The 134,765-nt window shown below is 38.6% G+C and overlaps 5 protein-coding genes across 7 annotated transcripts; 3 read left to right on the plus strand and 2 right to left on the minus strand.

Moving 5' to 3' along the window:
* Window positions 1-5,352: 5,352 nt before the first annotated feature.
* sh2d7 (SH2 domain containing 7) lies at window positions 5,353-11,150 on the plus strand. The gene is made up of 6 exons (XM_081356284.1): window positions 5,353-5,510; window positions 7,594-7,683; window positions 7,959-8,124; window positions 8,991-9,149; window positions 10,092-10,784; window positions 10,900-11,150. Exons 1-6 carry the CDS (start codon window positions 5,359-5,361, stop codon window positions 10,942-10,944), a joined length of 1,305 nt encoding a protein of 434 aa, XP_081212410.1. The 5' UTR covers window positions 5,353-5,358; the 3' UTR covers window positions 10,945-11,150.
* Window positions 11,151-17,789: 6,639 nt separating this feature from the next.
* cib2 (calcium and integrin binding family member 2) lies at window positions 17,790-59,318 on the minus strand. 2 transcript variants are annotated; one of them, XM_081356298.1, is made up of 6 exons: window positions 59,017-59,318; window positions 52,851-52,885; window positions 25,777-25,888; window positions 21,885-22,032; window positions 21,495-21,690; window positions 17,790-18,639 (listed from the first exon to the last, which is right to left on the minus strand). In XM_081356298.1, the coding sequence occupies exons 1-6, from the start codon at window positions 59,065-59,067 to the stop codon at window positions 18,618-18,620; spliced, it is 564 nt and encodes a 187-aa protein (XP_081212424.1). In that variant the 5' UTR covers window positions 59,068-59,318; the 3' UTR covers window positions 17,790-18,617. The 2 variants fall into 2 exon arrangements, with proteins under 2 accessions (XP_081212424.1, XP_081212425.1); XM_081356299.1 differs by lacking the exons at window positions 52,851-52,885; window positions 59,017-59,318 and adding an exon at window positions 39,638-39,809 and having other exon boundaries at window positions 17,796-18,639.
* Window positions 59,319-60,885: 1,567 nt separating this feature from the next.
* lrrc61 (leucine rich repeat containing 61) lies at window positions 60,886-67,225 on the plus strand. Its single transcript, XM_081356294.1, has 9 exons — window positions 60,886-61,044; window positions 61,940-62,035; window positions 62,121-62,267; window positions 62,944-63,004; window positions 63,088-63,173; window positions 63,254-63,319; window positions 63,416-63,484; window positions 66,563-66,688; window positions 66,810-67,225. Exons 1-9 carry the CDS (start codon window positions 61,017-61,019, stop codon window positions 66,914-66,916), a joined length of 786 nt encoding a protein of 261 aa, XP_081212420.1. The 5' UTR covers window positions 60,886-61,016; the 3' UTR covers window positions 66,917-67,225.
* Window positions 67,226-71,659: 4,434 nt separating this feature from the next.
* idh3a (isocitrate dehydrogenase (NAD(+)) 3 catalytic subunit alpha) lies at window positions 71,660-86,049 on the plus strand. 2 transcript variants are annotated; one of them, XM_081356286.1, is made up of 12 exons: window positions 71,753-71,858; window positions 72,293-72,352; window positions 73,933-73,995; window positions 75,184-75,267; window positions 81,048-81,162; window positions 81,245-81,432; window positions 83,345-83,478; window positions 83,629-83,731; window positions 85,141-85,205; window positions 85,301-85,385; window positions 85,469-85,621; window positions 85,722-86,049. In XM_081356286.1, the coding sequence occupies exons 1-12, from the start codon at window positions 71,832-71,834 to the stop codon at window positions 85,803-85,805; spliced, it is 1,161 nt and encodes a 386-aa protein (XP_081212412.1). In that variant the 5' UTR covers window positions 71,753-71,831; the 3' UTR covers window positions 85,806-86,049. The 2 variants fall into 2 exon arrangements, with proteins under 2 accessions (XP_081212413.1, XP_081212412.1); XM_081356287.1 differs by lacking the exon at window positions 72,293-72,352 and having other exon boundaries at window positions 71,660-71,858.
* A 297-nt stretch (window positions 86,050-86,346) lies between these two features.
* On the minus strand, window positions 86,347-96,144 carry acsbg1 (acyl-CoA synthetase bubblegum family member 1). Its single transcript, XM_081356272.1, has 15 exons — window positions 95,962-96,144; window positions 94,351-94,455; window positions 93,549-93,613; window positions 93,150-93,421; window positions 92,939-93,027; window positions 91,069-91,189; window positions 90,905-90,985; window positions 90,669-90,818; window positions 90,401-90,577; window positions 88,131-88,309; window positions 87,799-88,032; window positions 87,487-87,704; window positions 87,234-87,373; window positions 86,905-87,151; window positions 86,347-86,763 (listed from the first exon to the last, which is right to left on the minus strand). The coding sequence occupies exons 2-15, from the start codon at window positions 94,410-94,412 to the stop codon at window positions 86,687-86,689; spliced, it is 2,112 nt and encodes a 703-aa protein (XP_081212398.1). The 5' UTR covers window positions 94,413-94,455; window positions 95,962-96,144; the 3' UTR covers window positions 86,347-86,686.
* Window positions 96,145-134,765: the final 38,621 nt, after the last annotated feature.

A 134,765-nucleotide genomic window follows, 5' to 3' on the forward strand; every position in this document is an offset into this window, starting at 1 on the left:
TCTGAAATGTCACTATATTCCTTCACAGCATCTCACTGATAAGTGTCTTTTTTTCCTTTTACCTTCAGTTTAAACTTCTGGCCTCAAATCTTTGAGGGCCAAGTGTGTCATTCGACAAAACGTGTGTCATTTGTGTCCCAATGAATGATGAACTGATGTCAACTGGTTAATATAGGAAATCACATCAATAAAACCAACTCGTTATATACTCATTAATTATATATATATATAGAGAGAGAGAGAGAGAGAGAGAGAGAGAGAGAGAGAGAGAGAGAGAGAGAGAGAGACGTAGATAGATAGATAGATAGATAGATAGATAGATAGATAGATAGATAGATAGATAGATAGATAGATAGATAGATAGATAGATAGATTTCCCGTATTTCCCAGTGAAAAGGAATTTTGAACAGAGGGCAGGGTTTTACTAGAGCCCTTATTAGACATTAGAGGTGTGTTCGACATCGGCTGCGATTGGATGTAACCGATCGGTGAGAGTAGCCTCGTGCAGGCGGGAGGAGCTGCAAACGGAGACGTGAAGTCGGACACTTTCTGGTTCCCGTAGTGACCGCTCACGTGGTGTTTGCATACTTTACCACAGCTGAAGTGAAATGAATGCAATATTTGCCAAATAATACACAGATGTTTCAGAGACATTTTCGATACTTTATGCTTCATACAGCATCTGTTTGAACAAGAATAAAGTTCAACATAAGCTACTATCAATGCAGTGGAGTCTAATTAGTTTTTATTTGATACACATGACACAATATAACATCGCAACTACATGAAAAGAGCGTTTACTGTTATAAAAAATGATTTGTGAGCTTTAGAGGAACTAAAGGTGTTCGAATAAACACGAAACACATGTGATCGTTGTCATGCGATGAATCGATGAATACGGCCAATCGTGGAACAGCTGTGTCGTCATCAGCCCTCGTGCAGCCGCTCTTGGAGAAGCTGCGCTGGCTGAGTTCTCCGGCTACTCTCGATTCGCTCTCGCGGTACTTTGATGGCATATCACGTGGCATCGGCGCTGTATCAAGTCGGACAAAATTTCTAACCAGCATGCACTGCTTCAAGTCAGCCGCCGATCGGTCTGCGCAGAGCTGCATGAAGTCGAACAAGCCTATTCTCTGGTTTTACTCTAGCGCTCCTCCTCTCCATCTCTGCTCATAACAGACTAACGATTTAAGGGGAGTGGTTAAGCGTTTCCCAAACCAAGCCATCAAACCTACGTCATCAGAGAAGGAACGCCATACTTTTTAGACTTTGTAACTTTTCAGACTTCGATTAAAGATTACGACGGCAAACAAATTTTTTTCTGTGTATTAACTTGCACGGATTAAGTGTTCACCACAAGACTAGTAATATGCGCTAGCAAAGTAAATAGGGTCAATTTTGATTTTAGTTGGACTTGAAAACACAAGCATTTGAAAACAATACAGTTCCCGTCTCTGTAAACTACAAAAACGTGAATTTGCGAAAACGGTTAAGTCATGCGTATTACATGTTCAGTCTAGCCCGTATATCTACATGTGATATTGTCCATATCCCCCCTTATTCATTTTCAACTATTGTAATTTTTTTGACTTGCAATAAAAAAAAAAGCAATTAAAAAACAAAACAAAACAAAAAAAACATGTTCAGTCTATGGGCGCTGTGGCATCGCCACCTACTGGCCTAGCATGAACAATACAGCATTTTCAGTAGTTTTCGTGTATCTGTGTGAACTTTCTGACTTTTTAGAAAAGTCCAAATTGTGAGATTACCAATTACCATTTGTAATTTTTATTCCGTGGCGGAAACAAGCTTCCATAATAGCCTTAGTGAGCATAAGAGAACTTTTGAACGGTAATGTATCAGAATTAAACTGTTGTAGTTTCATGATCTTGAGCACAGGAAATTGATCTGTTACAGAATACTGTTATTTGTCTGAAGTGATGATTCATTAAACTGATTCATTTGAAGTGAAATTAATGATTTTGACGCAATCAGCAGAAACCTTATGCAAAGGAACTCCTCCACAGCACAACTGATTAACATTTGTTGAAACAGGTCTTATTAGTCACAAGAACAATTCCACTTTTTTTAACATTACAGGAAGTTAGGAAGAATGTAGGTGTCTACCGTATTAAAGCTGAAAACGAAAGGCCTTTTCTTTTTGTACCTCATAAAACAGGGGTTGAAATGATACAAGGTTGAGTAAACGACACAGTTAAAAATTTTGGTGAACTATCTCATACCATGTTTTTTGCATATGTTGTTGTATATAACATGCAAGTGATTCACCAACACCAAATAAGGAACAAGTACAGTCCCTAAACTATCCCTCCAGTCAAAGATCAAACAGCTGTTATAGAGTACAGTAATGCTGAAGCTACCACAGAGACACTGGATGGAAGGTCTCAGGAAAACCCTGTCCACCAGCGTGACACACACTGTTTCTGAGGAGGCTGCTGTCCCACATGTGAGAGGTGGGGAGAACAGATCAGACCAGCCCTGGGCAAAAACCACAAAAATACAGTACACACACTTTAACCCTGATGAGTCAGATAATTATTCTGTGCCGGGCTGCTACAATGACGACCTCTTTACTGACATGATGTGTTTGGGGACACTGATTTTAACGTTTTGATTTTATTATATATTCATAAATATAATATATTTTATTATATATTATATTTTATATAATTATTATTATTTATATATATAAAATTATTGAGGAGGCATTCAATATTATAGATGAATAAATAAGTTAGTAAATAACATTATTTTGAATCATTTATAATTTATCTATATATTATATTATAATATTAAATTGTACGTTTTAAATGTGGTTTATTTATTTATTCATTTAAATTTCTTTCTGTGAAATTATTTGTTTTTAACTGTCACTTGGTTTAATACTTTGTATTATAATTAATGCTGTACATAAAATAAAAATACATGTATAGGCTATATAAAATATATAAAATGTTCCCCTAAACTTTCGGTACATAGACATTATTTTATTTTTAATAATTTATTTTAATAAAATCAACTTTGTATTATAATTAATAGTGACATTCCGACATTAAGAATGGCCTAATTACCCAAATTATTGTTTTATAGCTTTTATAGGCCTAGTATCAAGTATCATACTTGTGTTTTCAAATTGGGTTTACCTGACTTCCTGCAAGTACAAAACCCACCGATACAATCAGAAAGAGAGTATGTGTGTGTGTGTGTGTGTGTGTGTGTGTGTGTGTGTGTGTGTGCGCGCGCGCACAGTGAGACCACATTTCTTTCCTCTGCGCGTTCCATTTCTCTTCAGGAAACTGTACGCTGTCGCTGTGATCTATAAGAATGTTTGTGTTTTTCCTCCCTCCCTCGCGCTGTCATTCATCCGAGAGCCGAGCGTCTTACCCTCTGTACAACACTCTGTTTTTCCAAACCCAGCGTGGAACAATGTGTGAGGTGAATGTCAGCGAGGTATAACAGTCAACACACCTTCATAATGTTCTTCAGAAGTGTCTCAGACGTGTGAGACTGAGGACAGTTTTAATCTTGAGCAACATGACACTCAAATCACACTTCACGCTACCACGCGCACCAACAGGTACGTCTCTGGCACTCCATGTCCAAGATTTTGCGATGGTTTGAAGGAATATTAATCTACAATCATTATTATGTTGGTTACACTTTATTTTAAGATTTCCGTGTCTCAGCGTATTTACTTATACATTGAAGTACTACGTAATAATTATAAGGTTACGATTAGGGTTTGGTTAGTTACATGCAATTATGCATAATTTATATTTATTAGGCTACTAAAGTAACGACTTGTAACGTGTAACATGGGCACTGTAAAATAAAATGATACTTATTTTTGTTAATTATTTAAGTATGATATATGTGTAATATTTGTTTAACTTTTTTATTATGAATATTGCAATAAATTGTGTGGTAGTGTGAAATTAAAGTCACTACGCAATAACTTAAAAAGTTCCACTTAACTTGAATACGTTAAAAAATGACTTTAATTTAAGGATTAAAAAAAATAAATATATTTAAAAAAAATACTTTAAGGATTAAAAACTAAAAAAATGTACAAAATTACACATACACACTTGTACATACATATATATATATATATATATATATATATATATATATACACACACACACACACACATATATATATATATATTATATATAAAACAAGCAAAATAAATAAATAAATAAATGTTCCCATAACTTTCAGTACGTAAACATAATTTTAATTTAAAAAAATGTAATTACATAAGTAACAATAAATAAATAAACAAGACAAGAAAATAAATGAGAAAAAGAAAAATAGAGTTAGTATTTGTGGATTTTTGGTCATTGAGTCAGTATTTATAGAAGTTTTTATCAAAAAAAATCAATAACTTGAACAACCAATCAATAATAAGAAAGAAAGAAAGAAAGAAAGAAAGAAAGAAAGAAAGAAAGAAAGAAAAAAGGACCCTAACAAGTGGCTTTGTTAGATAGATAAATAAATAAGCCTGCTGTTATTGAGTCACTTTCTTTAACAAAGTCATTTACAAACATTTCATTATTTAATTGAATTTTTAAACAGGAAAAATCAATAAATCAACCAATAAAGAGAGAAAAAAGGAATCTATAACAAACGGTTTTCTATGGAAGTCTTCAACGAAAGTACAGTGAAGTGAACTGATGGTTTTACACTTATATTCATATAGGATCTGTATGGAGCAGCGGACACTGTAAAAGACAGTACAGCTGGAAATCGCAGCTTAACTACCTCGCAAGAACACATCCAATGATGGACCAGAGGAGGCCCAAACCTCACAGGTTCCACTCCGGCCTGGTGTTTCGCCTAAAGGTACGTGACACGCAATGGGGCACTTAAATCCCACGCCACACCTGAATGTGACTGTAATGGAATCAAACAGTCAAGCTAATTTTTAGTGGATGTACAGTATGACATAATTTCCTCTCAAGATGACACTCTTTTACACAGCTGTATCACTTGTAACGTGATCTAATTTAGGCTTCCGAGATAAAATTACAGTAAATGTGGGCTGGCGTGCCGTGATGTATTGATACATGAAATTCATGGGAAATTTACATGACTTTCGTCCGTTTCGCTTTCACTGAGAAAGGTGCCTTGTGTGGTAAAATATAACCATGCCGAACTGACTCTGCTCTGGCATGATAAACAAGAACAATGGCTCTGTTGAAACAGCCACAGGCGTTTTATGACGTCGCCGGGAAAATAGGCAAATGAGCCCTGCAGGGTTTAGAGCCGGTGACACTGGACATCGTGTGCGTCGTCTCATCTGCCTTTCTATATTGACACAGAACCGTGTGAGGATGGACCACAGCCAGCACGAAGGAGACGTCCAGGACAACACTGAGAGCAAACTGAGGGAACTGGCCCTGAAGTGGTTTACAGAGACCCAGGCGCCTTTAATTCTCCACAACGGCAACTTTCCGGAATGGTTCCAAGGATTTATCAGCAGAAAGTAAGAAATGTTTCTGAGAAACAAGCTTTTAGAACAGGCAACAGATGTTTTTAAGCGATACTATCTGTAACGTGATGTTACGACAGCATAAAAGACGAATTCTTCCAAGAAAAAAGCTTGTTCATTTCAGGTGTTTTGTATGGGGTTATTGGGAACACTTTACAATAAGGCATAACAACTAACATGAACTGACAATGATAAATATATTTGAACTTAACTTAGTTGATAAAAATGTTAGTTACACTTTATTTTAAGGTGGCATAGTTACACTTTACATGTACTTACCATAGTAATAACAGTAAATTATGCTATAATTACACACAACTAACCCTCAACCAAACCCTAATCTTATAACCCTACAGTAAGTACATGTAGTTAATCAATATTACTCAGTACTTAAATATATATAAGTACACTGTAACAATGACACCTCACAATAAAGCGTAACCCTTTACTTTAAGATGACATTGTTACAGTGTACTTATATATTTAAGTACTGAGTCCTATTAATTAAATGTTAGGGTTAGGCCTTGGTTTAGGGATAGTTACTTGTAATTATGGATAATTTGCTGTTATTACTATAGTAGGTACATGTAACATGTATAAGTGTTACCAAAATGTTCATGTCTATGTTAGTTCATTAACTAATGTTATCTTAAAAATCTTAAAAATGTAATGTTGAGACTAACATTAACTAAGATTAATAAATGCCATATAAGTATTTTTCTTTGTTCATATTAGTTAACTAGTGTTGACAAATCAAACCTTATTGTAGGGTGTTACTGAGTCAAACCTGTCCTCTCTTAAAGGAAAGGATCTTTGTTGTCATGGATTGTTCCATGAAGAACTTTAAACACTCGTGGAATCTTTCCATTCCACAAAAGGTTCTTTTAAAGGGATAGTTCACCTAAAAATGAAAATTGTGTCATCGCTTACTCACCATCAAGTTTTTCCAAACCTGTATGAGTTTCATTCTTCTGTTGAACTCAAAAGAAGATATTTTGAAGAATGTTGGTAACCAAACAGTATATGCAGCCATTGACTTCCATAGTACTTTCCCCCCCCTACTATGGAAGTCAATGGCTACTGTCAACTGTTTGATTACCAACATTCTTCAAAATATGAAAATATGAAAAAATATGAAGTGTCCCTGTGGACTGGTGTACATAGGTCAAACAAAACGTCAACTTAAACTGAGGATAGCTGAACACAAAACAGCAATTCGTACTCAGAACTTAACATATGCCATGGCGAGGCACTATAAGCAGGCCAATCATGGTTCCCCTGCTTCTTTGAAGTTTTGGGGAATTGAGAAAATCTTACCTTCACCCAGAGGTGGTGACATTATTAATAAACTCCTATGCAGGGAAGCGTTTTGGATACATACACTTAACACTCGAGAACCTCTAGGTCTAAATGATGAATTGAGTTTAACATGCTTCCTTTAAACACCTAAGCATATTAAAATACAGTGTTTAAGATTAATATATTTTTACTCCCATTGTATTGTGAACTTTATAATAAATTTTTTTTTTTTTTTTTTTTTTTTTATGTGGGCACTTGCCCTTTAATGATTGTTTTATGAGTGTGACACCTTGGTTCAGAGGGATGTACTTTTTTGGGTGGCCAACGCCCCCTTAATCACACCTGTTGATGATCCTTATTAATGGCTTCATTGCTCATTCTCTCCAAGGACTCTGATGAAGATGTAACCACATCGAAACGTTAGTCTTTTATTTATTGTTATGCACCTTTAATAAATAATTTAATCAGTAGACATCTGTGCTGCACCGGCGATTCCTTTTGTTTGAATTGTTTTGTCCTGCCCTGGTTGCACCGGATTGTCTGTGGATTACAGAAGCGCAGAGAACTCTCTTTTCAATTCTTCAAAATATCTTATAACCTTATAAATACGTAACCAAAAGTGGTTCTTCAATGGCATTGCAGCGAAAAACCCCTTTGGAACCTTTATTTTTGGAACCATTACATTTGGAATTTTCAGTAACATAATCTCATACTGTTATGCAAGCATTATTCAAAGTTGGAACTCTGTCATAATTTGTGGTGGTGTCGTGTTTCACAGGGATGCAGAGGAGCATCTGAAAGACAAGGAACTGGGCTGTTTCCTCATTCGGCTCAGTGATAAAGCCACTGGATACATTCTTTCATACAAGTAAGTGTACTTACAAAATAAGGGTTGGAAATGTCTATGGTGTACCATTTAGCATTGGTCTTTTCCTCCAAAATGACTCAGCTAATAACCAGATGTTTGCATTTCCTTTAAACATTTCAAATGCAAACTTTTGGTTGCCTTCCAGCATTTTCTGGGGTTAATCTTTAGCTTGTGATGTCAATCATTCTTAAAATATCAGAATGTTTTCAATAATTTTTTTTTTTTTTTTTTAATTTACTGCATTTTTTTTAATGGTGCAAATAATTGCTTTTCAGAGGTCGCGATCGATGTCGGCACTTTGTCATCAATCAGAATAAAGATGGTCGTTTTATTGTGACGGGCGACACAGAGATGCACAACACTCTCACTAGCCTCATTGAATATTACAAGTCAAGACCCATTGAACCATTTGGAGAATATCTGACGCTCTCATGTTTTGAGGTGAGTTTGTATTGTATAGCCTATACACATTTAGAATATTATATATTTTAAGAACATACTTATTTATTTTTATTTTACATATTAGAGTTCAAAGGTTTTGGTTTCAGTAAGATGATTTTTTAAGAAATTAATACATTTATTCAGCAAGGATGCATTATATTATTCAAAAGTGACAGTAAAGACATTTATAATTTATAAGTCTACTTCACATAAACACTGTACTTTTGAACTTTCTGTTAACACGTAATACCAACAAACTATAATGTAGCCTAATAATAAATATTAAATGTACATTTAGCATTTTCAGAAGAGCTGCCCTGTCATGCAAAAATCTAAACATGTTTGTGTTAATTGCTCAGTGGAAAGAAAGAGAAGTAATGGGAACCTGGTATTTCTTTGTTTTTTCTACATGTGTCTAATAGACATGAACAAGTTCTTTGAAAAACATCTATGACCTTTGAAACATGTCTCGTCTTCATGCTCTATGTTGACTATGGTTTCAATAATAAACATACATTTGCATAAAGCATCCATATTTATCCATGCCCACGTTGATTAGAGTATTACAAACTTGAAAAGTATTAATTTAAGGTACATTTAGAACAAATAAAAAAATGTGTGATTAATCACGAGTTAACTCATGACAATTATGCGATTAATCGATTAAAATTTTGAATCGATTGACAGCCCTAATATATATATATATATATATATATATATATATATATATATATATATATATATATATATATATATATATATATATATATATATATATATATATATATATATATAATGTACAAGGCGAGCATAGTACCTAATATGCTATTGCTTTTCTAAACTTTTTTTATTTTTTTATTTTGCAGTCTTCCACAAGCGAGCTGTATGATGTAATTCACTTTGACCTAAGGGAAAAGCCAGGACTGAGTGTTAATGCTGTGAAGGATATTTGGGGCGATCAGCGTAAAAAACATGACTCAATGCAACCTCCCGCCTTGCCGCCCAAGAGCAACAGAAACACACCGGTATGTCACATTTGCCATTTAATCATTTGAATTCAATATGGAATAATAGTGTTTTTTGTAATTCATTTTAATAGCTATTACTTACGTTTCTTAATTAGTTGATCGGTTACTTTGTTGCATTTATTAAATTGTTAAAAAAAAATCATGCATACTTAATTTACTGATTATAATTGTGTGTAAATGTGGTCACACTTTATATTGTGTCTTTAACTATATGTGTAATACCATATAATTAATCATTTGATACAAAAAAATATGTTTTTACATTGTACTTATATTAAAAACATTACCTGCTTGCAATTACTGGTGTATTTAAAAGCTGTAATTACATATATAATTACACTGTTGACCCTTCCTTGACACCTTAACCCACCCTTAAACCTACTTAACCACCTAACCCGACCCTAACCACACCCGTATCCCACCTCAATAGCAGCAAATGTGTTTTGGTAACACTTTATTTCACAGCGTGCTTGTTACACGTTACATGTGGTTAGTATAGTAATAGCACGCAACTAACCCTAAATCAGACCCTAATCCTATAGTAAGTAGTAAGTTGTATTGTTACTCATTACTTAAATGTCTAATTACACTGTAACAGTGACACCTTAAAATATTAAAGTGGGTTACACCCTGTTACAGTGTAATTATACAAATAAGTACTGAGTAATATTAATTAACAACATGTACTTTCTATAGGATTAGGGTTTGGTTGAGGATTAGTTGCATGTATTATGCATAATTTACTGGTAACTACATGTAACAAGGACACTGTAAAATAAAGTGTTACCATAAAGTGTAACCGTGTTTTGCAATACAACATGAACACAATAAGGAAAGTAAGTTGTTAAAGACACCTAATATAAAGTGTGACCGTAAATTAAAGTGCTTAAACATCTGACTGTAGCTTCATATCTGGATAATTCTGATTTCCTTTCACAGGCAGTGCCTCCAGTGCCAAGAAAATGCCCTCCTCTGAAAGCCGCTTCCTTGGATGTGAAGTCCAGCACAGAAAGCGTGCTGTACACGGCGATAGACCTGCAGAAGTCCAAAGGAAGAGTCAGAACGCCAACCGAGGGCAAAGACATTTCACTTACCGCTAGAAGGGAACTCAGAGCCCAGAGACAACAGAAAATCCCTACCACAAACCAAGGAATCATTTACTCCGAGCTCATGGTGCCGAACTGCAGAAGTCAATCCCTACCGTTCCTGGATGATGACTGTGAAGAAGAAGAAGAAGAAGATGAAGGACACTTTAATAGAAGAAGCCAACCGCAAATCTCTTCCCACGTACAGAGGGAACCGCTCAACAGTTCCTCCACCAACATGTTGCCAGGTCTTAGCAACAGCCTGGATGTATTATGCAATTCATCACTGTATCAATTAGCCGGAACACCTGGCAACCAAAACATGGCGGGGATGAGAATGTCAAAGGTCAGCGCGCAGGAAAGCGATGCTATGTATGCCGAGGTGCCTCTTGAACCCGTTCCAAATCGCTTCCTGGTTGACGACACGTACGAGCAGATTCCCGACTCGCAACCTACATCAAGAGCAGAGGAGAAATCACACACTAATACCTACGAGACGCTAACAGACTTAAAACCCAAGCAGATTATTTCTGCCCGGGCCATTAAGGTGAGTGTTGGTGTGATTTTGGTATAAACATTTCTAAGAATATTTATGAATATTTTTAGTTGAACATAATATTTAGAGAAAATTATTGTAATAACGTACCTGTTGTTTCCTGTAGACTGATAAATGGAAATGGCTGTCCCCGGAATACTGGAAAAAATAACTTCTTCACCCTCGGAGAAAAATCATCAAATTACACTAATAGTGAACCGTTGTTGACGAAAACTACTTCCATCCACCCAAGCTATTTCTGATTATTGAATACTAGAATAGTACAGCTTAATTTTTCACCATATTTGTGGCATATCTGTGAAATGTTGAAATGTTAAAATAATATTTATTAACTTAATAAACGTATACATATCTGAGTGTCTTTGTCTTGACAAGTTTCATTCTTGTTAGTCATGTGATTGGTGTACCTCATGATAGGCCCTTGTGAAAAAGAAGTGTGCTTTATTGTATTGAATGTGCACTTGTAGTGTACTTCAAATTTGAAAAGTATATATTTTTTAAAAACTACTTGCAGATATCATTAGTCGACAAGAAGAGGCTTAGTCGGCCAAATTTAAAAGAGATAGTTCACCCAAAAACAACAATTCTGTCATTAACTCACCCTCATGTCGTTCCAAGCCCGCAAGACTTTCATAAAGTTCATAAAGAGATCTTAAAACTAATCCATATGAATTGAGCGGTTTAGTCAAGATTTTCTGAAGACACTCGATCGCTTTATATGATGAACATATTCAATTTAGGATTTTATTCAAAAGCCTCAGGTGTGGCTTATCATTAGAAACATGTTGTAGTAGCCTAATGTTAGCCACTTTACATGGCTGCCCGCTCTAAAGTTAATGTTAACCTGGATAAATGTGCACTGTTATTAGACGCAAATCCAAGTGTACAGGTAAAGGTAAAGGTAAAGGAGTGTGGAAGGTAAATTAGTACCACGCTTACTTCATGCAAAAATAATAATAATTCAGACGTGAGCTGTGTGGATGGGGTAGACTTGACAAATGTCATTACACCTACATGTCTCACCCAGATTATTAGCTGCCCTAATTTATTTTGATGTTGACTCATATTTGATATTATTGCAATTCAGTGAGGGGTGTGAAAGCATGACTCATATGAAAAGAAGAGAAAATGTCATTTATGTAGGCCTATATGGTATAATAAAATGTTGATATTTTGAAAAGTAAGCTTTGAAGCCTCACTTTCACTTTCAGTTTTTTTTTTTTTTTTTTTTTTTTTATATAGTAGGCCTGCACAACAATTCTTGTCTCATCCCCACTTTATTGGCCATGAGCCTATAATTATTAATACACAGAGTGGGAATTGGAAGCTGTTAAAGTTTACAGTCTTCTAAATTACCTTACTTGCCAATAACAGAGACCATCTGTGAAAGTGCACATCTGCCTTTACGAGACTCAGTACAACTGCTGGAAACACAGAAAGACAAGATGTCATTGTGTGTGTTCTCTTTCATGGCCTTTCACTGAGTATTAATCGAGTCAAATGACAGATTTCCGGTAGAAACACTTCACACATGTAAATAAGGAGGCTACTATTTGGAATTGAACATTAAGTTCAAGCAAATCTAAAATCTATATCAAATTTCCGAGTGATTGTGATCTTTTTGTAGGCTAAATGCATTCATGCAGGCGTAAACACATCTATTCGGGCAATTATTTAGGCCACCAGTAATCCGATAGATGAATTATGCTTATGGTGCATTCAAGTCCTCCTGAAAAGTTAATATTTACAGGTAGGGAAGTCTTAATTTTCAGCAAAAATATGATCTGCTTCTATAAAATAATAAATATGCTATCAGGTGTAGGCCTATAGCAGTTAACAAACATAATTATGCGTTGGAGTACTTATATATACATATTATACAAATATATATGTGACAGAGGTCCTATTAACTGTCAAATGATTAATTTCTATTTATTCATTAATTGTGCTTGTTAGCTATTAGTAATCAACCAGCTAACTGATTTAATTATTTGTTAATAAACAGCTAACAACCAGCGAATACTCATTATGACTAATGAGTTAGGCTAGTTTAAGGTTTCTATTTATTCATCAGGTGCTTGCTAAGCTATTAATAACCAGCTAACTGATTGAACTTAGGCTACTATATATTCATTAATGCTGCTTATTAAGCTATTAGCCATATGCTAATACTTATAACATGACAGAGGTGAGTTAGATTATGTAAACGGCTTTAGTTTTCTATTCATTCATCAATTGCGCTATATGCTATTAGCAACCAGCTGAGCTAACTTCTTTGCTTATTAAGCTATTAGCAACCAGCTAACTGATTCAGCTTAGGCTATATTCATTAATGCTGCTTATTTGGCTATTAGCAACCAGCTAACTGATTTAGCTTAGGCTAAACTCATTAATGCTGTTTATTAAGCTATTAGCAACCAGCTAACTGATTTAACTTATAGTGCTACTTATTAAGCTATTAGCCATCAGCTAATAGCCTACTCATGATAGAGGTGAGTCACATTATCTGTAAACTGCCTTAGCTTTCCTTTTATTCATCAATGATGCTTGATGCTATTAGCTATTAGCAACCAGTTATGATCAGCTAAGACCAGCTAGAATCCAGTTATCATGATCCAGAACACAGCTACCATCTTAAACTGTGTTTTCAGACTCAAATGAACTGGTCTCGACAACACTGCTAGCTGTTGTACGCCCTGTAGAACAATAAGCGCAGGCAACATAAAACAACCATGACAACCAAATAACATTATTTGGCTCATGCAGAGTGTTTAACAAAAAAGCTAAACTGTCTACTTAACTGTATATGGATTTAAAATATAGGACTACTGATCATAGTAATTATGCATAACTACACGATACTGCACATCACATCATTAATCATTGTTTCCTAGAAAATTAAGCACATCACAAAGAAACTTCCTCACTCCATATAGAAAGTAGAAGTGATATCCTCACATGTGATTTATGTCTGAAAGAAATTTATAGCGGCCTTTCTGACTCCCTGGAGAAGCAAGACTGTGATTTGCACGCTTACGCACAAACTCAAGGGACCAAATGGTGTCGGACAAGATCTCCATGTAAAAGGGGACAATAAAGCTGCCAGCAGTGACTGATCTGGTTTTTGTGGGGAGCAGGAATCGTAAATAAGAGACTCATTCCATAGACAGCGTAACTTCAGGCAGATTTAAGAAAAGACGAGACGGCCTACAAAATGTATCCTTCTCTGTATGACACATACACTCTGTGTATGATGAATGGCATCTACCAGCAGGGGCTAATGAGGCTAAGCTAACCAGTTAAATGTTCCTTGCAACAGAATATGTATACTTCCCTACTATATAGTAAGCAACATTATTGTACTATACAAGTACACGCATTCGCTATGAAGTACTTTTTTAACAGTTGCAAAGTTCATTCCTCATCAAATGCAGAAACTACTCAGGCAGAATGAGATTTCAGATGCAGCTTTTGACCACCATAATATCTATTAACGTAATCCTAAAATCAAAACGATTAAACAAGCTGTGTCCTAAATCGCCGCCTATACCCTTATATTATCAAGTGCACTCATTCAGTCCCATAATGCACGGCAGCAACTACCAATTTACACTCAATGAATACCCATAATGCACCATGAATTCCTGCGTCTTGGCAGTAGATGCCATGCTAGTGGAAACATACAGATGTACAGTGATACCTTTTTAATTGATTATGGTTTAATTAAGGTTTATACAAGCAAGTTTTCATTCACTCCTTCAATATGACTAATGTACGGAATAGTTATTGAGGGTATGGGGGCGATTTCGGATACAACCACTGATCCAGAAACACATGCTACTATGCTAAATCGCATTAGCATATGGCTACAGTGGCAAAAAAGACTTGGAATTCTAATGGATGAGAAATGAAAAATGTGATGCAAGTCATTGTGTAAAGCCTAGAATGTTGTGTTTGCGGATTCAAACAAACGTATCGTGTTTCCTTGTCTACAGTTATTGATCAGGAGATTAGCCTGCCTGACAAAAAAGCCATTACTTGAACACATCCAGTAATACTGATATATCCTGCCCTTGTTATCGAACTGGCTCCTTAAAACACACAAAAATGGATGGTTTTGAAACTCCTGGGATGGCAAACATCACTGAGCTAATAAGATTAGAGGGCAGCCAAGGCCAGCACAGAGTGTGTGCACAAACCACCTTGCATGTGTGAGTCGCTGACGTCCTGTTTTATGCTCTGCGTCCAGAAGAATCAATGCTCTAATGCCTACATTACTGTCAGCAGCCGGAGTGTCTGTATCAGACTGGAACAGAAGCACATCTAAATCAGCAGATGCTCAGGGTGAGAGGCGCAATTAACGAAGGCGCATCATCAGCACTTACATCCCATTGGAGTTTTTAATACAGTCCTCATAAAGGGAGTTGAAGGTAACGGGATGAGGAATTAACTGCATATTAGCGCAGGCGGCCTTATCCCTAATGACCGCACACCGCTGTGATATCGCTAAAACGGTTCCTCAACAATCCATCCAGGCATGCCTTGTTTTATGTCTGAGAACCATTTTCGTGGTTACATAAGCCCTGCAAATGGGACCTTTTTGGCAATTAACAAAAGCCCAAGCGCATTTTTATTTATTTTAACGTCTGTTTTAGTTGTTTTTGGTACGTGTATCGCACAGAACTTGTCTAACGATAAAAACAATGTTAGAAACTTTAACCATTTCAGATAATCAGTGCTTTATTGGAATTTAAAGGGATAGTTCACCCCAAAATGAAAATTCTGTCATTATTTATTCACCCTCATGTAGTTTAGAGGTTTAGAAACATGAGGTTGCAGAAATTATTTAAATTTTTGGGTGAATTATCCCTTTAAGATCATTTTGCTACTAAATGAGTGCTCATATTAAACTTATGATTTCCCTCCAGTGGATGATAAAATAGTTTATAGTGAAGGCATAAAAAGTGAAAATTATGACAAAGAAACATTATTATGAGATAAAGTCATAATAATGACAAACTTTGTCCTCAATGACTTTTTATCTCATCATCATGACCAAGTCAAAATTATGAGACAAAAAGGCAATTATGACTTTTAAAAAGTCAGACAAATTTATGACAAAAACAGTTGAGAAAATCATAATTATGACAATTGCTACAAGTCATTATTACGAATTATAAATAAAGCCATTATTATGAGATAGAAAGTAATTATTATGAAATAAAATGTTGAAATTATTACATAACACGAGAGGACAAGTTATAATTATGACAAAAAGTCAATGATGACAAAGTCGAAATTGAAATAAAAACTATTATGACAAAAATTTGATTTTCAATTGATATTGACACAAATATGATATAAAAATTGAAATTTGAGAAAAATTAATAAATATGACAAAAAACAAACAAAATTTTTTTTTTTTGATAATTTTCATGTAAGGCCTATGTCGTAATTATTTTTTTTTTGCCATAATTATGACTTATTTATTGTGAAATACCAAAGCATGACTTTTTTCTTATGTGACTGAAATTTGCTTCCATACAAAACATATCAAGAGACTAGATAAAATATATAATCTATATCTAGGGATGGGGTGGGTCTCTTTTGACTTTGACCTAGCAACCACACAAAACAGCCTAGCAACCACATAGCAATGCCATAGCAGGCTCCCAAAATGTCCAAGCAACCATATATCCATATGACTCATCAGTCCACTATCATGCAATGTATGAAATGACAAGATCTGCAGGATCACATACACACCGTCATCACAGCATATATATTTACACCTTAAACAATCTCCTTGCAAAAACGGTAAAATGAGCTTGAATCAATGTTGGACGGCGTTAAGAGGACAGTTAGCGGTTGACCCAGTAAATCATCAGCTGAACTAACATGGCCAAGGACAGCTCTGTGCATCTCTGGGTAAAGATTTACCAGGCTCAAAGTGCGCGGTGTATAATCATACGAATGCTGAGGCAGCGCTGCTCCTAACGATCTCATTCAGCTTTAAAAGTCATTAAAGTGGAATACGACAGATAGGCTGAAGAATCATTGTTGGCCCATCTTTATTGTTAAGGCTGGTTGGTTTGCAGCTGCAGGGCTTGAACTAGAGCGAGAGGAGGACAACGGAAAAAACAGGGCCAGCACTGGGATTGCAAAAGTTTGGAATCATGTACAGTACAAATATTTATAATAAAATTAACCAAAAGTGTCAACTCTTAAGCAGTTAATGCAATAGGCTGGTAACCAGAAGACTGCTGGTTCGATCTCCAACATGAGCAAGTCGTAAGGTGCTCCAGAGGGATTGTCCCTTTAAGTTCTAATATTCCGCATGTAAAAACATGTTTTGCCAAGTTTGACATTGATACCAATGCCTTTAAAAGGATCGTTTAGCATAAAATGAAAATGTAGTCATTTACTCACCCCCATATTCTCCCATTGAACACACAAAAAAACATATTTGGAAAAATGTCTCCAGTGTTGTTTTGGACCCCATTGACTTCCTCCATTTTTCTGCAAAAAATTGTACAAGCTTTGAATGATACGAGGATGAGTAAATTATGACCGAAATGCTTCCAGAGCAAAAACTAAAGGCAAACAATGGTAGACATTTATCCTCCAATGTGGAGTTGTCTGTTCAAGAAACATCAGCATTGGTATCTTCCTTTAAAGCCATTTTAGGTTTGTATATGGAAGGTGCTGCAGTACAGAAAGATGACAAAAAGATGAGAAAAAGCTTCGAAACACTTGAAATATAGCGCACAAGTCAAATGGACTAATTTTACTGTACTTTTGTGGTGCTTTTTTGTCCTTTTTGGAAAAGAGCAGCGTGAACATTCTTCAGAATTTCTCTTTTTGTGTTCCACGGATGACCGAATATGGTACAGGGCGAGTAAATGATGGCTTTTGGGTGAACTATCCCTTTAAATAATACATATCACCAAAATTTGGCATTAACCCTAAAGCATCATAAACAAATGCACTCAGTCAACAATTGAGAGAAAACCTTTATTAAAATTTAAGTCAAATGCCCTCTATCACATCAAATACTGAAAAAAGTCAAAGAAAAGAGACAGTTTGACACTAACACCTCAAGTTAGGACAGAAGGGATAGAGGGATCTGCAGGCGGAACAAATACATGGAGTGCGAATGACAGAGAAGAAGACAATAGGAGAATATATGATGACAGAGCCCTTCGTTCAACTGGAGAACATTTAGATATGATTGTCGTCATGCTCCAGTACTATAAGCAATTAGATTGTGAAATGGCTAAGCTGTAGAAACATTAGGGAATGGGAAAAGGTGGGGAACGTAATCTAATTCATGCATTTAATGGAGAAAGATTGCATAGCTGTAGAAAACACTGTCTCAGTGGTGCTGACGCCTGTAATGTGCTTTTTAGCCCTCTCTCTCACTCTCTTGTCCAGTTTGTTTGTTCCTTCCTGAAAACTGTCCCATGATTTATTTGATCCCGCATAAGAGTCTTTAGAAACAGGAGAGTGAGTCAAAATGTTGTCCAATGTGCCACGGACATTGGTAGAAGCCCATAAAAGCGGTTTACGCCCGCATTAGTTTTACTCCAGGAGCAGGTGTGTGGGTCAAACCTACAAAAGGCCTCACCTTTCCATTTTGTCTCTCTGAAAACCCAAGGAATTTCTGATCCAAAGTTTTCTGAAAAAACAGCCATGCATTTGTCAGTAATCCCGTCTAGTGTGCTTCCGGTGCAAAAACCAAAGGAAAACGGTAGACATTTATCCTTCGATGTGGACTTGTCTGTTCAAGGAACGTCAGCATTGGTATCTTCCGTTGAAGCCATTTTAGATTCGTATATGGAAGGTGCTGAGGTACAGAAAGACAACAAAGAGAGAAATAGCATATTAGATTAGAGGTAAAAGCACATGGACCAGTCAAAATTGAAAGATCCCCTTTCATGCCCCTAAAGCAGGGTTCACCAATCTCGGTCCTGGAGGGCCGCTGTCCTGCAGAGTTTAGCTCCAACCCCAATTAAACACACCTGAACCAGCTAATCAAGGTCTCACTAGGCATACTAGAAACTTTCAAACAGGTGTGTTGGAGCTGGTTGGAGCTAAACTCTGCAGGGACAGCGGCCCTCCAGGACCGAGATTGGTGAACCCTGCCCTAAAGCATCATTTATCTGACCAAAAAAGTGACAAAGCCTGGATATATATTTTAGGATTTACGTTTTACAGCCTTATCCATTCGAGGCATCGATCTTTAACAATAGACATTAACCACCTGTGCATACTTCACATGGGGGAAGTGCTGTGCCATTCTCTTAAACGGACATTTTTACCTCATGTCACCCTTTATTGACATTTGAATGAACATTTAAAACAGTGAAGGAGGAACTCACAAAGTTTGAATTGTTCCTGTTGGTTTGTCTTTATTGTTTTTGGCCCCGATTCACTAAAGCAATGTGCATAATCAGGTACCCGGACAAAAATGGCAAAAACAAAAAACCTAAACAAAAGTTTACTGAACACAATTTATATAAAACTTATTTATTTATTAATTAATTTTATTTATTGATTAATATATTATTAGAAAAAGAATATACTACCATACAAAAGTTTGGGGTCAGTAAGTTTGTTTTTGAAAAAAGTTTCTTATGTTCAACAAATTAAGGCTGCATATAATTAGCAAAATCAGTAATGGTGTGAAATATTATTACAATGAAAAAAAATATTTTGTATTTTAATTATTATTATGTAATGTATTGCTGTCTAGGCAACTCTGAGCTTAATTGGTTAAATTGAATTGTGAGTGGTTAGTAATCAAGACAAGAATTTGTGTTGAAATACCATGTGCAAAAGGCAAGTGTTATGAATTGGAGTGATTATGCATTAGCACTTCAATTAATTCTTTCAAGAAATAAGCACAACAAATTAAAACAAGAAAATAAAATAAGATGTCAAGTGTTTCTTGTAGCACTCAGAATATTTAAATTACTTTTATTCTTAAACCCTATAATGAATGTTTTAGGTTTAGGGGTCCATGGTCCCATTAATGTGGAAAATTGAGTCATAGAAGCACCGATTCTGTTTTATGACGTTGGTGCAGAAATTACACATGCCACCTTTAAGTGAAGTCAAATCCCTTATGGTGTTCCACATGGCTCCATTCTGGGCTTCTTTTTGTTTTATATATATGATTCCCCTAAGTCCCCTAGGCCGATGACACTCAGCTTTATCTTACTGTTAAAAATAACAGCGGTTCACTGTCTAATCTTTTTGAATGCCTTTGAGACATTAAATGCTGGATGGACATACATATTTTTTACAGTTAACTAGAGATAAAACTAAGGTAAATGTCTTTGGCTCATCAGTTATGACTTCTGGCATTCTCAATCAACTTGGTCCACTCTCTACCAATGTGTGAGACTGTGTCAAAAACCTTGGTGTTATCTTCGATCCTACTTTGTGTTTTGACAAGCAGATCAGTGCTGTTGTAAAAAGCAGTTTCTTTCAGTTAAGATTGCTAATCAAGAAGATGATTTCTAAGAATATCTTCATGCACTGCAATGGAAAGATAACCTATATACTTATGGGTAAATAAGACAAATTTAAGAGGATCTGGAGTCCCTTTTTATAATTTATTGAACATGGGGATATTACGAATATAACAGAGGAGGAACAAAATGCTTAATTAGGTATAATATTCATATGTAAATATATTTTAATGTGCACTATATTAACCCTACTTTATTGCTTGACTGCAATGTATTGTTACTCTGACTCCCAAAGTACATACTGTATTGGTTTGTGCAATTGCACTTTTCATGTAATATGTGCCCCAGTGTTTGTTTGTTTGCTTTGTTTTTGTACATTATATGTGTTGTTACAGACAAGTGATGTACATTGTCGTGTACGTGTTCAAGAAAATGCAATAAATAATATTATTCAGAAAAAACAAACTGCTTTAGATCATTTTCAATTGCTGCAAAATGCGGCAAAATGATTGATTGGCACTAGAAACCTCTATTTGAGGTTGTATAATTTTAATTTGTCCATTTGTTTTTTGTATTATTATTTGTCTAGTCTTTAAATCAGATTTAAATCTGTTTTAATCTACCTGCATAGCACTTTGGTTTTAACTTCTGTAGTTTTAAAATGTGCTTTATAAATAAATATACTAAACTTAAGTAACAAAAAAGTACAGTCAGCAGAATGCTAAAAGCATTAACTTTCTATGAGTGTTTGAGAAAGTAATTCCCTCATTGACTGACAGCTGCTAAAAGCAATTCTAGTTTTTTTGGCCTCAAGGTCTCCAAATGATGGTACAAAACGTTCCTGCCCCTCTCAATCATGTGGTCTGTGAGGCACAGCTGTGCAGTCCAAAAAGGCCTGTAAAAGCCAAGCAGAGGAACTCTTGCCCCATAAAGCATATTTGAGCGTACTGCAGCCAAATTATAGCAGTGTGCTTCCAGAGCAAAGTGCTAACCATGATGTTAGCAACTAGCATAACTGGCTTTACACTCATAAGGACTATGTCCGATGAGTACATTAACTCCCAATATATATAATGACAATATTGCCCGCATTCACCACCATTTTAGATAGATTGGACTACCAAAAGCCAAACTTTAAATGAAATAATTTTGGTAATACAACCGCAAAATCAAACTCTGGTTAGCATACATCTGAGGAAACAGGTCACTTTACCAATATTCTTACCTTAAAAAGTCAGGAGCCCTGGAGATCATGTTCTCAAAGTCAGCAAAGGAGAGCTTGCTGTCTCCATCCAGGTCAGCCTCCTCAATGGCCTTCTCACACACCAGAATAACCTCCTCCGGTGTTAACTCCTCCTTTGTTAACCTGTTTAGAGTCTGTTCTAAGTCCTCCTTGCAGATGTAATTATCCACATTGAAGTCTAAGAACAAAACATGATGATAAGAGTTAACTACAAATGAGTTCATGTTATAAAGTTGCTGCACCGTTTATGAATGTCGCAATATAAATGTTGATTACAACCTCTAAAACTGTGCATTGTTACAATCACATTGTACATTTTACATTGTTGTTGTAGTGGACTGTACATAAGGTAATGAAAAAAATGACATTTACCATATATTTTAAAAGCATAAATGGCTTTCAGTTCCCTTGGAGCCATTTCGCTGAGAACCGAAAACATGTCCACAAAGTCGTTGAAGCTGAGGTTCCCCAGGCCATCTTCAGAGAACGATTCCACAATCCGATTCCTGAATGGATTCTCCTGGAAAAAAAGAAATTGAGAGGTTTCTTCTTTCACGATTCCCTGTGCTCAGTTCCTGTGGTTTGTTCCTTTTTGCCTTTGTCTCCATAGTTACCATTGTTAGTCACCATAACAACTGATTACCCACACCTGTGCCTTGTTATCCTCTTGTTAGTGTATATACCCTGTATTTCTATCTTTGTTTGTCGGTCCTTGTCTTTACATATGTTGTAATGCTGCTTTGTTTCATGTGTTCCTTTATCATCTTGTTTGAATAATTGCCATCGTCTCCTGATTTGGATTACCTTTATGTTATGCGTTCATTGAATAAAGACTGCTTGCTAAAGATCCTCATCTCTCCAAAGCTCTGCTACACCAGTGAGATCTACTAGGTTAATTAGGATACACTTTTAAAAAAGGACTAGAGAGGCTGCATATCAGTGTAATTTTAGAATTATTATAAATTATAATAATTTTTTGTTTTCTTTTCAAGTTTTAGTAATTTTGTTGAGTGCTTTTGTCATTTTTATTAGTTTATTTTTCTATTTAACTTCCATTTGTTTTTACTTCAGTTTTGGTCATTTTAGTACATCAATGTAAACTTGTTTCAGTTGCAACATTTCTAATCTTCATGGAAGTTTTTCGTCTAATATTTATATTTTATTTAATTTCAGCTTTATTTCAGTTACCGAAAACCATTTTTAATAGTATTAGAATTAGTTAACAATAACAACTCTCTCTCTGCATATACTGTATCTAGATATTCTTATAGAAACCTGTAATTTTTTATTGTATAGAACTAGAATTTTTAAGTAAAACTTAAAAAAAAAGGATCATGGTATCACTATGTAAATACGATGGAAAACCATACAATACCATATTATTCTTTAAAATGTTTTACAAACTATCAAGATAACAGATTTTCCTTTAAAATCAGTGGAAAAAATATGGAAAACGTCTACAGATTGCTTCTAGACCTAGCAATAGAGTACAAATCTATGGCTGTACATAAGCATGTGTGCAGCAGTGGGAGTTTTGCTGAGTGAGTCATGTATTAAATGTAGAATGGCTGACTCCCCAAACTGGTGCTCATATATTTCTTACTGGCTATTGGCCTAAAGGAATTTTTATGCCCTATGCTACTAGCTGACTCAACAGCACTGGGAACAGTAGCATGAACACAGCAGAGCAGGATCAACCTAAACTTTTCACCTCTGTTTATAGCACTCAAAATCCTTTGAATGCTTATAACTAGACTTTAACATTTTTGGAATGTGAGTGGCGGTTTACACTTTCTTTCATGATGTCAAGGTGTTCAATCAGACAAAATAGCCTTCATGTACACACCACAATCAATACAATGCAAGTTTGATCTGAATGAAAATTCGATTAGATTGGAATGTGTGAAGTAAATCTGGAAAAATCCGATTAATAGGAACATTTTAAGCATGTACTGTAAATGTTTGAATCTGATTAGAATTCAAAAATACCTTGTGCAGATGCACAGTGCCGTGATGTGTATTCACATATGTTTAATGTCTTACGAACATGTGGTCTTAGATATTACAAACTGGTTAGTGTATCTGCCGATATGTGTTATCCTTATCGGCCCAATAAGAAAATTTGGCCAATATATTAAAGACGAAAAATAATGGATTATTTCCTTCCGCTGAAACACTTCAGATGCGCACTGTTTGCCATGATGGTTTTGAATTGCTTGAAATGTGATTGAAATCACTTTGAAAAGGACAATACAGTTAAGTGTAACATGTGCAGCGCAAGTCCAGTGTGTATAGGCTACATAAAATTATAATGAGAACATAATTATAATTGTGTGCTTGGGACATGGCTTTTAATAGTGAGACTTTTGTTTTTGTAATCAGCCTCTCAAAAATTACATAAAAAGTTGGATTTAGATTTATCAGCCAATACATCAGTTATCAGTTTTTACATTCATGTAAATAAATATGGAATCAGATTACAAGGTTTAGAGTTCATATAAACAGATTCGTTTGAATCGAAGAAAATTAGGTTAGGCTGCTTCATAGGCAACAGCATAGAGAACATCCATCCATGTGTAATACCAAAACACTCTGAGGCATTTGTATTGGCAGAAGTCAAGTGAACAGCCCTCAGTGAACAGGCCTGTGTTAAATCTCTCCACTAATTATCAGACTGAATGGGGATTGGGATTTATATTTATATAGGTTGAGAGGATCTTTGGAAACTGGAAGCTGTCGTAGTTCCATCAATCCCAGCTTGAATGGTCTCCATCAGTATCGTCCACCTCCTAGGGTTGGGTTTATAGCTCCTTCGTCCATCTGACAGCTTTAAAGGGCATTAAAATTATGTTCCAACAGGGGGACATAATGGGGCTTATTCTAGAGCTGTAACATCTGACAAATTTTGACTGACTGAGGGCTGAGTCAGAAAAAGTAAAGGTGAGATCGGATCAGCGAAGTGACTATAATAATGAATTTCTTGACTTGAATGAATTTCTAGGTTTTTGTAAAATTATTTTTAAATGGAACATTTTATTGAACCTCTAAAAAAACTTTATTATATAAGTTTGCATGTGTGTTTTTGTTGACTATGATATATGATACAGGTACATCAGTTTGTATGGCTCAGTATGATATAGTGAGAATATGGAGCTCATACTCGAGGAAAAAAACAACTCAATTTTATTCAGAGGTCTAAACTGAGTAATTTGGTACAGTTGCTGATATTTATATGGACAAAAATTAAAATGGTTTGTAAAGCAAATCAATTTATGACAGTTTATATCAATCTTTAGAACAGTTTAACAGACATGCATATAAGTATCAGTTTGTCAATGCTTAGTTTTATCGAAGCTCTGTAGTTTTATTTGTGGAGGGAAAACCTATTAATTGCAATACATTGATGATAAACATTCCCCAAAAGCCTGATATAAAATCTGATACTCGCATTTTAACATGATTTTTAAAAAAATAACAAAATAAACAAATGATGTATGGATAATCAAGCAAATCCAAGTTGCTTTAGTCCAGTAAATGTTCATAATATTACCAACAATATAAAAGTTATTCAGTTGCTTTATAAAAATCAGTAAAGATTTTGCAGCAAAAAGACACATTTTTATCAATGTATCATGACCTGAAGGGGGACGTTTTTACAATTATACTGAAAGTCCTTTGACTCGCTAAAAAAAAGTATAAACTGTTGATGAGACGAGGGGTTTCAGCAAAGTTTTGATACAAGTTAATAATTAGAGGCCTTATAACTTTGATTATCAAATATGATACAGCTGGCTTTCATAAACTTTTAGAGGAGATATCCATCAGCCCTTGCTGAAACGGCACCATCTCATGGAGCGTTAACTTTCACAAGCATAGTGGTGTAATATCCCTCGCTCTCACCGCTTGTGCTGTCATATAAACAACCCAGCCAGCGTTGTCATTAAAAACCAATTTTGCCCTATAAAAACAAGTGTCTATTATATTTGATATAAACTAAAAGTTCAGAGAAGGTCATTGCACAAGTATTCTGTTGCCTAAACAAGGGTCTGGGTATATTTCTGCACCCATTATGCTGTTGCATGCGAACTGGAAGTTTATTTCTATGAAGTTAACACAGACAAGTGATACAAACAGTAAAACATTCCAGTGCAGTCATACGAAATTAACTCTCTGAATGCAGCTGGACCAATTCGATAGGAGAGGAGCAGAACTTTGCTGCATCACAAAAGTAGTAACTGGCAAAGTGGTGAACTGTTAGAATTACCTTCAGTTCCGGCATGTTGACTATGAGAGCTAAAGGGATTTTAACATCAGGGTCATTGGTGTAGTCCATTGGAACCAAATGTGGAGCCAGCTCGTGGTATCTTCCATGCAAGCTGCAATGCAGAAAATGTGAAAACTGGTTACTGGAGTTCATTACTCTTGCTCTGGCCTTTTACCTCATCCTTTGAATTAGACCTCATTAGTTTTATTCACAACTACTGTAAAATGAGAATGAACAAAATGGCCCATTTCAAATGTACTAGAGAAGACCACAGTACTGTAATCTACTGATTTACTGAGAAAGAAGATACAAGACATTACGTATGTGCAAAATTAAAATATCAAGTTAAAGTCAGCATGAAACAGAAGTTGATATAGTCTTTCCTTTCCTATTCTGACATATATTTGAGTGAAACAGCTTCTCGTTTTAATCTCGTTGACCAAACAAAAAGAAAATGAAAAGAAAATGAAAAGAAAAACAAAGAGCAACAAAGGAAAATGTTTATATTTTTGTTTGGCAATGCAATGACAGAACAGAACAAAACAAAAACAGGACAAAACAACATCTCATTTATTGTTTTGTTTCTTTGTTGACAGCTGAATAGAATAGAATAAAACAAATAAAAAGGCAACAAACGAACAAACAACAATGTGAAAAAAAATAATAATTTGATCTTACGCAGTATACTGCAGCAATTGACATCTATTCTCCAAAAGCGGTGGTTTATATTTAAAAGAAATTACCACAATGGATAAAACTAAATGCATTTCACAAATATTGTAAAACTCAATTGTTAATCACACTAACCCATCATAATTATGCACTCAGTGTAAGAAGAATTAGCAGTGCTCTTGAATAAGCAGGCAGATTTCACAAGGCTGTTTTGTCTGTTTGTTCCTCACAGAAAGATCTGGAGACTTGCCAGCCAGCGGTGAACTGATGACTCATTCTGAGCATGGCAACAAGACAGAGGGAAGCGGACACTGTAATAGGCCTTTGCAGCAGTAAAAACAAAACCAAACAAAAAAAACCTGAACATAGATGATAGGACAGCAGGGACACAGGACGATAGAAAGCTGCAAAGTTTTGTGTAAGCAACAATTAAATAAACAATTAACATTATGCACCAATAGGCCTGTATATGTCACAAAAAAACAAAACAACATGTTTATCATCATTTGTTTGTTGATTTCTGAGCAAAACAAAAAGTAAAAAAATGAAAACAAAGCAAAAATAAAAAACAAAGTAGAATAAAATAACTAAAATAAACAGATAAACAAAAAAATCAAAGCAAGCATGAATAAAGCAAAACAAAATAAACAATGAATAATAAACAAACAAAAAAAAGGATAAAAGGAAGCTGATATCACATAGTATACAGCAACAAAATCCACTCGGCTCTAAAGAGATAAAGTAAATATAGAAGGCTAGAGAAAGAAAGAAGCACATCTCCAATCATGACTAAAAAAAAACGTTTTATGACACACCAATATGACACTTTAGATTATGTTTTTCCAACACCAATAAATAACAGGAAATGTTATTATATAATATTATACTTCATATGAAACACTACTTTGTAGTAGTAAACTCCAAAGAAGTAATTAAGCGTGTGATTAGTAATTGTTCCAGCTTGTAGAAGTCAATAAACACATTACAATAACTGCTCTGCGGCACATTATATTTATATTATGGCATATGATAATATGTTTTCAGACAAAAGCTCTGCTATTAGCATAAGGTGTGGAAATATTTCTAGTATTGATGATTGTATATTACATACTCTATCTTGTCCCTGCCGTAGTTACAAGAACAGAGACAAATCTCATGTTCCTCCACAGGCATCCAATCAGGATGCAAGGAAATACAAGCCAATTCATAACGATTGCCGATAACCCTACGCTAACCTTGCATAACAGTGTGGCGGATTGTGCCGGTCTGTGCGGAGAACAGGAGAAACTGAGTGTTTTATGAAGGTGATAAAGTACAAGACTCTATTAGGTTTGCCAGTGATTGTCCATTTTGTTTCTCGTGCTCCACTGGCCCTGTTATCAAAACCAATCTCAGTGTCATTGCAGAGGCACAGTCCATCCACATAAATCAAGATGGGCTGACACATCTTATGCAAGAACTGGAACTACTTATGAAACACCGGATCACAGCTTGAGAAGTGAAAAATGGCATCCCTAAAAGAGCTGTCGGAAGTAAGAGTCCTTATGCAAATTAGGGTAGGTTTGCAAGATGTTTTGAAAACACAAAACGCACTCAGAACACCTTGCCAACTCCATAGCAACATTCTAACACACTCAGAACATCTTGGCAACCCCATAGCAACATTCTAACACACTCAGCACACCTTGGCAACCCCATAGCAACATTCTAACACACTCAGAACATCTTGGCAACCCCATAGCAACATTCTAACACACTCAAAACACCTTGGCAACCCCATAGCAACATTCGAACACACTCAGCACATCTTGGCAACCCCATAGCAACATTCTAACACACTCAGAACACTTTGGCAACCCCATAGCAACATTCTAACACACTCAGAACATCTTGGCAACCACATAGCATTGGCAACCCCACAGCAACTCTCTAACACAATCAGAACACCTTGGCTACCACATAGCAACACTCTGAACACCTTGACAACTGCAGAGCAACACTCTAACATTCAGAACACATTGGCAACTGCATAGCAACACTAACAGACTCAGAACACCTTAGTAACAGCATAGCAACTGTATTGCAACATTCTAACACGATCAGAACATCTTGGCAAAATACACCCAGAACACATTGACAACTGCATATCAACACTAACAGACTCAGAACACCTTAGTAACAGCATAGCAACTATATTGCAACACTCTAACATGATCAGAACACCCTAACAACTGCATACATAGCAACACTCTAACACTCATAACACTTTGGCAACTGCATAGCAACACTCTAACACTCAGAACACCTTGGCAACTGCATAGCAACACTCTAACACACTCAGAACACCTTAGCAACTGCATAGCAACACTCTCACAAACTTAGAATATCTTGGCAAATGCATAGCAATGCTTTTAAGCACTCAGAACACCTTGGTAACCCCATAGCAACACTCTAACACACTCAGGACACCTTAGTAACAGCATAGCAACACTCTAACTCTCAGAAAACATTAGCAACTGTATTGCAACACTCTAACACGATCAGAACACCCTAACAACTGCATAGCAACACTCTAACAATCAGATCACCTTGGCAACCACATTGCAACACTCTAAACCACTCAAAACACATTGGCAACTGCATAGAAACACTCTAACAAACCCCAAACACCTTGGCAACTCCATAGCAACACTCTAACACACTCAGAACACCTTGGCAACCACATAACAACACTAACACACTCAGAACATCTTGGCAAATGCATTGCGACACTCTAAAGCACTCAGAACACCTTGGCAACCACATTGCAACACTCTAAACCACTCAAAACACATTGGCAACTGCATAGAAACACTCTAACAAACCCCAAACACCTTGGCAACTCCATAGCAACACTCTTACACACTCAGAACACCTTGGCAACCACATAACAACACTAACACACTCAGAACATCTTGGCAAATGCATAACAACATTTTAACACACTCAGAACACCTTGGCAACTGCATAGCAACACTCTAGGCAACTGCATAGCAACACTCTAAAGTACTCAGAACACATTCTCAACTGCATGGCAATGCAATATCATTAAATCTCTTATTAAAAACGCAACTTGATCCTAGAGAATTAGTCAATTACAGGCTGATCTCGAATCTACCTTTTCTGTCAAAGATACTAGAAAAGGCAGCATCCTCACAACTGTGTTCCTTTTTAGAAAGAAATGGTATCTGCGAGGATTTCCAGTCAGGATTTAGACCTTATCATAGTACTGAGACAGCTCTAATTAGAGTTACAAATGATTTGCTCTTATCATCCGATCGTGTTTGTGTCTCTCTATTAGTGTTACTGGATCTTAGTGCTGCATTTGATACCATCGACCACAACATTCTTTTGAATAGACTAGAAAATTATGTTGGCATTAGGGGAATTGCACTAGCATGGTTCAAATCATACTGTACTTATCTGACCGTTATGTTTGTAGCAGTAAATGAAGAGATGTCATATCGATCAAAAGGTCAGTATGGAGTACCACAAGGCTCAGTACTAGGAATGTTGCTGTTCACCCTGTACATGCTACCCTTGGAAGATATCATTAGGAAGCATGGCATTAGTTTTCACTGTTATGCTGATGATACTCAGCTCTATATTTCTCCGCACCCTGACGAAACACACCAATTCACAAAATTAACGGAATGCAGAGCTGATATAAAAATTTGGATGACTAGTAATTTCCTACTATTTAATTCTGAAAAAAAAAACTGAATTTCTAATTATTGGGCAAAAAACCTCTGCACGTATTAACCCAGAATACTGTCTAACAATTGATGGCTGCTCTGTCAAGTCTTCGTCGTCAGTTAGGAACCTGGGTGTGCCAACCTGGGTGTCTCAAATCTTTCATTTGAAAGCCACATTTCTAGCATCTGTAAAACCGCATTCTTCCATCTTAAAAATGTATGTAAATTACGACAAATGCTTTCAATTAAAAATGCGGAACAGTTAGTTCATGCGTTCAATGACCATATTAGCCCCAGTCAGGGCCGGAGTGGGGCCACTTTTCAGCCCGGGAGTTTCAGGCCCAAGACCGGCCCACTTTTTCCATGGTGGAATTCCAAATTAGCACTTTTTTAAAATTGGATAAATGAAGCAACAGTTCAGCTCGTACTATTGTGTAGTTAGTATTAATACCATGGGTAAACAAATAATGTAAAGGTTAAATAATAATTCACTTAGACTTTATAAGAAGCATAAGAAGCAATTGCAACTTTTTCACACAATTCTGACGTTATATTTCGCAATTCTGACTTTATATTTCGCAATTCTGACTTTATATTTCGCAATTCTGACTTTATAAAACGCAATTGCTACTTTATATCACACAATTCTGACTTTATATCTTGCAGTTCTGACTTTATAAGCAATTGCGACTTTATTTCACACAATTCTGACTTTATAATTTGCAATTCTGACTTTATAACACGTTTTATGATTTTATATCACACAATTCTGACTCTATATCTGGCAGTTCTGACTTTATAAGCAATTGCGACTTTATATCACACAATTCTGACTTTATATTTCGCAATTGTGACTTTATAACACGTTTTATGACTTTATATCACACAATTCTGACTCTATATCTTGCAGTTAACTTCTGACTTTATAAGCAATTGCGACTTTATTTCAGGCAGTTCTGATTTTATATCTTGCAATTCTGACTTTATATCACGCAATTCTGACTCTATATCCCACAATTCTTTATAACACGCAATTGCAACTTTATTTCAGGCAATTCTGACTTTATATCTCACAATTCTGACTTTTTAACACGCAATTGCGACTTTATTTCAGGCAATTCTGACTTTATATCTCGCAATTCTGAGAAAAAAAGTCAGAATTGCGAGATGTAAACTCGAGATAAAAAGTCACAATTATCTTTTAAAATGTTTTATTCTGTGGCGGAAACAAAGCTTCCATAGCCTACCTCCTGGCCTCTTCCTCCCATCCATCCTCCCTGACGCGTAGGCCTACCGTTACGGCCGGCCCAGCTATCAGTAGGCGCCGGCGGAGCCGCGGTAGCCTCCCTGAGAAAACGTTTTGAAAAGACGGGCTATGGACCCAACCATTTCTATAGGAGGGGAGGGGAGAACTCCCTCACATGGTACAACCCATGCTGAGTTGCGCGCTGTGGTGGCAGAATGCGGAACGTGTGTATCCTAATGTAACTAATGTGACATTGAAATGTAAAAAAAAAATAAAAAAAAAATCCTCGACCGGCCCAAAAGTGAAGCGGCCCACCGGGAATACTCCCGATTCTCCCGATTACCCACTCCGGGCCTGGCCCCAGTCTGTCAACACTGCATTGGCTCTCTATTAAACATTGTACAAACTATTGCTGATTACTTACAAAGCACTAAATGGTTTAGCTCCCCAGTACTTGAGCGAGCTCTTAACGCATTATAGTCCTTCACGTCTACTGCAATGTCAAAATTCTGGCCAGTTGATAATACCTAGAATATCAAATATCAACTGCAGGCGGTAGATCCTTCTCCTATTTAGCACCTAAACTTTGGAAAAGTCTTCCTAACATTGTCCGGGAAGCAGTTCAAATCAGTTAAATGATTATTATTAGGCTGCATAGATTAGGTCAGCCGGAACCGGGGACACTTCCTATAACACCTGATGTACTCGTTACATCATAAGAAGAATGGCATCTACACTAATGTTAGTCTTTCTGTTTATTCCGAGGTTTACTGAAGTCAGCCGGATCCGGGCCATATCCAGATCAGATGGTGGACCTGCGCCTGGACCCATCCACAACGTATCCCTGAAGTGCCAGCCTCATCAGCCCTGTGAAGGCCTCATCGACACGACAGCCATCGGCACTGATCCTCAATAAACTCGTCTCCATACTGGTGTGATGACTCCAACTTCCAACCAGATGGAACTGGATAAATATTCCGAATGTTCTGATCCAATCTGACGTCTGACCTGTAATGCTGCCTAAATCATAATCATACACTATTCGATCGTTGGCCAGAGGAGAACTGGCCCCCGACTGAGCCTGGGTTCTCCCAAGAGTTTTTTTCTCCATTCTGTCACCTGATGGAGTTTTGGTTCCTTGCCACTGTTTCCTTGGCTTTTGGCTTTCTTAGTTGGGGACATTTAATATTCAACAATATTATTGATCTGCCTTACTTAAGGTGGACAATGACGCAATTTTCTTCTAGAAACAAATTTTGTTGTATTATTTTCATGTTATCACTGTGAAGCTCCTTTGATACAATCTGTAAAATAAAATAAAATAAAGGTGACTAGCAACCACTCACAACACCCTAGCTGTTGTACAATTAAGCACTACACAAATTAACACCAAAAATCTGGTTCAGATAAAGTATGCATTGTCAGAGAGACAAAGATCAGACAGACCGCATCAATATTTTATTTGACTTTAGCAGCAGTAGCTCTATCATGGTAATATTATCCAGAGCTCCAGGTATTAAACAACATCAAGCTAATTTTTTATGTGGAATATGTTGCCATTTATTCAAAGCACCCTGGTGCATTACAGCACCCAGCGAATAGGTAATGAAAGCAGAGTGTTACAAAGCACTCTGGGGACATGAGATAAAAGCCAGTAATGGTTCATTGCTGAAGAATAAGCTGAGCCTATAATGGTCATTAGAGAGTAATGCATTAAACATCTCATTAACCCCTTTCATGGAGGCAGCCTCTATGTTACACTTTAGCACAGTTAATAAAAGCATAGATTTTTTTAACCCACCACATGAAACACATACATGAGAAGTCTTTACAGATACGCCGCATCTTTTATCGAGAAATTTCATTGTGATTTCTCTGATTGCAGTTTAGAAAGGCTACAACTTGTGAACAACTCAACTATGTGTGATAGTGATAAGATCACTTGATATGTTGTTATGACAGGAATATGTTTCTGTGCTAAGGGAACCTACACACCATGGTGAGGCTTATTCACTGTCACAGGAAAGTCTATGAGCCATCATGAGTCACCAGGAGACTGTAGGATGGGTTTCATTATGATAACTGAGGCCTTTCATTACTGTCTCTCGCATTAGATGGGTATAACAGCCACAAAAACACAATTAATCCCAACCAGTACAGATCAACATGAAGATCTTCACCAGCTGCTCATGTGATCTCAGCAAAATGTCTTTGGAGAAGAAATTCTGGGTGATATAATATAAATAACTTTTCATTAATAGGGTACAATAGGGTCTGACTCTGAAACTCTTAAATTGAGACTTTTTTCACATTTCTTGTGCTAATGATCTGACAAATGATGGGTTTAACATTCAGAAAATGTTGATCATCAGTCTAAAGAGGTCAAATTATTGTTTTGTAACATTGTTTTCTAAAATTATGTCTTAATACTTAAAACCTTGATTGTATTATTTTTTAGCAGTAAACATTATATAAACAATTAGATACTAATAAATACTTTATTTTAAATTAAGATGCCACTCAGTACAATGTTACACGCAACATTTTGGTAAATAAATAATAAATAAAATTAGTAATTAGAAATATTAGACACAATTAATTCAATCAATACATAAAAACAGACTGTGTCAAGATTATGACAACATTGTATGATTTTCAATGTTGAAAACAGTTGAGAAGATCTGAGGCTCTTTATGCTTTTTCAGATATTACCTTTCATGCGGAGTGTGATATAGCTGATTATAAATGTAAATGGTCTGCAAAGTACTAAAGATCAAAGTGCAGATAAATGGAGTCTCCCATTAGAAAGAACCGGTTCGGAACTTCATGAAATGAGTTGTCAGTAATCCCAGTCTTACTTCCTCCTCGCAACAACGTAGGTCTGTAACAATTTGCATAATGCCCACTTATGGTCTTCATTGGTTGCCTGTGAACAATGTCTACTTTGACCCTCAAACACTGTAGCTGTAGCTGAGACTGGAAGAGTTTAGTTGTTGACATGTTGAGAAGACACTGTTTTCTGCACTACGAAAGCAAATCCACTTTGCATTCACTTCCAAAGGATGAGGACTCAGGCTAGATTTAATATGTTAAAACCGATGCAATTGTTACTGTTTGTATCACTGTGTATCAAGTGCTGAGGAAGATCCGGAGCTGAAATTCAGAAATGGTAATGGATATTTCATTTCTGACACGCACTGTAGATTGTAGACCAGTTACAACAGACTGGGCCATCTGACCAATCAGAGCAGAGTAGACCAATCACACCAGACTCAGCCATCTGACCAATCAGAGCAGAGTAGACCAATCACAACAGACTCAGCCATCTGACCAATCAGAGCAGAGTAGACCAATCACAACAGACTCAGCCATCTGACCAATCAGAGCAGAGTAGACCAATCACAACAGACTCGGCCATCTGACCAATCAGAGTAGAGTAGACCAATCACAACAGACTGGGACATATGACCAATCAGAGCAGAGTAGACCAATCACACCAGACTCAGCCATCTGACCAATCAGAGCAGAGTAGACCAATCACAACAGACTCAGCCATCTGACCAATCAGAGTAGAGTAGACCAATCACAACAGACTGGGACATCTGACCAATCAGAGCAGAGTAGACCAATCACAACAGACTGGGCCATCTGACCAATCAGAGCAATGTGCACATTTTTAAAGACTGCATTATAGAAGAACATCCATATAAATGTCTAACAGAATCGTAATAAAATCTCGTTTAACTGTCACTTCGTCCCCAACCAGGGACTCGGACGGACATGGCCAAGAAAACAGCAGTAAATCATCTGTACATGATGCAGCGCAGCATCCTGAATCATATCATATTATCCGTTCAAGCAACATCAACCAATCTATCAATCACACATAATGCCCAGAAAAGGACATTGGATTGAACATAATACACTCTCAGTTGAAGTGAGAGCGATGTATTTTGCGTAGCATGATTGTTTGGCGAAAGATGGTGATGATATTGGAATAGAAGGTCAATTGCATTGGGGATTGAAAGCTTTGAACATCTAGAGAAACTAGGACATTGTGGCTGGGACAAGTGGCATTGAGTTGCTGATGTTTAAAGATCAATCATATTTCCCATAATCAATATGTCATGGCAAGTAATTTACATAAAAACAATGATTCTTTCGCACCAGCTCCATAAAATCTAAAAGCTGAGTCGCTGAGAGAACAGCAAAGCAAAGTAGACAGATACCTACAGCATTTCCTACACAGAAACTGACATGGAAATGTTCTGGCCATGAGTCAGACTTGGGGAAGTACACTAGCTACAGCTCAGCCAATCAGAGTCTGTTTGTTGGGCCTCTGTATTACCGTAATTGGGTCATTTGACTGTAAACTGACACTGTGCCTCTTTCTCCTGTATCTGCTTTTAATTTCTTAAAGTAGACACTTGATCTTCAAACGACAGCGATTAACAGCATATCCTGAAACCCGAGAGCAATATGTCAATCCTATTAGACCAGAAAGCATGCAATTTGTTTTATTTATACCTAATGCACAGAGGGAATGGACAGCCAGGTCGAATAACAACATAAGGCTTTATTTCTTTATGTTATCTTGAATAGGAATCTACAAAGGAATGAACCAGACCTGATGCGTCACTTTGCAAGTCTGTGCCTAATCAAGAGATTGGGTTCCAGGTCTTTCGTAAGGGTTGAAAAGCGATCCTACGCCGTGAGAGAAACACAGGTAACAGCGTTTACCCAAAAAGTCTCGATTTCAACCATTGGAAAACCGTTCTAGAAGCATCTTACGAACACAAAGTTTGTTACAATTTTAATTACAAAATGTTTGTCGTTCTCAAAATAATAAGAACCAGTTATGACAATGCAAATCTTGTTAGTGTTTACAGGTATTTCAAGAGACTTTCATGACAATTCATAGCTATTTTACTGGTGATTTTTGAGATTTCATATGGATTTGTTCAATCTCATTCATACTTTTTCATACAATTTTGGTGGGGGTTTGGGTATTCATACATGTTCGAACCTCTAGTACATTAACATTTTCCTACAATTGGATAGACATTGTAGCATACAATATAAGTATACACAATATCTCAGCATAAACTCTTTCACATTTGAACTTTCAATATGGCTTCATAAGTAGTTTGTTTGAATAATAGTTATTTTTTTACAAAATGGCAAATTAAAAAATAATTCATATAGTTAGGTTGTAGAAAAATGTGACCCAAACCTAAACTTAACCATGACTGAAACAGAAAAATATATACAAAGTGGGACGTTTTTGTATGATCCAAGTGGTACATTACCGTATGATTTTATATATATTACAAAAGACAACTTTGCCGTTCATAGAATATTTAATTCATAGATTGGTTGATTTTATTATATTTATGATACATGTAATTAAATGTTTAACTCATATTTATTTAACACAGTTTACACATTTACTTAAAATGCGCATGCGTCGCGTCTGAACGCGTTGTTGTCTTTGGAGCTCTATCGATTTGATTTATAATTCTTGATTTTACTCTTTAAACTTACTTACAACAAACATTTTCTACTTTTCCTCACTGAGAAGCACTACTGCTCAAACCTCATAGTTACAACGCGGACTGTTGAGCAGACGTGTCTCAAGCCTGTTAGTGATTCTACGCTGGATACTCTTATAGGTTACTCCCGGGGATCACGGCTGAACGCGTCTTCTCAACACTCACTTACAAACATTTTTCACCTATCGTGCGTCTACTCTACACCCGTACCACTTAAAAGACGGATTATATCTAAGACGCTTGTCAGAAATTAGTATTAATTGATAGCATCACTGGTAGTGTCGTTGCTAACTTACTGTCCATCTGTTAAAATGGCGAATATATCAGATGCAAGTAGTCTACCTTTTGGTGCAGGTGAGGACACATTTGAGCTGCACGCGGTACAGTCTGAGCTGGAAGCTGTTGAGAAACAGATCCACGACCTTTTAGTGAGACAGGCCGAGCTGAGAGACCGGCGTTTGGCTCTTGAAACATCACGCGCTGATGCTCACAAATCAGAGATTAATGTTACTAACCGGCTGACTCCGACCTCGTCTACTCCGTGCGTTACTCGGCATCGGTCCCGAGCGCCAAGGTCGCGATCAGCCATGGTCTCGTTCACTCCGGCTCCAACACGCCACCACGAAGCCTGGATATTTCCGCAGCGGAAGACGCGAGTCAGGTCTAGACCAAGACCCTCTCCGACCCTCCCGGTTTTCGAGTTATCCACACAAAACCGCTTCTCCGCTCTTCGCGAAACAGAACGCGATGCTGTGATCATCGGTGATTCCATTGTTCGGCACGTCCATGCTACATCAGGTAAAAATAAGGTGCACAGTCACTGCTTTCCTGATGCTCGTGTTTCTGAAATCGCTGCTCGCGTTCCCGAGATTCTGAACGATAACGAGCGCGTCGGAACTTTGGTATTGCACGCGGGAGTGAACGACATCAGGCTGCGCCAGACGCAAGTTCTGAAGCAAGACTTCAGGAATCTGATCGAGACGGTACGCAGCACATCGCCTGATATAACGATCATTGTGTCAGGACCGCTTCCCACGTACCGTCTAGGACATGACAAGTTTAGTAGATTATTCGCGCTAAATGAATGGTTAACGTCATGGTGCAATGAGCAGAAACTGCTCTTTGTAAATAATTGGAATCTGTTTTGGGAGCGTCCTAGGCTTTACCGTGCTGATGGCTTACGCCCGTTTCACACATACTCCGTGTGCAGTGCATATGCGGTGCGTGTTGCAGTGCGTATGCAGTGCAGGAGCAGCACACGCAATAGTGCTTTCACATATGCTGCGTTTGCAGTGCGTAACTGATTCGCTGCTGTTATACCACAAATACATACTCACTATTTGTATTTCAAATCCAGAAGTTATCAGCAACTTTTATTTTAAAAAAAGTTTTTTTTGTCAGCATTGCGATTCTCTTTGTACACATATACACTGTTTAATAGACGTATTCACGTTTAAACACAATTTAAACAACATATTATTAAATGCATTACTTCTATATAATTATATATTAAGTTGCTCAAGCAATAAGTGGTAAAAATATTTTACCATGTAGGCTATACTATTAAAATCGCATAGCCTACATTTTAAATTAAAACTTAAAATTGACAAAAACAGCAGACTCATACCCTTGCCTTTTTTTGCATAATTTAAATCTTTATACAATAAATCTTGCATGTGACTAATAACTTGTTTTTCCACCTCCACGAATGAGACGAGTGTTGTTCATTATGTTGTCTTATTGAAGTAAATGGTATTTTCCCTTGATTTACCCCGGTCTTAACGTATCAGCATTCCGATTGTCTCTGTACGCATATACACTCTTTAACAGACGCACGTTTAAACACAATTTAAACAACGTCAGCCTATTATTCAATGGATTACTTTTACTTATATTAAGTTGCTCAAGCAAGTGGGCAAATATTTAACCATGTACTTTATATTAAATCGCAAACATTTTAAATTAAAACTTAAAATTGACAAAAACAGCTGACTCTCATGCCTTTTCTTTTTCATTTAAATTTGAATACAATATCAATCTTGCATATCACAAAGAACTTGTTTTTCCACCTCCACGAATGAGACAAGTGTTGTTCATTATGTCAACTTGTTGAGGTAAATTGTAGCTTTCCTTGCTTTACCCCGGTCTTAAAGTGAAAAAAAAAAAGTATTTAAATACATTTATGTTGAGATTACTACATTTTATTTAATTAATCGCATTTATGGTGAAATTGCTACATTTTTAGGTCAATCTGTTCATTTTGACCACGAAACATGCACTGTCACTTTAATTCAGCGCGTGCAGCACAGCAAAAATAGACTCGGTGCGGAAACGATCGCTGCACTGCTGTATACGCACCGCAACTGGAACGGATCGCCGGACTGCATCCGTGAGCAGTGTGAAAGCTCTAACCTGTTAACATGGGTACGGAAAAAAATACGCACCGCATACGCACTGCAAACGGAGTATGTGTGAAACGGGCGTTACACCCAAGCAGATTCGGATCGGATCTTCTGTCAGATAACATCTCCAAAATGTTAAATACCTTTTGACTAGTAACCAAAAGTCCAAATCATAGTCTCTGCTGCACCAAATTAACTGACAAAAATACTAGTGTAGAACATTGCATAGAAACTGTGTCTATTCCAGTAGCGTACCGTGGGGTTTCAGTCAGGGCCTTCAGTAACGATCTACCCCCCCCCCCCCCCAAAAAAAATAAAAATACAATCATGCACTGTATGCACTGCGTAACATCAACGACGAGACAGCTGATCTTCAACCTCAGCGCACACGTACACCACTGTACATTATAAAAGCTGAGCTGAAACATCTCGCGCACGGATGTAAGTTAGTAATACAAATAAATAAAACATCTCCGGTTAACTAGCAGAGGGTTGTTCCATAAAAGACGCTTAGAAAAGCGGGGATTAAACTCCAAAACCGGACTTGAATGAGCCTAACAAATGAGTTGGGGCTAAAGTGGTTCCATAAAAGGTAATTGAAGCTCACGCAATCTCACTAATTTGATCCAGGTTTATCTAGTCTAGATAATTGCGTGTGCACGCGTTTCTTAAGCAGCCCTAGAGGTCGATCGTGGATCAAATCGATCCACCATCAAACAGCGTACATATTTTGTGCTGTTTTATGCGTTTGTGACATGTTTTTCCCCCCCTCAGTTCAAAACTTACATTTTACAGTTATATTCTCCATCTGTAAATGTTCGAAAGCCATGCAAATGTATCCATTTTGCTGCTAATTTTCATATTGAACGAGCGCTGCTGCGCGCATGCGCGCCAAATAGGAGCGCAATAATTCTTAAAATCGGAAAATTCGGAAAATTAATATGCGATATTTTATAACACTAGAAATATCTTCTAATTATAATAATTTATCTTTAGGATGTTGGATAAGTTGCACTGAACTTCAAGCAAACAGAAGTACTTCAGTGAAGTAGCCTATAATTCAGGGAAGTTTATTTTAAGAAACTAAATGCCTATATAAATATACAAAATATAGTTTTGGGTATAGGACCTATGCTACTTAATAAAGATGATGTATACTTATTTAGAATGCTGAGAATTACAGCTTTTAATGCAATATTTTTTTGGAAAGCAAGAATCCCCAGTTTTAAATGAGTAGATTTAGTTTCTAAAGTACATTATGGAGAGGATAACATTAAATTAAGAGCAAATGTATACATTTTGAAAAGATATGTGCAACTCTAAAATCAAAGAATATTCCATAAAATAAAGGAATATATATTATTAACTACATTTTTATATAACACTCCCTCCCTTTTATTTCTAGTAATTTGTTCTTTCATTTATTTTACTTATTTAATATTGCATATTTTATATTCAAATAATATTACTTGAATAACTATTAGGAATTATGTGTCATTATAAGAGTTTGATATAAATATGTTAATGTTAAATTTTTATTACTATTTATTTATTGTTTTTTGTCTTATCCCCCTTAAATCATATGTAAAAGTGTCTATGAACTTTTTGGTTATTTTTCTATTCATGTGTGTTTTTAGGCTATGTGTTGGTGGGTATTATCACAAAAGAAAAAAAGTAGAAGGAAAAATAAGGAATATTTATTGGGGGAAAATATGATGTCTTTAAAGGAACTGTAAATTTGTATAATTGTGTTAAATGTGTTTGAATTGAAAGACATAATAAAGTACATATATATATATATATATATATATATATATATATATACACTAAAATATTTGTTATTTGGACATTAGATGTGCCTTATTTAGAATTTTAAACCTGTGTGTATATTTTTATGATAGCAATAACTGTAAAGGGACTATTGTAATGGGGTAAATCAAATGTAGGCTAATATACTGTCAATTACTAAGCTCAGATTCATCTTACCAGTTAAAATTTAAAATTTAAAATTTGCTTTTGTAATTATTTATTTTTAATTTTGTGATTTTAACTTATGCTTTACAAAGCTTTTTTTAGATTGTGTTCTAATGTTCTTCTAATCATAAACATGTACTACAGCTGCCAAACAAAACCAGAGAGAAATGTATTCATAAATCTTTAAAACAATCTAATTAAATCTTGGGCACAAAACATTCAGCCAGTAAAAAAAGAAAACCTGTAGTATATATATATACAGTGCTATGCATAAGTTTAGGCACCCATGCTAAAGTTGACTAAAAAGAGGAATAAAAAACCATCTTTTGGAAATTGAACTTAATGCCTTAATTTAAAAAATTAGGAAAAATCCAACCTTTAAGAACACCAATTTTCTTTGTGAATGAATAATGTATCGTAAATAAATAAATGTTCTTCCTTAAAATACAGGGTGCATAAGTTTGGACACCCCTATGTTAAATTCCCATAGAGGCAGGCAGATTTTTATTTTTAAGTATTTAAAAAAAATTTTTTTTTAGGATACTATGCATCCTGATAAAGTTCCCTTGGCCTCTGGAATTAAAATAGCCCCACATCATCACATAGCCTTCACCATACCTTGAGATTGGCATGGTTTTATTTCAGTTAGCCTAATAGCTAGTTTGATTTGCATTGCTTTATCAGGATGCATAATATCCTAAAAAAATTTTTTTTTAAATACTTAAAAATAAAAATCTGCCTGCCTCTATGGGAATTTAACATAGGGGTGTCCAAACTTATGCACCCTGTATTTTAAGGAAGAACATTTATTTATTTACGATACATTATTCATTCACAAAGAAAATTGGTGTCCTTAAAGGTTGGATTTTTCCTAATTTTTTAAATTAAGGCATTAAGTTCAATTTCCAAAAGATGATTTTTTATTCCTCTTTTTAGTCAACTTTAGCATGGGTGCCTAAACTTATGCATAGCACTGTATATATATATATATATATATATATATATATATATATATATATATATATATATATATTGTATTTAGGCCTATCTATCTATCTATATATATATATATATAGGTCTATATTGACTAATTTATCATTGTAGCCTTATTTAAGTTGATTTTCTGTATACTGTGTATTTATTTTTGGACTAATAGTGGTTAATAAAGTCCAATAATGGTATGAGAGAGTGTCAGTGGTAATATCATTGTGTTCCTATTGGTCAGTGTTAGAGGATCTGTGTAACAACTGAGGCTTAGCCTGACAGTTAGCCTGCCCTGGACCAGGCTAGTTTCCCAGCATAAGTTGCCGGGGTAACTGAGTTTGAACTTTTTTAAGTTTGATTTATGAAACCGAATCTACCAAAAATAAGCCTGACTAACCGAAATAAGCCTGGCTTATACTCTAATCTTGGTTTATGGAACAGCCCCCTGGACATTAATTTTCGTTTGTTGAATAAGATGCATTCTAGCGCTGAAATGTGTTGTTCAAGCTGAGTGCTCGTTGCCGCTGTTATCAGTGGCGCGGATACAGTGTTCTCTTGTGGCTCGCGCACAGTTTTCACTCAGATGCGCGCTTCAATCTAGCGCCGTTGCGGAGACTTTCTATTCGTTGAAATCTTACAAAACAAAATGCACACAAACGCCTTGCTTGATATACAACCACTGATGAACATATTCGGTAAAATAAAAATAAAGAACTATACAAGTGTGGACTCGAACTCAGAACCTCTGACACACTTGGCTAAAGTTCTACCACTGGACCATCGTCGAACACTAGGTTGCATAGTTATCAATGGATTTACTCACGTGGAAATTCTCGGTATTAACAAAATTGGTAGATCTAGAATGACAAATGTACCCAAAATGACCCAATGTACTAATGAAATTTATTTCTGGACATCGTAATGTTATTTTTCCTGAAAATTGTTATTGTACACAAACATGTATTGTATCTGCCCACCCATGTCGATGACATCAGCGCGGGCTAGCCGTCGACACATCGCTGGGCCTCTGGGGCGTTCTGTCATACGCATCACAATTTGATTGGCTGATAAAACACGTCAGTCAAAGTTATGATCAATTGGAAAACGGCAGCTTCAACGGAAGGCTAGCTATACTACTAGTGCTGGTCCACGGCGTTTAGATGATGTAAAATCCAGCTCAGACTCACAAAAAATAACCATATTCTTTCTGGAAATATAATTGTAACGTACTGATAGACAGTAATTGAATTTAGACATGTTCAGACACACATTAATTTAATTTTAGAAAAAAAAAAATTCTATTTTGACAGGGCCAGCAGAGAAGGCCCTGCTGGCTCTGACGGCACACCACTGGTCTATTCCTCGTTTAGTGCGATCAAATAATAAATCTACTGCAGGATCTAGGAAAAATCTAATTGTTATTAAAACAGAAAATGTTGCTATTAGTAAACAAAAACAATTTCTAAAGCTAGGTCTTTTAAACATTAGATCACTCACACCTAAGGCAGTTATTGTAAATGAAATAGTCACAGATAATAGCTTCGATGTACTTTGCCTTACTGAAACCTGGCTTAAACCAAATGATTATTTCGGTCTAAATGAGTCTACTCCATCAGGATACTCCTATAAGCACGAGCCCCGTCTGATTGGTCGTGGCGGCGGTATTGCAATTATCTATAGAGATATTCTCAATGTTACTCAGAAAACGGGTTATAAGTTTATTCATTTGAAGTACTTGTACTAAATGTTACGATCTTAGATGATAGAAAAACATCCCTATTATCTTTAGCCTTGGCTACCGTATATAGACCACCAGGGCCTTACGCTGATTTCCTAAAAGAATTTGCAAATTTTCTCTCAGATCTATTGGTCAATGTCGATAAAATATTAATTGTTGGAGATTTTAACATACACGTAGATAACCAAAATGATACGTTAGGGGCTGCGTTTATAGACTTATTAAACTCCTTTGGGGTTAAGCAAAACGTTACCGGACCAACTCATCGTTTTAATCATACACTCGATTTAATTATATCACATGGAACCGATCCAACCGATATAGATATCATTCCGCAAAGTGATGATGTAACTGACCATTACATGGTAACTTGCATATTACGTACTCCTGTAATATATCATGCTGCGCCGCGTTATCGATTAGGCAGAACAATCCTTCCATCCACCATAGATAATTTTTCAAATTGCTTATCGGATCTGTCTCAGCTGCTGCCTGAACCCAAACAAACAGATGAACTAGACGAACTAACCAGCACTATGAGCACCATTCTCTCTGGAAAATGGGATATTGTTGCACCTATGAGACTAAAAAAGGTCAGAGAGAAAATTAAAGCACCATGGTACAACAATACTACTCGTGTTCTAAAGAGAGAAACCCGTAATTTAGAGCGTAAATGGAAACAAACTAATTTAGAGGTTTTTAGAATCGCTTGGAAAGACAGTACGTCACGCTATAAAAAGGCCCTAAAAGCGGCCAGGGCTGAGCATCTCCGCAAACTAATAGAAAATAACCAAAACAATCCTAGGTTCTTATTTAACACCGTGGCTAGACTAACAAATAAACAAGCGTCACCTGAACAAAATATTCCGTTACAGTTTAGTAGTAATGATTTCATGAATTTTTTCACTGAGAAAATAGAAAACATCAGATCCACAATTGTAAACGTTCAATCTTCAATCGCGCCTTATAATTCAGCCTCGATTATCACCCCGCAAGAACAATTACAGTGCTTTACAACTATAGAACAAAAAGAGTTAAATAAATTTATCATTTCCTCTAAAACAACAACATGTTTATTAGATCCCATACCAACTAAACTATTGAAAGAAGTGTTACCTATAGTGGAAGAGCCTCTCCTCAATATTATTAACTCGTCTTTATCTTTAGGTCATGTTCCAAGAACATTTAAATTGGCAGTTATAAAACCACTCATTAAGAAACCACAATTAGACCCAAATAACCTAGCAAATTATAGACCCATTTCAAATCTTCCTTTTATGTCCAAAATATTAGAAAAAGTTGTGTCTGCCCAACTGGGCTCTTTCTTGCAAGAAAATGACACCTATGAAAAGTTTCAGTCTGGGTTCAGGCCGCATCATAGCACTGAAACTGCGCTCGTTAAAATCACAAATGATTTACTCTTAGCTTCTGACCAAGGCTGTATCTCAATACTAGTTTTACTTGATCTTAGTGCTGCGTTCGATACTATAGATCACACAATACTCTTAGATCAGCTACAAAACTATACCGGTGTTCAAGGACAAGCATTAAGCTGGTTCAGATCATACCTATCTGACCGCTACCATTTTGTCTATTTAAACGGAGAAAAATCGATCATAACTCCAGTAAACTATGGACTGCCGCAAGGATCTGTGTTAGGCCCTCTATTATTCTCAATATATATGCTGCCACTTGGAAATATTATAAGGAAACATGGAATTAGTTTCCATTGTTATGCTGATGACACTCAACTATATATTTCATCACGGCCGGATGAAAACGCTAAATTATCCAAATTGACAGAGTGTGTTAAAGATATAAAAGATTGGATGACGCACAATTTTCTTTTATTAAATCCAGATAAGACAGAGGTAATACTTATCGGTTCAAAAAACCGCCCACAAAACCTCTCACAATACAACTTTAACATAGTAGGGTGTCCTGTTACTTTATCCTCTACAGTAAAAGACCTGGGTGTTATATTAGATTGTAACTTGTCTTTTGAAAATCATATTTCATATGTTACAAAAACAGCATTTTTTCACCTTAGAAATATTGCTAAATTACGTAACATGCTATCTGTTTCTGATGCAGAAAAGCTAGTTCATGCATTCATGACCTCGAGACTAGATTACTGTAATGCTTTATTAGCTGGTTGTCCTGCATCCTCAATAAACAAGCTACAGTTAGTCCAAAATGCCGCCGCTAGAGTTCTTACTAGATCAAGAAAGTTTGACCATATAACACCAATTTTATCATCACTACATTGGTTACCTATAAAGTTCCGTATTAATTACAAGGTATTGCTACTGACTTATAAAGCCCTAAACGGCTTAGCTCCAGTTTATTTAACGGATCTTCTATCGCCCTATAATCCATCGCGCTCTTTAAGATCACTAAATTCGAGGCTTCTGGTCATACCTAGGATATCCAGATCCACCAAAGGAGGGAGAGCATTTTCACATTTAGCACCAAAACTCTGGAATAGCCTTCCTGATACTGTTCGTTGCTCAGATTCGCTCTCCCAGTTTAAAACTAGATTAAAGACGCATCTCTTCAGCCAGGCATTCATTCATATAATATTTTAATCTTACAGTTAAATCCGGTCTCTACTTCATAAACGCCAGGGGCCTCATGTACAAAGACTTGCGTTGAATTCATACTAAAACATTGCGTAAGGACAAAGCTGTAAATGTGCGTACGCACAAAAAAATCCAGATGTATGAATCTCTGCGTACGAAGGATCCCACGCATATTCTCTTTGTACATCCCAATTAACGTAAATTTGAGCGCACATGCACGAGCACAACGCCCCACCCAGTCTCCTCCCTTAATTAAACTAATTTAAATATGGTAATGAGTCCACTTTGGCAAAAGAAAACAGTAAGAAAATGACGGCAAGAAATGAAACTTTACAGAAAGTGAATTGGAGGTGCTACTATCGGAGGTAGAAACGAAAAAAAAAAAAATTGGAAAAGTTTGGAACTTTGTCCTCCGGAATTAATAACAAAAGGAAAAAAATATGAGTGGGAGAGTTTGGCTGATGCCGTCAATGCGGTGGGATCGTCGTACTGTAGAGTAGACTGAGTACAGTTGAGACACTTTTTGCGTTTTGATTTTTCACACAAAAATAGACATTGAAAAGAAGTGAATTTCCACATGACACGCCACATGATTACATTAGCTTGTAGACTAAGATATTATCAATCAATAATACCCACAAGTAGTTTTTATTTTAAATATAAGATGCTTTTTGTCTCAACTTTGTCTCAACTGTACCCATGTACTTGAGACAGTGCATGGTACAGTTGAGAGACCCATTAATGTCGTGAAGGTAACTAACCATTCATGGTAAATGTAAATATAAAAAATAAAGACAAATAGAAAAGAAAATAACAACTGGGCAACATTTTTGTTTATTCATCCATTTATATGCATTCATTTTATTTAAATTAGCACTGGTTAAAATGTATAAAGCAGGAACAAGATATGTAACAATATTTATTTATAATACACAGTTTAAATATCACACATATCAAATTGTATTTTCATTTGCGTCCTATATGGCTACATGATTGCTGGCTGAACAACTAAACAGTGTGTTTCCTAATAGAATTCTATCGGGGGTACAGTTGGTACATGTGTGTCTCAACTATACCCCGCTGGCCACCTCGCACATTTCTCTAGATTTTGCAATTACCTTGCATGACACAATACCATGAAATATGCCCGTTTTTAGGGCACAGAATAACGTTTGTGGTGATACCAGTTACGTTTAACAGTCACATAAGGATAATAAGCTAGTCATTGTGGAGAGTGCATGGTGAAGTGAACATCATATCTTAGAAAAAAAAAGTTTTTCCGATTTCTTCGGATCGGAGATGTGTCCGTTGTTCAAATTTCCCACGATCAAAGAGGACACTAATACGCACGTGCACAGCAAAAATACAACTTGTTATTTAAGCAAGTTATTTAAGGTGTCTCAACTGTACACAGTCTACTCTAAATTACCTTAAAAAGAAATGGTCTGATATAAAGGTGGACATTAAAACCAAAGCTGCCATAGAATAAGGGCTGTATCATTTTGCATAATATGCTTTTATATGTTCTTACTTAATTGCATAATTGATAGAATATTTTCATAAGGCTCGTGTGACAATATATGTCATTTATTTTATAAATTGCAAATTAATAGCAATGTTTCCCACAGGTGGTGGTGCGATAGACTTGTAGAACAATTCGTTGTGTAATGTTTGCAACTTCACTTCATTGCCTGTAAGAGTCGCCAACGGACAAAAACAGTGAGAAATATACGTACGCCAGACATGAAATTGGCGTGGAGGAACGCACATTCTCGCGTTAATTTCACTGTTAGTACATACGACCGTGAGCGTGAAAGCTGCCGTACGCAAAGTTTTTGTGCGTACGCAAGATTGATACATGAGGCCCCAGAAGAGAACTGGCCCCCGACTGAGCCTGGGTTCTCCCAAGGTTTTTTTTTTTCTCCATTAGGTCACCTGATGGAGTTTTTCGGTTCCTTGCCACTGTTGCCTTCGGCTTGCTCAGTTGGGGATACTTAATTTGATTAATCGATTCAACAGTGCTATTGATCTGCATTACCAAACGTGGATGTTTTACACCAGAAACAAACACTGATGTACTATTTTATTTAATACTGTGAAGTTGCTTTGATACAATCTGTATTGTGAAAAGCGCTATATAAATAAAGTTGACTTGACTTGACTTGACTTAATTTGACATTGTAACGATTAAATCTGAAAAGTTTCTTGAACCTATCATTAACTGATAAATGAGAGTCCCGCTATGGGACTGTATCTCGTAACTCGATCACATGGAATTGTTGCACACATTTAATAAATTTCAGTTACAATCAGCCATCAGTAGATTCGCAAAGATTTGTACATCTATAAAGTTTATGTTTACATTGAAGATTCTGTTAATATGTTGTTATTCTTGTCTATACAAACATACAAAAATGCACATGTAATGTATGTGTAAACTTTATGAAAATGCAGCTATAAAAATGAATGAGATCACCTTGGTTATAATGCACTGAAGCAGCACTAAGATGCAAGATAAAAGCTACATTGTAAAAGGATTCTTGGTAGCTGTAACTAATGGCTTGTCTGCTTAAGCTGAGCTGTAAAATACGGCTGAGTCAATAATTACTGTGACTGAGCCTATTTGTGTTTACAGAGCTACTAGAGCAAAAAGAAATAGCTGTGGTGTGCCAAAAAAAAAGTGAGATTGCTCTGGAAAATCCCAATTTTGGGCTTAAAAAATATATTTTGGAAAACGTTTTTAATTTTTTTCACCGCCGCCTTTATTAGTCTTTTCGTTTTTGTCGAACACATGCCTATAGAGAAGAAAGCCCTTTCTATGGCTTGCCCAGTGTGGTTTGTGTCAAAGCAGTCCTTAGTCCGGTTGTTTGATGTTTTTCAATTTTTCACTCCTGAACCAAAAAACACAAAATCAAGCCGAATTCTTGCTTTTTCGAAAAAATTAAAAATGAATAAATGTGCCGTTTTCTCATTTTTCTACTTTAAAAAATTAATGAAGGCAACATATTAAAATTAAAGTCCTGACTGAAATGCATTTTCAACACTAAAAATAATTTCAACTTCCTGAGGCCATTCACACACATAACAGGTTTTGTTGAATGGCGCAAGATGCAAGTTCAATTTCTTTTAACTTGAGCACCACATTTTAAGAACACTGTATCAAGTGGTCAAAACACGTCTGTCTATCGCATGTCTACATTGAAAAACAATGGGAAAGAAGCGCAGCGAAAGGCAAAAATGTGTTCTGTGTGAACGGCCCCTAATAGTAAATCAGATCAAGCTACTGTCGCCTCAATTTATTAGCAATAATTTAATTAGATGCAAGATACAGCAGTCATTGTGACATAAAACCTGCCTTATAAACAACATGATTAGACTATTTAATATTAAAAGTTGAAAAATGTCATATTTCTAGTTATATATTATACTATTAATATATCATATTTGATTGATCTACTACATTTACAACTTCACTGCAGCTGTGCATTGAAGCATTTTAATCTACGGTTTAATCACTCAATTATCCTGTTGCCATTGTTTATATCTGCTACACTTTTTTTATTTTATAAAACTAACAGAACTTACCAGCTATGTAGAGAAAATTCTCATTTTGGAGGGCAGCCACATGGTCTAATTGAGGCTGACAGAGAAACTGAGTGATGAACTCTGGTTTTGGCTTGGAGCTCATGCTGATTAAAACCAACAAGCCTTTCTGACTGAAAGCCGATTAGTACAGCTACACTGAACACTGCTGCATTGGGCCAAAAGTACAGCGTTATATATGTATATACCAATGGCTTACAACCAGGGCAATGTCATATTTGTGGCTAAAGACAATTACACGCTTTGCTGCTTGCTGCATGCCCAGTCAGGGAGAGATTCTGATAGAGCCACAAAAAAAGCAAGAAAGAAATCACATTCTTGCAGACAGAGCGAGACTATAAATCTCAATTGAATAGGATGTAATCTCACTCTCTGTTTACCAGGACAAATGTTTCTCGCTTAAGAACACTGGCGTCTAATACAAAGAATGCTTTCCAAAAACGATTCCTTTGAGGAAAAAAAGTTGGCTATATACCTACGTTTTACTCAAGTACTGAATATTAGTGATAACAAGTTCATATTGTTAGCTTAGCTACATGCTAATGTCAAACAGCTGAAATCAATCGTGAGATGCATGTTGTCCAGAGTGGCATGGCTAGGTTTTCTTGGCCGTCTGACTTAAAACACATTGACTAAAAATATAGCTAGCTCTATGATAAATATTTATTCAATTCTGAAAAGTAGCACTAAAAAGTACAATCTCCTTAAAAATTTACTATTTTAAGTATAGGTAGCTCAGCGTTAGCTTAGAGATGCTGACTATGTCCAAATGCCTAGGTTGAGAAAAAATGTGGCTATAATTATATTTCAATAAATACTGAAAAGTAGCATTGAAAAAAGGTTAATCTAACTAAAAATTTGATATTTTACCCAATAATAGCGTACTATGTATTTTTTTATGCTTGTTAGAGTATTACATCGTTAGCTTAGCATGCTAATGTCAAACAGTTTAAATAAATCGTGAGACAAATCTTTTCTGGCCCTCACTAAGGACATGTTGACAAAGTATAGTGACAAAAAAGTTAAATACTTGATGGTACTGTTAGCTTATGGCCTTGCTAATGACAAACTCAGTTGAAATAATCTCTTGTGCGCTTCATGTGAATTTTAAAATGGCTACCGAGTCGAGAGAAAATAAAATTTCATTTAATACTGAAAATACAGCGACAAAAAATTTAAAGAATCTACTACTTTACTCAATAATTCTATTGTTATGCTTGTTCGAGTATCACATTGCTAGCTTAGCTACATGCTAATGTCAAACAGTTGAAATCAATCATGGGACGAATCTTTCGTGCGCTTCATTTGACTAGCGCTATACTGAAAAATAGCGTTTAAAAAAGTTATTTTGTTAAAAAATTAACTATCCGATTAAAATTGGACTATTTTACCCAATATTTGTTGGCAACACGTAGTTAGCTTTTCAAATCTCATGCGTCTTACATTAATTTATGTACAATTACGTGCAGACAAGTTCAGGGCTCAGTGGCTCTTAAATTTGCATAAATGGCAGCTCACATAAAGGGCAATTTCCGTAAAAAGAACCTTTATAATGGTCAGGTTCTCTTTATTAGATCTCAGGTCTCATCTGAGCAACCGTATGAATTTCAGTCAAACAAACGGCGCACAGCCTGTGAATGGAATACTAATGAAGCCAGTGGACTGTGAAATGCAGACTGGTCTGTATGAATGAGCATGGATGAATATCACTGGAGCTGAACTGCTGACAGGGGAAATATCCATTGAATGAATGGGGTGAGAGTGATATATAGATCTCAGACAAGGTTAATAAGAGCAAGTGGAATGCAGTGCAATAGGCCTATATCACGGAAAAATTGAAGACCGGAAGTACGTCTTTTAGTAGGGATACGGCTCTTCCGGTTAGCTCTTTACAATGGCGGAGTCCGATAGATAACGCTGGACCAAATCTCTCCGCAACCTGCCTGAAGTCATATATGACGATGTGGTTCGGATGGTAAATGAAAACTCTCAAGTGGAAAAGCGTGAAAGCTGAGTTTTGGCTGTCTACGTCCTGACGCAGAGCAACCCGGTACACTACAACAACAGCGGCGGGCCGTTCGCCAGTTAGGTAAACGTTTCTATGGTAACAGCGAGTTGGACCAATCAGCAGACGTTGCTGCTACGCTTAGGATTGTGGGTAGTGTAGTTTTTGTTCCATAAGATCGTGGATAAAACATGTTTTTCTTAAAACAAGGTTGATTTCATACGAACTTATAGCTTCTACAGGAGCAAAAACCTTCGTTTCACAACCTCATAGCTCCTGGTCAGTCTACCTCGGATGGTTTAGACATTATGGCTGATAATCTAAATCCTTATGGAGAAATACTGTTGACCGGAAGTTCTGAATCCCTACTCCGCGTTTCGGAAGCAGGAAGTGTGACATAGGCCTATTGAACGAACTGTTAGAACACACAATACCATAACATAATAGCTGCAAAAGATAGTGTACTTAAAATTTCTGCTTGTATTGATTATGATTCAGATTCATTTTGTACTCCTGCTGTATTCCACAGAATTATTTCCCAAAATAAGCACAGGATATGCCGAAAAAGAAGCCAATACTCACCGAAGAATCTCTTTGCGGGTGAAGAAGGTGCAGTCCTAAGATGAAAAAAGAAAGATAATCATTTCTCTGAAAACGCATAATGTATAACTGCATATCATAATACACAAAAAAAAAAAGAATAGTAACAACATCTGGCTTAAACCCCAAGCATAATTTCTAACGTAAGTCTTTTGTAAGAAGCCTATTATTACCGCTTTGCTAAATTTATTCCTGTGATGCGAAGCTGAATTTTCAGCATCATTACTCTTTAGTGTCCTTCAGTTTTCCTTCAGAAAACATTCTGATATGTTCATTTGCTGCTCATAGTATTATAATACTGAAAACATTTGAAAATAGCAGCATTTATTTGAAATCTTTTGTAACAAATGTCTTTACTGCCCATTTAATGCATCCTTGCTGAATAAAAGTATTCATTTCTTTAAAACATTTTTTTTACTGACCCCAAACTAGTGTACAGTGACTTATCCTGTTTTAAATGATAAAGATAAAGGGAAAGCACAGAAAATAAAGTGTCGAAGCACGTGAACCGTGAATCTGACACGTTAAGCAACAGTTTTGCATTAACACTGCATGACTGCACGTGGATCAACACCTGAGCTCCTTGTCGGCTTTTTCAACACCTTTTGTATTAGCACACAAAGCCTCTTAGGTTTCACTGTGTATGATAAGTGCTACCCGTCAAAAAAACACACACATATGAGATGAGGCCTGGCAATATGACCGCAGGGAATGCCGACAGCTTTCTACCCACGGTAGCACGATTTGCCTAAAAACCCATTGTGAGACTGTTCCCAGGTCTGTGTATCCTTTTTCTTACCTCACTCACTGTAATCATTGTAGCCATGCTGACCTGAGCCGACAGATTTATTAGCTAATGATTAAGCTCTCCTTTATGATGTTTACCCGAACACCCAGCCAGCGTTATGCAAAAAAAAAAAAAAAACATCCTCCAAATCAACGGAGCAGCTTGGACGACCGTTTCATGATTTACGCGTATAAGCCTTTGAGTACTGTTAATTGCTCGTTAATTTGAAATATTGAGGCTTGAATCTGTGAGATGTGAGGTAAGGCCACAGCTGCGAGTTATTAGCGAAGAGGATAGACGACCTGGTGTAAAATTATTACCATAGACGTAGCAAGGTCTGTTTTCTTCCATTTTTGGTAGAGCTGAACTCTAAAGTCTAAAAAAAGTCTATTTGCTAACTCGCAGCAAAATAAATCACATTTTTCTTGAGTTATGAATGTGAATTTGCAATCAATGTTGAATGTGACAAGAAAGAAACAAGAAGCATCCCTGTATCAGAGTTGTCGTAGTATCATACAATGTGACCAATCAATGTGACCAATGTGTATTCTGATTCACAAACAAACGACTCTAATGAACCAGTTCTTTTTAGTAAATCAAAAACATACAGTGTGATCGGATCGGATGTTTTTTTTTTCAGTTGAGACTATTGGCTCGTTTCCACTGAGCGGTGCGGTACGGTACGGTAAGGTACGGTACGCATTTATTTGCGTTTCCACTATCAAAAGTTGTGAATGGTACCAAAATGCCGAACCGTACCGTACCACTTTTTAGGTACCCTTCCATTGGGGTCCCTAGCACAGTGGAACGGTACTAAAAGGTGGAGCTAGACTCACTGCAGGACGTTGATTGGTTGACAGGGAATCGTCACTTGCGCGTGCTACAAGAGGAATGACAACATAAGAAGCGCAATTTTTTAATATACAGTTTAATATAATACTACTGTTACTGTATCACGAAATGTAATTTTTAAGAGTTTTTCAGGCGAGAATGTAGTTGTTTAAAGCTCAGATCTGTGGTTTATTTATAAAGATGATTTTTTTTCCCCCGGTTGTGAGATCCATGCGGTCAGTGGGCGCTCGGCGCTCATGTTTCCCGGCTGGATGAGCCTTTCCTCGGCTAGTTCTTCTGACGTTCGCCGCTGACGGTAGTGGTTAAACATGAGATATAATTCGTCTTGTGTAGACCTAACGGGCGATCTTTGGTCTCGTGAATATATAATTCGTTCCCTGTCAATCGTTTTGGCTGAGGGCTAAGTTTAGTTTCAGGCTATTTGTATAACTTTACTGTTGTAATGTTAGACTAGAGCGCTGCATTTGGATATTTGACTGAATTGTTTGCTTTATTTCTTATTGTATAGCTTCTTGTACCTTTTACTTAAACTTTTATATTGGCTATTATTGATAAAACTGAAATTTTACAAAAAGAAATATTGTTTCTTGTCATTTTTTTATTACAAGATTATCACTGATATTTATTGCAACATTTGTACAAATGCATATATTGCCTGGAATGTGTAATTTTTTTTTTGTTTGTTTTTTATTTAACGAAAAGAGGTAACCTTAGGGTTGTTTTAAATTTCGTTTTGTTATAAATAGAATAACGTATAACGTGCAGTGAATAATCAATATGCGTTGCGCATGAACAACATTTGTGTCCCTATAATGTTAAATTTATTTAAAGGTTGTCTAAGCGATCCCGGGAGACGTTTCTTCTTGTTGACATTCGAATTATTGTCAAACAAATCGGAGGCTAGCTAGACCCTCCCTCCTCCTCATCCGCGCACTAACCCCCGAACCCCCCCACATCACATCATTCTTGTCGGTTATTGGCTGGAACAGTTTGTTGTGTTTCGTGCTGCGGGTCGCTCTGTTTGTTGCTCAGTTTGTTTTTGTTGCAGTTTGTGGAGCCTGTGGTGTCTACAGAGACCGCGTTTTTTTACAGTGTGTTCAGGGGACAGGCAGCTAGCAGATAGTGAGGAGATGTTTGCGGTATGTGACAAAAAATGTTTTGGCCTAAAAAACGCGTGACATGACTTAGAGCACCTTTAAATGAAAACGAAAAGAGGCAGAGTGTTTTTTATAACATATTTCGTTTTATTGTTGCTTAAAATGTACATACAGAGTAACAGATAACCGGAGTAGCAGAGCGAGCTGAGTGACGCTTTAAGAACGCGCTGTACCATTTGCATGTAGGAGTCGCACATGGCAAGTACAAACTTTGCGTAGCCTACTTGATATTGAGAAAAGCCTAATGTCGGCGCTTGTCTTCTTGTGACAAACATGTCGAGGAGCAAGAACAAGATCTGCTGTATGTCATCCATTGTAGTTTACTATGTTCTTCTTTGCGCGAAAATGACGTTGATCGAAACACCACGCCTATCAAGTAAGGGTACTGTTGGCAGTGGAAACGCTAGCCAGATCATGGTTAACAGACCCGAACCGTACCGTACTGTCCTGTACCGTACTGCTCAGTGGAAACGAGCCATATATGTTCTATGATTCAGAATATCTGCCGAACTGTTACTAGTATCTGATTTCGCAAATAGTTTGTTTCTGAATATAAAAATGTCGACAATGTATCGCACTTGCTCTGGCGCTAGGTTTGGATGAAGAAATGTGCTTGTTGTCGTTTTTGTTTGTTGTACAAGCAGAATGTGACAGTTGGTCAGTTTAGTATTTGTCCCGCCTCTCCTCCACTGTGATTGGACGGCTGTGAGAAAACAGCAGTAAAGAAAGCATCTGATGATTGCGATGTGGATATGTTTGCGTCCAGACAAGTCACGTTTATTTATAAGCTACCACTTATACAATTTAGATTTAAAGCCACACGTATCATAACTGTTATCTATCGGCCTACTGCAATTGAGGCATTTATTCAAGAAATTCATTACAAATAGAAAGATGTATGGTAGAGAAATTTCATGTCGGAGCTGGATTTGAGCGAACGCCGTTTTACCGGTGAGCGTGAGCGGTATATAAGTGGAGCGTACGCTTGGCCCTTCAAGGCCCAGTGTTCCACTCCGTCTCGCGCACAGTTGAGCATGAGAGCCTTTCAAAGTATACTCTTTTGGCCATGAGCGTGGAAAGACTTGTTGACTTTGGGTGATTCTCAATATTGACGCTTCCTCATTTCCTCGCTTCTCCATCCTCGAACCCACAAACCAGTCAAACTCAGCCATCTTGAAGGGCCTCTTAATTCACTAATTGCACCGTGGGGAACGAGGAGTGAGGAAGCCTCCTGAGGAGTCATGAGCGAGGATACACAGGTGTAAACTTCCCTCGCATCCTAAGGGTGTGGTGTTAAGATGATGTGAAAGGAAACAAGGATGAAGTTGTACGCGCACCGTGGAAATTGGAAATTGGGCTGCATGTGGACCATGTGCACGGATGTCTATGGACCCTCCTAATGACGAAAATTACATCACACAGACAGTAAGCGGACCGTCATGGAACACGGACGGCTGAAGTATACTTTGGGCTTGAGCGACTGGCATAGAGTAGAATATTGTGCAGGGGAATATTGAGCCCATGCTCTGAGCGTGACCAGTTTATCCCGATTCACTAACAAACGACTTTCTTTTAGCAAATCAAAAACATATCAGTGCAGCCAGTGTATTTTGATTCTTGAATAAACAAATCTAATGAAAAAGTTATGTTTAGTGTATCAAAATCATAAAGCACGACCAGTGTATTTCCGATTCTTGAACAAACGATTCGAATGAACCATTTTTTTTTTTTTCAATAAATAAATAAAAGCTTTACAGCATGGCCAGTGTAGCCAATTTCTGAAATCAATGATTCTTATAATGATTCTTTGAATGAATAAGAAAGTTTGAATAAGAACTGTCCTGGATGTTCATATTTAAATTAACATCATAACGAAAATATTCCCAAATGAATTTGAATCGAGTCAAATTGAAAATGGAATGGAGTTGACTGATCACCGTTTGGTCACCATTTACAAAACATCTCCTTTAGTGTTTCGCTGAAAAAAAAATAAAGCCATGCGGTTTTGGAAACAAAAAGATATGATTTTTGGGTGTCTTCTTTAAGACATGGATAAGTTTTTCCAATGCAAGCAAAATTTTCTGCAATATTCTCCCCCACTAGCCTGATTCACTTTTACAGCATGATGAATGATAAGACTTGGCTGCTCTGAGGAATGAGTCTATCAGCCAAACAGCCAAGCTCCACTGATCCAGGTACGTTCAACCCAGTGATTAAAGAGCACAAGGAGCGGCGGCCATTGTTGCTAACGGCCATTGATCTCCTTGATGTAGTTTGATGATTGGCAGATGGGAAACTCAGATGCTTACTATTCAAATTTCCTTAATATCTGACTCAGTGAACCAGTTACATCACATATCTATACCAAGATTATTTGAATATAAATCCATTTGATGTTAATCATGTTTCATCATGCTGCTATAATAAAAAAATACAAGACTTTAAAGAAAGTCCAACAGTTTACTAATCAGAATTGGATTAATATTTAAACGTCTATGAGTCCTTCTCGAAGCAGACTATGATGTTTCGCCAAAGCATGACAGACTACTGTTTCCGAAGACAAAAGCATCTTCTCTTCTCACATGTTCGTGCACGAGGAGGATAAGATCTTTGGAACAATATGATCAGATGTCTTCAGATATGCCTCAATGCTCAGACCTTAAGTATCACAAAAAGAGCAAATAATATATCATACATGATATATGAATATAAATGCAAGTGGCTTACTTCTGTGTGTTGACCATTTTGTTTTAAGAACATCATAAAGATTTACCGAACTAAATACTGACATTTTGATTTGTTTATAGTTTAAAAAGCTCAACAACAGCTATGTCAAACTCATAATTTCCTTGCAAAATCCTACAATCTGCTCACTGTGAAGGACAATAAAGTGGCTTGTATGCCGCAGACAATAAACTAAGAACAAGGTGAAGCCTCATATAAAATCATACAGACCATCTCTGGGAATAAACTGTTGCCAGCATATGCTTTTTCCTTACTTTCTTAATTTGTATTTATTTATATTTCATATATATATATATATATATATATATATATATATATATATATATATATATATATATATATATATATAACTATGTGTGTATATATAGGTGTAATTGTGTGTATATATTATGTATACATATTATATATATATATATATATATATATAATGAAATGAAATAGATAAATAAAAAGTAAAAGTAAAATGAAGAAAACCTTTATTTTTTGGTCTTTTTATTTATTTAGAGAAAAGAAAGACTTTCAAAACATTCTTTTACACAAAACTTGATTTTGTTGCTGTTATTTCTATATATGATCTGCAAAGAACGATAAAGATAGAGTCTCTTACCTGATAGGCGTCTAGCTGTTCATCAGTAAATATCGTTTGCTTATTACCCATCTTAGTCGAGTGATTTTCCTCTCGTGCAGATGCATCACATTGGTCTTCTCTGTTCTAGGCATTTATGTCCACGGTTTGGCCAGCCGAGAAAATTGGGAGCCAGCATGAAATTTCAGTCCTTCTTGAAGTAGCCTATGCCTGTTGGTGGAAAAGGCGACACTCTCCATAAATACTTAAACAGCTCAAGAAACGTTACACTTGTTTGACGCGTACCGTTCCTGACTCGTCTTGTCGCTGTTCGCTCTCACTATGACGGAATTCTCAATGAAAATTATTCTTGAACCAACTAACACCTGTTTACCACCAGGGGGCAGCAAGGAACGCCCAGTGGTAAATACACCCTGGACCACAAAACCAGTCTTAGTATGGGTCTTTCATTTTTAAGTTTGTTTTGGGTTTTAAGTGCTGAATAAATAAGATTTCCATTGATGTATGGTTTGTTAGGATATGACAATATTTGGCCGAGATACGACTATTTGAAAATCTGGAATCTGAGGGTGCAAAAAAAATCTAAATATTGAGAAAATCGCCTTTAAAAGTTGTAAATGTTCGCGGTTGTGCTGCATCCACTCACAGAAATAAATGTTTGATATATTTAAGGTAGGAAATTTACAAAATATCTTCATGGAACATGATCTTTATTTAATATCCTAATGATTTTTGGCATAAAAGAAAATTCGATCATTTTGACCCATTCAATGTTTTATTGGCTATTGCCACAAATATACCCGTGCTACTTATGACTGATTTTGTGGTCTAGGGTCACATATTATATTATATTATATTATATTATATTATATTATATACGTTTTATTTAGCCTAGTAATAAATGTAGTCATCTCAATGTAGTCATCCCAGTCATCTCAATAGCAAAAAGTATCCCAATCAACCTGAATTTATCTCTATATGTACAGTAGCCTAGTAATAAAAACAAAACAAATCTTAACACACACAAAATCTAACTAAAATATTCTAAACAATCACACTGCCATAGAAGAGCCATTTTTGTTTCCCCAAAGAACCTTTCAGTGAATAGTCATTAAAATAACCATTTGTTTTCTTAGTGTGAAAAACGTTTTAAAGGGATAGTTCACGCAAAAATTAAACTTTTGTCATAATTTACTCACCCTCAAGTTGTTCCAACCCTGTATGAGTTTCTTTCTTCTGTTGGACACAAAAGAAGATATTTTGAAGAATGTTGGTAATCAAACAGTTGACGGCACCCATTGACTTCCATAGTATTTTTCTTTCCTACTACGGAAGTCAATAGGGTCCATCAACTGTTTGATTACCAACATTCTTCAGAATTGTGTTCAACAGAAGAAAGAAACTCAAACAGGTTTGGTAAGTAAGCAATGACAAAAGTTTCTTTTTAGGGTGAACTATCCCTTTAATAGAGCTAAATATTTTTTTTTTCCACTTTAAAGAACCGTCTTTAAAGAAAAGCAAGTCACTCGTGGTTCAAAACAAACAGTGTCATTTATAAAAACTATCAACAAAATGTTTCGCTAAAGTTTTTGGGCAAATGTTTCTTTATACTTATTCCATTATAACAAACTTTACATAATAGAAAAATTCTAAGTTACATTCCATTCCCAGTTTCCATGACAATATCCTAGTAACCATTGTAAGCACACAAAAACGCTGAAAGGGCAACTTCCGGCTGGTGTGAACTTTAAATAAATAATTAATCCCGCGCGTTAATTAAACCAAGAGAACGTTTGAAATGAAGAAAACCATCGGAGCCGTAAAGCAGGGGGGCAAACAATCCCCGCATTAAAATCATCGCTATATAGGGCAGACATTACAGTGAGGCTCAGGCTAGCCGGAGAGAGCTAACAGTCACACCTGCTCAGATCTGCCCGTGCTGTAAATGCCCACAAGCATTTATTACCAAAACATCCATCCCATGCTGTAATCTGCGAGTGACTGCATGAATCTCAGCGACCATGGACTCTAAGAGGGAAAAGGACAATGGTGAGTAGCTAATTATAAACGGTGTTTTAAACCATAGCGCGTGCTAGCCGCGGTAGCTGTCCACACACTGTGGTGCTGATTCACAAAGGTACATCTGGTACTAAATTTACATGTATTTTTATTGGATATATTTTGCCGGATATTTCATTGTTTGGCAGCATAATGAATGCAGCCTTGCATTATAATTTCAGTAAAACAGCATGGCGTCTCCTTAAGGGAATTACTCGCTTGTTGCTCCGTATGTGCACTGAATTAGGGTTCATTAAACACATGCTTCGCCTCTGTTAATTAAACCAACTGTTGGTTTGCGACAACTTTTAGTGTATCCACATAATTTCAGCTATTATATTTTAGCTCGCAAAAGTCTTTTTTCAAGTGGGTGCTGTGCGTGTTGCCATGGTCGACTTAAAAATTGATTAGTATAGATGTTATTATATCCAAGGCAATTCAGTTAGGTTAAGTGAGATTATTGTTATATTTCTATTTTCTATATTTCACCTTTTTAGAGTGCCGGATTACAGGAAACCAATCCCATAAACATCCCAAGTGTTGTTTTAGTGTTATTTATAGGCTGTACTGGTTTTTATTAATATTTTGAATTAGCTTTATTTTTCATATTTCCCGTTTTCATTTTCAATTTAGGCCTAATTATTTTGTTATGTGCTTTTGTGTGTGTATATGTAAGCATGAAAAATTAATATTTGCATTAAACCCAGAGGGATCTGCGGCTGTAATCCAGTCTTTAAGAGTTAAAGAAAAGCGACACATAAAAGGAGATTAAAACTGTAATCACCATGAATCATGTAGAGCCACATTTATAATCTCCCCACAGAAAATACTGAACCCACCACAAATAGCTTTAATACTGTTCGGACATTTTCTTCTTATATTCCAGATACAGAATGTGCAAAGATCACAACCGTGCTCCTGAAATCCCGCACTGGGGAGTTCGATTTGGAGTCCATCTTGTTTCTTAAACTGAGGAATTTAGGTAAGACAACACTGTAGTGTCTTTGCTGAATACATTCTCACAGTCGCACATAAACACAATCTTGCTTTTGTTTTTTTTTTGGCAGGAATTTATGATCTTGGATGTATAGGAGAGTGTGTAAACCTGGAGAGGCTGGACCTCTCTGGAAATAACATCACAAATCTGGGGCCTCTTTCACCTCTACGAAGACTTGTCGTTCTTAACTTGTCAGCTAATAGAATCTCAAATTTAGGTAATGATTATTTCAACCTTAAAGAGGCTATCAGTAGAATTCAGAAAGCCTTGTTATTAGCAAAATCGGTGGCTGTTAAATGAACCAGCAACTTATGCTAATAAGAGCGATGTTTAGATGAATATGTAAATATGTGCAGCACGCTTTCCTCTCAATAAAAAATAAACACACAACAAAAATGACAGTTAGGAAAGCCTCTGATCATAGCGATGTGGATATGTTTGCACTAGCTCTGCAATTCACCCATGTCGACAGATGAGGTAATTAAATACACTATTGTGATAGTTTGATTATAAAGTATATTTGAGACTATAGACTAAATATTTCTGGCTATGTGAGACACTAGTTTGAATTAATCCCTTTTCTATTAGCTCTTTCAGCATTATCCTTTACATTGGAATCATTAATTTCAATTGATTTCTTGGCATTCATTTCTAATGATTTTCCTGGCAAAACATTTAGACTTCTTTACATAGAAGTCATTCTACAGGCTTTCATAGACAACCTAGGAAGTCTGGGAAGGTCTCGTTTCGTTACAAGCTGTTCACACATTGGCAATAAAAAAAGCGATTAATACATGAAATGTATTTATATAGCCCCTTTAATCTGATTACACGGTATATAAAAATCAGTGCTATTATATCTGACTTTTAGAGTTGATCATGTCTCTTCTCAGAACCCCTTTCCAGCTGTGAAAGTTTACAGAGTTTGAATGTTGCTGGTAATGTGATACCGAGGTAAGCCATCTTTTTTAGCTACTCATATTTATCTGCTTTCCTATCCACCTTTCTATATGATACAAATTGATTTGCACCTACAGTGTTGATAATGTTCATGCACTCAAGTCTTTAAGAAAGCTGGAGAGCATCAGACTGAAGGACAACACCTATAATTACACCAATCCAGGTTAGCAGGTTTCTGGCTTTAATTTAATAAATCTTGTTGGCACTCAAAACATTTCTTCATTCTTATTTATTTTGCTACAGTCTGCAAGAGTTCATCATACCGGACTATTATTCTAGAAATGTTCTCAAACTTGAAAGTGCTAGATGGTGAGTTTTTCACTTTATTTTGCTAAACACTCTTTTCAGAAAATGTTGTACTCAGTCTAGCAAGTTATCATGTTCTCTTTTAATGTGTTATTTAAGGTGAAAGGGTGGTGGGACGTGGAAGTGACTTATATCAACTATGCAAAGACATTGATGATACTATTAAAGGTACTTGTTGGAATTTAAAGATTTTAATAGAAAAACTGTCACTTGTGATGCACTTGTGTTTAATTTTTTACTCTGCAGTTTTGTGTATAATATGATAATATGCTTAACACAAAAAAGAAAACCTTATATTTAGCAAGGATGCATTAAATTTAACAAAAGGGACAGTAAAGACATTTAGAATATTACAAAAGATTTCTATTTCAAATGCTGTTCCCTTTCTGTCAGTCACATTTGATTTGACGTTATGTCGACTGATAAATGGGGTCTCACTTGGGAGCCCAAATCACCTCTGAATTTTAGAAAAATGGATGAAATGAAATTGGCGAGTGGAATTTGCATGCCTAGCCACTCCCCTGTACATACAGGTATATAAGATGCATCCATACATAAGATTTTTGGTTCGTAGCTAAGTGGTTGCAAACGGCGATCACTCTTCCAGTCACCATAGCTAAAAGAGCATTATAAAGAGCAGATTTCTGGAAGAATCGATGGCACATTCAGCTGTCTTTCCCCAGTTACTGAGTGCACAGTTAAGTGCAGCGATTCCCCCCTGGGTGCTTTGTTGTAAAAGAGCAGATGTCCCTAAAAGAGCGAGCAAGCGTCTTTTTAAAGATGGCTTTCCGTCCGTGTATTCCTGGATGCGGTAATTTCCTGGCCTCGACTAATGGCCATGATCGCTGTCTCACAGGTCTAGGGCGCAAGCATGCTGGGATGGCGCTCTTGGATGGTTCATGCCGTCATTGTGAGACTATGACCATGGCAACACTGCGATCTGCTGTTACCCAGCCCGGTTCCTCTGCTCTGCACAGGGCCACGGTGGTTAACACTCTGGGACATCTGAGGGTTACAGTGGGAGCTCTTCCACCAATCCAGTCCTCCAGCATGTCGAGTGCCACCGAGCGTCTGGATGACACGGGTCCCTCCCATGGCGGACCCAACGTGTCATTCAGTGCTCTGGCCGAGGACCAGATGTCGATTCCTGCATCAGAGAGTGGGCTATAGTCCTCTAGGGATGTACAGTATATGAGGCTGAGCTCTCCCCCTCTGGGGTGGTCGCTCACAAGGAGTCGGATTAAGAGTTGACGGCCATGCTTTCCCGGGCCGCCGCGGGCATCAGGCTCGAGTGAAACCCTCCATCTTGCCCTGAACACTCGTGGTTGGACGATTAGTTCCTGTGTTTATGCTGCCCCAGTGCCTTTCTTCCTGGAGGTGCATGAGGAGATCCAGAAGTCGTGGAAGGCACCTTTTACTGGCCAAAGCCGCTTCACGGCCTCCTCGAATCTCACTACCCTTAATGGTGGGGCCGCTGCGGGGTACGTGGAGATTTCACAGGTGGAACCTGCTATTGCGATGCACTTGTGCCCATAAAGTGCCGCCAACTGGAGAAACAGTCTGCGGCTCCCGTCCAAGGCCTGTAAGCTGATGTCACCCCTGGATGCTAAGGCTCACAGTGCCGCTGGACAGGCCGCCTCCAACCTGCATGCGATGGCCATCCTGCAAGTACATCAGGCCAAAGCACTCAAATAAGTGCATGAGGGTAGTTCTGAACTGGGGTTGATGCAGGAAATGCGCACAGCGACTGTCACGGTGCGGGCCCTCGGCCAGACAATGTCCACCTTGGTGGTCCTGGAATGTCATCTCTGGCTGAACCTTGCAGAGATGCGGGATGCCGACAAAGTGCGCTTTCTCAGCGCCCCCCATCTCGCAAGATGGCTTCTTCTGCGAGACTGTAGAGGACTTTGTCCGGCAGTCAAAAAGCAGACAGAGGCCATCAGACACATCTTGCCCTGGCGTGATACCACCACCACCTGGCTGCCGAGGACTGGACCCGTCTGCTTGTCAGAGGGGTCCTCCTGCTCCGGCACTGCCAAAAACAATATCCCGGTTGCAATGTTGAGCCCACAGCGGGAAAGCGACGCAGCCTGTCCCACCGCTAAACCCCCCAATGTCCATCAAAGCGGCCTTGAGATGGACGACCCAGAGATGGAGGGATCTTCTCTGAAACAGGAGGTGGTGATTCCTTCCACTCCTTCCTCTGGAGGAGAATCTTTTGTTTCATTTAAAAGAGTTTATTTCTGTTCTTACAGACCCCAAGCATTTTTCTTTTTCTTAAAGGGGTCATACAATGTCATTTTTGCACAAGCTAATATGATTCTTTAGGGTCTAAATTAAAAGTTTGTAATATACTTTAATTAAAAATTCTCATTAGTATTGTAAGAAAACACTAATTTTACCTGCTCAAAAACAGCTCTGTTTTCAGCACGCCGTTTCAGTGCATACGTCTTTAAATGATGAGCTTTGCTCACCCCCCCCTCCTTTGTTCTGTGCGTACACCGTTTGTAATACAATAACGCGTCGTTCATTATAAACGTGGAATTATGAATTATATTGAAAACGTTGTACATAGAAAACATGCCATAATGTACCCTGAGTGTAAAAATAACCACATTCATCGTGAAGCGTGCAAGCAAGCAAAGATTAAAGATTAATATAAGGGTCAATAAAACGTTACACTCACTTCAGTTCTTCTGGAGGTGCAGCAGGAACACGAATAGTTGGTACTCATCCTTTTTTCAGGAGCAGCTTCTTAGCAAATCCAGCTTTATACTGACCCTCGTTTGTAAAGCAGTCTGGTGAAATGATTCGCGCAAACATGACAGCATTGACGTTGATCGTGGGGAATATTCCCTTCGAAAACAAACTCAGCCACTGCGTCTTCAGCTACGGACGGATTTAGAAACATCATCAATATGACTGCGTGTTCATTATTATATTGGGAGGGGCGTCGATATTGTGACGTCAAAATATTGAACAGCTTGATTTGAGACAGGAGGAAACATATAAGAAGATAAAAAAAAACACTGGATGGATTTTTATCATTTTATGATGGTTGTGTACAGGCACTGCCAACACACATTTCAGTATAATAAACTTGTAAAAGTGCATGTACCATTATATGACCCCTTTAATAAAATTTTACTTCATTACTTTTAAAAATAATGATTTTACTCTGCATTTATGAGAGACTGCCTACATATCTAAATGTTCTATAATTATTATTTTTTCTTTCATTTGTAGCAGGGATGTATAAAAATGGCCAACTGCCTGAGGTGCCAGAGACCAAACCTTGGGTGGATGATGGTTTTTGGGAGATAAAGAGATCAAACAATGCCATTGTTGATGAAGCCTATAAACAGTTCAGTGGTATGGGCTAAACTCATGTACATTAATCATAATAATTTTCTAAAACATTCTTTAAACACACCATCAGCAGTCACACTTCCAAAGCATTGATTTAATATGCTTTCGGTAACCATCTCAACAGATGTTCTTCATGAATGCAGGCTCCTGAATAGTCGAGCAGCACATGTGATCTCACAAAACGAACGGACCTTCAGCCTCAAGAACCAACCAAAGCAGTATGCCGTTTGAATCTGGGAATTTCTCCATCTAATTATGTTTCCATAAGAATGCATCTGTTTTCCACAGCTTTTTCTATGTATTTTTAAATGTCCATAAGCTTGATGCATCACCGGTGCCAGAAATCCAAAATGCTCCGTGTTGCCTGCAGTGTGAGGGTTTAGTTTTTTGTAACTATACTTGAGAGTTCTTTCTGATTTACCACCATTTAAAGCAGTGGTTCTCAACCAGGGTGCTGCAATGAACTTATAAGGGGGGCTCAGATGACTTGAAAATAAGCTAAAACAACAACAAAATCAAGATATGTCTTTGTATTTGGTTATTTTTTTATTTCGAAGATACACAGATGAGCCAAAACATGACCATCTGTCTAAAATGTTGTTGGTTCTCCGCATGCTGCCAAAACAGTACCGACCCTCGAGGTATGGACTTCACAAGACCCCTGAAGGTGTCCTGTGGTATCTGGCACCAAGACCAGGATCAAGATCCTTCAAGTCATGTAGGTTAAGAGGTGGAGACGCCGTGGATCAAAATTGCTGGTTCAGCAGATTCCACAGATGCTCAATTGGATTGAGATCAGGGGAATTTGGAGGCCAGGGCAACACCTTGAACTCTTCATTATGTTCCTCAAACAATTCCAAACAATGTATGTAGTGTGAGAGGGTGCATTATTCTGCTGGGAGAGGTCACTGCTATCAGGGAACATCATTGATTGTCATGAAGGGGTGTACTTGGTCTGCAACAAGTAGGCGGCACGTGTCAAATTTATGTCCACATGAATGGCTGGACCTAGGGATTCCCAGCAGAACATTGCCCAGAGCATCACACTTCCTCCACTGACTTATTGTCGTCCCACTTATTGTGCATCCTGGTGCCTTCACTTCCCAAAGTAAACGGCACACATGTACATGGCTGTCCACGTGATATAAAAGAAAACAGGACTCATTGGACCAGGCAGCCTTCTTCCACTGCTTCAAGTTCCAGTTACGACGCTTCGCGTGCCCATTGTAGGTGCTTTTGACGGTGGACGAGGTCATCACAGGCACTCTGATTGGTCTGTGGCTACGCAGCCCCATACGCAGCGGAATAAGATGCATTGTGTGTTGTGACACATTCCTCCCACAACCATCATTAACATTTTGTGTGACTTGTGCCACAGTAGACCTTCTGTTGGCTCGGACCAGACGGGATAGCCTTCGTTGTCCTTGTGCATCAATTAGCCTTGGGTGACCAACACCCTGTCACCGGTTTGTGGTTTGTCCCTCCTCAGATCACTGTTGGTAAATTCTCACCACTGCTGACTGGGATGAACCCACAAGCGTTGCCGTTTCAGAGATAATCTGACCCAGTCTGAAGTGATGTAAGCCACACTTGTTGTTGTGACTTTTATTTTGACAGCGATGAGAACACCACCCAGAGCCTGAGCACACAGTGCTCGCATTCTCCGTGTTCATCAGTTTAAGATCAGCCTAACAGTCCTGTCTAATACGATATTAGATAGAACTGTTATAGAGCTGGTAAGTCCCGCCCCTTCCGCTAACCCCACTGGACCTCTAGGTTGAAAAATCGTCAATGCAAGTGAATGGGAGACAATAATTATTTTCTGGTCCCGTTTGAATTGTGCCATGAATGTGGACATATGTTGTCTGTGAATTTTTAATATAACTTTTCGTGTAAAGAATGCTACAATTTAGCGGGTAGAAGTTTGATACCGTTAGACTTTGTGTGAGAGCACTTTGTGGATTACAACTCTCGACGCGTTTGAAATGTCACCACCACTCGCACACGGGCACTAGCTCACGGATCCCGCTAAACATGTCTGTGTCTTTGGTGCACTTCACCTCCTTCTTTCAGGGAGAGAGCAAAATCGTTGAAGTTGGTGAAAACCACGGGTAAGTCAACTTTGTGGGGTGACGTCACATAGGCGACATGTAGTCTTTCTCATTATGTCTTTTCCACAACTGCTAGCCGAAGAATCATTCAATATACTGTCAAACTCGTAACATGAAAAGTTATATAAAAAATTCACAGACAACATATGTTCACATTCATGGCACAATTCAAACGGGACCAGAAAATAATTATTTTCTCCCATTCACTTGCATTGACGATTTTTCAACCTAGAGGTCCACTTGGGGTTTTACGGATGGGCGGGACTTACCAGCTCTATACAGAAAGTAGACGGTATATGAAAAGGCATTAGCGTATGCTGTGTGGTTTATTTCCAGTGTTACTAGCTGAGCAGAAATACATAATCATGCTTTGCTTGGTCTCCTCAAAGTTGCATTGGATTTTTCTCCTTAGCGTAAAGTTTAAGAGGTCCATCCATCACTGTTTTCCATGTTCGTAGAGTTAGTTTCTGGAGAAAATATATAGGCTATAATCTGTGTTTTTACATAGCTTTTTAAAAAATGGCGGGTGCTGGCGTTTTGCGTGCGTTCGGCCAATCAGCGTACACTAATGTCACTGGTAGTTCCTATAGTGCTGGTTTAGACCCTACTCTGAAGTAGGAGTTAAATTAGTTCCTCCAAAAGGAGTTCCTAGAACTGAAATTGCTCCTAGATCCTGCAGTGTGAACACGCCAAAAAACGTGTACTTCCGCCTTGTTTGCTTACTATCTAATCTACCCTAGAACTTGATTTGTGGCCTTGTAGATGATCAATGATATTCGCTTCACCTGTGACTGGTCATAATGTATTGGCTCATCAATGTACATCTTTCTAGTTATGTTAAGCTCTAAAGCACTATATTTAATTACATTGTGAGTGATGAGGGCCTTCAAGTATCGTTGGGGACAATTGGGGGTCTTGAAATGGTTGAGATCCACTGGTTTAGAGAGACTGATACTGTAGTTACCCCTAATCCAATTTGATCACTGTCTCAGGATGTTCAGAATCAAGACAATTCCTCTTTGCACTCCTAAAACAATGCTGTATTTAACATTATGCTTTAAATTATGCTTAAAATGCTGCTATTTGTATATTTCCTAATGGTAATGCACTTATTGTGTACCATTAGTATTGTTTATTAACCACCTCTGATGCTTTCCCATGTTGCTCTTCTTGTTTACAATTTTTAGAGAATGCTTTTTGCCTTTTTATTCTATGCCTAACGTGGAAAAATTTTGTACATTGCTTTTCATATGGTATTTCTTTTTCTTTGCTCAAGCAGCTTTTTGTTTTAAAATACATCTAAATTGTATGACATAATATGATCAGCTTTGCATCTTTGCATTTACATTTTGTTGGATAAAGTATGATACATTCATGCCAGATATCCCTGTGTCTATGATTATTCATCTTACAAGTAATGTAAAAAAGTACTCACCCACACATGTTGTTTCAGACAAAGTCGTTCTGTCTTACATGGGATACAAACGGCAGAATGACCTGAATGATGCCAGAACTTTCATTTTTGATTGAACTATATAATTTTGCACAAATAAGGTATAAAATGTCGTTGCGAACACATTCAAGAAAACATCTCCATCTTGTGGTCTATACATGCATCGGTCTACTAGACAAAAGTTGCCTACCTTACGAATTATTTTCTATCCTAAAGGTTACTCACTCACTAAAAAAAAAACGTTTTGATCATGAGGGGAGAAAAGTCACGTTGCAAAAAAAGAAAAGGGGGGAGGGGGGGCTGGAAAATGTAAAGTGACATCCAGTGCAGTAGGGGGAGTGCAACAAAAGCATGTACGTTCATGCTGAGAGTTCATGTCAGATTTCTCATCTTTACAGCTACATCAGAGAATGTCTAATAGGAAGAGAATTGGCACTCTCTGCTTACTTCCGGTTTCTGGACTGGCTGCAGTAACACGTCTCTGTCCATGCGGGGGCGCTCGCAGGCGAGTGCAGAATGAATGGAGGTCTATGGAGAAAAACCCTCAAAATCCACTTTTCTCAGGATATAATTTTTTTGTCTAGTAATTTGAATGTTGTATTTGAAAGGAGATGCAAATAAATTACACATTGCTGGGTGTTAGATTTTTTAGAGTCACTTATTTGGTTTAAAAAGTCTTTTAAAATGTCAATGACGTCAGAATGCTGACGTCATTAGCAGAATGCTAGCGTGTAATGGGCAACAACAACTCAACCTGTAAGAAATCGAAAAGAAATAAGTACTCGTTCATTCAACTTTCGCCCTATAACCCATGTTGAACTTGCAAAACCTACAATAAAATCTGAGATTTCTCAACGGGAATCGGGTGAAAGAGACACATTTAACCGTCTAGCCCCATAGACTCCCATTCAGTCTGCACTCGCCCGCGATCACCTCCAGTGGAATTCTAATGGAACTGCAACCAAGATCGATACAATGGGGCTAATAGGAAGTGCCAAGGCTCTCCGTAGACGGGCTCTGGCTACATGCAGATCAGTGGGCCTGCACATATGGTTGCCAGGTAATTTTCTAAATCCCCATTTCCCAAAAATCATAGACTAAAAAAATAGAGATCCACAAATATAAATCCATAAATATAAATATAACTCTGTGTTTAGAGAAACAAAGTGTATTTTTGTATATATATATATATATATAAATAAAAATAAATAAACTATAAAAATATGATTAAACTCACAAATGAAAAAATGTAATTCATTAATTTGATTTAAAACAAACAAACAATGCATGATGAGTAGAAACACATAATAATATAGCCTAACTTTATAAAATTATATAAAATAAATAAAATACAAATAATTTGGTATTTATGCATGAAAATATATTGCTACAAATTAAGGCTCTCGCACCAGAATGGTCATATTTTGCGGTCCGTGGCATCTAAAGATTGAAAACCCCTGCCGCAAGGTAAAGCATACTAGTCTAGGAAAAATCTGGCAACCCGAGATCCTCATAGCGGAGGATGAGACACCGGATCGCTGCATTGAGTTAGTAGTAGTCGCAAGATCACGATTAGCACAGGATGGCTGGAAACGCATGGAGGTCAACGGTAAGGACTCTATTATGTGACAAACCTCAGATTATAGCAGTCTGTGTGCTGTTATGCCTGATATGACTGTGTACTATGCATGCAAGTATATACTTACCGTACGCTGAAAAAACAACGTTGCGTTGCATTAGAGATGCCACAGCGGCCCTGCACTGCATGCCCTTCACACAGGCACTTACATGTTTAACACATTTTAACAGCTCCCAGTCAACTCATATACTAGTCTTTTAACACATATGAGTGATGAGTGTAAGTGAATAAGACGATGTGTTTTGAATCACGCCCGTGTCAAACGCCACAGATGTTCAACACCACTGCAGTCATCCCCCATCCACACGCTATTGTGTTTAATAGTCCAAAGAGTAAATAAACTCAGCTAGTAAGGCAGCAAGGTCAGGTTGTGGTAATTTAAAACGACATTCTTGCCTTTTCAGCTCCTAAAACTTCTCGAGAGATTCGGCGTGCGGATAGGTGACGCGAGCGGGACTCCGGAAGTAAGACGCGCATCTCAGTTCAGTCAGTTAGCTTTAACGCGTTAGCTTGCAGTGGCTTATTATAGTCATTAAAGATGGCAAATCTGACGTGGACATTAAAATAGTCACGGTGAGATAGTTTATAAATGAGCTTAGCTGATTTACATCAGCAAGGAGATCCATTAACGCCAACAAACTTACCATCCACCAGCTGGTGGATGAAGGTCACCTCGACATGTTGGCTTCATGAATGCAGTAACAAGAGCTGACCAATGTCACGACTTCATTTATGAGTTTCCATTATTAACTTAATGTTATAGTTCTTCTAGAATCTAGAACATACAATCATGGATATAAGTGATAAGGACATGACAAGCATGCAGAAGAACCGTTATATTAGAAGGAGGAAATGTAAAATAGCTGTGCATATGGTGGGAGACATTAGCTCTTTAAATCATTATATAATGAATTATTATTTCCACAGATGGCTCTAAATGTGTTCAAAAATGTATGAATGTTATTGCAAAATATGAAACACATTCTGGCATCTTAAAGAAAAAAAAAGAATACTACTAACTTTCTAACGTTTCTCAAAACTAACTACTTTTCTTACAAGGGAAAGAAGCCTGGTAAGAAGTCTACCTGAGGTGTCAAAAACTTAGTCTACTATTTTCTTAATTTTGAATCTCTATATATTGTTTTATAATGAGCAATATTTGTATTTTGTAAGGGGGGTAGTTCAACCAAAAATAATTCCAATTATAGGTCAAAATTCTGTCTTCAATTACTCAGCCTCATGATTTCCTCATCTTCGAAACACAAATTAAGATATTTTTAATAAAATCTGAGAGATTTCTGTCCCTCCAAATTAAATGACATTCATTCATTTTTGAGTGCCTTTCTGAATTAAAAATCATTTTGATATTTTTTTGTGGAAAATGTCCAAATACGTTTTGGTTCACCATTTTATGGCATCGCTCTCTCACAGTACACTGCTTTCTCCAAAAAAAAAAAAAAAAAAAATTCCTAGTAATGTCCCCATCAGATATGCTGTCTTTTTTTGAAGGGTTTGCTTTAAAAAAAAATACTTGTCATTTGTGTTTGATCATCAGTGACCAGTAGCGTTAAAGTTTTAGGCTGATTTAAACTGAATGTTCATACTTGAAATGTTGACCATGCAGATTTGTGAAACTACACCCCTCATTTTACACCAGGGATGAGTAATAACTAACACCTAATCACGTAGATAATTGGCAAAGATTTGCATTGGTTTAATCTTTTGGCTTCAGGATGGTCCCTGGTGTAATTCACCTTCTGCATGCTTGTCGCCTTAATTGGACTTGCTGCATTTTCTGTTCAACAAAACACTTAAAGTTTGCATGCAGAGTTAATGGGATCAGATTAAGTCGGGCTCAGTCTAATTAACTTCTTAAGCTACTGTGTTCAGTGAACATCAGCCATAGTGGCAGTCACATTAAACGCAGCGCTTTTTAAAATCGCATGGCCAATAGAATGTTTGTGCTTTGTGTATTTGGTAGTGTCAGCTTGATTGATCTTCCAGTGTTATTGATCTGTTTGTACCTTTGAAATCGCCTCTGCAGGTGTCCCGTGTAATAGGAGCCATAAAGACTCAGACCCCACAGCCCAGAACCTTCTCTAGAGGGGTAAGTTGAATTTAACTCTCACTGCTGTACCATAATTTGTGGTGACACAGTTACAAATTAACTCAACTATATGGATAACACTAACAAATCTGTAGTATTTTTGAAGATGTACCATGTTTTTTTTTTTTTTTTTTTTACGTGTACCATGGTAATCCCAAAAATCTTTTACTCACCCTCAAGTTGTTCCAAACCTGTATGAATTTTCGGTTTTGCTGAACACAAAGCAAGTTATTTTGAAGAATATGAGTAATCAAACAGTTGGGGGGCATCATTGACTTTTATAGTATGGAGAGAAAAAAATATGATGGAAATCAAATGTTCTTCAAGTAACGCTAATAGAATATTCTGTCAAAGTTATCCAGTCTTTTATAATGTTCTCAGGCAAACGTCATTTATAACATCGTCCATGGACTTTTTTCTGAAACGTTTTACTACTACGTATTTCAGAATGTTAGGAGAACATTTAAAAGTAACATTTCAATAATGTTTGAAGAATGATGAAATGTTTCTCTAACGGTCACAGAACCAAGAAAAAAACGTTTTAAAACATTTTCTAAAAACTGGATGTTTCTATATTCAGAAATAACTTTTATATAACTTAATTGGAACGCTAGCAAAAAACGTTCTTAGAACTAATTTTTCTTAGCTAGGAATGATGCATATGAATGTAGTTTGTGGTCCAGTTTGGTTGGTATAATGCTCACTTTTCTTAACCATGAACAGAATTTCAAAACTTAATGTAATTTAAGTACATCATTTGCCCCAAACCAGTTTTTTTAATAAGTTTTAATATGTTAAAACTATTAGGAAAATGGAATTTGATATCAGAAATTTAGAGTCAATTATATAGTGACCTTAAGTATAGATATAGTAAAATTTTCTAAATAATCATCAATATAATAAACGGGATGGTAAATGGTCAGTTTTACATATCCAATAGGCAAGTACTTAGAAAAGCTTCATGCTCAGCTTTGGGGTAAGCATGAATCATCAAACATTAATTTTTGCAGCCTGCAGAAAATATGTAGTTGTGCAAGTTACACACAAAGGCGTTGGCTTTTTGGCACTTGTGAAATCCTCAAATATATGTAGATGCCTCAGAAAAATAATGCCAGATTGTGATACTTGTGAACAATTTTCCAATTTCTGATTATTTTATTTATTTATTTTTGTGCTTTATTTTGACAGATTCAAACTGTAACGTTAATTCCTGGAGATGGAATCGGTCCGGAGATCTCCACAGCAGTAATGAAGATATTTGAAGCAGCAAAGGTACGGATCTGTTGTTTTACTCTTCGGGAATTCAGCTTAGGCTGCAAGTTGCAACAAGTGCATTGAGCGACTATTATACTTGTAACCCCTTTTGTGCACTGCTTTCAGTCTTAGAAGAGAATTCAGCACATTTGTGTAAATATTTGCCCTCAACTTGAATAGTGCAGTTGTATTTAAAGTCACCATGAATTCAAAATAGATTTTTTTTTTTAATGGAATATTGTAGTGCCCTTGTAATCTTTAACAAAAATAACTTCCCCTCCCTCTTGCGACATCTAGTCTAGTCAAGTCAAGTCACCTTTATTTGATATAGCGCTTTTTATAATACAGACTGTACAGTGATAACAGGGAAATAATGCAACAAAGTTTGTTTTGGCTGTAAAGCAGCTCTTGAATAAAATAGTGTCATAGTCCAGCTTAAGTTCAGTGATGGTTCATTTTTGTTATAAAGAAGTTAGTAATTTAGTCCATTTATATATATAGCAGCTCTGGAGAAAACAGTGATGTCATCGTCCAGCTCAGTTCAGTTCTCATACAATGGTGTCAACGCAGGCAGATCAATAATATTGTTGAATGTTAAGTGTTGTTGTAAAGTTTTTCTTTCTTCAAAGCAGAGACCAGGAGACAGTTGGGATCGCGTTCAACGGAAGTTATTCTTTATTGAGAACTCCTCTGTACACGGCTGTAGAAACTTCCAACATGATCTGACTAAAACATTATACATAGTAGCTATATACATTCCAAGGGGGAGGGATTACATAGAGGCGGGAACTCTGAATAAAGCATGCAAATGAAGTGGGAACACACCCTACTCTGAGTCCAATTGAATCAGCATAACTATTCACATGCTGATACTAGCCAGGAACTCCAATTCCAAGAGCCATCCCAGAGCCATTAAAGACAAAAGGTGAAAGTCAATCAACCTAACGATTCAACGTCTGGGCTCCGAAAGGTGAGAATCAAGTGATCTGACTTATTTAAAACACAATAGAGAAAACAGGTCTGGCAAGAAAAGTGATTCTTTGCTGGAGACTCCATAATCACCTGAAATCAGTCTACTAAACTTTATCAGTTTATATACTATTGCAGTGGAAAAACTAAATTAAACATTTAATAAAATATGTAATCCAACACTTCCCCCTTTGAGAGTTCTAATAACTCTCACAAAAATACAAATTTAGACACATAAAGTTCATTCTTGTAACTGGTGTAAGTTACAGGCACATATAACTTGCTCTGTGTTGTTCATCTGTAATTGCATGCTGACACAGAAACAAACATGCAATTTAGGGTCCGTGAATTTTCTGCGTTGTGTATTTTTCATTTTCTTTTGTGATAGTTCGTTCAGCAGTGGGTCTGGTTGTCTTCTTGAGGTTGGGGCTTCATATGCAGATGAGACGGTCGCTGCATATGGATCTTGAAAAAGCCATCAAGTTTTATCTGCACACTGTAAGACAGAAAACAGAAAAACAGAGAGCAGTATTTCTTCAAAACACTACGGTTGTAGCAGTTTAAACACAATGGTTCTATCGTTTTCAGAGTGTACTGTTGTCGTTTCATTCTTTCCCTATTTCTTAATTGATTTGACACCTATGGACCAGTGAGGTAAGGATGGACTAAATGAGGAAAGGCCTATGAGGTAGTGTCTTCACCCTGGATTGGCCCCCGACGCCTGTTGCGTCAGTTCTTTCCAGGGCCCTCACTGAACCGTGTCCTATTCTGTCCCTGTGTTGTGCACACACTGTACAGTGTGTGAGAAAATTGGCACATTTTCATTCTCCAGTGAAACATCAGTCTTAATAGACATCATATAGAGCATGGAGGTCTGATTGTAGTGTTCTGCAGTGTAACATTTATGGCTGTGAGTTTTCTGAATGTCCCCCAAACAAAGGCTGTGACAGTCACTTTCCTTTTGTTCTATTAAACAAAAAAAAATAAGTCTTTCATCTTTGTTGTAAGTTACTGGGGAGATTAAGCAATCACAGCCCAAATTGTTAACACCTCAAAAAGCTTACCCACGAGTCCAGTGACGAGGGGAGGGGTTGCTTCAAAGTAGCAAACAAATGTAGCAAGAGCTGCATAACATTGTTAACTTGTCTTAAGTTATTTTTATTTTTTCGACATTCTTTTCCAAAATGTCCGTGCTTGCCACAGTAAGAACAACTGGCTTCTCTAGGACTTTTGCGTTTCTTTGGCTTCTCTGAGTTAACCTTAAAGGATGCTGCTGCAATTTTTACTCTTGCCTTGACATCAAAGTCTCTTTCCCAAATAGCTAAACTGTCCAAGTTGTCTTGCAGGGTTCTATTTGACCATGTAAGATCTAAGAAAGGCAATGCATTTCTATGTTCTGACAAAAGACCATCGGACCATGTGCGAACTAGAGGACCATTATGACCTAACACTTTCTCTGGAGTGTCGGCAATTCCGCTGTAAATGGCAGCGATCTGACAGAATCGTTCTGTGTACTCACAAACAGTTTCATCCTTCTTCTGTACACAATTAGTGAGCTTTGACCAGTCCACTTTCGGTCCAACAATGTTCTTTAACACTTTAACAACTTCCTCTCTTAATTCATCTTTACTGGCCTGTTGCAGTTCAGAATTATTTACAGCACTTTCAAAATCATTGAATTCTGACTCAGTCAAGATCTGTGATATTAGCTGGGTGACTTCAGCTAGAGTCATATCATAGAGCCGCATTTTGCTGATCAATGCTCTTCTAAACTTAGAAAAATTTCTTTGCACTGATGGCAAACTTTCAGCAATTCTCTCAATCTCTTTAGGACCTAAAGATGTTTTGATTGCTTGTGGCTGCAATATGGGGGTTGCAAATGGAACTGTATCAACACCTTTTCCCTGAGGCTTTTGTCTAGCTACGCACACTTCAACTGCATTTACATCTGTATTGACATTGTCCTCTATACTATCAAAAGACTGTAAATCAGGATAGCTTTCCTCTGACTGTTGGTCTTCTAAATCACATTTGGTTGAGGCTTTGTTATGGCCCACGTTTGTCTTGAGACAGGACACCTGAGTCTGCAATTGTTTGATCTGTTCTTTCAACTTAGCAATACACTGCGCTTGTTCTTGTGCAATGGATAAGCTAAATTCTCGGTGACAACCGATGATGCCTTTCAGATTTTTCTTCCTGATACATGCACTCAACACTTTCTTGCAATCTTCAATTGACCACACTTTCTCTGGATCAATGCCAAATTTCTTGGTTAAATTCAATCTGACTGGCTTAGTCACGATGGAGTCCATGTGCTCTGATAACAAAGACTTGAATTCACTATCTGTCCAAAAAGGTGTAATCTGTCTAGTACTTTTCCTAAACATTTTGTGAATTTTTTTGTTACCACAAACAAACACTAAAAAAACTCTCTACTGTCTTGCAAACATAGGGTACAATCTTATTAGCACAAGAAGCTAAATCTAATTCTAAAGCTAATTCTCTAGCTTACAGATAGGTCTTCTCTAGCAAGAGCATACACACAATATTAACATGTAACTGTTAATCTTCCCTGCCAACAACAGGGGGTAAATTTCATCTCTAAAAGAAAAACTTTTTTAGAGGCTCATCTTTAGTTAACCAAACTCTACAGCTGTTTGTTAACTACTTCTCTGAACGGCGCAGAGGAAAACATTTGTACTGGTCTGCATTGGTTCTTTTAATGGAGTGAAACTCACCGAGTCTTTCATTTGTAGAGAAAGATTCCGTCTGGAAAAATTCAGTCTTTGAGATCTTTTTGGAGCTTGAAGTTTTCAATCTGGATTCAGAAGATTCAGTCTGGAACTCAGTCAGCTTCGTTGAGATCTTTGAGCTTGAAGTTTCAAGATGCAGTTCTTTGAGTTTCCTTTTTCTCCATCCGGGTCACAAGGCACCATCTGTTGTAAAGTTTTTCTTTCTTCAAAGCAGAGACCAGGAGACAGTTGGGATCGCGTTCAACGGAAGTTATTCTTTATTGAGAACTCCTCTGTACACGGCTGTAGAAACTTCCAACATGATCTGACTAAAACATTATACATAGTAGCTATATACATTCCAAGGGGGAGGGATTACATAGAGGCGGGAACTCTGAATAAAGCATGCAAATGAAGTGGGAACACACCCTACTCTGAGTCCAATTGAATCAGCATAACTATTCACATGCTGATACTAGCCAGGAACTCCAATTCCAAGAGCCATCCCAGAGCCATTAAAGACAAAAGGTGAAAGTCAATCAACCTAACGATTCAACGTCTGGGCTCCGAAAGGTGAGAATCAAGTGATCTGACTTATTTAAAACACAATAGAGAAAACAGGTCTGGCAAGAAAAGTGATTCTTTGCTGGAGACTCCATAATCACCTGAAATCAGTCTACTAAACTTTATCAGTTTATATACTATTGCAGTGGAAAAACTAAATTAAACATTTAATAAAATATGTAATCCAACAGTGTCCCCAACTAAGCAAGCCCGGGGCGACAGTAGCAATGAACCCAAAACTCCATCAGGTGACAGAATGAAGAAAAGAACCTTGGGAGAAACCAGTTCTCCTCTGGCCAACGAACGAGCAGTGTATGATTATGATTCAGGCAGCATTATAGGTCAGAAGTCAATTGGATCGGAGCATTCAGAATATTTAATGCAGTTCCATCTGGTTGAATATCAGATGCATAATGCCGATATGGAGACGGGTTTGTTGAGGATCTGTGCCACTGGCTGTCGTGTGGACGAGGCCTTCACAGGGGAGAGTCTAGTTGACACAATCTCTGCTGACACTTCAGGGCTGCGTTGTGGTCGAGCCTAGGCGCAGGTCCATAATCTGATCTGGATACGGCCCGGATACGGCTGACTACTGTAACCTCGGGATAAACAGAGAGAGTAATATTGGCGTAGATTCCAATTCAGTTCGTCTTAAGTACCGTATATACCCGACTATAAGACGACCCTGAATATAAGACGACCCCCCCATTTTCCAGAATTATTTTTGGGACAAAAGAGATTTTTGTGGAAAAAATCTGGTTTTCAACAGAAAATAATTTTATTTGAAAATTGCAGTGATAATTCATTCTCTCTCTTCCAGCGCGCGAACGCACCTTTCTCTATCTCTCTCTCTCTTGCGCTCTCTCTCTCTCTCTCTCTCTCTCTCTCTCTCTCTCTCTCTCTCGCTCGCTCGCTCGCTCTGCGTCTCGCGCGGCAGAGAGGAGCAGCGTTTTAATTCATTTAAACACAGAATGTTGCTTCTCTAATTTTACATGCAAGTATAGCCGAAATCATTTGTCTTAATGGGTCATGTTTCAGTCACTATTTCATATTTATTCAATTGTTCGTTCTCCCTCCCCCCCCGTGATTTTGTCTATATCGCGAATATAAGACGACCCCACATTTTTCAGCCTATTTTTAGGACAAAAACCTCGTCTTATATTCAGGTATATACTGTACATCGGGTGTTATAGGAAGTGTTCCCGGTTGCGGCTGATCTAGTTTATGCAGACTAACAATCATTTAACTAATTTGAATCATAGAAATTGTTATGTACGCCAGGTTTAAGAGATGTGCTTTTAGTCTAGATTTAAACTGACAGAGTGTGTGTGAGGGCAGGACAACCTGTCACTCACATGAGATCGACCAATAGCAAACCAGAACCATCCAATCAATTCCCGATGGACAAAATCTAATTTTCTTTTTCGAGAAGCCATTTCACTCCGATATGTCACAATAGGGAAGAAAATACTATCGCGATCTTAGTTTCATGCCAACTTTAAAGCTACATTGTCACCTTTTTTTCTCAATCAGGCCCCTATTCAGTGGGAAGAGAGAAACGTCACCGCCATCCAAGGTCCTGGAGGCAAATGGATGATCCCCTCTGAGGCTAAAGAGTCGATGGACAAAAACAAAATTGGATTAAAAGGTAAACTTGTCGACTCTCTCACATCAGTCAAATCATTATAGTGTTAACGAAACTCACACAGTCAATTTCGATTATATTTCAGGCCCCCTGAAAACGCCAATTGCTGCCGGACACCCGTCCATGAACCTGCTGCTAAGGAAGACCTTCGACCTGTATGCCAATGTGCGTCCTTGTGTGTCCATCGAGGGCTATAAGACGCCTTACACCGATGTGGATCTGGTCACCATCAGAGAAAACACAGAAGGAGAGTACAGTGGGATTGAACACGTGGTATGTATGTGCGCCCATCTGTATTTCAAACTATTTAATCAGTAACTCAACCAAACCAGAGCTAGTTGTTCTTATTCTTTTGATTTCTGCTGCAGAGATCTGCAGTTGCAGGAAAAAGTATGTGAACACTTGGACATTTTACGTGGATTTATGTATTATTTAAAAGGTCAGATCCAAATCTGATTTCCAATTAGGTCACTCCAATAGACGTTATCTGCGTCTGAATTTGCATACTATATAGTAGGTACTACATTTGGTTTTAAAACTTGCTTTATGACCGTTAAAGTACGTTCTATATAGTATAAATGAAATTCAGATGTACCACATCTGTCATGTAGTCACTGTCATGTGACATTCGGTGTCAATTGCATCGCTTCACTGCCATTCACAAATCCTCTCCCGTGGCCTCATGGGTTAGTAAAGTGCCCATTGAATGCACACTTCAGAATCTAGAAGTTGTTAGGACTGGTTCACACATGTTTTTTTGAGACTCAGATCAGTGGAATGAAAAAAAAACCCCGCAAAGGTCTAGAGATGGTTTTTTTTTTTTTTTTTTTGCAAAAGACGTGAGCACAGTGGTCAAACACGTCCATCTAGTGAATGTTTATCTGGAAAAACAATGGAAAATCAGCAGAGACATTCGCTCTGTGTAAACGGCCCCTCAGTCATCTGGGTATTTTTCGCCTACTGTTTTGTGAAAACTTTGAACTGATTCAGTTTAGCAGTATTCCTGATATTTGGTGTGAACCGCTGTCTTAAGGTCATGCCAAAGCGTTTCAGTCAGGTTAACATCAGGATATGGGGTTCATGTACTTTTTCCTGCAACTATATATATACATTTATACCCCTTTAGTTCTTTAGGCCTAGTATACAACAATAGGATGGCATTTGACCTTTGAGGTCATGATTGGCTCCCTTCACAAATGTCAAAGGTCATGCTATTGTCATCTAATGCTATCTTAACCAGTTTTTCGCGCAGTGCTAGCGGGAATTCAGTGGGCAAAGCTCATATTTCAATGCTGTTTATTCTTTAGGTAGGTGCCACATGGTTGTTATAAATCTGTTGTCTCTGGTCCCACTCCATAGTGTGTCAAAGCGTTACGTGATATTACCTTCAGGTCGTCACATTCCATTCATGCGATCTTCCCTTTGTCTGTTCACGTCATTCAAAGTTTAAACATGTACACTACCATTTAAAGTTTGGGGTCAGTACAATTTTTCTTTTGGATGAAATAAATAGATTTATTTTGTAAGGATGAATTAAAATTAAATTGATCAAAAGTGATGGTAAATACTTTAATAATTGAACTTTCTGGTCATTAAATAAATGTATCATGGTTTACACCAAAATATTAAATGGATAGTTCACCCTAAAATGAAAATTAAGTCATCTTAAGTGATCGGTTACTCACCCTGGTATTGTTCTAATGCCATATGCCCTTCTTTCTTTTATGGACCACAAAAGGAGAATTAAAAAAATATATAATAATGTCCCAATTGCACTCGTCCATATAATGGCAGTGAATAGCGAGAGGCATCAAGCTTTTTAAAAGAAGACGCAAAAATATCACTGAATGATCCCAAGCGTCACGTATTTAAAAATAACTTTTCTTGAATTTTCTCAAAACCCCTAAACCTTTGAATGGTAATGTATATGATTCGGTTGTGTACATAAAACCTTAAGTTGCCTAATAGATCAAGTCCATCGAATGAAACTTGTTGTGCAAAACTTAAATCTTTGTATAGCAGTACACCAATAGTTTTAGCAGTCATCATATCTTGCCCCTTTGTATGAACTAACCTGACTCTGTTTTTTAAAACCTAAACTTGGTTTTGTCAGGATAAAGTGGTTTGAACAAAATCAGTTGTGGTTACCACAATATTAAATGTGCTCTGTTTTCACCTGAATCAGATTGTGGATGGAGTTGTGCAGAGTATTAAACTGATTACAGAGGATGCCAGCAGACGCATCGCAGAGTATGCATTTGAGTACGCCAGAAATAACCAGAGAGCCAGCGTCACGGCTGTTCACAAAGCCAACATCATGTGAGTTTCACCTCGACTAGAAATCTCACAAATCACACGGTAACTTTGACAAATTATTATATAACAGAAGTTTTTTTACTGGTAACACGTCTTATTGGATGTCAAATAATTGTAATATGTAAAGATGCTGAATTCAGTGATGTCTTCTAGGCGAATGTCTGACGGTCTGTTTCTGCGGAAGTGCAGAGAGGTTGCTGAGAATTTCAAGGATGTGAAATTCACAGAGATGTATCTGGATACAGTCTGTCTCAATGTATGTATACAAGACAACTTCTTTTGTTAGGCCTTTTCTACTTATCTTGCAACTGTGAAATGCTTTTGATGTGCTTCTTTTAATATATTTATTAGGGGTGTAATGGTTCTCAGTAAAATCGAACCATACCGTTCGGCACGCACTTGCACCGCAGTTCATCTTAAATCTGACGACGCATCTATAATATGGTTTATTGAAAATAACAATGCGTAAAACAGACAGACAAAGTTCTGCTAATGCATGCTTCTGTCGATGGATACACATTCTGGGTTCCCAATACATTACAACAGCGATGACCAAAACAAAACAAAAAACATTGACAAAACTTTGGGCCTGTTTAGGCCTGATCACTTCTTGCATTTTACATTTTTCATAGTTAACATATGACGCAAGTTGCTAAGGCAACATTTCTAATTTCATTCAACTTAAGTTTTTCATCTAATTAATATTAAAATGGGAATTTTTAAGGTGCTGTAAGTTTTTGACTGTACTAAAGCATAAAAATACCAAGCACCAATCTGCTACAGCCAGTTATTCTACTTTGAAATGTGCGTTCTGTGTCAGAATGTCTGTTTTTGTTTTGGTCTTTGCCATACCGCACGTTGCCAATTTACCCAATAGTATTTCGCCACCACAGGTTGCCAGTTGGAAGCATATTACAGCCATGGAAGCCAGTGAACAAACTTGGGTCAGAGATCGCAGATTCTACCCGACCTAAAAAGTCTCATCACCCATCTAAAAATCTCTATTAACGGTAGCATATTAAAATGCGATATCAACTCATCATAAATCAACTCATCAAACAGTGTAAGGCTCATTGCTGTCCATTGTCAATTGGCTCGTTCCTGTCGTTCTCTCACTGTCAATCTTACATGCTGCACCTTTAAGCACTCAGTGTATTGACCCAGAAGCAGTGTTGGATCAGTTACTCTACAAAATTTAATAATTACTAGCTACTAATTACATCTTCGACAGTGTAATTAGATTACTGTACTAATTACTCTCTCTAAAAAGGTATTGCATTGCTTATTACTTATTAAATCACAAATCAACCTCGACCAGTTGAACAATACAAGGATAGTCATGAAACTGCTCTTTTTAATTCTTTTAAATAAATATAAAATTACATAAATTATTCTTGACTTGACCAAAGTATTAAAAGGGAGAAGGTTACCTTAAAAACATACATTTTAACATTAGATGTTAAATTTTAGTGCTAAATACACTATTGTTTTATATAGAATTGTTCTATAGTTTATAAAGTATTTAATGCTATTACATCAGAAGTAACTAATTATATTACAGAAGGGAAAATTAATTACTTGGTTATACATTGCACACAACACTGCCCAGTAGGCACTTTATTTTCATCAAATCATTAAGATCTTTGCATTGTGATTGTTCACTAGATGGTGCAAGATCCCTCTCAGTTTGATGTGCTGGTAATGCCTAATCTATATGGCGACATCTTGAGGTGAGTCGGTATAAAGCATCATATAATAATATTAAACGTGATATGATTATCTTTAGACTGCAACTCTCATCAGCCTTTGATTTGTCTTTTTTCAGTGATCTGTGTGCTGGATTGATTGGAGGCCTTGGAGTCACTCCCAGCGGGAACATCGGAGCCAATGGTGTTGCCATATTTGAATCGGTATGTGTTGGATGCTGTAATATCTTTACAATGGAGTGATCAATTAGTATCATTCAATTTATAATAATTCTTGTGTGTGTTAGGTACACGGAACTGCCCCTGATATCGCAGGCAAAGATCTGGCAAACCCTACCGCCCTTTTGTTGAGTGCCGTCATGATGCTGCGTCACATGGGACTGCACGGTTACGCTAAAAAGATTGAGACCTCCTGCTACGACACCATACGGGACAAAAAGGTAGGATCAATTATTAGTGATCTTTGGGCATGAATATGAATTTCCACCATCAAGACAGATCTTGATACTTACATCTGTGACCTGTTTTTATACATTCCAGCTTCTGACCAAAGACCTTGGCGGAAACTCTAAGTGCTCAGAGTTCACCGATGACATATGCCGAAGAGTTAAGGACATGGAATGAGGCTTTTCTAAATGTCCATGTTTGGATCTCACGCCTAAAGAACTGACAGTCAAAAAACATGAAATTAATCTTCGTATCATTCTGATATCTGCGCACAATTCTACTAAGTGTCTGCATTTTTGTTTCTCCAGAACCGCAAAGCACTGTCTTAAATTCTTGTTCTACGGTGACTGTATTTGTGAGCTGTTTTAATCTGTCAAAAAGGAACTACATAATCTAAGATAAACCGTATTTATTGACTGGACATTTTCTCTGGTTTAATATTGCCTTTGTCACATGACAGGAATAATCTTGTCCAAGTATAAGGGGCTGAAATACATACTTTTTTTGTCTTTAAAGTGTGTTAAATCCGTTAAAAAAAGAGTTAATAGATGTTTCACATTTTTATGCTTGAGCTTTTACATCAACAATGAACTTTACATTATGGTTAACAATTAATATAGTTCAAACAGCTGTTGACCTTTGCTGTGTGTCAATTGTGAAATGACTGTACCATCAAGACATGACTGTGGTCAGAATATATACTATACGTCTATTTTTTATGGGCAAATCAGCCTATGTCTTTATTTTTACAGAGCACTTTTATACAATCATGATAACACTGCGTAAAGATGAGAGCATTGCCATATACAGTATATCCACAAAGCAAGCAAATTTTATTTTTAAGATCTGATCAAAACATACAGGAATATTAAACATCATATAACATCAAACTAACACTGTAAGACAATTAACAATATGTTTAAAAATAATAATTAAAAGAATAGGAGTAAATTATGTTATGTAAATTATGTAAATTAAAAAAAAAACATGTTTCTGCAATCTGTCTTGGCAAAAAGCAACAGTATCTTTGATAGAGATAAAGCCAGTCTGGAGGTCTTCTATTCTCTGTAAAAACTCTGTATTTCACTGTGATACTTCTGCAACACCACTGGGCGACGTAGTTTCATTGTAGGGCCTGAAAAGAAATGTGTATTCTATTATCTTTTGGAATGAACAGTCGTGCAGGTTCAATACAAGTTAAGATCCAGATGCATTCCTCCACCCAGTTTATAAAAACAAGCAATGGACATCTATAGGGAGGTATTTCAGCACTCACCTAGTTCTCCTCCAACAATTGAGAAATCTTTCTCTAATATGGTCCACTTTTGTATGCGCTGTGCGTTTGAGGTTGCTTTTGAATTGACCTGTGCTATACCCTCTTCAATGGACTGGTACACTAGCTTGTCTTTTCCTCCAATGATGTCCGACACTTTTGTCGCTCGGCTACCAAGTCGCTGACAGTATTCCACAGCCTCCAAGCTAAGAATGTCTGTAGGCTCTGTGGTCTCTGGATTGATTGTGCACTATCCAAGGAAAGGAAGAACAGAGTAACCTAAATGATTTAAGAGTTCTTGAAGCCAGAACTTTTCTTAAAGCATAGTTTACCTTTAGTGTTAGCAGAATAGACAGAAATTTCCTTTTGTCTCCGATTAGCATAGCATTGCTGATGATTGGCAACTCCTGTTTCACTGCATCCTCTATGGGAAGTGGGGGAACGTTTTCTCCTCCGGCAGTGATAATGAGCTCTGAAAGGAAAGAGATTGAATGGAAATGCCCTTTAAAGCTAACCTAAATCCAATTATGCAGTACCATCAAAGCTAGTAAAAAAATGTGTAGGGTTAAAAATAGCATCCTTTACCTTTTATTCTTCCGGTAATGTAAAGAAAGCCATCTTCATCTACCTTTCCCAAGTCTCCAGAGTGGAGCCATCCATCTTCATCCAAAGCCTCCTTTGTTTTATGCTCTAGGTTGAGGAAGCCCATGAAGACATTCCGGCCCCAAAAACACACTTCCCCAATTCCGTCAGCATCTATGTTTACTAGTTTGTATCTGCAGCCTGGTACCACCTTACCACAGCTAGAAGAGTTCAAGGAAAGGTTACAAAGTGAACTTGATTATTGACCTTCAAGTTAAAATTATTCAACCTGTAAATTGAGGAAAGAGGGCTTGCCTTGAGAAGCGGAACACATTCGGTCCAGACATAAAGTGGGGTCCTGAGCTTTCACTCATCCCGTAAGCTTCATACAGTCGAATGTTGAGACCGAGGAAGAACTGAAGGGTTTCTCTTCCAATAGGCGCAGCTCCCGAAAAGAATTTCACACAACTGGAGAAGCCCAGCTCGGCACGAAGCTTTTGTAAGACCAAGCTGTCAGCGAGAGTGAAGAGGAATGACTTCTCCTCATCCCTGATTTGAAGACAATGATCATAAAAACATAAAGGTCCACATAACATGAATGTAACATACAGGCAATGATATACAGTACTTTAAAATTATTTACGTACTTGGTAAGCCTTTGATTAGCCTCCAGACTAACAGACATGGCCCATGTCACCAGTTTCCTTTTCATGTATCCACACTGTGATATGCCTTCTTTGATCTTTTCCATAATTTTCTCCCAAACACGAGGAACGCCCATGTGGGCCGTGGGGTTTACCTCTCGAAGGGTGTCTACCAAACTCCCCTAAAGGGAAAGATAAAACAAGTGAGCAATGAAGAATAGACTTCAGTCCTTTATTTCACAGTGTGGCAGTAGTCCAGTCTCAAGTCCAAGACCATATTTTCATGACGGACTTGGCCTTCACTTGGACTCGACCCTCTTCAGGTGTCTGTCTTGACCTGGGGCCAGTTGCATAAACTTAGCCACTATGTTAAGACTGTCTTAAAGCTGCAGTCGGCAAGTCTGGCAGATTGAGTGGACTTAGACAAAATTTTTAATGTTTACAACTCTCATGCCCCTCCCCCACTACCAACGAGCACCCGCCCATCGTCAGTGCATGTGTACCTGATTTTCTGTGAACGCGCGCGTCTCTTGAGCATCGATCAACACCATGGACTCGGAGGTAGGCTGCCCTGGCTAATCTATCCATAGATAGCAATAACCGAGGAATTGGAAGCTTGTTAGTAGATTTTCTCTCCGCCATCACGCTTCGTACAATCTTCAGGCGAACTTCAGGCGTGTCGTGTGCATGTGATATTGTAATGTGCGCGTCTGCGTGAGGGAGAGGGGATCTGTGGCGTGTGCACGAACTGTGATTGACAGTCAGATCTCACACCCCCCTGCGCTGATTGGACCCGATGAGACGGGAGCAGTGGATTTTTGCAAAACAAATAACATGCTCCAGGTGGAGTTAGAAGCTCGGGTTTTTTTCTAAAACCAATTTATTTATGTTGTTCTGTCGGATTATAGTGTCGATTTCTCTGAATATGATAAAAAAAAAGTTGCCGACGGCAGCTTTAAAAACTCATTTGGCCAACTAGAAATTAGTCAAGAGGTAATCAGTCCTACTTTTCTGATTCAAATTAGACCGATCTACCTTTTTACCAGTCTTGAAGAAAAAAATTAGATGACTAACTTTCAAGACAAGTCTAAGCAGTTTATACAACCGGCCCCTGGACTCAACCTACTCAGGTCTTGGCCTGCACTCGAATGAGCTAGTCTGAGGCCCTGTTTACACGAGAACGCTCGCGGGTGAAAACGTACAAATATTTTATCAGATGTGTCTTTCGCTTAGACGGCGACAGCGTTTTTGGGGCTTAAAAATGCAAAAAAGTGATACCACCCTCCAGAGTGGAAATCTTAAAAACGTTCCACCGTCGTGTTCCTGTCTAAAGGGTAAAAACGCAAAAGTCTGCTAGGTTGTACACAGGCGCGCGGACTTGGTGTTGTTGTGTGGCAGTGCTTCACATTGCCACCTAGCCGCCTGGAGTGCATACTACATCGAATTTCACACACTTTTGCGTCACCATATGCACACAGATTTCCCCCCCATAACGCTAGTCTAAACGCAGAATAAAAAGTGATAACGCAACGCCACTTTTGCGTTTTCTCTTCAGATCGTTTCCGTGTAAACACAGCCTAAATTACAACACTGATATTTGATGATAACACCAGTTACATCCCGGACATCAGGGCTGCCCTATTCAACAGCACCGTCCTGCCGGCCATGCTCTATGGGGCTGAGACCTGGACAATGACGGCGGCCGACCGGCTAAAGCTGGCCGTGACTGAACGTGCAATCGAGCGCCGCATGATCGGGGTCCAACAGACCGACCACGTCCGCAACGAGCAGTTGCGGGCCATGACCAGGGTGGACGACGCGGTGGACCTGGCCAACAAGGCCAAGAAGCGCTGGGCCGGGCACCTGATGCGGCGGACGGACGAAAGATGGACGCGCGAAGTCACCGTCTGGTTGCCGATCGACATCAAGCGGCCACGTGGACGCCCTGCAACACGATGGCGCGACTCGCTACGACAAGATCTGGGACACAATTGGATGAGGCTCGCCCAGGACCGACAGACCTGGGCAGATCGTTGTGGTCTGCGTTGACCACTTTTGGCCGGCGAAGACAGACCGATTCTAGATTCTGGATTCTGGGACACCAGTTACAGGATCTAAAGCAAAAGTTCCACCTTCCAGTAGAGTGTGCAGAATTAATAGAAACTTCAGGGTAGGTGTGCTGGATCTAAACTCTGCAGGAAAGTGGCCCACCAGGAGCAGTACTGGACACCCCAATCTAAAGCTAATCAAGAGTCCTGATTTTGAGCAATTACCTTTAGAGCATCTGGCTGAGCAAAGAAAACCTGCTCCCCCCACTGGATCCCTGTCCAGAGATCGTAGATTTGGGCGGCAATATGGCTGAGAGGAAGGTAGCTGACCAGATACTCTTGCCTGATTTCAGCTGCCTGAATATCTCCAGCCTTGCTTGCATGATGGGCCGTCCATGTGATCTATTGGAGTCCAGAATTCAAAATTGTCAGTAATCTACAACACAACATTGCCACTATATTGATAATGTTATTTTTTTTCATAGCTGCTTACGTTGTCATGGCTTAACATCACTCCTTTCGGTGATCCGGTTGTTCCAGATGTGTAAATAAGTACGCAGCACTGATTGGCTTTCTGGTTACTGCTGACTTCATCTAGTTCTTGATCAGAGATTTCCAGTCCTAGTCCCATGAACTCTTCCCACTGTCCAAAGACAAGCAGTCACCGTAAGTCTTTGGTTAAAAAAAAAAAAGTCAACTCAGACAGCTCTCTGTTTATCCAACACTCACCGAATAGAGATTGGGCATCTTCTCCTTCAAAGATCCAGAATACTGTACTATGGCTTTTAAGTGTGGCAGCTTATCCCTTACCTAACATTAAAAACGGATTAATCAGTTTGTTCACTGATTATCAGAAGGTCCAGGTTGAGAAAATAAAGTACATCAAATTTTACCTGTAAAATCTTATCCAGCTGCTTTTGATTTTCCACGACAATGACATTGGCTCTTGAGTCATTAGCGACAAAGAGGCAGGCATCAGGTGAGTTTGTGGTATAGATCCCTGTCATTATGCCCCTAGCATAAACAAAAAAATAGATGTGAGGGCAGGGATTCTAGCCCTAATATTGCTATTTATTTAGTTTGCTTCAGTTTGCATTTGATATTTATAGGCCCCTGTAAGAGCTTGGCCAATGTGTAAATGGGCTTTTCATGCTTTATATTGATAAGACAACCCAGGGTCATTTTTAATAATCCTGGGTTATGTTGTTCCATGTTTCACAGGAAGTTCATTTACATGCACTTTTAGATATCAGTCAGACTAAGGCTGAATCCGAAAGCTAAAGCAGCTGACTTGTTTCTTCACTGCCCTATCAGGCAATGACTTTGCAGGCAGCGTTTGCGCACAAAGGTACCTCACGTAACTGATTTCGGACCGACTTCAGAGGTAGCATAACGCTTTAATGATCCACAGCAAAATAGAGAGAGCTTTGGTAAAGGCTAAGTGAATAATTAATCTCGCTAGAAATGACATCAAAAGTGAAAAAGATTGGTCAAAAACATATTTACACATCTAACCACCAAACGCAACTTTCAGACTCCATCTTTATTTTTTTGATTAAAGGGTTAGTTCACCCAAAAATGACTCGTGTCGTTCCAAACCCGTAAGACTTTCGTTCATCTTCGGAACACAAATGAAGTTATTTTTATGCTAAATGTTTGATGATAAAGTTCATAATGAGATCGTAAAAATAATCCATATGAATTGAGCTGTTTAGTCCAAATTTTCTGAAGAGACATGATCGCTTTATATGATGAACAGATTGAGTTTAGCCTTGCATGCTTGACGCACAAGAACAAACCTCATTGGTTCTTGTGGAAGCTCAAACACGAGAATGAAACTCATTGGTTCTCGCACGGAAGCAAGCATGCTTGAGCTTCCGTTTGCCATAACTGATGTGTGCGTTGATGTATTTAAAGCAATCGTGCCTCTTCGTAAAATTTGGACTAAACCACTCAATTAATATGAATTAGTTTTACAATCTCTTTATGAACTTTTTGAACCGTCCAAAGTGGTAGTTGTGTAGACTGTCAATGGAGGGATAGAAATCTCTCAGATTCCATTTAAAATATCTTTATTTGTGTTCTGAAGATGAATGAAAGTCTAACGGGTTTGAAACGACATGAGGGTGAGTAATTAATGACATTATTTAAATTTTGGGGTGAACTATCCCTTTAACTGTCACAGAATGGAATGCACAGGATGGTGGGATATCATATGCAGTGAAGGATATGCTGGCTTGTTGCTCAAGAGACAGGAAGTGAAGCTAACATTGGATTCGGACGTGCCTTGATGCCTTCCTACCTTGGAATGCATCCTCCAAAGGCAGCATTTTTTAGCTTTCGGATGCAGCCAAAAACTAAATTATTTCAAAATCATTACTTTTTAAAATTCCATGTAAACGCTTTAGTTAGCTGTTTTTTGTGAATTTGGACTAACACACCTAGATAATGAAATTGTAGCTTGACCTGTATGCAATTGTATAATCGTGAAACAGTTGGCCTTTGAATTGTGCCCATGACACAAAAGACAAAGGTGATGCACAGTGTGTATTTAATTATTTAAATATTTGATTTAAGCATTGTGTCATGTATACTTGGACAGAGAAATTAACACTGTAGTCTGACTACGCAAAAACCAGCTTTACCTTGATTATGCACATATAAACATACTTACAGTTCAAGTGTTTGGCAGTACAAACAACACCAAAACTTACACGTATGAAATTTTAGGCATAATGTAAACAACCTACAGGTATTTCTCACCCTGCAAACACGGTTCCAACAGCAGCGATAAACCACTCTGCAGAGTTAAATCCCAGGATGGCTACACTGTGGAACCGCTCCAGACCAAGCTAGGAGAATTGTCAAATATCACTGTATTATATCTAATCCATAAATTCCATGCATATGACTTATGAGAATGAGCTGTGCAAATAAACTTGAAATTAGTGTTTAAAAAACTTTCCAAGATCACCTTTAGAAAGCTTTTGGCGGCCATTCGACTGAGGTGATAATATTCCGAAAAGGTCACTTTTTCCCATTCGTTTCCTCTTTTGGTTGCCAAAGCGGTCAGCTTCCCATACTTCTGAACTGAGTTGGTAAACATCTGATGTACAGTGATGGGCTGTTCTGGGCAAAGTTCATCTATTCTCAGCTGAACTGATCCACTGGCTTCTGTAGTCCATAGGGATTGGGCTGGGGCCAATTCCGCACCTGCCAGAACCTTCTCAACGCTCTTTTTCTCTGCTGCATTGAATAGGAGATAATCACAGTTCAATGACTAAAAATCTGATGATGTGATTGAACGGTCAGAACATAATCCTGATATCAAAACTCTGCCTATGATAAACAAAATAAGAGTTAATCTACTTACACAAACCTTCGCCAACATCCTGCTCCAAAAGGTCTGTCATGGGCCCTGAAGGTGAACAGTCTGAGCTGAAATGCAGAGTGCTGGCCTGTTAGATAGCAGTGGACTCTGGCTCTCCCTGCGGACAGACCCGGCTCTTGCTGCCGTACCCATGAATCACATGGCGCAACTGCTAAACAGCATTGTAAGCCCCCACAATGATGGGTTTTGGTTACTAAGTCCTAAAGCCCCTGCAGCTTTGTTGGCAGATGGGAACTCACAAAATGTGTGAGAAACTAGTTCCCATCAGTCATAGAAACTACTGGTTTCTTTTTCAGGTCAGTTCTTGACGTAACAGCCACAAGTAAGAGGGCACATTAGGTTGCTTTAAAACTGGCATCCCTGCAAAATGACCGGCTTGATTGTCATTATAAACGAGTGCTAGAACTGGCAGCTGAGCTGATTTCATTTCCGCTGCGCTTTTTGATTTAGAGTGTTTGGTGAAAAGCACAAACACCAAGAGATTTTTCCGAGTAGTGTTCTGCCAAACTCTTTTTAAATGAGACATTTTGCATGTTATTCTTACCTATGGCAACTGTAGCTAAAGATAACTTCACACAAATTCTAAAGAAGGTAAAAGTGTCTCATTGTTAAAGGAATATTCAAATTTTGCTTCTTTAAAAAACAAAAAGAAACAAATGCATTGGTATTTCATTCATTTTGATTCACGTAAAATGAATCAAATATCAATCCATAAGATGGAAATTCAACAGGATGAAGCCATCGCAGTGCAAGGTAATTCAACTTATTACATTCATTCACATACCTGTTTCCAAGCTGGTTATTGGCGGGATCAGTTTGCTGGTGTGTTTGATTGCTGGTGCTCATGCTGACTACAGGACTGAGATGAACTACTCAAAATCTCTCCGTTCTTGGCATAATGAGGACAGAATGAATAGCTCCATGAGGCAGTGTCACAATTCTCCATGTGAAAAACTTCAGCTAGTATGTTGAGTTTCTAGGAAATGTTTCGAAGTTCTTTGAAAGTTGGCAAAAGTCTGTTCAGTGTGAAATGTCTTTAGGTGAAAACACTTAATGCATATTAATGGGTTTTGGGGGCTTTTATATGCAAATGTCTTACAGTCCATTGAATTTTAATAAAACAGCCCACTCAACTGAGTATATATTAAGTTATTCTAAGATATCTTAATCAAAATTAATTTACTATTACAAATGTTATATTGATTACATTTTTGTATTTCAATTTGTATCACCTTTAGGTAAAGAGAGAAATTCTGTGAATTTCTAATAGCCTAACACAAATATTTTCTATCATTGGACCTTACTATATATAGCTTATACCGCATCTGTTTTGTGATTTGTTGTGTTCCAAACACCAAATACTTTATTTTCAAATCTAGTCCTTTCTGTTTAGTGCAACAAAGCATACAAGTTTAAATGTATGGGCCAAGGACAGATAAGAGTGTCCATGATAAGAAAAGGATAAATCAATCAAAAATCTAGCTTTAAATATATGTCAAGTTCTTAGAAATGTACTCATGTTAGTGTAATTTTGAAAAACAATTTTCAAGAAACATTTCTATTAAATGTCTATAAAATGTCATGTGTTACCATCAAGGAAAGAGTAATGAGTAAACCCCTTTAATATGTTCTAATGTGTACACATCTTAATAATTTTTTTCAAGTTTTAAATTATATTCTTCAAAGTAATGGTATTTTAACTAAGTCACACCACATGACATTTTTAAACCTGAACTAATGTTGTCTTGTCATAAAAAGGTTAAAAATTAGACTTGCATGAGGATCTTCAGAGGTCTTTGCTATAATATAATTTCCAATTTTATGTTTGTTTTATGCATGTTGTATTTTTTAAATATTAATAAGCAGTGAAGTAGTTGTATATTCTAAGAAATAACAAGAACTAATAATAGCATTAAGCCAAACTACTTAGTTTTTCTTTGCTTTGATTTCGTACTTTTAAATGAGGATTTTCTTCTTAAGCAAAACCCCCAGTGTTAAATGAACATCGCCAGTGCTAATTTAAAACTGTGATATCAGGATCATTGATCCAGATAAACATTGTATCCAATTATCTGTTTACTTGCATGATTAATATATATTCTGAAAAGTATAGTAGTATATCCAAAAATATAGAGCGTTATATTATTGATTAGGTAGCCTACAAGCTTAATGACACCTATTGAGGGTCATGTTAACCGACCAAAAGTCCACAGCTTGTCAAACCACATTGAATTTTGTATGAAGTTTAGCCTACTAATTTTTTTTTTTTCCCTAACCGTGTTGGGATATGCAAAATCCATGCTAGGCTATATGATAATATTCGTTACCATAAGCAGAAAAAGGAAATATTAGGCTAACATTAGTGTTTTCTCTCATGAAATGAAAGTGTCTTTACCTGTATTAAGTGGATCACAAGCTGCACTGCAACACTTGGTGATGAACTAAGCCCTCTTCACCGCTGGTAAAGAATAGGTCGCTTTTGTAGGTTTTAATAGATTATAAGTAAACATCCACTTTATCAAGCTCTCTGGTTTGTTCTCGTTCTGAGGTATCCTTTAGTACTGAGGGAAACCGCTTCAAATGATTCAGAGGGCGAGTGATCGATCCCAGTGATTCATACTGAATCACAAACCCATTTGACCTATTCATGCAAAAGAAGCGAATCAAAAGTGTGAATAGTTATGCTAACCGGCCATCACTGGCATGCATGCCTACATTCATTCATAGATACAGTTATTTGTTTATTTATTACAGCTTATTAATTGGCTTTTTTTAGGCTTTCCTCTCGCTTGTAACGTAAAAGAGTCGACTTCTATTGTGGCCATCTGGTGGTCAAATATAGTCGCTGGTTTTACATCTGAAAACAAAACAAATGAAAACATCAGTTCATTTGAATCATGCCCTTGTTATTTCACAAGTATCAGGCATATAGGCTTTATTAACACTAGAGAAAAATAATTATAGACATTATTTTTAATTTGTTTAAAATAATGTCTGCCCTCCAGAGTTTATAAGTATAGTTTCAAAAATAAGGCTAATTATTTATTTAGATGAATGCAATCTTCAGAGAAGTATTTAACCAACACGTATAATGTTCATTTACAAATAGGTAGGCAGCCTACTGTTCATAATGAATTGCCTAATGCTTTTTTAAATGTATTATTATCTATCAGTAAACGTAGAATAACATTATCTAAGATTAATGGAATGGAAGAAGATCTAAGTATTATTAGGCTAATTGTTGTGTTATATGTAGGCTACTTTAGGAAGGTCTTGTCATAAGCTTTCACTGCACCAGATGTCATGTTTCACCACTAGTTGTCTCATTACTCCTGATTTTAAATGACAACCCAGCCTGTGAGCATCAATGTTACTATTGTTGAGTTCTAACTTAAACATCTAACTTAAATATGAAAGCTACAGATTGTAAGCTTTTAAATGATATATAGTTTGTCAATATTACTTTAGGTTTTTACTAAGATGGTTTAAATATATAATGGTAAACGTCCCACCTGTGGAATGGTGTCCCAGTTTAATATACCAAAAGTACAATAGCAGGGTATTTTTATTAAGCATAAATATGTAAATGTATTTGTAGAATACTTAGCACACAAAAAATCTATTTCAAATACATTTTCAATTTTCAAAAAAAAAAATTCACTATAGCAGGGAACTTTATGTAGGACATGTTTTGTCCCTTCTCTTAGTGATATGTTTTATGTTTGAGTTTTGATCACAGGATAGATTTGAATGTTTGAAAGGCTGTGGTGACTGTGCTTTGTGTGATGTATGCAATATAAGATCAAATCAATTTGATTCTACCTTTACCTGTGTATGTGCGCGTTTAATATCTCTAACGAGGCTGCACAAACACAAAAGCAAGAAACTAATTTTCGTGTAGTGAGATTGAGAGATCAGAAAGTCCTGTATTTCTCAGCGGTGATTTTTTTGTTGTAGAAAACTTCGTTAACACTTAAAGCCTGGGATATTCCTATCAGGCTCAGGCTGTTGGCGAGGCACGTGCAATCAGGTAGCTTGCATGACCTGGTGCACTTGCAGGATGGTAGTTGCAGGACGGCATCAGATGCTGGGGCGCCTCGCATCCACTGGATTGTCAGCTGCCGGTCTTCATCTGTGTTCCACCCTTGCTCCTCGGGACTCGGCACAGTTTGCAGAGACCGCCTCAAGATAGCAAAGGTGGTGTTCCCGAAGGTGTTTCTGCAGCCAATCTGGACAGAGAAGCCTCCTCTTGAAGAGTGTTCATGGACATCTGGGTGGTCAACAGGCAGTTGCTTCATTGTGGCATAGTAGTAGGGCAGGAAGCGGGTGTAGTTGAGCTTGTCATAAGCGAAGCACCAGGGAATAATTTCTCGAATGCATGCAAGATGCAGCATCCAGTTGCCTTCTCTGGAAGCGCGAATCAGTCCAAGCATGATCTTTGTTATGTCAATGTATGACATCCAGAGGGATGAAAGGTCATGCTGGTTTTGCAGAGATTCCAGGTAGACTTGGAACAGTTGCATGGTGCGCATGCTGCATTATCAAGAAGCTTGGTGAATGCCTCCTGCCTGATATCGTCGCTGAAGCTGGCAATGCTCTCCAGGGCTTCCTCCAGCTGAGGGAGCTGTGTCGGGTGTTTGACCTCTAGCCATAGTAGGAAGCCTCTCCAGGCAAGCCGCATAAGTGCCTCGTAGACTATCTTGTGCAGCCGGACGGCTATGTTGTACTTTCTGCCCTCCATTACGTCGCTGAACTGCGTCCACTGGAAGAAACAACTTAACGTAGCATCACAAAATATGCGAGTGTTAGTGAAGGCCTGTCGGTGTGCAAGTTTGTGCACAAAGCTAAAATATACACAATGTAACATGGATCCAATGTCCGTGAATGTTTGCCGAATGACCGCAAGCTGTCCGGTAGTTAATCTTTTAGATTGACATCGGAGCTGTGTATTTATTTTGTGGTTAGATAACAGCAATATAATAGCAATGAAGGTTGTAACCAAGATAAACACAGATTTTGGAATAAAATGGGGTTTCTGGACATATGTGTTAATATCTACCTGAAATTCAACGTTTCTCCTTTTCTTGTGTTACAAAGCTGAAACCTACATGAACCTTCAACCTGATAACAAAACTTATTCAAATATATTCTACAAAAATTAAGAACAAATCGTCCATACATTTTATGACTTTCCAATTGTCACGCTTGGGTTCCAAATGACAACGAAGGCAATGCTGCTTCCCCAGCTGCTCCCGACGAGCTGGATGGTGCCTTGCATGGCTGACACCACCGTCGGTGTATGAATGAGTGAATGAATGGGTGAATGTGAGGCAATATGTAAAGCGCTTTGGAGGCCATGGGTCTGTTGAAAGTGCTATCCCAGCAAGCAATTTTGCGTCTAATAGACGTTCTAATAGCCGTCAAAACACAGCCCAGACGTCTAGGCTAAAACAAGGCTAATTTGGGGCTGTCAGTGAAAATCTAATAGACGTCTAAACATAGTCCAAGAATAGACAGCTATTGAATGACTACATATATACGTCTAATAGACGTCTAACCATAGCCCAAGAATAGACTAGTCATCAATTAGACAGCTATTAAACGACTACATATATACGTCTAATAGACAGGCAATATGGGTCTAGGCTAGCCTGGCTAACGTCAGACCAAGTCTCATTTGAGACTTGGTCTGGGAACCACGTGTTCATTTTCTCGTATTTGAGGCGTGGTTTACGAATGCCCAGAGCCGTTTATTGGGCGCTATGAATGTCTATCAAATGCGCCTGTATGTAGCTCATAGCCAATCGCTTCAATTATACCAGATGACGTATGTAGAGTGACAGAAATTCGACGAGGAAAAAGACGATGGGTCAAAGATTTATTTGTACACGATGGCGTTTAGCGAATATTACCGTTTGTGCAAGATAAACATGAGGGTAGAAGATAACGTCGAGTCTGATGCCATGTTGGATCCATAGATATAAACAAACTGCTTCGGTGTCGTCATCGTCTTGCTGCTCCCTCCCCGTTCTGTGATTGGTTCCCTTTTTCAGGGGAAAATTTGGTCCATGGTGTCCAGACTGCCTAGCAGCGTGAATAAAATCGCGCTGCGAGCAAGGCAGTATGGGGAAACCCAGGCTAGGTCTAGGCTAAAACAAGGCTGATTTTGGAAAATCTAATAGACGTCTAACCATAGCCCAAGAATAGACTAGTCATCAATTACACTACATATACATGTAATAGACAACAAAATGAGGCATAAGGATTCTTTTCACTCAAATATAACAGGTTCTCATAAATGAAAATCCATCCAAACTAATTGAATAGGCGTGTAACGATACACGTATTGAACCATTCTGTACGAGGCTTTCGGTTCGATTTCAGTACGGATTTTTAAACAGAACTGTTCGTTAGACAATTTTTCCTGCTGACCAAAATTTTTTAATTACAAATGTAGGCACGTCAAAAAGCGCGCTCATAATGTAAGAGAAATCATAAATCGTGACAACAATCGTGCTCTTTCAGGTAGTGACCATATAGACCTGCATTATATGACTGACTGACAGACAAGAACAGTTTGACTTAAAAATATCAAAATTTAAACTACTGCAGAAACAAAGACACCTACATCTTGGATGCCCTTAAGGTAAGCTAAAACATACCAAAATTTAATTTCAAAGTGAACTATCCCTATAAATCATTATTTATCACTTACTCATATAGCTCTAATAAACATAAAAAGATACTTATAGGGGTAGTTCACTTAAAAAATAAAATAAAAAAAAAAATCATGTAAGCATTTACTCACTTTCACTTGGTTCCAAACATGTATGGCTTTCTTCTGTTGAACACACACAAAAATATATATTTTGAAGAATGTTGGTAACAAGACATTTAATGGTAGTCATTGACAAGTGTTCTGTATATTCAATTGCTGTACTTTGTTGACTGATTGCTGGATAATTTGCAATAAACAGTGTCTTTAAATCAAATAAAGTGGATTACATCACTCCAGTTCTGAGGAATTTACACTGGCTATCTGTCTGTCAAAGAATTCATATCAAAATACTACAGCTGGTTATTAAATTAATTAACATTTTAAGGCCAAAGTAAATTTCTAATCTTCTGATGCATTATGAACCATCAGGAGCAGACCTCTCAGGTCATGTAGGACCTCAGTACCACATACAGTACGTGGACAGCACCATGAACATAGTCAAGTAAAAAAAAACAGTTGCCAACCAGGGTAAAAACAGTTTCAGGTTTGATATTTGCTGCGTATTCACCTAGACTGCTTTAGTGTACTTTTGTGTAGGCTACTGTACATACAGTACGCAAATATGTTTTATGTAAAAGTTACAGTAATTCACCAAAGGGATTTTTTTCATGTTCCAAAAATAGTGCTTTCCTATTGACCAGACTGACTTACTACAGGTGAAATTTTGACAATACCTCCATTACTGTAAGTATAGTACAAACATATTATTATTAAAAAATACTGTAATTTCTCCTTTTTTCATGTTCCAATGGTTATAGTATGTTCCAAGTGATCACTCAATTAACTTTGATAAATGTATTAGGTAAAAGTATGTATTAGAACTGCTGTTCCTTGTACAACACAATTCTTTCATTGATTAAAAAAATGCAGATATTTTAGGTTAATCATATTTTCAACGTTATAAATAAGCAACACCCTTATTGTAATGATTCAAGTTAAGTTTTTGTTATGAAGTCCTGAAGAAGTGGATTCTGGAACACACTGCTGATTCAATGTACAGGGTGGGCCATTTATATGGATACACCGTAATAACATGGGAATGGTTGGTGATATTAAAGTCCTGTTTGTGGCACATTAGTATATGTGAGGGGGCAAACTCCTCAAGATGGGTGGTGATCATGGTGGCCATTTAGAAGTCGGCCACCTTGGATACAACTTTTGTTTTTTCAATAGGAAGAGGGCCATGTGACACATCAAACTTATTGGTAATGTCACAAGAAAAACAATGGTGTGCATGGTTTCAACGTAACTTTATTCGTTCATGAGTTATTTACAAGTTTCTGACCACTTATAAAATGTGTTCAATGTGCTGCCCATTGTGTTGGATTGTCAATGCAACCCTGTTCTCCCACTCTTCACACACTGATAGCAACACCGCAGGAGAAATGCCAGCACAGGCATCCAGTATTCGTAGTTTCAGGTGCTGCACATCTCGTATCTTCACACCATAGACAATTGCCTTCAGATGACCCCAAAGATAAAAGTCTAAGTGGGTCAGATCGGGAGACCTTGGGGGCCATTCAACTGGCCCACGACGACCAATCCACTTTCCAGGAAACTGTTCATCTAGGAGTTTTTCCCTGAGTCGTTCCCTGAGTTTTTCCAGCAAGATGGTGCACCACCACATTATGGGTGCCAGGTCCGAGCATTCCTATTAGCAATTAGCTAACGTTAGCTCCGTAGTGTGCAACGTTTTGAGCCATTCCTACGCACATTGCTTGATTTTTTCCCATCGGACTTCAGTAAAGGGCTGCGGACCTTTCCCACCATCTTTTCCGACATGAAGAATACACTTTACGGGTGTTAATCGAGCTTGATCGCCGCTATCAGATGAAGATGCGCTGCTTACGTCCTCCTCTGTTTACATGTGCGTAGTGATTTTGGCTTGATTTCGGCTGTGACCTACTTACATTTTCGATGCTGATTGGTTGAAAATCGAGCTCAACCGTTTTAGACGTCTCAATACGCAATCAATATAGTGCGCCAATAAATACACTTTTCTCATTAACTGCAGGATAATGCGTGGAGAACTTTTTTCTTGGATACCTTTTATTAACGTTGAACATATTGAGCAAAAGAAAAATTAGTGCCCCACTTGGTGGAACGAAACCCTATTTCTAGGCCTCTTTTAGGCTACTGACAGCGGCCTATATTTCGCTGGTCTGAATCAGGGCTATAGCCAAGCGTAGACCAGATTGCTTTGATTTCGCCAGGTGGGCTAAAGCAGACTGCATATAGCCCGTCCAATTCGGAGCTAAATCGTGACTACAGATCGACCATGTCGTGAAATGACACATTGAACGTTGTAGATATCATTACCAATGCGAACGTGATGAAATATCAACCATTTCATGCACTTCCTGGCAAAAAAACTACAATTAATCAGTTTTGACTAAAAGTGGGCTACAATAGCCGGGTCTGAATACGAGCTAACGTAAATCGTGGCTACGCACAGCCTACACATATAACATGTAAAATAAAGCAAACTAAACAACTTGTAATCACAGTTGACTTTGCTTACATGATGGAATATCATACATCTCACAAGTTATTTAAAAAAAAAAATACATTTATCCATTAAATGTTATTTGGGCTAAAAGTGTGTTACACATAGCCGGTCTATATCGGGTCTATATTTAACCCAGACGTTGAAATGACGGCTATTGCTTGCTGGGTATATAAAGCCTTTATGCATTATAAAGGTAGACATTTTAGTTCATCATATCTTTTCATAAATAATTGTACAAAAAGTTAAAATGCATAATATTTACAGATTCCTTGTTACATCTGAAAACGGCTGTTTTTCATGTTTTTTCATTATTCGTCCAAAGACTTTTTACAATCACTGCTACAATTATTCATGTGAACAAAATGCAGTATAAGGTGTATCATAATTAATATTATTAATACTTTTATAATGCATTATAAAGGCTTTAAGTGATACCGAACCAAAGTTTTCAACTGGAAATAAATCCATGAGATATACATGACTTTATGATCTTTTATTAAAGAGTATGTACATCTTTGATAAAGTCATGCTAAAAACTCAAATCACATAATCGTTGATGAGCCACAAAACACAGATGAATGGTCTTACAGAATAATAGTGCCCGAGACTGTCACAGTGTCTGGTTTATGTTCCTTGGGTCGACTCTGGGAGTGATAAGGGACAGCTGAGTGCAATGAAAAGACAAGGATCATGGGGGATGTAGTTCAAGAGTGTGATGGACACTGTGGGGAAGGAGGACATCTAGTGGTGACCCAAGGAACATAAACCAGACACTGTGACAGGGACGACTCGGACGAGGTTGTTCAGGAGATGAGATCAGATCAGCGGTGGGTTTCTCGTCTTGGTCAAAGTGACAGGCTGTCAGGTTGTCTGTCGATCCACTTTTGCAGATTGCGCTGTCAATAGTCCCATCGTCAGACTCACTGAGTGCGGATCGTGGATGAATGGAAGGAAAAATCTCTGCTGCCACATCTTTGTTCCAATCAGATTTTATCTCCAAATCTGTATGGGGTGAGTTATGATCCACTGCCAAACACGCAGAAGCAGGAAGAAGATGGTGTTCAGCTACACACTGCATGGCGTGCCGGACCTCCTCTGGGGCAGTGGAGGAAATACGTTCCGAATCCCGGGTCCCCCTCGGTTGAAATCGCGTTCAGGATGGGGTCCCCTCGGGTGGACTTTCACCCCGTATTTGGTCTCGATCCGCAATCATTATCTGTTCCGGATCCGTTGCGCTGTGCAAGTGGCCTCCGTCCCGGACATGTTTTGCGCTGTGGCGTAGCCACGAGGGGGCCTGGGTGGGCCTAGGCCCCCTCATTTACATGTCCGGCCCCCTCATATTTCTGATTGCTTAAAATAAAATAATAAAAATAAGAAATTGTTGATGTGTTAGTCTAATTGATAGATTGACCAATCAAAATACTGCGCGGTAAAATGCGGCTGTTTTCAAACTTGATTTGACGTGTTGTGCGTAACCTATGCCGTCATCTTCGCGTGAAGATTATCGAGAGTTCATGCGGTGAATGGCAGCGTTGTGCAAAGTGCAATATTACGCACGAAAAGATGAGCGAGAAGGAGAAAATAAGCCATCTACATCTGAGTTTGCTTCAGCTTACTACAAGACGACAGCGAGTGAAGCGGCTAGGAGACAGAAACGTATATTTCATCACAGGAATAGCGGTGAGACTTCGACTCAGATCGGCACAATGGGCAATGACTTGTTTGCAATTGATGAACCGCCTTCACAACCAGTGATGATGACCACACATTTAAATCCATTATGATTAATTTGAGTAATAATGTGTTTTCTTTACCAAGAGAGTGGAAAGATGAAAACCACTATTTTTTGTTTCAAACTTTCACATAGCATATTTAGGTTATAAAAATAATAAAAAAAAACATTTAAATCCATATTTGATTTTCAAATATTCTAAAATATAATAAAGGATTAGTTTCCCCTCAAAATGCAATAAATTCATGACACTTTTTTTTTTCCAAAATGCAATTAATCCATTGAATCAATACACAAATTATTTTTCATATTTTAACTGTTGAAATACACAACAAAGTAAGTTGATCCACATATGACAGCCTCGGAACTTGGTCAATACTAATCTTATACAGGCACTGGACTAAAAATAGCCGACATTAAATCACCATCCCTAAGAAATACCTCCTGAACTTTTTTTTACAGCGATCAGCTGTAAAATGGCTTGGTCCTGCTTGGTTTTTCGTTGACTTTGAGTAAAACAATTGAAAGTTTTTCAAAAGATCCCCTGGGGTCAAAATTTCAGCGTGACAGAAGTTTGATGCTGTCGTGTGAGAACCATTTTTTTACAGTCTATGGTGAGAACAAGCAACAGTCGAGATTTTGTCCTCCTCCCGCGTGCCTCATCTTCTTAATCTCCTCAAGTAGCCTAAATTATTAGATTTCGATCATGGCTACGTTTCTCCCCCACCGCAGAAACCACCATAGGGTCACCAGTGCCGTCAAAATTATTATTATTAGGCTATTATTATTATTATTATTATTATTATTATTATTATTATTATTTCGTGGATTACAAAGTAGAAGGGAAACTAGGATGCCGGGTTTTTTCAAAGCGCCGCCGTTGCGGGTTACAAAGCGTGGAATGGTGCGCTGACTGCCACGGATATCGCATTTTACGAAAAATTAAAAATGACTTTAACACCGACCAGATAGCCTACAATACAGATTTTTGCGGGAACTAATATATATATATATATATATATATATATATATATATATATATATATATATATATATATATATATATATATATATATATATATAGCCTATATATAGCATATATATATAGGCTATATATTTAATTTTGGAACCAAACTCTTTATATATTTGCTGAGTAAGATGACATGATTGACACTTTATAATCGCCCTCGTAGGCTACTTCAGGTTAAAGATAATAATCGCCGAGCTATGTCGCTAGCCTAGGCTATATTTATATATAGCCTATATATATATATATATATATATATATATATAGGCCTATATATTTAAATATATTAGTTGCCCCCTCATTTTAAGATTGGCCCCCCCAAAAATAAAATTCTGGCTACGCCCCTGGTTTTGCGGATCCGTTCAGGAGTCAGTTTGCGCGGCCATAACACTTCACGGCATGTACAGACCTCTGCGGGGGCAGGGTCGGAATTAAGTTTCGAATCGCGGTTCCCTTCGGTTGAAATCTCGTTCCGGGGATCCCGCCACTTCGGAAACAAGGTTTCGGCTTGAAAATTTAGGTAAATAAAAAAAAATAAAAAAAATAAAAAACACTGTAGGCCTAAATGTGATAGCCTAGCACAGGTGGATTTGAATGACATTTTTCTCAAAAGAAACTGAAGAAACCATGTGTAAAGGCATGGACACAGTGATGGTGATGGTAGAGCTCTCATATTATCGTCTGTCAAATGTCTTCAGAAAGCTCTTCTGATGTGCATCCACTGCCAAACACGCCGGAGCGCGTAGAAGATGGTGCTCAGACCGAACTGAGTTGGAGAGTTAAAGGCAGTGCTCACTCTCCACTGAAGTCCACGCCCATCATTCGTCATATCCACTTCCACTCTAACACTCAAGTTGAAAACTGTGTCCATGCCGTAGATATGGTTCTCTTCAGGTTTTTGCAGAATAAAATGACATTCAAATCCATCTGTGCTACAGTATTTATGGCTTTCGATTTTCGGGTTACGTTGCGCGACTGCAAGATTATTGCGCGGCTGTAAGAATTTCGGGTTACGTTGCGCGGCTGCAAGAACTTCGGCTACACACTGCATGGCGTGCCCGGACCTCCTCTGGGGCAGTGGAGGAAATACGTTCCGAATCCCGGGTCCCCCTCGGTTGAAATCGCGTTCAGGATGGGGTCCCCTCGGGTGGACTTTCACCCCGTATTTGGTCTCGATCCGCAATCATTATCTGTTCCGGATCCGTTGCGCTGTGCAAGTGGCCTCCGTCCCGCACATGTTTTGCGGATCCGTTCAGGAGTCAATTTGCGCGGCCATAACACTTCACGGCATGCACAGACCTCTGCGGGGGCAGAGTCGGAATTAAGTTTCGAATCGCGGTTCCCTTCGGTTGAAATCTCGTTCCGGGGATCCCGCCACTTCGGAAACAAGGTTTCGGCTTGAAAATTTCGGTAAAAAATAAATAAAATAAAATAATAATAATAATAAAAAAACTCCGTAAATGTGATAGCCAGCACAGATGGATTTGAATGACATTTTTCTCAAAAGAAACTGAAGAAACCATGTGTAAAGGCATGGACACAGTGATATGGTGATGGTAGAGCTCTCATATTATCGTCTGTCAAATGTCTTCAGAAAGCTCTTCTGATGTGCATCCACTGCCAAACACGCCGGAGCGCGTAGAAGATGGTGCTCAGACCGAACTGAGTTGGAGAGTTAAAGGCAGTGCTCACTCTCCACTGAAGTCCACGCCCATCATTCGTTATATCCACTTCCACTTTAACACTCATGTTGAAAGTAACTGTGTCCATGCTGTAGATATGGTTCTCTTCAGGTTTTTGGAGAATAAAATGACATTCAAATCCAGCGGCGGTTTCTTCATTAGGGCGATCGGGCGACGCACCACCTAAGTGTGAAAGGGACTTTCTATCACTATCTCATTCAACCACAGAGTTACGCTAGCAGTCACTCACTGTTGTTCTGCCTCTGGATATAGTCCAATCAGCGCCGAGTCACGTTCTGTGGAGTCCCGCCTCTTTTTGGGCGATTTCACTCTGGCTGAGAATCGCCCAGAGTCTTCCCATAGACTTACATTCAAAGATTTTTTTTTTCGAACTGCAGGCACTGCAATGCATTCTCTATGGGTTCCGGGAGGGCTCGCACTAACGTGCTTTCGTCATCATACGTAACCTTAAACTTGTGCAGCGATTGGTGGAAACAAATGTACCTCTATTAGTATTTAGCCATAAGCTGAAGTGACATCCAATAATTTCCTCAGTGCATAACTTACATTTCACGGACATATTCTCCATCTGTAAATGTTAGAAAGTCCAGTTTGCCGTCATGAGTGGGCGAGCTTTCTGCAAGCTATACTTCCGTGAACGAGCGCCCCCGCGTGTATGCGCGCCGAACAGACGGAGCGCAATAGAATAGTCTGAGCGCAATTATTCTGACTAATATACATTAGCACTAAATTCTAAATATATTTAGCTAAAACATTTGTTGTTGAATATTTGTTGTTGTTGTTGGTGAACATAAATGTGCTAGATAATTTCAAACCTACCTGTGTATTTTTATGATATTAGCTTTTTTTTTTTTGGTTTAGAAAATTTAACTACTTCTTTAAAAAACATTATTTTGTTTTTAGATTGTAATGTTGCAATGTTAGAATGTAATGTGATTCATTTGACCCCTTTTTTGGATAGACTGCAGATAGACAGCAAGGTTGCACTATGTTTGTTTTTATAACCTTCAATATAAACATTGTTTGTAGGACAATATCGATCAGGATATTAAATATTAAAAAAAAAAAAATACAGGTTTTTTTTTATTCAAATAGAAAAATAATAATTAAATACTCAGATTATACCATTTATGCCATTTAGCCCAAAAATTCAGATTTATTTGGCAATTGGCTATTTCCCAACCCTACCGGCTGAAGTTTTAGCTAAACTTTAGGCTTATGATAGCTACATTATTATCACTGTTAAATTGTTATTTAACAATAAGCCTACATTCAGTCCTGAATTAAAAATTCAGTTTGTTGTGCCCCCCCAAAAAATTTTAGCACCAGCCGCCACTGTTCAAATCCATCCGTGCAGTATAGACTTGAGTCCGGTTTTCGATTTTCGGCTTAAATTTCGGCTTCTAGATTACGGCTACGGCTTTTTTTTTTTTTTTAATTCCGTAGTTATGATGAGTGAGTTGCTGCAGTTGGACAGTTCTCCGAGCCCGCCACTGAGAGAGCAGCTCCCTGAGCCCGAAGCCCAGAATTTCGTTAAAATAAATAAATAAAAAAATAAACATTATATAAATGTGGTAGAGCACAAATGGAATTGAATGACATTTTTCTCAAAAGAAACTGAAGAAACCATGTGTAAAGGCATGGACACAGTGATATGGTGATGGTAGAGCTCTCATATTATCGTCTTTCAAATGTCTTCAGAAAGCTCTTCTGATGTGCATCCACTGCCAAACACGCCGGAGCGCGTAGAAGATGGTGCTCAGACCGAACTGAGTTGGAGAGTTAAAGGCAGTGCTCACTCTCCACTGAAGTCCACGCCCATCATTCGTTATATCCACTTCCACTTTAACACTCATGTTGAAAGTAACTGTGTCCATGCTGTAGATATGGTTCTCTTCAGGTTTTTGGAGAATAAAATGACATTCAAATCCATCCGTGCTACAGTATAGACTTGAGTCCGGTTTTCGATTTTCGGCTTAAATTTCGGCTTCTAGATTACGGCTACGGCTTTTTTTTTTTTTTAATTCCGTAGTTATGATGAGTGAGTTGCTGCAGTTGGACAGTTCTCCGAGCCCGCCACTGAGAGAGCAGCTCCCTGAGCCCGAAGCCCAGAATTTCGTTAAAATAAATAAATAAAAAAATAAACATTATATAAATGTGGTAGAGCACAAATGGAATTGAATGACATTTTTCTCAAAAGAAACTGAAGAAACCATGTGTAAAGGTGTGGACACAGTGATGATGATGGTAGAGCTCTCATGTTCCTTTGTTACTTCTGAAAACGGCTGTTTGTCATGCAGTTTTTCGTTATTCTTCCAAAGACGTTTTACAATCACTGCTACAATTACTCATGTGAACACAATGCAGTATAAGGTGTATCATAATTAATACATTATTAAAAGGCCTATTATAATGCATTATATATAAAGGCTTTAAGTCAACCCGAACCAAAGTTTTCAACTGGAAATAAATCCAAAAGATCTTTATGATCTTTTATTAAAGAGTAGCCTATTTACATCTTTGACAAAATCATGCTAAAAACTCAAATCACATAATCGTCGATGAGCCACAAAACACAGATGAATGGTCTTCCAGAATAATAGTGCCCGGGACGACTCGGACGAGGTTGTGAACGTTCAGGAGATGAGATCAGATCAGAAGTGGGTTTCTCGTCTTAGTAAAAGTGACAGGCTGTCAGGTTGTCTGTCGATCCACTTTTGCAGATTGCGCTGTCAATTGTCCCATCGTCAGACTCACTGAGTGCGGATCATGGATGAATGGAAGGAAAAATCTCTGCTGCCACATCTTTGTTCCAATCAGTTGTTATCTCCAAGTCTGTATGGGGTGAGCTATGATCCACTGCCAAACACGCCGAAGCAGGAAGAAGATGGTGTTCAGACCGAACTGAGTTGGAGAGTTAAAGGCAGTGCTCACTCTCCACTGAAGTCCACGCCCATCATTCGTCATATCCACTTCCACTCTAACACTCAAGTTGAAAACTGTGTCCATGCCGTAGATATGGTTCTCTTCAGGTTTTTGCAGAATAAAATGACATTCAAATCCATCTGTGCTACAGTATTTATGGCTTTCGATTTTCGGGTTACGCTGCGCGACTGCAAGATTATTGCGCGGCTGTAAGAATTTCGGGTTACGTTGCGCGGCTGCAAGAACTTCGGCTACACACTGCATGGCGTGCCCGGACCTCCTCTGGGGCAGTGGAGGAAGTACGTTCCGAATCCCGGGTCCCCCTCGGTTGAAATCGCGTTCAGGATGGGGTCCCCACGGGTGGACTTTCACCCCGTATTTGGTCTCGATCCGCAATCATTATCTGTTCCGGATCCGTTGCGCTGTGCAAGTGGCCTCCGTCCCGGACATGTTTTGCGGATCCGTTCAGGAGTCAGTTTGCGCGGCCATAACACTTCACGGCATGCACAGACCTCTGCGGGGGCAGGGTCGGAATTAATTTTCGAATCGCGGTTCCCTTCGGTTGAAATCTCGTTCCGGGGATCCCGCCACTTCGGAAACAAGGTTTCGGCTTGAAAATTTCGGTAAATATAAAAAACACAAAAATAAAAAAAAAACACTGTAAATGTGATAGCCTAGCACAGGTGGATTTGAATGACATTTTTCTCAAAAGAAACTGAAGAAACCATGTGTAAAGGCATGGACACAGTGATGGTGATGGTAGAGCTCTCATATTATCGTCTTTCAAATGTCTTCAGAAAGCTCTTCTGATGTGCATCCACTGCCAAACACGCCGGAGCGCGTAGAAGATGGTGCTCAGACCGAACTGAGTTGGAGAGTTAAAGGCAGTGCTCACTCTCCACTGAAGTCCACGCCCATCATTCGTTATATCCACTTCCACTTTAACACTCATGTTGAAAGTAACTGTGTCCATGCTGTAGAATCTACAGCATACAGTGTAGATATGGTTCTCTTCAGGTTTTTGGAGAATAAAATGACATTCAAATCCATCCGTGCTACAGTATTTATAGACTTGAGTCCGGTTTTCGATTTTCGGCTTAAATTTCGGCTTCTAGAATAGATTACGGCTACGGCTTTTTTTTTTTTTTTTTTTTTTTCCGCAGTTATGATGAATGAGCTGCTGAAGTTGGACAGTTCTCCGAGCCCGAAGCTGAGAGAGCAGTTCTCCGAGCCCGCCACTGAGAGAGCAGCTCCCTGAGCCCGAAGCCCAGAATTTCGTTAAAATAAATAAATAAATAAAAAATAAAAAACAATTTATAAATGTGGTAGAGCACAGATGGAATTGAATGACATTTTTCTCAAAAGAAACTGAAGAAACCATGTGTAAAGGTGTGGACACAGTGATGATGATGGTAGAGCTCTCATGTTCCTTTGTTACTTCTGAAAACGGCTGTTTGTCATGCAGTTTTTCGTTATTCTTCCAAAGACGTTTTACAATCACTGCTACAATTATTCATGTGAACACAATGCAGTATAAGGTGTATCATAATTAATACATTAGTAATACTTTTATAATGCATTATAGCCTATAAAAGCTTTAAGTGATACCGAACCAAAGTTTTCAACTGGAAATAAATCCATGAGATACATGACTTTATGATCTTTTATTTAAGAGTATGTACATCTTTGACAAAATCATGCTGAAAACTCAAATCACATAATCGTTGATGAGCCACAAAACACAGATGAATGGTCTTCCAGAATAATAGTGCCCGGGACGACTCGGACGAGGTTGTGAAAGTTCTGGAGATGAGATCAGATCAGAGGTGGGTTTCTCGTCTTGGTCAAAGTGACAGGCTGTCAGGTTGTCTGTCGATCCACTTTTGCAGATTGTGCTGTCAATAGTCCCATCGTCAGACTCACTGAGTGCGGATCGTGGTTGAATGGAAGGAAAAATCTCTGCTGCCACATCTTTGTTCCAATCAGTTGTTATCTCCAAGTCTGTATGGGGTGAGCTATGATCCACTGCCAAACACGCCGAAGCAGGAAGAAGATGGTGCTCAGACCGAACTGAGTTTGAGAGTTAAAGGCAGTGCTCACTCTCCACTGAAGTCCACGCCCATCATTCGTCATATCCACTTCCACTCTAACACTCAAGTTGAAAACTGTGTCCATGCCGTAGATATGGTTCTCTTCAGGTTTTTGCAGAATAAAATGACATTCAAATCCATCTGTGCTACAGTATTTATGGCTTTCGATTTTCGGGTTACGTTGCGCGACTGCAAGATTATTGCGCGGCTGTAAGAATTTCGGGTTACGTTGCGCGGCTGCAAGAACTTCGGCTACACACTGCATGGCGTGCCCGGACCTCCTCTGGGGCAGTGGAGGAAATACGTTCCGAATCCCGGGTCCCCCTCGGTTGAAATCGCGTTCAGGATGGGGTCCCCTCGGGTGGACTTTCACCCCGTATTTGGTCTCGATCCGCAATCATTATCTGTTCCGGATCCGTTGCGCTGTGCAAGTGGCCTCCGTCCCGCACATGTTTTGCGGATCCGTTCAGGAGTCAATTTGCGCGGCCATAACACTTCACGGCATGCACAGACCTCTGCGGGGGCAGAGTCGGAATTAAGTTTCGAATCGCGGTTCCCTTCGGTTGAAATCTCGTTCCGGGGGTCCCGCCACTTCGGAAACAAGGTTTCGGCTTGAAAATTTCGGTAAAAAATAAATAAAATAAAATAATAATAATAATAAAAAAACTCCGTAAATGTGATAGCCAGCACAGATGGATTTGAATGACATTTTTCTCAAAAGAAACTGAAGAAACCATGTGTAAAGGCATGGACACAGTGATATGGTGATGGTAGAGCTCTCATATTATCGTCTGTCAAATGTCTTCAGAAAGCTCTTCTGATGTGCATCCACTGCCAAACACGCCGGAGCGCGTAGAAGATGGTGCTCAGACCGAACTGAGTTGGAGAGTTAAAGGCAGTGCTCACTCTCCACTGAAGTCCACGCCCATCATTCGTTATATCCACTTCCACTTTAACACTCATGTTGAAAGTAACTGTGTCCATGCTGTAGATATGGTTCTCTTCAGGTTTTTGGAGAATAAAATGACATTCAAATCCATCCGTGCTACAGTATAGACTTGAGTCCGGTTTTCGATTTTCGGCTTAAATTTCGGCTTCTAGATTACGGCTACGGCTTTTTTTTTTTTTTTAATTCCGTAGTTATGATGAGTGAGTTGCTGCAGTTGGACAGTTCTCCGAGCCCGCCACTGAGAGAGCAGCTCCCTGAGCCCGAAGCCCAGAATTTCGTTAAAATAAATAAATAAAAAAATAAACATTATATAAATGTGGTAGAGCACAAATGGAATTGAATGACATTTTTCTCAAAAGAAACTGAAGAAACCATGTGTAAAGGCATGGACACAGTGATATGGTGATGGTAGAGCTCTCATATTATCGTCTTTCAAATGTCTTCAGAAAGCTCTTCTGATGTGCATCCACTGCCAAACACGCCGGAGCGCGTAGAAGATGGTGCTCAGACCGAACTGAGTTGGAGAGTTAAAGGCAGTGCTCACTCTCCACTGAAGTCCACGCCCATCATTCGTTATATCCACTTCCACTTTAACACTCATGTTGAAAGTAACTGTGTCCATGCTGTAGATATGGTTCTCTTCAGGTTTTTGGAGAATAAAATGACATTCAAATCCATCCGTGCTACAGTATAGACTTGAGTCCGGTTTTCGATTTTCGGCTTAAATTTCGGCTTCTAGATTACGGCTACGGCTTTTTTTTTTTTTTAATTCCGTAGTTATGATGAGTGAGTTGCTGCAGTTGGACAGTTCTCCGAGCCCGCCACTGAGAGAGCAGCTCCCTGAGCCCGAAGCCCAGAATTTCGTTAAAATAAAAAAATAAAAAAATAAACATTATATAAATGTGGTAGAGCACAAATGGAATTGAATGACATTTTTCTCAAAAGAAACTGAAGAAACCATGTGTAAAGGTGTGGACACAGTGATGATGATGGTAGAGCTCTCATGTTCCTTTGTTACTTCTGAAAACGGCTGTTTGTCATGCAGTTTTTCGTTATTCTTCCAAAGACGTTTTACAATCACTGCTACAATTACTCATGTGAACACAATGCAGTATAAGGTGTATCATAATTAATACATTATTAAAAGGCCTATTATAATGCATTATATATAAAGGCTTTAAGTCAACCCGAACCAAAGTTTTCAACTGGAAATAAATCCAAAAGATCTTTATGATCTTTTATTAAAGAGTAGCCTATTTACATCTTTGACAAAATCATGCTAAAAACTCAAATCACATAATCGTCGATGAGCCACAAAACACAGATGAATGGTCTTCCAGAATAATAGTGCCCGGGACGACTCGGACGAGGTTGTGAACGTTCAGGAGATGAGATCAGATCAGAAGTGGGTTTCTCGTCTTAGTAAAAGTGACAGGCTGTCAGGTTGTCTGTCGATCCACTTTTGCAGATTGTGCTGTCAATAGTCCCATCGTCAGACTCACTGAGTGCGGATCATGGATGAATGGAAGGAAAAATCTCTGCTGCCACATCTTTGTTCCAATCAGTTGTTATCTCCAAGTCTGTATGGGGTGAGCTATGATCCACTGCCAAACACGCCGAAGCAGGAAGAAGATGGTGTTCAGACCGAACTGAGTTGGAGAGTTAAAGGCAGTGCTCACTCTCCACTGAAGTCCACGCCCATCATTCGTCATATCCACTTCCACTCTAACACTCAAGTTGAAAACTGTGTCCATGCCGTAGATATGGTTCTCTTCAGGTTTTTGCAGAATAAAATGACATTCAAATCCATCTGTGCTACAGTATTTATGGCTTTCGATTTTCGGGTTACGCTGCGCGACTGCAAGATTATTGCGCGGCTGCAAGAACTTCGGCTACACACTGCATGGCGTGCCCGGACCTCCTCTGGGGCAGTGGAGGAAGTACGTTCCGAATCCCGGGTCCCCCTCGGTTGAAATCGCGTTCAGGATGGGGTCCCCACGGGTGGACTTTCACCCCGTATTTGGTCTCGATCCGCAATCATTATCTGTTCCGGATCCGTTGCGCTGTGCAAGTGGCCTCCGTCCCGGACATGTTTTGCGGATCCGTTCAGGAGTCAGTTTGCGCGGCCATAACACTTCACGGCATGCACAGACCTCTGCGGGGGCAGGGTCGGAATTAATTTTCGAATCGCGGTTCCCTTCGGTTGAAATCTCGTTCCGGGGATCCCGCCACTTCGGAAACAAGGTTTCGGCTTGAAAATTTCGGTAAATATAAAAAACACAAAAATAAAAAAAAAACACTGTAAATGTGATAGCCTAGCACAGGTGGATTTGAATGACATTTTTCTCAAAAGAAACTGAAGAAACCATGTGTAAAGGCATGGACACAGTGATGGTGATGGTAGAGCTCTCATATTATCGTCTTTCAAATGTCTTCAGAAAGCTCTTCTGATGTGCATCCACTGCCAAACACGCCGGAGCGCGTAGAAGATGGTGCTCAGACCGAACTGAGTTGGAGAGTTAAAGGCAGTGCTCACTCTCCACTGAAGTCCACGCCCATCATTCGTTATATCCACTTCCACTTTAACACTCATGTTGAAAGTAACTGTGTCCATGCTGTAGAATCTACAGCATACAGTGTAGATATGGTTCTCTTCAGGTTTTTGGAGAATAAAATGACATTCAAATCCATCCGTGCTACAGTATTTATAGACTTGAGTCCGGTTTTCGATTTTCGGCTTAAATTTCGGCTTCTAGAATAGATTACGGCTACGGCTTTTTTTTTTTTTTTTTTTTTTTTTCCGCAGTTATGATGAATGAGCTGCTGAAGTTGGACAGTTCTCCGAGCCCGAAGCTGAGAGAGCAGTTCTCCGAGCCCGCCACTGAGAGAGCAGCTCCCTGAGCCCGAAGCCCAGAATTTCGTTAAAATAAATAAATAAATAAAAAATAAAAAACAATTTATAAATGTGGTAGAGCACAGATGGAATTGAATGACATTTTTCTCAAAAGAAACTGAAGAAACCATGTGTAAAGGTGTGGACACAGTGATGATGATGGTAGAGCTCTCATGTTCCTTTGTTACTTCTGAAAACGGCTGTTTGTCATGCAGTTTTTCGTTATTCTTCCAAAGACGTTTTACAATCACTGCTACAATTATTCATGTGAACACAATGCAGTATAAGGTGTATCATAATTAATACATTAGTAATACTTTTATAATGCATTATAGCCTATAAAAGCTTTAAGTGATACCGAACCAAAGTTTTCAACTGGAAATAAATCCATGAGATACATGACTTTATGATCTTTTATTTAAGAGTATGTACATCTTTGACAAAATCATGCTGAAAACTCAAATCACATAATCGTTGATGAGCCACAAAACACAGATGAATGGTCTTCCAGAATAATAGTGCCCGGGACGACTCGGACGAGGTTGTGAAAGTTCTGGAGATGAGATCAGATCAGAGGTGGGTTTCTCGTCTTGGTCAAAGTGACAGGCTGTCAGGTTGTCTGTCGATCCACTTTTGCAGATTGTGCTGTCAATAGTCCCATCGTCAGACTCACTGAGTGCGGATCGTGGTTGAATGGAAGGAAAAATCTCTGCTGCCACATCTTTGTTCCAATCAGTTGTTATCTCCAAGTCTGTATGGGGTGAGCTATGATCCACTGCCAAACACGCCGAAGCAGGAAGAAGATGGTGCTCAGACCGAACTGAGTTTGAGAGTTAAAGGCAGTGCTCACTCTCCACTGAAGTCCACGCCCATCATTCGTCATATCCACTTCCACTCTAACACTCAAGTTGAAAACTGTGTCCATGCCGTAGATATGGTTCTCTTCAGGTTTTTGCAGAATAAAATGACATTCAAATCCATCTGTGCTACAGTATTTATGGCTTTCGATTTTCGGGTTACGTTGCGCGACTGCAAGATTATTGCGCGGCTGTAAGAATTTCGGGTTACGTTGCGCGGCTGCAAGAACTTCGGCTACACACTGCATGGCGTGCCCGGACCTCCTCTGGGGCAGTGGAGGAAATACGTTCCGAATCCCGGGTCCCCCTCGGTTGAAATCGCGTTCAGGATGGGGTCCCCTCGGGTGGACTTTCACCCCGTATTTGGTCTCGATCCGCAATCATTATCTGTTCCGGATCCGTTGCGCTGTGCAAGTGGCCTCCGTCCCGCACATGTTTTGCGGATCCGTTCAGGAGTCAATTTGCGCGGCCATAACACTTCACGGCATGCACAGACCTCTGCGGGGGCAGAGTCGGAATTAAGTTTCGAATCGCGGTTCCCTTCGGTTGAAATCTCGTTCCGGGGGTCCCGCCACTTCGGAAACAAGGTTTCGGCTTGAAAATTTCGGTAAAAAATAAATAAAATAAAATAATAATAATAATAAAAAAACTCCGTAAATGTGATAGCCAGCACAGATGGATTTGAATGACATTTTTCTCAAAAGAAACTGAAGAAACCATGTGTAAAGGCATGGACACAGTGATATGGTGATGGTAGAGCTCTCATATTATCGTCTGTCAAATGTCTTCAGAAAGCTCTTCTGATGTGCATCCACTGCCAAACACGCCGGAGCGCGTAGAAGATGGTGCTCAGACCGAACTGAGTTGGAGAGTTAAAGGCAGTGCTCACTCTCCACTGAAGTCCACGCCCATCATTCGTTATATCCACTTCCACTTTAACACTCATGTTGAAAGTAACTGTGTCCATGCTGTAGATATGGTTCTCTTCAGGTTTTTGGAGAATAAAATGACATTCAAATCCATCCGTGCTACAGTATAGACTTGAGTCCGGTTTTCGATTTTCGGCTTAAATTTCGGCTTCTAGATTACGGCTACGGCTTTTTTTTTTTTTTAATTCCGTAGTTATGATGAGTGAGTTGCTGCAGTTGGACAGTTCTCCGAGCCCGCCACTGAGAGAGCAGCTCCCTGAGCCCGAAGCCCAGAATTTCGTTAAAATAAATAAATAAAAAAATAAACATTATATAAATGTGGTAGAGCACAAATGGAATTGAATGACATTTTTCTCAAAAGAAACTGAAGAAACCATGTGTAAAGGTGTGGACACAGTGATGATGATGGTAGAGCTCTCATGTTCCTTTGTTACTTCTGAAAACGGCTGTTTGTCATGCAGTTTTTCGTTATTCTTCCAAAGACGTTTTACAATCACTGCTACAATTACTCATGTGAACACAATGCAGTATAAGGTGTATCATAATTAATACATTATTAAAAGGCCTATTATAATGCATTATATATAAAGGCTTTAAGTCAACCCGAACCAAAGTTTTCAACTGGAAATAAATCCAAAAGATCTTTATGATCTTTTATTAAAGAGTAGCCTATTTACATCTTTGACAAAATCATGCTAAAAACTCAAATCACATAATCGTCGATGAGCCACAAAACACAGATGAATGGTCTTCCAGAATAATAGTGCCCGGGACGACTCGGACGAGGTTGTGAACGTTCAGGAGATGAGATCAGATCAGAAGTGGGTTTCTCGTCTTAGTAAAAGTGACAGGCTGTCAGGTTGTCTGTCGATCCACTTTTGCAGATTGCGCTGTCAATTGTCCCATCGTCAGACTCACTGAGTGCGGATCATGGATGAATGGAAGGAAAAATCTCTGCTGCCACATCTTTGTTCCAATCAGTTGTTATCTCCAAGTCTGTATGGGGTGAGCTATGATCCACTGCCAAACACGCCGAAGCAGGAAGAAGATGGTGTTCAGACCGAACTGAGTTGGAGAGTTAAAGGCAGTGCTCACTCTCCACTGAAGTCCACGCCCATCATTCGTCATATCCACTTCCACTCTAACACTCAAGTTGAAAACTGTGTCCATGCCGTAGATATGGTTCTCTTCAGGTTTTTGCAGAATAAAATGACATTCAAATCCATCTGTGCTACAGTATTTATGGCTTTCGATTTTCGGGTTACGCTGCGCGACTGCAAGATTATTGCGCGGCTGTAAGAATTTCGGGTTACGTTGCGCGGCTGCAAGAACTTCGGCTACACACTGCATGGCGTGCCCGGACCTCCTCTGGGGCAGTGGAGGAAGTACGTTCCGAATCCCGGGTCCCCCTCGGTTGAAATCGCGTTCAGGATGGGGTCCCCACGGGTGGACTTTCACCCCGTATTTGGTCTCGATCCGCAATCATTATCTGTTCCGGATCCGTTGCGCTGTGCAAGTGGCCTCCGTCCCGGACATGTTTTGCGGATCCGTTCAGGAGTCAGTTTGCGCGGCCATAACACTTCACGGCATGCACAGACCTCTGCGGGGGCAGGGTCGGAATTAATTTTCGAATCGCGGTTCCCTTCGGTTGAAATCTCGTTCCGGGGATCCCGCCACTTCGGAAACAAGGTTTCGGCTTGAAAATTTCGGTAAATATAAAAAACACAAAAATAAAAAAAAAACACTGTAAATGTGATAGCCTAGCACAGGTGGATTTGAATGACATTTTTCTCAAAAGAAACTGAAGAAACCATGTGTAAAGGCATGGACACAGTGATGGTGATGGTAGAGCTCTCATATTATCGTCTTTCAAATGTCTTCAGAAAGCTCTTCTGATGTGCATCCACTGCCAAACACGCCGGAGCGCGTAGAAGATGGTGCTCAGACCGAACTGAGTTGGAGAGTTAAAGGCAGTGCTCACTCTCCACTGAAGTCCACGCCCATCATTCGTTATATCCACTTCCACTTTAACACTCATGTTGAAAGTAACTGTGTCCATGCTGTAGAATCTACAGCATACAGTGTAGATATGGTTCTCTTCAGGTTTTTGGAGAATAAAATGACATTCAAATCCATCCGTGCTACAGTATTTATAGACTTGAGTCCGGTTTTCGATTTTCGGCTTAAATTTCGGCTTCTAGAATAGATTACGGCTACGGCTTTTTTTTTTTTTTTTTTTTTTTTCCGCAGTTATGATGAATGAGCTGCTGAAGTTGGACAGTTCTCCGAGCCCGAAGCTGAGAGAGCAGTTCTCCGAGCCCGCCACTGAGAGAGCAGCTCCCTGAGCCCGAAGCCCAGAATTTCGTTAAAATAAATAAATAAATAAAAAATAAAAAACAATTTATAAATGTGGTAGAGCACAGATGGAATTGAATGACATTTTTCTCAAAAGAAACTGAAGAAACCATGTGTAAAGGTGTGGACACAGTGATGATGATGGTAGAGCTCTCATGTTCCTTTGTTACTTCTGAAAACGGCTGTTTGTCATGCAGTTTTTCGTTATTCTTCCAAAGACGTTTTACAATCACTGCTACAATTATTCATGTGAACACAATGCAGTATAAGGTGTATCATAATTAATACATTAGTAATACTTTTATAATGCATTATAGCCTATAAAAGCTTTAAGTGATACCGAACCAAAGTTTTCAACTGGAAATAAATCCATGAGATACATGACTTTATGATCTTTTATTTAAGAGTATGTACATCTTTGACAAAATCATGCTGAAAACTCAAATCACATAATCGTTGATGAGCCACAAAACACAGATGAATGGTCTTCCAGAATAATAGTGCCCGGGACGACTCGGACGAGGTTGTGAAAGTTCTGGAGATGAGATCAGATCAGAGGTGGGTTTCTCGTCTTGGTCAAAGTGACAGGCTGTCAGGTTGTCTGTCGATCCACTTTTGCAGATTGTGCTGTCAATAGTCCCATCGTCAGACTCACTGAGTGCGGATCGTGGTTGAATGGAAGGAAAAATCTCTGCTGCCACATCTTTGTTCCAATCAGTTGTTATCTCCAAGTCTGTATGGGGTGAGCTATGATCCACTGCCAAACACGCCGAAGCAGGAAGAAGATGGTGCTCAGACCGAACTGAGTTTGAGAGTTAAAGGCAGTGCTCACTCTCCACTGAAGTCCACGCCCATCATTCGTCATATCCACTTCCACTCTAACACTCAAGTTGAAAACTGTGTCCATGCCGTAGATATGGTTCTCTTCAGGTTTTTGCAGAATAAAATGACATTCAAATCCATCTGTGCTACAGTATTTATGGCTTTCGATTTTCGGGTTACGTTGCGCGACTGCAAGATTATTGCGCGGCTGTAAGAATTTCGGGTTACGTTGCGCGGCTGCAAGAACTTCGGCTACACACTGCATGGCGTGCCCGGACCTCCTCTGGGGCAGTGGAGGAAATACGTTCCGAATCCCGGGTCCCCCTCGGTTGAAATCGCGTTCAGGATGGGGTCCCCTCGGGTGGACTTTCACCCCGTATTTGGTCTCGATCCGCAATCATTATCTGTTCCGGATCCGTTGCGCTGTGCAAGTGGCCTCCGTCCCGCACATGTTTTGCGGATCCGTTCAGGAGTCAATTTGCGCGGCCATAACACTTCACGGCATGCACAGACCTCTGCGGGGGCAGAGTCGGAATTAAGTTTCGAATCGCGGTTCCCTTCGGTTGAAATCTCGTTCCGGGGGTCCCGCCACTTCGGAAACAAGGTTTCGGCTTGAAAATTTCGGTAAAAAATAAATAAAATAAAATAATAATAATAATAAAAAAACTCCGTAAATGTGATAGCCAGCACAGATGGATTTGAATGACATTTTTCTCAAAAGAAACTGAAGAAACCATGTGTAAAGGCATGGACACAGTGATATGGTGATGGTAGAGCTCTCATATTATCGTCTGTCAAATGTCTTCAGAAAGCTCTTCTGATGTGCATCCACTGCCAAACACGCCGGAGCGCGTAGAAGATGGTGCTCAGACCGAACTGAGTTGGAGAGTTAAAGGCAGTGCTCACTCTCCACTGAAGTCCACGCCCATCATTCGTTATATCCACTTCCACTTTAACACTCATGTTGAAAGTAACTGTGTCCATGCTGTAGATATGGTTCTCTTCAGGTTTTTGGAGAATAAAATGACATTCAAATCCATCCGTGCTACAGTATAGACTTGAGTCCGGTTTTCGATTTTCGGCTTAAATTTCGGCTTCTAGATTACGGCTACGGCTTTTTTTTTTTTTTAATTCCGTAGTTATGATGAGTGAGTTGCTGCAGTTGGACAGTTCTCCGAGCCCGCCACTGAGAGAGCAGCTCCCTGAGCCCGAAGCCCAGAATTTCGTTAAAATAAATAAATAAAAAAATAAACATTATATAAATGTGGTAGAGCACAAATGGAATTGAATGACATTTTTCTCAAAAGAAACTGAAGAAACCATGTGTAAAGGTGTGGACACAGTGATGATGATGGTAGAGCTCTCATGTTCCTTTGTTACTTCTGAAAACGGCTGTTTGTCATGCAGTTTTTCGTTATTCTTCCAAAGACGTTTTACAATCACTGCTACAATTACTCATGTGAACACAATGCAGTATAAGGTGTATCATAATTAATACATTATTAAAAGGCCTATTATAATGCATTATATATAAAGGCTTTAAGTCAACCCGAACCAAAGTTTTCAACTGGAAATAAATCCAAAAGATCTTTATGATCTTTTATTAAAGAGTAGCCTATTTACATCTTTGACAAAATCATGCTAAAAACTCAAATCACATAATCGTCGATGAGCCACAAAACACAGATGAATGGTCTTCCAGAATAATAGTGCCCGGGACGACTCGGACGAGGTTGTGAACGTTCAGGAGATGAGATCAGATCAGAAGTGGGTTTCTCGTCTTAGTAAAAGTGACAGGCTGTCAGGTTGTCTGTCGATCCACTTTTGCAGATTGCGCTGTCAATTGTCCCATCGTCAGACTCACTGAGTGCGGATCATGGATGAATGGAAGGAAAAATCTCTGCTGCCACATCTTTGTTCCAATCAGTTGTTATCTCCAAGTCTGTATGGGGTGAGCTATGATCCACTGCCAAACACGCCGAAGCAGGAAGAAGATGGTGTTCAGACCGAACTGAGTTGGAGAGTTAAAGGCAGTGCTCACTCTCCACTGAAGTCCACGCCCATCATTCGTCATATCCACTTCCACTCTAACACTCAAGTTGAAAACTGTGTCCATGCCGTAGATATGGTTCTCTTCAGGTTTTTGCAGAATAAAATGACATTCAAATCCATCTGTGCTACAGTATTTATGGCTTTCGATTTTCGGGTTACGCTGCGCGACTGCAAGATTATTGCGCGGCTGTAAGAATTTCGGGTTACGTTGCGCGGCTGCAAGAACTTCGGCTACACACTGCATGGCGTGCCCGGACCTCCTCTGGGGCAGTGGAGGAAGTACGTTCCGAATCCCGGGTCCCCCTCGGTTGAAATCGCGTTCAGGATGGGGTCCCCACGGGTGGACTTTCACCCCGTATTTGGTCTCGATCCGCAATCATTATCTGTTCCGGATCCGTTGCGCTGTGCAAGTGGCCTCCGTCCCGGACATGTTTTGCGGATCCGTTCAGGAGTCAGTTTGCGCGGCCATAACACTTCACGGCATGCACAGACCTCTGCGGGGGCAGGGTCGGAATTAATTTTCGAATCGCGGTTCCCTTCGGTTGAAATCTCGTTCCGGGGATCCCGCCACTTCGGAAACAAGGTTTCGGCTTGAAAATTTCGGTAAATATAAAAAACACAAAAATAAAAAAAAAACACTGTAAATGTGATAGCCTAGCACAGGTGGATTTGAATGACATTTTTCTCAAAAGAAACTGAAGAAACCATGTGTAAAGGCATGGACACAGTGATGGTGATGGTAGAGCTCTCATATTATCGTCTTTCAAATGTCTTCAGAAAGCTCTTCTGATGTGCATCCACTGCCAAACACGCCGGAGCGCGTAGAAGATGGTGCTCAGACCGAACTGAGTTGGAGAGTTAAAGGCAGTGCTCACTCTCCACTGAAGTCCACGCCCATCATTCGTTATATCCACTTCCACTTTAACACTCATGTTGAAAGTAACTGTGTCCATGCTGTAGAATCTACAGCATACAGTGTAGATATGGTTCTCTTCAGGTTTTTGGAGAATAAAATGACATTCAAATCCATCCGTGCTACAGTATTTATAGACTTGAGTCCGGTTTTCGATTTTCGGCTTAAATTTCGGCTTCTAGAATAGATTACGGCTACGGCTTTTTTTTTTTTTTTTTTTTTTTTTTTTTTTTTCCGCAGTTATGATGAATGAGCTGCTGAAGTTGGACAGTTCTCCGAGCCCGAAGCTGAGAGAGCAGTTCTCCGAGCCCGCCACTGAGAGAGCAGCTCCCTGAGCCCGAAGCCCAGAATTTCGTTAAAATAAATAAATAAATAAAAAATAAAAAACAATTTATAAATGTGGTAGAGCACAGATGGAATTGAATGACATTTTTCTCAAAAGAAACTGAAGAAACCATGTGTAAAGGTGTGGACACAGTGATGATGATGGTAGAGCTCTCATGTTCCTTTGTTACTTCTGAAAACGGCTGTTTGTCATGCAGTTTTTCGTTATTCTTCCAAAGACGTTTTACAATCACTGCTACAATTATTCATGTGAACACAATGCAGTATAAGGTGTATCATAATTAATACATTATTAATACTTTTATAATGCATTATAGCCTATAAAAGCTTTAAGTGATACCGAACCAAAGTTTTCAACTGGAAATAAATCCATGAGATACATGACTTTATGATCTTTTATTTAAGAGTATGTACATCTTTGACAAAATCATGCTGAAAACTCAAATCACATAATCGTTGATGAGCCACAAAACACAGATGAATGGTCTTCCAGAATAATAGTGCCCGGGACGACTCGGACGAGGTTGTGAAAGTTCTGGAGATGAGATCAGATCAGAGGTGGGTTTCTCGTCTTGGTCAAAGTGACAGGCTGTCAGGTTGTCTGTCGATCCACTTTTGCAGATTGTGCTGTCAATAGTCCCATCGTCAGACTCACTGAGTGCGGATCGTGGTTGAATGGAAGGAAAAATCTCTGCTGCCACATCTTTGTTCCAATCAGTTGTTATCTCCAAGTCTGTATGGGGTGAGCTATGATCCACTGCCAAACACGCCGAAGCAGGAAGAAGATGGTGCTCAGACCGAACTGAGTTGGAGAGTTAAAGGCAGTGCTCACTCTCCACTGAAGTCCACGCCCATCATTCGTCATATCCACTTCCACTCTAACACTCAAGTTGAAAACTGTGTCCATGCCGTAGATATGGTTCTCTTCAGGTTTTTGCAAAATAAAATGACATTCAAATCCATCTGTGCTACAGTATTTATGGCTTTCGATTTTCGGGTTACGTTGCGCGACTGCAAGATTATTGCGCGGCTGTAAGAATTTCGGGTTACGTTGCGCGGCTGCAAGAACTTCGGCTACACACTGCATGGCGTGCCCGGACCTCCTCTGGGGCAGTGGAGGAAATACGTTCCGAATCCCGGGTCCCCCTCGGTTGAAATCGCGTTCAGGATGGGGTCCCCTCGGGTGGACTTTCACCCCGTATTTGGTCTCGATCCGCAATCATTATCTGTCCCGGATCCGTTGCGCTGTGCAAGTGGCCTCCGTCCCGGACATGTTTTGTGGATCCGTTCAGGAGTCAGTTTGCGCGGCCATAACACTTCACGGCATGCACAGACCTCCGCGGGGGCAGGGTCGGAATTAAGTTTCGAATCGCGGTTCCCTTCGGTTGAAATCTCGTTCCGGGGGTCCCGCCACTTCGGAAACAAGGTGTCGGCTTGAAAATTTCGGTAAAAAAAAATAAATAAAAATAATAATAATAATAAAAAAAACTCCGTAAATGTGATAGCCAGCACAGATGGATTTGAATGACATTTTTCTCAAAAGAAACTGAAGAAACCATGTGTAAAGGCATGGACACAGTGATGGTGATGGTAGAGCTCTCATATTATCGTCTTTCAAATGTCTTCAGAAAGCTCTTCTGATGTGCATCCACTGCCAAACACGCCGGAGCGCGTAGAAGATGGTGCTCAGACCGAACTGAGTTGGAGAGTTAAAGGCAGTGCTCACTCTCCACTGAAGTCCACGCCCATCATTCGTTATATCCACTTCCACTTTAACACTCATGTTGAAAGTAACTGTGTCCATGCTGTAGAATCTACAGCATACAGTGTAGATATGGTTCTCTTCAGGTTTTTGGAGAATAAAATGACATTCAAATCCATCCGTGCTACAGTATTTATAGACTTGAGTCCGGTTTTCGATTTTCGGCTTAAATTTCGGCTTCTAGAATAGATTACGGCTACGGCTTTTTTTTTTTTTTTTTTTTTTTTTTTCCGCAGTTATGATGAATGAGCTGCTGAAGTTGGACAGTTCTCCGAGCCCGAAGCTGAGAGAGCAGTTCTCCGAGCCCGCCACTGAGAGAGCAGCTCCCTGAGCCCGAAGCCCAGAATTTCGTTAAAATAAATAAATAAATAAAAAATAAAAAACAATTTATAAATGTGGTAGAGCACAGATGGAATTGAATGACATTTTTCTCAAAAGAAACTGAAGAAACCATGTGTAAAGGTGTGGACACAGTGATGATGATGGTAGAGCTCTCATGTTCCTTTGTTACTTCTGAAAACGGCTGTTTGTCATGCAGTTTTTCGTTATTCTTCCAAAGACGTTTTACAATCACTGCTACAATTATTCATGTGAACACAATGCAGTATAAGGTGTATCATAATTAATACATTATTAATACTTTTATAATGCATTATAGCCTATAAAAGCTTTAAGTGATACCGAACCAAAGTTTTCAACTGGAAATAAATCCATGAGATACATGACTTTATGATCTTTTATTTAAGAGTATGTACATCTTTGACAAAATCATGCTGAAAACTCAAATCACATAATCGTTGATGAGCCACAAAACACAGATGAATGGTCTTCCAGAATAATAGTGCCCGGGACGACTCGGACGAGGTTGTGAAAGTTCTGGAGATGAGATCAGATCAGAGGTGGGTTTCTCGTCTTGGTCAAAGTGACAGGCTGTCAGGTTGTCTGTCGATCCACTTTTGCAGATTGTGCTGTCAATAGTCCCATCGTCAGACTCACTGAGTGCGGATCGTGGTTGAATGGAAGGAAAAATCTCTGCTGCCACATCTTTGTTCCAATCAGTTGTTATCTCCAAGTCTGTATGGGGTGAGCTATGATCCACTGCCAAACACGCCGAAGCAGGAAGAAGATGGTGCTCAGACCGAACTGAGTTTGAGAGTTAAAGGCAGTGCTCACTCTCCACTGAAGTCCACGCCCATCATTCGTCATATCCACTTCCACTCTAACACTCAAGTTGAAAACTGTGTCCATGCCGTAGATATGGTTCTCTTCAGGTTTTTGCAAAATAAAATGACATTCAAATCCATCTGTGCTACAGTATTTATGGCTTTCGATTTTCGGGTTACGTTGCGCGACTGCAAGATTATTGCGCGGCTGTAAGAATTTCGGGTTACGTTGCGCGGCTGCAAGAACTTCGGCTACACACTGCATGGCGTGCCCGGACCTCCTCTGGGGCAGTGGAGGAAATACGTTCCGAATCCCGGGTCCCCCTCGGTTGAAATCGCGTTCAGGATGGGGTCCCCTCGGGTGGACTTTCACCCCGTATTTGGTCTCGATCCGCAATCATTATCTGTCCCGGATCCGTTGCGCTGTGCAAGTGGCCTCCGTCCCGGACATGTTTTGTGGATCCGTTCAGGAGTCAGTTTGCGCGGCCATAACACTTCACGGCATGCACAGACCTCCGCGGGGGCAGGGTCGGAATTAAGTTTCGAATCGCGGTTCCCTTCGGTAGAAATCTCGTTCCGGGGGTCCCGCCACTTCGGAAACAAGGTGTCGGCTTGAAAATTTCGGTAAAAAAAAATAAATAAAAATAATAATAATAATAAAAAAACTCCGTAAATGTGATAGCCTGCACAGATGGATTTGAATGACATTTTTCTCAAAAGAAACTGAAGAAACCATGTGTAAAGGCATGGACACAGTGATGGTGATGGTAGAGCTCTCATATTATCGTCTGTCAAATGTCTTCAGAAAGCTCTTCTGATGTGCATCCACTGCCAAACACGCCGGAGCGCGTAGAAGATGGTGCTCAGACCGAACTGAGTTGGAGAGTTAAAGGCAGTGCTCACTCTCCACTGAAGTCCACGCCCATCATTCGTCATATCCACTTCCACTCTAACACTCAAGTTGAAAACTGTGTCCATGCCGTAGATATGGTTCTCTTCAGGTTTTTGCAGAATAAAATGACATTCAAATCCATCTGTGCTACAGTATTTATGGCTTTCGATTTTCGGCTTACTTTGCGCGACTGCAAACCCCGCGACTTTGCAAGGCTGTAAGAATTTCGGGTTACGTTGCGCGGCTGCAAGAACTTCGGCTACACACTACATGGCGTGCCCGGACCTCCTCTGGGGCAGTGGAGGAAATACGTTCCGAATCCCGGGTCCCCCTCGGTTGAAATCGCGTTCAGGATGGGGTCCCCTCGGTGGACTTTCACCCCGTATTTGGTCTCGATCCGCAATCATTATCTTTTCCGGATCCGTTGCGCTGTGCAAGTGGCCTCCGTCCCAGACATGTTTTGCGGATCCGTTCAGGAGTCAGTTCCAAAATGACAGTTGAACGGACGTCTTCAAAGTCATCAAACCGTGATTTCCACGTCTCTTCTGCGCGTCCCTGGACGTCTAAATGCGTCCTCATCTGTGTGTTTAAATGTGTTGCTGCATAATTTAAGTATATAAGCCTGCATATAAAATAATCACACACCTATTGTGTAACATCGTGAAAGGCCATCAAGTCTTGAGGTTTACACGTCTTGACAAAGGTTCTAAAAAGGTCCAAAATGGGTCCAGTCAGACCTGAACGTCAATAAAACGTTTTAATCACGTGTAGGCCTACATCACAAACAAGAACACATTATTTGAAGCATGTTCTGATTTAGCACAACATTTTATTGATCTTGAACAGCCAAAATATCTCTTTATTTTTTTCAATGTTTAACATTTGTTAACCAAACTAAAATACCAATTACAAAATTCTGAATTATTATATAAAGGGATAGCACCCAAAAATGAAAATTCTGTCATTTACTTACCCTCATGTTCCAAACCTGTATAAGTTTCTTTCCTCTGCTGAACACAAAAGAAGATATTTTTTGAAGAATGTTTGTAACCAAGCAAATAGAGCAACCATTGACTATACCATTATTGGAGAAAAAATGATTATGGTAGTTAATGGGAAGCGACATCTGCTTGGTTACAAACATTCTTCCAAACATCTTTGTGTTTAGCATAACATAGAAAGGTATACCGGTTTGAAACATGAGGTTGAGTAAATGATGACAGTTTTCATTTTTGGGTGAACTATCCCTTAAACACATTGTTTGACTCATTTTTTGTATCCACCACCCCCAGCTCTTACTGGAGCGCGTTTCAGGTGTTCTGCCATTGCTGCATCAATTTCAGAGTCTGTAGCATTTGGGCTCCACCTCTTCATCATCTAAGGGAAGATAATATATTGACAGTATAATTAAACATACCATATACCGTTGTATAAGTTCAAAATAACTTTTAGCCTACTAGCTAATTTTAGCCAAACTCAGTAAATCTCAGTTGACAGTGTGGGCATCATTTCTTTCGGTTCATTCATGTCAAACAAGTAAAACTCAAGCACGTTAATCTAATAATACAAAATGTACTTACCCAACAGTAGATTTTTAATACTATCGATAGGCCTACAACTCCCTCCTCAGTTCCTCCTCTCCTCGTGGTTGTTCAATGGCCGTTTCTCAATACCAAGTACACAAACTTCGGACTTGCGTCGTTGGTAGTTCGGACTTGCCAAGTTCGACTCAGGAGAACGAACTCCCGAGGACGAGAGGATGCGAGTCCTGCAAATGGACCAGCTGCGTTCTTGATGCGTCACTCAGCTCGCTCTGGCACTCCGGTCATCTCTTTATGTATATTTTCGTCAACAATAAAACGAAATATGGTATAAAATACAACTCTGCCTCTTTTCGTCAACAATAAAACGAAATATGTTATAAAACACCTCCCTTACCTGCCATAACAACACGAAATATAAAACACAACCCTGCTTCTTTTTGTTTTCATTTTAAAAATATGAAACATATTGATCATTAAAACTGACATTTAACAAACAGAGACAGGGTTGTGTCGTTTTATTTACATACAGTGAAGAGAATGTACTAAAATAAATATAAAAAATATATATATTTAAAAAATATATAAAATAAAATTACACAACCCTGTCTCTTTTTGTTAAATGTCAGTTTTAATGATCAGTAAAAGTATAAAAGTAAGTAGGCCTAGCCTAAAAGCTATAGCTATACAATGAGAAATAAAGCAAACAATTCAGTCAAACAGTCAGCTCTCTAATAGGCTACAAAGTTAAAGTTAAATAGCCTAAATATATAAAGTTGTGAAACTTCACTTTGCCAAAACGATTTGCCATGGAACAAACTATAGATTAATGAGACCATAGATCGATTTAGCCTACACAACATAAAAGCGTAAATTCGTTTTTAATCTGTTATAGTTTTGATAATATGTGTATGGCTTAATCTCAAAATTATATAGTCACTGGGAGTAGGCTACATCGTTCCAGGCAACCTGTAACCCGTGTTTTTCCAACCTTATACCCGTCAAAGTGCACTGGAACGGCAGTCAAACCCGTGACTTCCCACCCGTGAACTCGTACTAGATGATACGTAGGCCTACTCCCAGTTACGAGTTGGAAAAACACGGGTTACAGGTTGCCTGGAACGCGGCATTAACATGATCATGTTTCACGTTGTGGTCCTGGGGGTGGCCACTTTCACCAGAAGAAGTGATTCTATTTTAATCTAAAATTATGCAGAACTTTAAATATTAATCAACTAAATGGATGAGTTATAAAACACCCCCCTCACAGTTGTTATGAAGGGCAAAATTAGCTGGATAGACCGACCAAGCCACACAGAGAACCAGGCTGTAAATATGTTTTGTTTTTTTTCTGTTGTAAAGTTGGTAATTTTAACCATAGATATCATATATAAAGGCTAGATGTCTCGTGCGCGCTGCTGGCCAATGGAGGTCGACGTCCGCACGTGGCGGCCATCTTGCCACAGTGTGCTCGCTCACTAGTTTAATGGTGCATGTACTTTTAAATAACCATAACTTGCTCAATTCTCTACCGATTTTCAAACGGTTTGGTTTGTTATAAACCTCAGAGATGTAGTTATGACACTGCATACATACACTGCATACATATGAATAATTATAATATACATGTTCAAGCATTCGGAATTATAGCCACGTTAATAACGTTTGTAAGAAACCAAACCGTTTGTAAATCCGTCAAGATTTCAGCAAGATAAGAGGATTTGTGTGCGTGCTGATCACTCACCTTAATTCACAGCTTCACTGTGGTAAGATGGCCGAACGGTGATGCCGGAAGTGACTGCGCCATAAGACATCTAGCGTTTATATATGATATCTATGATTTTAACATGGGGTAGATGCAGATTTGACTCACTTGTGCAGCCAGCCTCAAGCGGCCAGTCAATGAATTGCAATTTAACTCACTTCCGTGTTGGTTTCAAGAGAGAGACTGGGAGGTTGCCGCTTGGTTGAAAGTAACTGTGACACAGGCGTAATTCTATGGGGGGACAGGGGGACACGTCCCCCCCAATATTCAAAGAAGGACAATTTGTCCCCCCCAATATTTGATCATACTGTATGATTATGCGGGCAATATCGATGTGATTGCAAATACGTCTTTCTTTCCAGCTCCGAAAATATAAAATCCCGGCCGGTCCATTTCCCAAATCCATTCGACTGGCCTTACACTATACATTAACAAAACCTATTTCTCCTGAAATCCATGTCATGTTTTCCCTATACCTTTAGTAGCTCGTGCACCGTCAGTGAGTTAGGAAAAAACAAACAGAAGAAGAGTTAGGAGCGCGAAATCTGACAGACATTTGGCCATACCTGTCAACACTCCCGTTTTTCCCGGGTTTCTCCCGTTTTTTAGCCCTATCTCCTGGACCCCTCCCGATTTGTTATTTCTCCCGGGAAACTCCCATAATTTGCATGGCCCAAACTGAGTAAAGCCTCTGTTTAGGCTATTAAGGAAATATAATTTTGGCAAAAGAAGAACTTTTATTTTAAATAAATGTTCATTTTAAATCAGCCTATGTCAGTGTGATATGTTACCATATTATCATGCTTAACACTAAGAATTTGAATAATTGTAATGTGATGATCAGATGCAGATATCTAAATCAGAGAATATCATAGGTTCGGGCGGTTTGCGGGTGGATTATTTACAGTGAGGAAAATAAGTATTTGAACACCCTGCTATTTTGCAAGTTCTCCCACTTGGAAATCATGGAGGGGTCTGAAATTGTCGTTGTAGGTGCATGTCCACTGTGAGAGACATAACCTAAAAAAAAAAATCCAGAAATCACAATATATGATTTTTTAACTACTTATTTGTATGATACAGCTGCAAATAAGTATTTGAACACCTGTCTATCAGCTAGAATTCTGACCCTCAAAGACCTGTTAGTCTGCCTTTAAAATGTCCACCTCCACTCCATTTATTATCCTAAATTAGATGCACCTGTTTGAGGTTGTTAGCTGCATAAAGACACCTGTCCACCCCATACAATCAGTAAGAATCCAAATACTAACATGGCCAAGACCAAAGAGCTGTCCAAAGACACTAGAGACAAAATTGTGCACCTCCACAAGGCTGGAAAGGGCTACGGGGAAATTGCCAAGCAGCTTGGTGAAAAAAGGTCCACTGTTGGAGCAATCATTAGAAAATGAAAGAAGCTAAACATGACTGTCAATCTCCCTCGGACTGGGGCTCCATGCAAGATCTCACCTCGTGGGGTCTCAATGATCCTAAGAAAGGTGAGAAATCAGCCCAGAACTACACGGGAGGAGCTGGTCAATGACCTGAAAAGAGCTGGGACCACCGTTTCCAAGGTTACTGTTGGTAATACACTAAGACCTCATGGTTTGAAATCATGCATGGCACGGAAGGTTCCCCTACTTAAACCAGCACATGTCAAGGCCCGTCTTAAGTTTGCCAATGACCATTTGGATGATCCAGAGGAGTCATGGGAGAAAGTCATGTGGTCAGATGAGACCAAAATAGAACTTTTTGGTCATAATTCCACTAAACGTGTTTGGAGGAAGAAGAATGATGAGTACCATCCCAAGAACACCATCCCTACTGTGAAGCATGGGGGTGGTAGCATTATGCTTTGGGGGTGTTTTTCTGCACATGGGACAGGGCGACTGCACTGTATTAAGGAGAGGATGACCGGGGCCATGTATTGCGAGATTTTGGGGAACAACGTCCTTCCCTCAGTTAAAGCATTGAAGATGGGTCGAGGCCGGGTCTTCCAACATGACAATGACCCGAAGCACACAGCCAGGATAACAAGGAGTGGCTCTCTAAGAAGCATATCAAGGTTCTGGCGTGGCCTAGCCAGTCTCCAGACCTAAACCCAATAGAGAATCTTTGGAGGGAGCTCAAACTCCGTGTTTCTCAGCGGCAGCCCAGAAACCTGACTGATCTAGAGAAGATCTGTGTGGAGGAGTGGGCCAAAATCCCTCCTGCAGTGTGTATAAACCTGGTGAAAAACTACAGGAAACGTTTGACCTCTGTAATTGCAAACAAAGGCTACTGTACCAAATATTAACATTGATTTTCTCAGGTGTTCAAATACTTATTTGCAGCTGTATCATACAAATAAATAGTTAAAAAAATCATACATTGTGATTTCTGGATTTTTTTTTTAGATTATGTCTCTCACAGTGGACATGCACCTACGATGACAATTTCAGACCCCTCCATGTTTTCTAAGTGGGAGAACTTGCAAAATAGCAGGGTGTTCAAATACTTATTTTCCTCACTGTATTTTTAACAGTGGATTCGGGTGACTCAAAGTGCACCAGATTAATGAACTTACCTTTAAAATGTACAACATTTTCTTCCAGAGGGAGCATGCCCCCGGACCCCCCTAGAGGTACCAAGTACACTTAACAGCATGACTGTTGTATGCTGGTAAGTGTTCGGACTCTGACTTTTATTTTATTTTGATTTAAAAAATGTGTGCATGCGCCAACACAAAAAGTCCCACAGCTGTCCCCCCCAATGTGTGATTGACAATTTCGCCCTTGTATGGCGAGAATAAAATGACATTCGAATCCATCTGTGCTTCATTTATAGGCTTGAACACGGCGGGTGTCCTGACATTTCATCCAACCGGTCAGGTATTATCCAACCATGGTTTAGGCTATATATATATTACACATATATATATATATATATATATATATATATATATATATATATATATATATATATATATATATATATATATATATATATATATATATAGACAATGTACACAAACAAATCGACTGAATCTACTAAAACTTGTTTTTAAATCCTTTTAAATCCATAAAAATACAGTAGCTAAATAAATAATATATTGTTACTCCTATTGTTGTTAATGCACAGACATCGATAACATATTCATATATTCTATTACAAGATCCATCATATTCATTTATTTGCTGGCAGAAAATTTTAGATTGTTA

The sequence above is a fragment of the Scardinius erythrophthalmus genome (assembly GCF_964197995.2).
Source record: "Scardinius erythrophthalmus genome assembly, chromosome: 24".
In the NCBI taxonomy this organism is placed as follows: Eukaryota; Metazoa; Chordata; class Actinopteri; order Cypriniformes; family Leuciscidae; genus Scardinius; species Scardinius erythrophthalmus.

Bases quoted from the DNA above. Each gene is read 5' to 3' on its own strand.
- sh2d7 (XM_081356284.1), top strand. From the start codon at position 5,359: ATGGACCACAGCCAGCACGAAGGAGACGTCCAGGACAACACTGAGAGC. The intron at 8,125-8,990 runs GTGAGTTTGTAT...TTTATTTTGCAG, and splicing joins TGACGCTCTCATGTTTTGAG to TCTTCCACAAGCGAGCTGTA. The intron at 9,150-10,091 runs GTATGTCACATT...TTCCTTTCACAG, and splicing joins AGAGCAACAGAAACACACCG to GCAGTGCCTCCAGTGCCAAG.
- cib2 (XM_081356298.1), bottom strand. From the start codon at position 59,067: ATGGGTAATAAGCAAACGATATTTACTGATGAACAGCTAGACGCCTAT. The intron at 52,886-59,016 runs GTAAGAGACTCT...TTTTCATCTTAG, and splicing joins AACAGCTAGACGCCTATCAG to GACTGCACCTTCTTCACCCG. The intron at 25,889-52,850 runs GTGAGTATTGGC...TCTGCATTGCAG, and splicing joins ACCCGCAAAGAGATTCTTCG to CTTGCATGGAAGATACCACG.
- lrrc61 (XM_081356294.1), top strand. From the start codon at position 61,017: ATGGACTCTAAGAGGGAAAAGGACAATG. The intron at 63,174-63,253 runs GTTAGCAGGTTT...ATTTTGCTACAG, and splicing joins CTATAATTACACCAATCCAG to TCTGCAAGAGTTCATCATAC. The intron at 63,485-66,562 runs GTACTTGTTGGA...TTTCATTTGTAG, and splicing joins CATTGATGATACTATTAAAG to CAGGGATGTATAAAAATGGC.
- idh3a (XM_081356286.1), top strand. From the start codon at position 71,832: ATGGCTGGAAACGCATGGAGGTCAACG. The intron at 75,268-81,047 runs GTACGGATCTGT...TTTCTCAATCAG, and splicing joins AGATATTTGAAGCAGCAAAG to GCCCCTATTCAGTGGGAAGA. The intron at 85,386-85,468 runs GTATGTGTTGGA...TGTGTGTGTTAG, and splicing joins GTGTTGCCATATTTGAATCG to GTACACGGAACTGCCCCTGA.
- acsbg1 (XM_081356272.1), bottom strand. From the start codon at position 94,412: ATGAGCACCAGCAATCAAACACACCAGCAAACTGATCCCGCCAATAAC. The intron at 90,819-90,904 runs GTGAGTGTTGGA...GTCTTTGGACAG, and splicing joins AGATGCCCAATCTCTATTCG to TGGGAAGAGTTCATGGGACT. The intron at 87,705-87,798 runs GCAAGCCCTCTT...GAACTCTTCTAG, and splicing joins AATGTGTTCCGCTTCTCAAG to CTGTGGTAAGGTGGTACCAG.